A 117,263-nucleotide genomic window follows, 5' to 3' on the forward strand; every position below is an offset into this window, starting at 1 on the left:
TCTCTCAAAAATAAACATTTAAAAAAGATTTTGTCAAAAATTCAGTTTCTAACATAAAATTGTTCCTAGAATAAACCTTTCTGAAAAGATATAGGATTAGACTCTCATGACAGAAGCAATGCAAAGCCAGGAATTGCAAGTATATGTATTTAACAAGATGTACCTGTTAATAGATACAGGTTACCTGTTAATTAATACAGGTAGTTCATAGAAAATTCTGTTAGTTCATAGTTTAAAGAAAATAATGTCAACTCATGAAATAAATATATTTATACGAGGTAGTTAACTTATATATGTTTGCCTGTGTGGGAAAAAGGGAATATGCACTTAGAATGTTTCAATCAGAGAGCTCTGTGATTAGTTAGGAAACAGTTTTCATACAAGTTCAGCAATGACCTAGCTCAGTAGAGGATGCTACCAGTTCTTTCAAATTAGGAGTCATTCTATATATGGAAATTCCAGAAGGGGCCACTCTTTTTTTTTTAAGTTTATTTATTTATTTTGAGAGAGAGAGAGGGAGAGAGACTGCATGTGAGTTGGGGAAGGGCAGAGTGAGAGGGAGAGAGAGAGAATCCCAAGCAGGCTCCATTCTGCCAATGCAGAGCCCAACTCGGGGCTGCAACCTATGAAACCATGAGATTGTGACCTGAGCTGAGACCAAGAGTCAGACTCTTAACCAACTGAGCCACCCAGGCACCCCATAAGGGGCTACTCTTGACTACAACAGAATCTGAGTGAGCTAGGCATAACCCAATCTGGAGGTCACCAGAAATGTAAATTGTCCCTCTGAGCAAAGAAGGCATCTATTGCATTAGCCCTGCTTTACTGAGTGAAAAGGTAGAGATGGAAATGTGGGTGTGTGTATGTGTGTGTGGCATTGAGTGTAAGGAGAAATTTACTTTCTTTCAGGAAATTGACAACTGTAGCCCAGAGGACTATTCTGAGAACACTGTGAGATTTTGTAACCTTTGGAATTTACCCATCTTTGTTATTTACTGTTTCTGCCTGTTTGTTTTGTTTTCCTAGCATTAATTAGGAGCAAATATATTCAAAAGCCAGAGTAACTGAAGATAGATTTTAAGAGTAGTCTTGTGGGAGAAGGAATCCCAAGGCAAAGAGTGGGTACGGATAGAAGCCGCAGAAGGAAAGGAAAGGACAATAGGCTGTGAAGGTACCAGGGTGAACAAATCAAAGGGCCCATGTGGAAATTGTCTTATGGCCATACATGACAGTGGAAAAATGGGAGTAAAAGTTGGCTTTGGTGGCAACTTGGGCATATGTTCAGTTGCTACCTGACATTCTAAATTGTTTATTTGTATTTTGAGACAGAGAGAGAGAGAGAGAGAAAGCATGAGCAAGGGAGGGGCAGAAAGAGAGGGAGACAGAGAGAAACCCAAGCAGACTCCAAACTGTCAGCACGGAGTCTGACGTGGGGCACGATCTCAGGAACCATGAGATCATGATCCGAGCAGAATCAAGAGTCAGATGCTTAACCAACTGAGTCACCCAGGCACCCTGCTACCTGCCATTCTAAACTATCATTCACACTTTCTTTAAAGCCCAAGACAAGTTCTGGATACCATTATACTTTGGGTTGCTATAGAAATCCTTTCTACTTTAATAACATTGGTATTTTAAACTTCTAGAATGGCTTGCCCACCTTGCTTTGTGCCCCAATGAGTTGGCCTCTTTAAGTGACAAACTGCAAAAAGACATGAGGTGATATACCAGTAAGAAATTCTGAGCTGGGATATTTTGTTCCTTTAGATAAGTGTTTCCCGAGTAGAGATACTTAAAGATGCTCTGAACATTCATGTTTTTAAAACACAGTGTGTTTTGACTTCTGCATTTTTAAATGGAATGAATAAAATAACTACAAATTACCCATGAAAGCAAAACAATGTGAAAGACCCTAAAAGTTTTTTCAGTGAGGAATTGGGATATAGAGGACATCAGATGAACATCCGCTGGGTACTGTTGCACACTCTACTCTGTGCTCCGTGAGCCTGGGAATGTTACCAGAAAAAAGAGGTAAGTCATGGAGGTCAAAGAGGGAGACCAACTTTCTGCTACAGCAGAAAATTGAAAGGATTGCATTTTATGTGGAAGAGGCTCAGGAGTGAAAATGCAAGGAGACACAGCTCTGTATTCCTTCTGGTCTCTGTACGATGCCTTGATGTCTGTCTCCAGGCTTGTTATATTTATCAATCCCGCAAATGTAGAAACCAATCCCAAACGTTTCTTCAGGCCGAAAGACGGCCAATCCAACTTCACTATCCTTTCCCAGTCTGTTAACAAATGATGGGATGCTAGCAAATGGCAGGGGCACCCATAGCACAAGTGTGGGTTGATCAATAAAGGAAATGCATGGTGTGATTTTGAGAGCAACTCTACATTTCTATAGATGCCAGCAAACTGATCTAAACACGAAATGTAGTAGGATCCACTTGAATAAGAGATAATGATCTTTGTGTCACTTTATTGTCTGAGTGACAGTCTCTGAATGCCCTAGCTTTGCACATGCTAGGGTCTCAATGCCAGACTATCGGTGGAGATCAGGGATGCCCAGCAAGGTCCTGGCAGTCTTCCAAAAGAGCTCCACAGCTGGAACCTACTTTTGCTTGAGGCCTCTAAAATTCCCATTAATAACAAAGGTTCTACTAAAATAATATGTTTTCTAGAGTTACATTTGTGATTATTACTCTTTGTTTCAGCAAAACCTTAAAGAAGAAAAGTGAGTCTACACTTTTCTTCTGGAGGGCATGTTACATGGAATGTCAGAGAAGTAATATTAGAGAGGACCTAAAAAAGAAGCAAGACAGTAAGTCAAGGGAAGATCTGGAAACAGGTTCTAGGTACAGGCAACAGCAAGTGCTAAAATCCTAAGAGAATGAGTAGCGGATGTTCAGAAAACAGAGAGAGGGTTTCTGTGTCTGTGGCACCATGAAATGGTATGAAATGAGGTTGGACAGAGACAATGAGGTTGACCAGATCATGCAGGGCTTCACAGGCTAAGAAAATTCAGTTTTGATCTGAATACCGTGGGAAGCCATTGGAATGTTCTGAGCATGAACGTGACACTGTTTCTTTTTCTCTTATTTAAAAAAAATTTTTTAATTAAAGAAAATGTTTATTTATTTTTGAGGAGAGAGAGAGAGAACAAGTAGGGTAGGGGCAGAGAGAGAGAGGGAGACCAAGGATCTGAAGCAGCTCCGTGGAGCTGACAGTGGAGAGCTGGATGCAGGGCTCAAACTCAGGAACCTTGAGATCATGACCCGAGCCAAAGCTGGACACTTAACCAACTGAGCCACCTAGGTACCCCCCTTTATTTAAAAATTTTTTTAGTCTTTAGAATTTTAAAATGTTTTCCTTAACATAGCAAATATCTTAGAACACATTATTTACCACTAACTCCAGTCCACATCATTTTTTACGTTAAATTCTGAAAGGAATACTTATGAAGTACCTACTATATAATTGAGGTTCATACAATAAGCTTTACTCTGCCTCTAATTAGCAGTATGATTTGGGTAAGTCTCTTACCTGTTACATGTCTTGTAATCTTAAAAAAAAATCCACATATTTAAAGCACACAATCTGATAAGATATGACATATGTATTCACCAAGAAACCCATTATGAAAATCAAGATAATGGACATATTTGGGGTGCCTGGGTGCCTCAATCAGTTGAGCGTCCAACTTCGACTCAGGTCATGATCTCACAGTTCGTGAGTTCGAGCCCCGCGTCAGGCTTTGTGCAGACAGATTGGAGCCTGGAGCCTGCTTCGCATTCTGTGTCTCCCTCTCTCTCTCTCTGCCCCTCCCCAGCTTGCACTCTTTCTGTCCCTCTCTCAAAGATAAATAAACATTAAAAAAAAAAAGAGATAATGGACATATCCATCATTCCCAAAAGTTTGCTCATGTTCCTTTGTAACCTCTGTCACCTCCCTGTCCGTCACTCAGACCCAGGTAACCACTGTTGTCTGTTACTATAGTTTGTATTTTCTTGAATTTTATATAAATGTAATCATTTATTTAAATAAGAGTATATTCTATTTTTATTGGGTTTCTTTCACTCAGCATAATTATCTTGAGATCTATGTGTGTTGTTATATGTATCAGTAGTGCATTCCTTGTTATTGCTGAGTAGTATTTCGTTGTACAGATAAAACAAAACTTGTTTATCCATTCATCTGTTGATGGATTTTTGGGTTGTTTTCGATTTTTTACTATCACACATAACGCTGCCATGAGAATGTGTACAAGTCCTTTTAAGGATATATGTCTGTCTTCAGATCTCCTGGGTAAGAGAACTAGGTTTAGAATGGTTGGACCATATGGTAAGTGTATGTCTAATTTTCTAAGAGACTGCCAAACTGTTTCCAAAGCTATTATACCATTTGACATCCACATAAGTTGCTCCCTGTCCTCACCCACACTTGTTATGATCAGTCTTTTTAATTTTAGTTATTACAATAAATGTATAGTGGTCTCTGTCGGCAGTTTTGACTTGAATTTCCCTAATGATCAATGCTGTTGAGCACATATTAGAATCTTAGTGCCCAATGCAATGGTAATAAAAGGTAGGTAATAAAAGGTAGGTGATTAAGTCATGAGGGTGGAACTCTGATGAATGGGAATTGTGCTCTTATAAAAGAGATTCCACAGAGCTCCCTAGTCCCTTCCAGTAAGTGAGAACACAGCAAGAAGTCAGCAGCCTACAACCTCAAAGAGGTCTCTAATCCTACCCTATGCTGGCACCTTGATCTTGGAATTCCCAGCCTCCAGAGCTGTGACAAATATAGTTGTTGTTTATAAGCTGTTTAGTATTTCATTGTAGCAGCCCAAATGGATTTTGTTGTAGCAGCCCAAATGAATTATGACAGTGGCTCTCTACAAGCCAAGGAAAGAAGCCTTAGGAAAAACAAGAACTACAGACACCATGATCTTGGACTTCTGACCTCCAGAACTATGAAAAAAAAAAATTCTGCTATTTAAGCTATCTAGTCTGTGGTATTTTCTTATGGCTACCCTAGCAGACCAACATAGCCTCCCATAAGGAAATTATGGTGTGCCCAATGCTACCCCTACATTTGTAACAGGAATACAAGGATGCGACTCCTGCTTGTACAAACCAGGCACATCCCCCACCTTCCCTTGGCTAGCATGTCTATTTCCTAAGAATCTTAAATAATCCAGGTTCAGTGGCTATCTCTAGAAGGGATTGGGGTTCCAAATCTCACTTCTTTCTCCAAAATAGACATTTTTAATGTAGGTGAAATGACAATAAAATTGTAATTTTAGTCTTGAAATTGTAATTTAGTACAGAAATTGTAATTTTCACGGCACAAAAACAGACACTCAGATCAAGGGAACAGAATAGAGAACCCAGAAATGGACCCACAAACGTATGGCCAGCTAATCTTTGACAAAGCGGGAAAGAATATCTAATGGAATAAAGACAGTCTCTTCAGCAAGTGGTGCTGGAAAAACTGGACAGCGACATGCAGAAGAATGAACCTGGACCACTTTCTTACACTAGACACAAAAATAAACTCAAAGTGGATGAAAGACCTAAATGTAAGACAGGAAGCCATCAAAATCCTCGAGGAGAAAGAAGGCAAAAACCTCTTTGATCTTGCCCGCTGCAACTCCTTACTCAACACGTCTCTGGAGGCAGGGAAACAAAAGCAAAAATGAACTATTGGGACCTCACCAAAATAAAAAGCTTCTGCACAGCCAAGGAAACAATCAGCAAAACTAAAAGGCAACCGGCAGAATGGGAGAAGATATTTGCAAATGACATATCAGATAAAGGGTTAGTATCCAAAACCTCTAAAGAACTTATCAAACTCAACACCCAGAAAACAAATAATCCAGTGAAGAAATGGGCAAAAGACATGAATAGACACTTCTCCAGAGAAGACATCCAGATGGCCAACTGATGCATGAAAAAATGCTCAACATCACTCATCATCAGGGAAATACAAATCAAAACCACAATGAGATATCACCTCACACCTAATGTCAGAACGGCTAACATTAACAACTCAGGCAACAACAGATGTTGGCGAGAATGTGGAGAAAGAGGATCTCTTTTGCATTGCTGGTGGGAATGCAAACTGGTGCAGCCACTCTGGAAAACAGTATGGGGGTTCCTCAAAAAAGTAAAACCAGAACTACCCTATGACCCAGCAATTGCACTAATAGGTATTTATCCAAGGGATACAGGTGTGCTGTTTCAAAGGGGCACATGCACCCCCATGTTTATAGCAGCACTATTAACAATAGCCAAAGTATGGAAAGAATCCAAATGTCCATCGATGGATGAATGGATAAAGAAGATGTGGTATATATATATACAATGGAGTATTACTTGGCAATCAAAAAGAATGAAATCTTGCCACTTGCAACTACGTGGATGGAACCAGAGGGTATTATGCTAAACGAAATTAGTCAGAGAAAGACAAATATCATATGACTTCACTCATATGAGGACTTTAAGAGACAAAACAGATGAACATAAGGGAAGGGAAACAAAAATAATATAAAAACAGGGAGGGGGACAAAACAGAAGAGACTCATAAATATGGAGAACAAACTGAGGGTTATGGGAGGGGTTGTGGGAGGGGGGATGGGCTAAATGGGTAAGGGGCACTAAGGATCTACTATATGCTAGCTAATTTGGATGTAAATTAAAAAAATAAAATAAAAACAAAAGAAATTGTAATTTTCAGTCTTGAAGGAGAAAATTTAAAAAGAACAGTATGGCATATATTTGTGGAGAAAGGGGTGTTCATGAGTATTGTATCTGAATGAGTTACTGTAAGCAGTTCTTAGGCTCTTTGTTTTCTATAGGAGCCTTCTGTCAGTTTTCAGCCCTAGCTTGATGAACAGAGTAACTTCCTTGTCCAAATCTTTGCCTCACTGAGTTTGGTGAATGGTTTTATCCCAAAGAGTTCCTATTGGTTGGATTAGGTTAAGGAGAGTACCATACTACTAAGGGGTACTTTCTTCATCTAGATGGCACAGAAAATGGAGGTAGAGTTTAACTTCAATCCAATTGCACCTAATTTGTAAATTCTTTGAAGAAAGGGCTTATGAGGGTGACAAATAGAATCTGACCAGAGAAAAATGTGCTCTCTCTTTTAACTCTGCATAAGTAAAGAGACACCAAAAGTAAGAGAACATCCCTCAATCCATACTTACATACATTATTTTCTGGATACATTGTAAACAGCAGTTCCAACGCTCCCTTCATCTAAATGTGTGAGGTTTTTTTTTGTTTTTTGTTTTTTAAGTAGGCTCCATGCCCTGCATGGAACCCAACGTAGGACCTGAATTTACCACCCTTAGATCAAGACCCTGAGATCAAGAACCGAGCTGAGATCAAGCGCTGGACTCTTAACTGACTTAGCCACTTCAGAAGCCCCATCTAAACGTGTTTTGTTTTGTTTTTTAAATTGGGATTGCAACCACGAGCTCCACGTTGAGACATCAGGAATAGATACAGGCCAGATTATACTATAGTTGTAGGTGCACTGGACTGAGAGCTAGTGGATTTCACCCCTCGTCCTTCCATCCTCTGGGGCTCAAACTAATCTTTTGTCAAATATCTGGAGTTTACTAGGTGACGTCCACGATTCTTCAGCAAATTTTTTTTTCTTTTGCTAAGTACATTCTAAGTGTTGCTCCTTCCAACAAACAACTCTTCAGTATATTTAGCCCGGAGTTGAGCCGTGTGCACTGCACTTCAGTTTTCCCAGCCCTATCCTCCAGAAGCTCACAGGCTATCAGGGAGACACAAGTGATGCCCCTGAATCAGGAACAAAATGGTACAAGATCCTAGATGATCAAATGTTTAAACGTACTCAAGGGCCTAAACATCTCGCCCAGCCCAAAACAGGACTGTAAAATGACGAATGAAAGGGCACAGAGGTCTCTAGGCCCGTCAACCACGCAGCGCGGAGCAGTGCCAGCACAGGGCGGCCAGGTCCAAGTCCCAGGACTAGGGGCCTGTGGGGCGCGGGTGCGCCGGGCAGAGGCGACTCCTCCCCAGCCGGGCCTTGCCCGGTAACTAGCAGCCACTTTAAGAAGGGGAGCCGCAGGCGACCCGGGTGGAGCTCACGTGACTCGGCTCTGTGCAATCGCTGGCGGAAGTGGTCCAGCTCCGGTGACCGGCACGGGGTCTCCAGGCGCCCCGCGGGGCGTGCAGGAGGGAGCCGCCCCGCCGGGCTGCCCGGCAGTGGGTCGCCAGGATGGTGCAGCTGTACAATCTGCACCCGTTCGGGTCGCAGCAGGTGGTGCCCTGCAAGTTGGAGCCGGAGCGGTTCTGCGGCGGCGGACGCGACGCTCTCTTCGTGGCGGCAGGCTGTAAGGTGGAGGCATTCGCAGTGGCGGGACAGGAGTTGTGCCAGCCGAGGTGCGCCTTTTCCACGCTGGGCAGGGTGCTGTGTCTGGCCTACAGCGAGGCCGGTGAGTAATGGCGAGGCCAAGGGGTGCCTGGACCCCAGCTTGGGGCCTCCTTCCTAGAGGACCGAGCGTCCTCGGCGGCACTCTGGGTGGGGAGAGGACTTCGTGCTTCCCGGAACTTGCCGGATGGTGTTGGGGGTCCGGCGGCTGATTGCTGAAGGTGCTCTGAGCTGCGCCTTGGTAGTCCTGGCAACCGCAGGTGAGCGCCTGCTTCTAGTGGGGGGTGGGGAGGGATTGCATCTGACTGCTCCTTATCTCGCATGCTCAGGAGAAAGGCCCGTGGTTGGGTGGCTGGGTTCCACTCAGCCGAGACACTTCAAAACAAACAATAAAACTCCAAACACCCAAACTCAAAAGTATAGAAAATTTCAAACACATACCAAAGTAGGGAGAATAGTATCCTGCGCCCCAGTACTTCCAGCTTCAATAAATATGCCAACTCGTGGCCAGTCCTTTTACATCTATACCTTTATCGACTTCTTGTCGGTTTTTGAAAGCTCACATTATATGCTGGGTTTTAAATCTATGTAAGTGGAACTCAGGCCATAGACCCCGCCCCCGACAAAATGGTGTAATAACACCCATTACCCTTTTCCCACCGAAATGTGAAGCAGCACCAAGAGATATATCAGGTGTGAGTATATTCTATTTTAGAAAAATTCAATATTTAAAAATAGGAGGCATTTAGATTACAGAAGGATTTATCATAGGATTCTTTTAACTGCCTAATAATCCACTTAAAGTTGGATTTCTGGTTTTCAAGAGTGGTGTAAATGTGTAAGTGGCAGTATTTATGGTGGAAAAGCCTATGGCTTAGGGGCTTACTAATAAAGTAGGGAGCATGAACTTGGAGGACTGGAGATCTCATTCTAATTCCTACTGTGTCTGCAACTGGTTGGGTGTGAGTTTATAGAAACTTTAGGGTCTCAGTCTCTGTTTAAAAAAAAAAAGTTGAATTACTAGATCAGTGATTTCCAGACATTGGGATTTTGTGGATCAGTAAAAAACTATGGGGTATCATCCATAGTATGATATATATGACTGGTCATTTTGTCAAGTAAAGATACATATTTTTAAAAATGAAAAGCCCGACTATTAATTGCAACCATAAGAGAAAAAACAGCCTCAAACATTGGATGTCTTTGCTTTATGAGCAACTTATTGTGCTGTTATTTTTGCTTTTTGACTAGCGAAGACAACAACAGAAGCCCCCACTGATCCACAGATATTTTTGAAAGCCACTCATTAGATCTGTGTGTTCTCTATCAGCAGAAGATTCTGATTTGGGTATTTCTACTGAAATCTTTCTTTTAATCATCTTTCAATATTGGTAGTTTTCCTCATCTGGCTCCCCTTTTAAGCATGGAGGTTCTCACCTTCAAGAGCTCTACTGAGGGGCAAACTCCCCAGTTTCAAGGTGTGGGGTGTGTGTGTGTGTGAGTGTGTGTGTGTGTGTGTGTGTGTGTGTGTGAGAGAGAGAGAGAGAGAGAGAGAGAGAGAGAGAGAGAGAGAGAGAGAGAGAGAAAGAGAGAAAGGGGCAGAGACAGAGGCAGAGAGAGCAGACATATTTACATGATTTGACCTATTCTTCCAAATCGATGTTTATTCTAGAATTGGAAGCGGCAGACATTATATAAACCTCTGGTCTTCTTGCCTGTCAGTAGTGGTGATTCTGGGGACCCTTGGATGTCACTACTTGTGCATCAGAATCACCTGGGGGAACTTGAAAAAGTGCTGATGCCTGGACCACAACCTCACAGAAACTGTCAGTTTTTGGGGGTGTGGCCCAGCACGGGGGTGGGTCTAATATTTAGCCAAGATTGAGAACCACCTAGAGCCATACTGGCTGCTGTAAGCAGCGAGTAGCATGATAACCTGATTAATGAGGCCTTGAAAAACAAAGACGTTTTTATAATCCAGTTGGCTGTCCTAAAGAAAGTTCAGGAGTCATGTGGTATGTGCCTTAGCATGGGTCAGATAGCTCAAGGGTAACTTTCAATCCTCAACTTGAAGAAGACCGGGTACAACCCCTGGGTACAGCTTCTATTATTCTACACAAAGATGACTCCCTGCTATGCTGATATCCAGATAACTTGTCTTCCACTTTCCAGCTTTTTCCTTTTGGTTTCTTTCTTCCCATTCACAGTAATTTAGACATGGGAATTCCTGCTCTAAGTGCCTAGGGTCTTCCTCTGTAGCAAATCTCCCCCTGTCAAACACAGAATGAATTTTACATCAGCCATTTATATTTACTATAAGTGCTTTGCAGCTCTCTTACCCAAGTAGAAAACATTTTCATTTTTTAATCTCTAATTAGCAGGATGCTATTCTTCCTTTAAAAAATTTGGGGGTGGTAGGGAGAATGTAGATAGAAATTTGAAGGACAGGGGCCCCTAACATCATTATCAGTAATGAAAACTTAATTGAGGCTTTGTGTGTGAACTGAGGAAGAGGAGATGTGAGAACTTACTGCTCTCAAAGGAGAAAGACCTGGTAGCCAGAGTTGAGTGTTGTGTGGGAGCTCTCATGCTGGACACTTGTTTATGGGGTGTCTGAAGGTGGTTGGGCAGGGAGGACAAGACCACATGGCCCTCATTGCCTGTTCTTTAGCACAAGTGTATTAAACAAGTCTGTCTATTACATCCTTCCCAAGCCCTGCAGTCTTTTAACTTTCCTAAAGCCATAAAACATATTTTGATGCATTGTATATTATTTCTGCCTTCTGATGTCAATTTTGTCACAGGAGTGCTGCCTTTTCCTTAATCTTGTATTAGTGTTAACCAGGAAGTTTCTTATTTTTAAAAATCAGTGACTCTTAGCTTAAGAATAAATATGAGAGAGGCGCCTGGGTGGCTTAGTCGATTAAGCGTCCGACTTCAGCTCAGGTCATGATCTCACGGTCTGTGGGCTCGAGCCACATGTTGGACTCAGTGCTGACAGCTCAGAGCCCGGAGCCTGCTTCAGATTCTGCCTCCCTTTCTCTTGCCCCTCCCGGTTTCTGCACGCGCACGCACGCTCTCAAAAATAAACATTAAAAAAAGAATAAATATGAGAACATTTTTCTAATTTACTTAACGAAGACAGAAGCTGTTGTAAAATAAGTAGAATAAAGTCCTGACCGTATAATGCATAAAAAAGTTTATAAGTCAGACAGAGGAAGACAAATCCAATATGATTTTTTATATGTAGAATCTAAAACTAGAAAGACAACAGAAGAAAACAAAGCTAATTGGTGGGGGCAGTGGGAGAAATAGGCGAACTGTTTTCGTCTGTTTAAATAAATTAAATTGAAAAAGAGTTTAGTTTCTGTCTTTCATAAAGAGCTATTAACCTCCACAGACTCCTTTAGACTTGTATCTCTTTTTTAACATTTTGAGAAATAGCATTATTGGGGAATAAGCATCGGCTTTTGAGCTAACCAGATCCAGGTTTGAGTCCCAGTTCTATCATTTGTTGGCTGTGTTGCTTAGGCAAGTTACCTAGTTTGTCTGAGTCCCAGATTCCTGATCTATAAAGTGGAGAATGAGATAGTTTTATGAAGGTTTGTTGTGAGGATTAACTGAGAGAACTCTAAATGTCTGATCATAATGTTCATCAGGTAAACACACTTAGCAAGTTCTAATTCATTATTATAAAACAAGTTATTAAGCTGAAAACAGTATGGGCACTATCTACAGTTTGGAGATTATATATAAAAGGTATATAGACTTTATCAGTTAAATAGGTGTATGTTTATAGATGCATGAATAAAACAATTTTATTTAACTAAAAAAATATTCTTGGTTTTAAAATTCATTTACTAACTTGAATATGCAAGCACAGACAACAAAAGAATAAAGTAAATTGGATATCACCAAATTAAAACTTTCTTGCATCTATCAAAGACAGTAGGACACCAACAACAGATTGAAAAGGCAATCCACAGAATGGAAGAAAATAACTTGCAAAGCATATATCTGACAAGGGATTAATATCCAGAATATATAAAGAACTCCTATAACTTAATAACAGCAACAAAAGCCAATTCAAAAATGGGCAAATAGGCATTTCTTCAGATGCCAACAAGCGCATGAAAAGATGCTTACCATTATTTTCACCAGGGAAGTGCAAATCAAACCCATAATGAGATACCACTTCACACCCATTAGGATGGCTGTTATTTAAAAAAAGAAGGAAAAGAGCAAGTGTTGATATGAATGTGGAGAAATTGGAACCCCTGTGCAATGCAGGAATGTAAAATGGTAGAGCTGCTGTGGAAAACAGCGTGGTGTTCCTCAAGAAATTAAATATAGGATTACCATATGATCCAGCAATTTCACTTCTGGAAGTATAGAAACAAAGTAATTGAAAGCAGGGACTTGTCCAGATACTTGCACACCAATGTTCATAGCAGCGTTGGTTTTTTTTTTTTTTTGAGAGCCAAGAAGTAGAAGCAACCCAATGTCCATCAACTGAGGAAAAGATGAACAAAATGTGGCATATGGCAGATCTATGCCTGCATGTTCATTGTAATATTATTTCTAATAGCCAAGACATGGAAACAGCCTAAGTGTCCTTAAACAGATGAGTAAACATAAAATTGAATATTAATCAGCCTTAAAAGGGAAGGAAATTCTGATACATTTTACAACACAAATGAACCTTGAAGACATTATGGTAAGTGAAATGAGCCAGACACAAAAGGACAAATATTGTGCAATTCAGTTTACATGAGGTACCTGGAGTGAGCAAATTCATAGGGACAGAAGGTAGAATGGTCAGTGCCAGAGTCTGGGGGGGTGGGGAGGATGGGGAGTTATTGTTTTAGGGATAGTTTTGAGGAAGATGAAAAAGTTCTGGAGAAGGATGATGGTGATTGGTGCACAACAATGTGAATGTACTTAATACCACTGAATCGTACACCCAAAACTGGTTAAAATGGTAACGTTTACATTATGTATATTTTACCACAATAAAATAAAAAAATCACTTACTGAGGGGCTTCTGGGTGGCTCAGTCAGTTAAGCATCTGACTCTTGATTTCAGCTCAGATCAAGATCTCACGGTTTTGGGGATGGAGCCCCATGTTGGGCTCTACGCTGACAGCACAGAGCCTGCTTGAGATTCTCTCTCTCTCTCTCTCTCTCTCTCTCTCTCTCTCTGCCCCTCCCCCACATTCTCTCTCTCTCTCTCTCTCTCTCTCTCTCTCTCTCTCTCTCTTTTCCTCTCAAAATAAATAAACTTAAAAAAAAGAAAAACAAAAATCATGTACTGAGGAAGTTCTAGGAAGATGGAGGCTACAAGGCATCTTTGGACCCAACTCCATCCAAACTGCTTCTCTGGAATAGAGTGAGCAAATTTATGAAGCCTGCAGGGTATGTTTAGGTATTCTGCCAAGATACCCAGGGAATGAAAGGTGTAGGTTCCATTTTTGTGGTATCAGAGGAACTAGCATCAGGAGAAGCCTTGCCCTTCTGGAAGGTTGGCTCATTTCGGACGAGGAGGGGACCTGGCCAGCCCAGTAAGTGTCTGCAGAAAGGGGCTGCTTGCTTGCTGTGTGTCTATGGGAAGTCATTATGCTAACAACAGCGTTTCAGTTTCAGTTCATTAGAAAAGGACTTATTTACCAAATACTGTTAGTAAATAGTAGATTCTACATTTGGAAAAACCTTGATGTTTCTCCCCCTCAAAGTTCTAAAGATTAAAAATTTAAATTAAGAAGCTGCTAAACTAGAACATGTAAGAATATAACTACGTAATTTGGAGGACATAGGAGACTGTGTAAGCAAATTAGGAAACTCAGAGGCCAAGCAGGAAATGATACATATCTGACTACATACATATCTGACTATTTTTACTATGGTAAAAGATGCCATAAGTGAAGTCAAATGTCAAAGAATAGACTACCAAAAACAATTTGCTATTCATGAGCTACAAAAGATTAATATCACTTTTACCCGGAGAGCTGCTATTTCTTAATAAGGAAAACAAATTAAACATCCTAATAAAGTAGATAACTTGCAGAAGAGAAATTATACATGGCTGATAAACATAGGAGAAGATGGCCAGCTTTAGAAATGGTCTGGAAAATATAACTTACAATAACCTTAAGAGTCCATGTTTCCCCATCACATTGAGTCAGTACTAGTGAGGATATGGGGAAACAGGCATGTTCAAACGATGCTGCTGGCAACATGAATTCCTGTTATGTAATTGTGATAGAATCTGGCAATATCTTTTTTTTTTTTTGAGTTGGGTTTTTTTTTAAGTTTATTTATTTTGTGTGTCTGAGAGAGAGAGAGAGAGAGAGAGAGCACATGCACACACAAGTGTGGGAGGGGCAGAGAGAGAGGGAGAGAGAGAATCCAAGCAGGCTCTGTGCAGTCAACACAGAGCCCAATGCGGGTCTCAAACCCACAAACTGTGAGATCATGACCTGAGCCGAAATTGAGAGGCAGATGCTTAACTGACTGAGCCACCCAGATGCCCTGAATCTGGCAACATCTTAAAATTTAAAACGTACCTGCTCTTTGGCCCAATATTCTCACTTTTTGGAATTCATGCCATTGAAACAAACCCATAGGAAATAAATATAGGTATAGGCCTATTTACTACAGCATGAAGTAAAGTGGCAGAACTGGAAAAACTTGAATGTGTATCAATAGGGCATTGTTAAATAAATTATGGCACATGTATACATCTAATATGCAGATATTTTTAATAAAAGGATGTTAGATACCCATGTATTGACCTGGAGGCCAAGATTTATTGGTAATTTTTAGAAGTAGTAGATTGTTAAATATATTCGGTGTGATTCCATTTTGGTGAAAAAGAAGAAAGACAAAACACTACTCTGTGATCTATGTGTATTTGAGAAAGCTGTGTGTGTTAACACTGGCTTCTCACAGATTGGACTGCAGGGGAGGGTTTATGCTTTTCATTTTGCATCTCTTTACCACTTTGATTTCGCACAACAGAGAATAACTACAAAATTATAATTTAAAAAATATAAAATCAACAGTTGAGGGAAAATCAATTGGATTTAAGTTTTATTCAATATGTTCAGCTTTATCCTATTTCTCAGAGTTGACATGAAAGTGTGACTTGTGAGAAGCGGGGTTCAACCTACAGGAAACATTCAGAGCTAAGATAAGGAAAACTAAAATTTCTATGCAAGCAACATGAATCACATAAGACATAATGGGGAGAGATTTATTTCAGAACCTAAATGCCTAATGTCAGTTAAAAATATACCTAAGATCCGGGGGGCACCTGGGTGGCTCAGTTAGTTAAGCATCTGACTTTGGCTCAGGTCATGATCTCACAGTTTGTGAAATTGAGCCCCGGGTTGGGCTCTGTGCTGACAGCTCAGAGCCTGGAGCCTGCTTTGGGTTCTATGCCTCCCTCTCTCTCTGATCCGCCCCCCCCACCCCCACTCGCGCTCTGTCTCTGTCTCTCAAAATAAAACAGTTAAAAACATGTTTTAAATGTATATATACATATATATATGTACGTATATATATACATGTACACATATGTATACACATGTATATATATATACGTACACACACACACATACCTGAGATCCTATTGATTAAGGTTTTGTTTGAGTCAATGTTTAATTCAACCATTCACATTAGAATTCACTAATAGTTCCTTTTCATGGCACAAGGTAAGTGGTTGTTTCTAATTACACATTCTAAGTGTAATCTTACTTTCTTCTCAGGAGACTATTTGGCAGCAATTGAAGAGAAAAACAAAGCTACGTTTCTACGTGCATATGTGAACTGGAGAAGTAAAAGGACTGAAAACTGTCGTGTGTGTATCCGAATGGTTGGACATAAAGTGGAGGCACCCTTCAGCGACACCTTCAGAGACCAGATGTCTATTATTGAAATGCCGCTTTCTGAGGCCCCCTTGTGCATTTCCTGTTGCCCGGTGAAAGGAGACCTTCTTGTTGGTTGCACAAATAAGTTAGTCTTATTTAGTTTGAAGTATCAGATCATTAGTGAAGAATTCTCAATATTAGACTTTGAACGGTCTTTAATTATACACATAGATAATATCGTTCCTGTTGAAATTTCATTTTGTGTTGGATATGTTGCTCTCATGTCAGACTTAGAAGTCTTAATCGTGAAACTGGAGTCAGACCCTAAAACTGGAGAGAGTGTTAACTACCAGCCACTTAAGATCAACAATCCAATGAAACAGACAGAAGGTAAATGAATTTAGCTTGCTTTCTTATTTTAGGTGTAGAGAAAACCCTTCTGGTAATATCTGAAGGGCTCTAGTATGTATATATGTATATATATGTATATATGTATATGTATATATGTATATATATGTATATGTATATATACATATATATACATATATACATATATATACATATATACATATATGTGTATGTATATATACATATATACATATATATACATATATATAATTTTATATATATATATGTATATATATACATACACATATATATGTGTGTGTGTGTGTATACATACCACTAATATATATATATGTACCACCAAGCCACATTATTTATAGATTCAGTTATTCCTAATACATGGGATTTTGGTTTATGATCTGGCTGCCCATATCTTCCCCCATAGCATGTCAGTGTGTTTCAGCATATACCTGTCAATAGAAATAATGGAAGAGCTGAGGAGGAGTTTCTAGTCCCAGGTCTTATACTTACAAGTTGAATGGCCTTGGGTTAGGAATACCATCTCTGAGTTTCAATTTCCTCATGTATAAGATTGGGATGATAATATCCTGTTGTACTTTATCAGTTGTGAGGAATACATGAGGAAATGTTAGGCTTCTCAAAACCATAGTGCCTTGTAAACATATGAGATGTCCGTATGTATAAATAAATAAAGTTACTGTATGTCTATTTAATTGATATGAGGATGTTGTGAAATTTAATTTTCACTCAAGTAGTACTTGGAGTTATTAAACTCTTTTCTTAAATTTTATTTTTTAAGGCATCAGTAATGAAACTTTGCAGCTTGACTCAGATGATTTTGTTATCTGTCAAAAGCCCGTGGAACTTCTTGGTGAAAAAAGTAGCCAGTCTGGAGTATCTGTTACACTGGAGTCAACTGGATTAGATGATAAAACCATAAAATATTACCACGTTCAGCACCTGCTTTATAAGTATTAGAAAGCTTTTTATTCACCAGCATTTAATATGTATTTACGTGCTTAGAAGTACACGGAAATTAGATCTCTCCTTCTTTCTCTCTTTTTTTAAACTCACAGGCGTTTTGCTCCTGATATTTCATCCCTTGTCTTATCTGATGACATCAAGTTGCACTCACTTCAGCTGCTACCCATTTACCAAACAGGTAAGTATGTCAGTGCAATGGCGTAATGAGGTGAAAAGGCTCTGGGCTGGGAGGAAAGACTGCTGCGGGTATTATGTTAGGTTCTTCTACTGAGTCTCCCTGGGACCTTACACAAGTTCTTTAGCAAATAATGCTAAGGAGTGCTCCTGTGAGCACTGAAAAGGGAAGTTGTATCTGCTAGGAGAAGCCATGGAGAAGACGTGACAGACAAAAGCCGTTTCTGTTTTTGAAATGATTACTTGGCCCAAAAAGGGAAATTGGAGCCTTTTTATAGCCGGGGTTTAGCTGAGTTTTAGCTGGGTATTTGGCGGAGCTTCTTAGGATGGCTTTATGAACAAGGTGGAAAATGTGGACCGAATGGAAATTCATTCAGAGTAGTGGTTTTCAGCCTTGCTGCACATGGGGTTTGCTCGGATGCTTTTAAGAATACTGATGCCCAGACTCCACATACTGGAGATTCTGACTTAATTGGTCAACTATGGTACCTGGGCATCAGTAGTTTTTAAAAGCTCCCTGGAACCTAATGGGCAGCCAAGACTGAGAATTGCCATTGGGTTTTATGCTTAGTTCTGGCCTGCTTAACATCTTTAGATCTTGCCTAGAGAACGAACGATATAAATATTATTCTGATTAAACATGTTCATCTTTTAGTTTTAGAAACATGTTCTTCCTTTAGTTTTTTCTTTCTTTTAGTAAACATGTATTGATTACCTACTGTGTTGGGTATTGGGCTGAGTACTAGGGAATAGTAATGAACAGTACTAGGCAAAGTACTTGCACTCGTGGAGCTTATTGTCTTGGGAGTGGGGGGAAGCAGATGTTAACTGAATAATCACAAAAAGGAGTATACAGTTACACACTGAAATGAATGCTCTGTGGGAAAAGAACCCTGCCTTGAGAGCCTGGGTGGCGCAGTCGGTTAAGCGTCCGACTTCAGCCAGGTCACGATCTCGCGGTCCGGGAGTTCGAGCCCCGCGTCAGGCTCTGGGCTGATGACTCAGAGCCTGGAGCCTGTTTCCGATTCTGTGTCTCCCTCTCTCTCGGCTCCTCCCCCGTTCATGCTCTGTCTCTCTCTGTCGCAAAAATAAATAAACGTTGAAAAAAAAAATTAAAAAAAAAATAAGAGAGCCTATAATAAAGATATTAATCTCATCTAGGGGTCAGGGAAGGCTTCCTGAGAAAGAGGATCTGAAGAATGAATCAAGGCTGATTTGGGGATAGGGTTGGTGCAGAGGAAGCAACAAAGGTGTTGTGGTAGAGGGAAAATCTTATATTTGAGGAACTGAGAGAAGCAAGGGAGGAGAGCAAGTGAGAGGGGGTTGTTAGACAAAGCTGGAGACCAGACAGGGCCCATAGCCTTACTAGAGGGTCAACTTCTCCCTTTTCCTCTCTTTTCTTTGCAGTCGATTTAGCAAGAAGTTGGATTAATACCACAGAATTTCCCATAATCTGAATTTTGCTGATTGACTCCCCACAGTGTCATTTAACATGTTCCTGTATCTCCTATATTTCCTTGTGATTTGGTAGTTAGATATAAAACTATACTGTTCAGTATGGTAGCCGTTAGCCACCTGCTGCTGTTGGGCACTGAAATGTGACTATTCTAAATTGAGATATAGTGTTAGGTGTAAAATTCATGCCATATCTTGAAGACTTAGTACAGAAATATATATATATATAATATCTCATTGATTTTTTGTTGACTACTCATTGAAACGGTAATATGGATATGATGGGTGAATACAATATATTATTAAAATTTTGCCTGTTTATTTTTACTTTTTAAAATGTGATTACTATGGGGCGCCTGGGTGGCGCAGTCGGTTAAGCGTCCAACTTCAGCCAGGTCACGATCTCGCGGTCCGTGAGTTCGAGCCCCGCGTCGGGCTCTGGGCTGATGGCTCAGAGCCTGGAGCCTGTTTCCGATTCTGTGTCTCCCTCTCTCTCTGCCCCTCCCCCGTTCATGCTCTGTCTCTCTCTGTCCCCAAAATAAATAAACGTTGAAAAAAAAAAAATTTTAAATGTGTTTACTAGAAAACTTTAAATTACATATGTGGCTCATGTTATATTTCTTTTGACAATGCTGGTCTAGACCTAGTCTTGATTAGATGATGATGATGGTGATGTTTATGAAGATGATGATTGGGTAGCACAAGTCATGCTGACTTCTGTTGGAAGGTACCTGGTATCTGATTGACTCTTTTTGTGATGTTAATAGCACTGATGACTATTACCTAGATCTGTTGATTTATTAGGGGTTGCAAAATGGTGATATTTTAATTCTATCACTCCCTCTTCATTTCTTACTGGCATTCCCTAAACAACTCTTTGGTTATCCACTGATAGACTTTTTTACTTAGAAAAGTGAAGATATTGATTCCCTTTATTTACTGGTTTCGTGGTATTTCTCCCCCATTTTTTTCATGCAGGTTCTCCTACTTCTGATAGAAAAAAATTGTCTCAGGAAAAAGAATTGCTGAGTCTCTTTTGTTTTTTCTCATTACCTCATGTGGGCTATCTCTACATGGTTGTCAAATCTGTTGAATTAATGTCAGTTTACCAGTATCCTGAGAAGTCTCAGCAGGCAGTGCTCACGCCACAATTTTTGCATGTCATTACAAGGTATGTTACAGTGTTACTTGCTAGCCTTAGAGTCACTTACTCTTCTGTAAATTCCTGACATGCTTCCTAAATCTTTAAATGGGAATTGTGTGAAATTATATATAGTACTATAAATTAATGATGTGTCTCTGTCTTTTGATGGCCCATATCTACATTTTCAATGCCAGATATTTAGAGTCTGGTTTTGCCTTTGTTTTATTTTCTTAGATTGGCTAGGGGTCTTTGTAAGGAAGTATACAGTTCATTCTGAGGAAATATTTTCATAGAGAATTTCGATGAAAAGTCAGTGGAGCCAGTCAGGACATCTCTAGATTTCTTTTTAGATTTCCTAATTTTTCTGTATTCTTTCTGTATGAGTTGAGTTATCTCATAATGGCTTAGAACTGTGAAGGAGCTAGAAAGGCTACCTGATTCCACCCTCTGATTAGTACAAATGGGGAAATAATCCAGAGGTTGGGATGGACAAGGACATTTGGCTAATTGGTGGCAGATACCTTTTGAGTTGCCTTACCCTAATATGATGGCATGTAACCTGGGTTCCTGAGCAGGATTTTTGTCTCATTTCTTTTAATCTCAGCAGTAACTGGTGCTTTTGGTTCTATTTCCTGTTTTTTGAGCTTAGATTATGTGTAAGCCACTGCATTGGGCCCTCTGGCCAAGCAACTGTGAATAAGGTACAGCATTTGCTTTCTAAAGCAATAGCATAAGAGAAGGCCAGAGACACATACATGGGGCGCAAATACTAGGGGATTTGTGAAAAATATTTTAAGCCTTTGTGAAAGTAGTGTAGGTACTGGGAGGAGGGAAATTACTTCTGGCTGAGTCATACCGAAAGTTTTTTGTGTTTGAAGTGAGAGAAGCTAGTTGGAATTTGACAGATGTAGATTAGAAGAGAAAGGCATTCTAGATAGAGGGAAGACTATAAACAAAGGCTACATCTAGTTTTGTGGGAGCATCCACTAATTAATTGCATAGGACAGTGATTTTTAATTATTTTTTCAACTGAGTGGTGGTATCAGTAGCCACAGGAAGTATATTCTGACAGCATAGAACTCACCTGGAGATTCTGCTACTCACCCATATTGTGGTTGCTGCCTTCTCGTCCCGTTGTCTGGTGTAAGGAGAAATGCTGTTGTGTGTTTCCTAAGTGAACATCCTGGAGGTAGCTAGTCTCCATTTCCAACGTGTTGTGCATAGTGATGTCCTTTAACTGTGAACTGTGAAGAAGCTGAAATGCAGAGAAGTGTTACAAATAATGCTTGAGAGAGAGCTCAGGGGTTTGAAAATTAAGGAAATTTTTTAGGGTTTTGATCAAGAAAGTGATATAGTAAGAGCATTGTTTTAGGAAAATTAGTGGTGGCTGTTATGGGGGATGGATTGAACATAGATGAATCAGCTATTGAAATGGTTCAGGCAGGATAATGAGGGACTGTATTTGGGCAGGGCAGTAGCAGTGAGAGGACAAGGAAAAATGGATGGGAGAGGCCTTGGCGAGAGAATGACAAGACTTGGTCTCTGATGGGATGGTGGGAATGGAGAGCCATGGAAAACCCCACCAGAGTCTGCTTTTATGAAAGAATGGAGGCTGGTGTAAGGTGGGGCAAAAGAGAAGCTTAATTTAGGCATTTGAGTTGGAGGCACTTAGGGAATATTAAGGGGAAATGTTAAGTAGGCTTTTGGACACAGGACCGAAGATTAGAAAAGAGAGGAAAATGTATGTTTTATTACCATCAAAAAAGAGCTGATTATCAAAGCAGTGAGCATGGCCCCCAAGAGTGTGTAGAAGAGAAAAGTAGTTGGAAAACTAAACTCTGGTGAAGGTCATGCTTAGAAAGTGAGAGAAGGAATAGAAGGATCTTCAAGGATGCAAAAGAACCTAGGAAACAATATCATCTTAGAAACTAAAGAAAAACTAGAGGGAGAAAGAAGAAATAAAATATTAATTTCTGTCCCAAAATATTGATACAAAAACACTATCATCTTTATCTGACTATGTAGATGTAAAGTCATACTTAACCAAACTGAGCCAGCCAGGTGCCCCTAAATTCACATTAGGTGCCCCTAAATAGGATCCCCACACCTATTTTTAAAATCCTATATTGTTGAACTCATTTTTACATACTGCTTTATCCAATAGGTATGTATTTTAGAAATATCTTGACCCATAAGTTTGTCTTGAAAAGTTTCTTGAAGACTGGTATATTTAAAAAAAAAAAGCAATAGAAAAATTTTTTAAAAAGAACCTAAGAACAGGGGGTGCCTGGTAGCTCAGTCGGTTAAGCATTCAACTTTGGCCCAGGTCATGAACTTGCCATTGGTGAGTTTGAGCCTGATGTCGGGCTCTGTGCTGACAGCTCAGAGCATGGAGTTTGCTGCGGATTCTGTATCTCCCTCTCTCTCTGCTTCTTCCCAACTCGTGCTCTGTCTCTCTCTTTCACAAATAAATAAACATTAAAAAAATTAAAAAAAAAAAAACTAAGAACAATAAAATCATGTAAAATGTCATCCTTATATAAATGGGAAAGCCCCTCCCCCCCTCCCCCCATCCTACTCCTCAAAGTCAACCATGTCAACAACTGGTGTATATTCATCCAACTTTAAAAAAAAAAAACCAGTACATTTAGTACTATGATTTGTTTTTTATGGAAGTGGATCATATGATGTCCACCATGCAGCACCTTGCTGCTTCACTTAGGAGCATACCCTGGATGTCTTTCCATGCCAACATTCTTCAGTTCACTTCATTCTTCTCTTCTACTGCTGCTTAGTATTCCAACAATAGCCAATAGCGGGATTACTGTAGGTGGAGGTGAGTCAGAGGACCAGCCTTTTTAATTTCTGGACCCTAACAGCCATTTATCTTTATGGTTGTAGCTACTCTCACCTGTCATTCTGGCCCTACCACAGGTGCTTGTTTGCTTCTCACTGTCTCAAAGTCCTCTCTAATTCATTTTACTTCCTGGTGCTAACTCCCTATTCCTGATTTCTAAGTGGTGGTGCTATTGTTCCAGCTATTGTCATGACTCCAGAGTTCATGTCCTAGAACTTTGTGGAAATAGAGATGGCAGTGGCCTGAGGCTATAGTGGAAGCCCCCCCCCCCCAAAAAAAGAGGGAGAGTGCCCTGACTGATGTACAGTCTCCCAACTGTGAAAATGTCAGAAATGCCTTCCATATTGAAGAAGTATTTCTTCTATTATAAGATCAATGCTAGGTTTGCTTTAGTGCTCTATTTTTTTATTTCAACACAGTTCATTTTTAATTCTCCTACTTTTTAATTTGTTTCTAAAAATTATTTCTGTGAACTCACTACAAGATGGGTTTTGTAGCAGGGCTCCTGGGTGGCTCAGTTGGTTAAGCATCCAACTTCAGCTCAGGTTATGATCTAGTGGTTCATGAGTTTGAGCCCCTTTTCGGGCTCTGTGCTGACAGCTCAGAGCCTGAAGCCTGCTTTGGATTCTGTGTCTCCCTCTCTCTCTGCCCCTTCCCCACTCATGCTCTGTCTGTCTGTCTCTCTCTCAAAAATAAATAAATTTTTTAAAGAGACTATAAAATAGGGGTTTTGTAGCAGTTTCTAAGTGAACTCTTAACGGTTTTTAATGTCAGTATTGGAGGGTTGACTTATTCACCAGTCACCAGGCATCTATTATGTGCTGACTGTGGGGTCCCTGCGTCGTTTTACTGTGCAGAAGCAGCCTGGGCTTGTGAAAAGAACTAGAGGAGTGTGAGGAGTAGGGAGAACTGGGATCTAATTTGGCTCTGTCCTTCGGAGATGTCTTGGACCAGTCATGAATGAACCTTCCATGCCTTCATCTTTAAAACAACCTCCGGGAGTGATTAATTCCAAAGATTCCCTCAGAGAGTCTATGATTTTCAGTTCTACCATTGGATATGTATTTGCATAATCTAAGTGTGTTGTATAGCCCAATCCAGGCTCAATTTCATCCTGAGATGAGTAGGATAGAGGTAGTAGTCAGGAAACTGGAGTTCTAATTTTGGCTTTGATAGTCATCTCTTTGTACCTTGGGCAGATCCTGAGGGCATGATTTTTTTCTGTAAAATGAGAAATTGAGCCAGATCCATGGTTCTTAACTAGAAGCACACAGCAGAGCCACACATGGAGCTTTGTAGATATGTACATGTTTAGATTCAGCTCTTAGAGATTATGATTTCTAGATGAGAGGTGGGAACCAGTTGTATATTTTTAAAAGCACTCAACGGTATTCTGAGGTTCTTAAGAAGTAGATTAATAATCAGGTTTGCCGAACACTTGAGCCTTCCCTCACCCTCACTGTTGCTCTGTTCGCCTCTGTGATATCTTCCAAAGTACGGGCATGTTGGTTATTGGCCTCTGCTTTGCTCAGTGGTGTCTCTCCTCTTCCTTAGCAACAACTTGCAGTGTTTCACAGTGCGGTGCAGTGCGGCGGCAGCTCGTGAGGAAGACCCATACGTGGATACCACCCTGAAGGTTAGAATTGGTTTATGACCACAGCAAAACCTGAAGGTCAAAAAGGAATATATAAATCTTTGCGGATTTGCTCTTGGGTCAAAGTCAGTGAACATCCGAGGTCTTAAGCTACTTTTGCACATCAAATAATAAGCATTTTGTGATTCATGGTTTAAATGGCAATTTTTGAGATTGCTTTGGAAACATTTCCTCGGAATTTAGGTATAGCGCATAGTTTTTAAAGTTGGGTAAAGAACATGTATCGTGTAACTTCAGAGATAGTACTTCACAACTATGGTATACTACAGTTTTATTCTTCTGTAATGGAAATATTGGTGGCAGTCGTACATAGCTATTAACAAAACAGTACGGGAATCAGTGTGTTTCAGAACACAAATGCATGAAAATGACTTACTTACACTGTTATCAGATATGCCTATAATGTAATTATGTAGTCTTAATCTAAGAGTTAATAGATATGCTAGATCATTAACCTCATTTTTAGTGAGAAGTAATATGTTTAGTCTCTGAAAAGGTCTTTTTAGTGAGAATATGCTTAGTCTCTGAAAAGGTCTTGACTACAAAATAAATGTAGGCAGTTTTACGATAAAATTCTACATTTTCTGTTTTTTTCCCCCCAAGTTTATGGATTTATTTTGAGAGAGAGGGAGTGGGGGAGGAACAGAGAGAGAGAGAGGGAGGGAGAGGACCTCAAGCAGGCTCCATGCTGTCAGCGCAGAGCCTGAGGTGGGGCTTGATCTCATGAACCGTGAGATTATGACCTGAGCCAAGATCAAGAGTCAGACGCTTAACCAACTGAGCCACCCAGGTGCCCCGAAATTCTATATTTTCTGACCTTGAATTTCTGTTGTCAGAAATATACTGATCATTTGTGTGATATCGTCACATTTCTCTTTCACCTGAGGTATAAGGTACTTGAATGGATGTTTGTTATGAAGCTGCATGCTTCAGGAAACCCCCAAATTATGATGGCTTATATTTCATAAGTCAGTTTATGTCTATCTGGCACCTGGAACACCTTTTCCTGGAAAAATAAGTATTCAGTCATGATGGTTATGTTGATAAGCCAGCACTTTGTAGTGCTTAATGTGTCTGAGGTTCTCTACTCCTATCACTGTCTCCCAAATTCTGATTTGTGGTAGCGTTTTATATGATCTGAGTTCTCAGTAACTCTTTCACGCCATGGCCTGCCTGTAGCTTTCTGCTGCTGACCAGGCATGCTACCTCCCTTCAGCCTCTTAAGAAACCAGAATCACAGCTTTCCCATGCCTTTCTGCCTGTGTTTAAGATACACACATAGCCTTTTTAAGAGCATATTTTAGAAGTAAAGTTTATTTCCCTAGTAAAAATGGAAAGCTGACAGATTCTTTGTCCCATTCTACTTCTCCCCACACCTTGCTTTGCTTTTTTGTTTTCTGTTTTTCGAACTTCAGAAAGACATAAGCTTACATAGGTGGTGATGCTGGAGTGAGGGGTACATAATAGATTGAGGTAGGATCAATCTGCATTTGAAATTAAATCATGTTCCAGGTCTTCTCAGAGTCTCCTAAAACAATAGGGAAGGAACAAGGAAGAGAAGGAGGGAGATAAGAAGAGGGATGGGCGGGGGCACCTGGATGGCTCAGTTGGTTAAGCATCCAACTCTTGATTTCGGCTCAGGTCATGATGTCACAGTTCCTGAGTTTGAGCCCAGCATCTGGCTCTGTGCTGACAGCGCAGAACCTTCTTGGGATTCTCTCTTTCCTTCTCTGTCTGCCCCTCCCCCTCTCGACTTGCTTTCTCTTTCTCTTTCTCAAAATAAATAAATAAGTTATTTTAATAAAAAAGAAGAGAAACAGGCAGCTAGCTGGTTGGGGATGTTGCCCTTGAGGTCTGGCCTCTTGAAGGTGGCAGAGGGAAGGACAGTGATTATTGCACCCCGTGGCTCCCCACTTCCTGCGACACTACCATTCTGAGATCATAGATACCACCTGAAAGAGCACACACTCTTGTTAACTCAGACTTAGGGATCTCTGGTGTCTGGGAAAGATTTCACAACCTCAGAATCTGGTCCAAAGTGTACACCTTACCTCCCTTTCCTCTGAGATTCCTGCTCCTCAGCACTAGCTAAGGCCATCTTATCTATTCTTAGGAATGAAAAAATAGATGGAGGTGTTTCCCGAATCACTTTGTACAAAAGCCCAAGAAAATGAGCTCAGAATCAAAACAGTGTTAATGCAAGAGAGAGCACAGGTCTGGCAGCATCATTTTCTGAGCTCACAGAAGCAGCTCTTTTATTATCTCATCCATTCTACTTGAACTAATGTTCCCTTACAGTGACAGGAGCCTTGTGGCTCCTGGTCCAGGATTTCCTCCAGTTTACCTGACACACCAGCCTGTCATCCATTCCAGGCAATGTTCACACCTAAGGAGTTAACAGTCAGGGGCCATCTGAACATGCAAGCATTTCTCTTGTACACACCCATCCACTAAGAAACCATTTATGTTCTGTCTGTACTGTAGAATGACGTTTTATAGTGTCTCATTTTTCCTAGAAGCCACCTTTGGGCATTTCCCCAAATCAGCCCACTGTTAGTGGGGATTTCTCCAGGGGGCAGGTTACCAGCCCACAGCTGTACTCCTGGAGCCACACGGTAAGCCACACAGGAGTTCTCACAGCTATGAGGGGCTCAGGTACACCGCTGTCTGCCTTCACTCAGTCAGCAAATACTGAGTAGCTCTTTGACAGGCACATATGGAATAGGTAGTTGGTTACATAACTTTACACAGGATAATCTCCTGCTCTGATAAGAATAGGAATTTGGATTTTTCTTTTTTTTTGGAGGGGTTGGTGAGGGGAACAGGATTTTATCAAATAAACAGACTGATTTTTGAAGATTAAAGTTGATGTACCTTTTATTCCTTGGTTAAAGTTGTAATTTTTTTTTCGTTACTAGGCTTGCCCACCTGTCAGTATGGATGTCTGTGCTTTAAGAATACAGCTTTTCATAGGCTTGAAAGCCATCTGCCACTTTAAAAACCATATCATACTTTTGACCAAGGCAGACCCTGAAGCCATTCCAGAGAGAAGAGAACCACCCAAGAGGCTCCTGTAAGCATCCCCTCACTTCCATACATTCCTGCCAAAGTGTCTGGAGTGAATTGTTACTGGTATATTTTGTGTCCTAGTTTATCTTTCTTTAAAATCAAAACTTTGAATGATTAGATGGTTTGTCTATGGTGTCTTTTTTTCCAGAGAAAGAAAAGAAGGTTCTAATGATTTCCATACTATCCTTTATAATTGACCTTGGAATTTTAGAAGAAAATGAATTATAAAATAGTTTTAATAAAAATCTATGGTATTTAAAAAAATTTTTTTTTCAACGTTTATTTATTTTTGGGACAGAGAGAGACAGAGCATGAACGGGGGAGGGGCAGAGAGAGAGAGGGAGACACAGAATCGGAAACAGGCTCCAGGCTCCGAGCCATCAGCCCAGAGCCCGATGCGGGGCTCGAACTCCTGGACCATGAGATCGTGACCTGGCTGAAGTCGGACGCTTAACTGACTGCGCCACCCAGGCGCCCCCAAATCTATGGTATTTTAGATAAGTTAAAGAACATGCTTTCTGGTGTAATTAATAGAAAAGACAGAGTCTCGAATGCTAATCCAAGCTACAAGGCTCTTATTACTTTTTTCTTTGACCTTTTGGTGTTTACATTTTTATCCAAATATTATTTTCTGGTATTTAAATTCAAAAGAAATTAATAACATATCTCTTACCTTAAAACTCATTCATGATGTATAGGTATGTGCTGATCTACCTTAAAATTAAATTGCATTTTGATAACACTAATCTCTGGTTGACTCTTGGGTCTCCTGTTTTTACATTCTTTGGAATAGAATGTTTAATTCCAGACTAGTTATGTTTCTGTTCAACGTTATCTATTCTGTGAATTTAGCAGTAGGGATGAGATTATTACTGTTATTTTTTGCATCTTCCCCTATGCATAATTTAATCAGGAAAGAAATTTGTCTTCAGGGAGAGAAGCAGATAGTGTACAGATGGTCCCAGACTTATGATAGTTTGACTTACAATTTTTCTGACTTTGTGATGGTATTGCATGCAATACCCATTCAGTAGAAACTGTACTTCAAATTTTGATTTTTTGGATTTTTGATTTGGATTTTTTCTGCCTAGCAACATGTGGTGTGATATTCTTTCATGATGCTGGGCAGTGGCAGCAGTTACTCCCAGGCAGCCATGTGATCATGAGGGTGAACACCCGATACGCTTATATCCATTCTTACCCATATGACCATTCTGTTTTTCACTTTCAGTATAGTATTCAATAAATTACATGATATATTCAACACTTCATTATAAAATAGACTTTGTGTTAGATGATTGCTGTTAGATAAGTGTACTGAGCAAGTTTAAAATAGGCTAGGCTAAGCTATGATGTTCAGGAGGTTAAGTGTATTTGACTTATGATATTTTCAAGTTATGTGGGTTTATTGAGATATAGCCTCATTGTAAGTCAAGGAAGAGCTGTATTTCCACCCAAATGCCAATTTTTGTTTTTAACCTAAGTTTTTGCTTTTTTGAATTTTTTTCACGTGTGCTTTGTCCCACCGACAGGAATAATCAGAGGTTGATTTGGGTAATGGGTCATTGAGAGTGTACACAGAATGGTCTGAGACTGATTCTAAAAGCTTTCTGGCAAGAGGAAGAACAACTTGTAGTCTTGCACATTTGACATTTTTAAAATATTCCATCTTTAAATTATTTTTTAAATTCTGATTTATTTGGAAGTTGATTAGGTCAGAGGTTTACATTTTAAAAAGACTGTATACTAAAGAATAAAAATTTTAAAAAATAAAATAAAAAGACTGTATACTAAAGAAAATGCATCACATGGTGAAAGCAAGAGATAAGATAGTGTTTGAAGCAGACCCATGGTTATATGTGTCTTCGGCCTTTTCCTAGCAGCCCTGAGTATTTGTTGTTGTTGCCTGTTGTTCTGTTGGAGCTTCTGCTTAGATTTGTGGCACAAGGCATGCCGGACTCATGAAGGCCATATGCAGGAGAGGTACTGGGCATAGATTTTCATAGCCAAGTCTCTCTTCCTGTTGAGGGGTCTTGCCTATTCTTTAACCTTATTGCCCATTTAAGAGTTTTTGTGGAGTAAATTAGAAGCAATTGGCTTATCAATACATGAGAGCTGTAGACTATTAAATGCTGTAGGCCTATGTAGCATTGTGAACTACATATAGAACTAATGTTCTATAAAAAATCAACTGTACAGCTAATCACTGAAGAAAATAGTAAATGAAAATGTTTTCATAATTATTTCATTTTAGGTATCTCATATTTACCATTTAAAATTGCCATTTATTAATACTGTGTCTTATCTTTCAATTCTTGTCCTTTGTTTTGCTTTCAGTTCTAGGAAAGGAACCAATGTTAAGTTTAAAACACCTCCTGTAGCTGAGGCTGGGTGGAATTTGTATATTGTGGATACGATCTCACCAGTACAACTATACAAGGAAATGGTACTCCTTTCAGACTTCCAATTCTTACTTGTAGAAATTTAGAGTGGAATCCATGACCAGATATAGATTCTAATTATCACGCATTCAGCATGCCACAGCCAACCAGCTTTCAAGTTCTGTCTGACAGTAGAGTGTGTATCTTTCTTCACCTTCTCACTTTCATGGCTCCTGACATTTGAGGAGCAGTAGAAATTCCCTTTACTAAAATAAGACTTCCTTATGCATACCCACCCTCCTAAGAGGATCGATTAACCAGTATAAACATAAATAGCCTTTGACCTTTACTTTGAACCCTAGCAGAGGACCAGGAAATGGAGCTGAAAGATACCTTAGATCATTTATCCCTGTCTCACTCTTCTTTGAAATATTAGCAGATTGTCCTGGGGTCCTGCAGCATCTGCAGCATTGTCCTGTGGGTAGGAGCCCAGAGAGAGTATCTTATTCCTTTTTTTAAGAGTGACAGCTGCCTACTCATCCCTGGCAATGTTTTTAACTCTTTATTTTGAAACAATTTCAAACTTACAGAGAAGTGGCAAGGATAAGAATAGCAGAAATAAAACCCTGTATATTCTCCACACGGATTCATCCATAGTCAACATTTTACCCCTTTGCTTCTCTCTCTCTTTTTTTGTACTCTTGCACTTTCTAAACACACGCACACACACGCACACACTCCACCCCCCACCATCCATTGGAAGGTAGAGTGCATGCGTCATAGCCTAATGTCCCTAAATACTTCATGGTATGTTTCCTAAGAATCAGGACATTTGTTTGTACCACCACAGTACAGTCATATGCTTTATTAAATTTAACGTGACACATATTCTAATTGTGTCAGTTTGACTCAGTAATGACCTCATAACATTTCCCTTCCTCAGTACAGAGTCCAGTCTATCAGGTAGTACGTTTAGTTGTCATGTCTCTTTAGCTTCCTTTAAGCCAGAATAATTTAATAGTCTTTGTTTTTTTATGGCATAGGTATTTTTGAAAATAAATTTTGCCCCTCTACCTTTAAAGTTTTTTTATTATTATTTCTTGATTAGATTCAGGCTATGTATTCTCATTCACATCCAGAATGAGTGGCAGGTAATGTTGTATCTGTCTCAGGGTGTTACATCAGGAGGCACATGATATCCGTGCCCTTCACTGGTGATGTTAATTTTGATTTTGCCTGATTTATCCCTGGCATTTTAATGCTGATAATTATATCAGCTTTGCCTGGTCCTTTTAATCTTGCTTAACTGAAAGTCTTAGACTTCATCTAGGTGATTTGCTTACTGGAGTCTGAAAATACTGATTGATTCAGATCAGCTAGCAATAATTTTAATCAGCCCACTGTGAGCTATAGAAATAGATGTAGAACCTAAATTTACCAACTGAAATTACAATAAAGGAAGGATACTCAGTCTGAACTGGAGAAAGATTTAAATCACAGAACTTAAAAAAAGTTAACTGTTTCACATATGTTTGTTGGCCTTATCAAACTGTGATCAAATCACTGCCAAGTTAACAGTTTTATTAGTATTACAATATTATTTGTTCCTTCTCTAATGATTAGCACTGTTTAACAGAGGAGTATTTACAGTCCTGTATGTATTAAACTGGCTTGTGGATTGTGAGGGAAAAGAACACTTCATCTAGGCCCTATCAGAATGATAAATAACCATTCTTTAGCTTTTAGGATTTAATGTGTCCAAATATTAACTTTACTAACAAAATCTATAGGTATTCTCAAGAACCAGGAAACTTTTAGGTGTCTTTCTGCAGTAACATCAGCTGTTGCCGTTTTTTGTTTCAGGTAGACTACAGTAATACCTACAAGACTGCAAAGACCCAGAGCTGCATCCACCTTCTTAGTGAGGCTCATCTGTTAGTGAGGGCCGCCCTGATGGATGCCAGTCAGTTGGAACCTGGAGAAAAAGCAGAGCTTTTGGAAGCATTTAAGGAAAGCTGTGGGCACCTTGGAGACTGCTATAGCAGGTCAGTGATGCCTCTTGGAAACTTGTTAAAGAAGCCATCTTGAGCTTTGGGTGTACTTACTAGTTTTTCCATCTCTGGTACTTACCTGATGAATGGGAGAAGGCATGAAGAGAGGTCATTCAATTATTCATTTATTTCACAAGCATTTGTTGAGCATACTCTGTGCCAGATATTGTGCTAAGCTTAGGGTTCCAAGATGAACATAGCTGTTTCCTGCCTTCAAGGAATTACAAATTGTTTTAAGTTTATTTATTTAAAAAAATAATAAAGAAAATAAAGTTTATTTTGAGAGAGAGAGAGAGAGAGAGAGAGAGAGAGAGAGAGAACAGCATGTGTGGGGGAGAGGCAGAGAGAGAGGAAGAGAGAGAATCCCAAGCAGGCACAGAGCCCGATGCAGGGCTCAAACTCACGAACCATGAGTTCATGACCTGAGCCAAAATCAAGAGTTGGACACTTCACCCACTGAGCCACCTGGCACCCCTAGGAATTACAGTTTATTAGACGAACAGTGAATCTTGAGTTCACGAGTCTCCCTCTGCTTAATTTAGGAATTAAATTTCTTTCAGGCTTTCTGGGCACAGTCATGGCCATGAAAATCCCTCAGACAGCTGTTATTACTACTTTATTGCCTGTTAGCCTTCAGAGAGAGATACTGGTTGGTCTGTGACTTTAATCTTAGTAGTCAGTGCTTTTATGATTTCAGGAAGGGACTGGGATGAATAGTGGTTTTTATTTTTGAGAATGATCTTTATAGATTTTTTTGTATATGATCATTTCAAAGGCTTACTTGACGCACGGAATGAGTATAAATTAACAAAATAGACATTTCCTGTCTATCAACACTATTATTTTAGAGCCGCATTATAAATATTAAAATTCACTTACTGAATTCTTTTTCTGTTTTTATTATGAGCATGCAAAAGGAAACTATATTAATTAGAATGATTTTGTGGAATAAACCTTAGGAACTTCTTCCAACTACTAATGGCAGTAGAAGAGTATTTTGAGATTTATGTCATCTGGAAAGCATTATCTGTTTTATTATCAAGTACGTTAGATGTCCAAGCTTAATAATGACAGATTTGAGGGTTTTTTTGCTTCCTTCCCCTTTAGGCTTGACACCCAGTATTCCCACCTTGCCTTGCCGTACTATAAGATGTCTGGTTTGTCTATGGCTGAAGTTTTAACCCGAGCAGACTGGCCACTAGAGGATGGATCGCAGAAATATGAGAGGGGATTAATCTTTTACATTAATCATTCACTTGATGAAAACCTGGATGAAGAATTAAGTGAAGTGAATAGTTTTCTACTTAGTTATATCGAACATTCCTAACTTTTCATTTTAGCAATTTATTTTATGTTACACTGTTCAGAAGTCAAGTTCCAAATATTTTTCTTTGGTATTATATTCTTCTTTTCCTAAAAAGGTAACGAATGTGTCCTTGTCTTCATTAATAATCCTAGAATTATAGCTTGGAAAAGAGCTTATAATCACCTTCCCCTACTTTCTCATTACATAGGTGGGGGAATGTGGTGCATTGTAGTTGAGTGACCTGCCCAGTGTGACAGGGGCATGTCTTTAGAAGAATGACACAGGCCCAGGGACTCACCCTCCTTCTCATCTGCAGCCCTTTGCACAACCTACTTTCCCCACACTCCCACATGTCTGAAACTTCACTTAGGAAATCCTGGCCCAGTAACCTGAAGACATTATTAAGGCTTATTATTATTTTTTAATTTTTTTTCAATGTTATTATTGAGTCAGAGGGAGACAGAGCATGAGTTGGGAGGGGCGGAGAGAGAGGGAGACACAGAATTTGAAGCAGGCTCCAAGCTCTGAGCTGTCAGCACAGAGCCCGACACAGGGCTCGAACCCACGAACCATGAGATCATGACCTGAGCCAAAGTTGGACACTTAACCGACTGAGCCACCCATGCAATCCCCATTAAGGCTTATTTTTAGCCCCTCATGAATTTTTAAAAAGAATTCAATACAGATATGCAAAGTTGGACATAATGATACTAAATGCTTTAAGGTTTTGAGATAAATGAAATTTTATCATATAAGTTACTTCATTAAGTATATTTTGTACTTAGCTGCAATCTTTTATAATGGACTTTTAAGCATAATTTAATCAAATATTTATTTTCTTCTTTTGACCTCTTGTTAAAATTTGAAATGCTAGCCACAACTTGGTACATATTTCCTTTTTTAAAAAAAATTTTTTAATGTTTATTTATTTTTGAGAGAGAGAGAGAGACAGAGCATGAACAGGGGTGGGGCAGAGAGAGAGGGAGACACAGAATCTGAAGCAGGCTCCAGGCTCTGAGCTGTCAGCACAGAGCCCGACGCGGGGCTCGAACACACAAACTGTGAGATCATGGCCTGAGCCGAAGCCGGATGCTTAACCAACTGAGCCACCCAGGCGCCCCATCTTGGTACATATTTTTGTTGCTTTTTCTTCATTATAACTCAGCAAAGAGATCACTTCAGGTCATTTCAAGTCTCCCACATTATCACCATGCACCTTGTCTTTTTTTTAATCCAAACGTAATACTTATAATTTTATCTTATTTGGAATGTTTCTATCTTGGCTTTTTATCTCTGTTTTGTTTGGGGTTTTTTGCTGATTTTTTTGTTCTTTTATTTCTTATTCGTGCTCACCAAAGGAGTTAGCAGCAAAAGTGGTTCAGATGTTCCATATGGCTGAGCCAAAACAACTGCCCCATATTCTCTGTAGTCCTTCTATGAAGAATATTAATCCGGTAACTGCCATGAACTATCTAAGCAAACTGGATACTTCTGGGTTCTCGTCGATCTTAGTGACATTGACTAAAGCAGCAATGGCTCTGAAAATGGGAGATCTTGACAGGCACAGAAATGAAATGAAAAGCCATCCAGAGGTATGGTTCCCTGATACAGGACCTGGTAGTCCTGAGGTGTTTAACTTTCTTCTGGCTTCTGTCTAGTTCATTTTTTTCTCAGTCATAAAGGAAAATAGACTTAATGTTAGAAAAGAAGTGACCCAAAGTGGGAATGCTTGGGCTTTGGACCTGGCAAATAAAAAAGAAATAAGAATAGTAAATGGTAGCAATGGGTACCCAAAGATCTTTCAACTTTGTGTCAGCTATGTTCAAAGCACAGCACTTGTTACTAAAGAATATACAAACTCTGCCCCGAGCTAACAGTCTGATCTAGTGTGAGGGATACGGTATGTCCAGTGACACAGAACAGAGTGATGTGTATTCTAGTACAGCAAGTGGGATGTTAACCATAAGCCTTGGGAGTCTAGTAGTAGCCCATTGCATATGTTATCTTATTTAATTCTTGCAACAATGCCCTAAGTTAGATGTTATTATTACACCTACTATACAGATGAGGGAACTAAGACAAAGAGAGGTTGAGTAAATTGTCCAAGATCACGTAGCTGGTGAGTGCTTGAGCCAGGATTTGAAGCAGGCAATATGGCTTCCGATCCTGTGCTCCTGTCCTGTTGTTGCGTTGCCTGTGGTCAGACGCGCACAGTATGACTTCATTTCTAAAACAAGAGAGCAGAAGTGCTTTTTCACTGCACAAATGACATGTTGTTTGTGATGATGAAGAGAGTGAGTCAACGTTGAGGTAACCTCTCTGCTTTGAAGAGTAGAGTTTTAGAAAGATGAATCTTCTTTCCATAATTTTGAAAAAACTTAAGGTATGTTATTTTTAAATTAGGTAGATAAATATACAGCTCTCTACAAAAATAGGATATCCTGATGGTGAATTAAATATTAATAACTTCTTTAAAGGTACTTAACAATGATGCTCTTCTTAGAGTGAGAACTTTGTAGTTAAAGCAAAAATTGAGACTGAAGTATTAATAGCTTAACCATGAACCTTGAATGTACTGGCAAATATTTTCAAGATGAATGCAGTGTACATTTTGATCCTAAATCTCTTGCTTATCTGAAGATGAAGTTGGTATGTGGCTTCATCCTGGAACCTCGGCTATTGATTCAACAGAGAAGGGGACAGATCATTCCCACTGAACTTGCAGTACAGTTGAAGGACACTCAGCCCGGACTGCTTGTGGCTTCAGTTCTGGGCTTACAGAAGAACAACAAAATTGGAATTGAAGAAGCAGATTCCTTCTTTAAGGTTTGTCGCTCTGAAAATGTAATGGCTCTGGATATAGCCTGATAAAACTGGTGGCAGACGGGAAGCTGAGTAAGAGACTGGGGTTCCCTTTGTTTATTGAAAAAACAGACTTACACATAACAAATTTATACAAGCACAGATTAAAAGAACGTATGTAGAAAAATTCCATTCATGCAACCTAGAATCGGTTTTCTGTTCAAATGTCTCAATCTACTCTGCCATCGCACTAATGCTAATGATAAATTATTAAATGCCTGGCATTTATAGAGTGTTATTCAGACTAGCTGTAACTTATCAAATACTATATTGATCTGGGATTGGGGGCTTTTCTCACTGTTTTCAAGGTGCTTTGTGGTAAGGATAAAGACACGATTCCTCAGCTCTTGGTAGACCTCTGGGAAGCTCAGCTTGTGGCAGGTCTCCCAGATGTGGTTCTCCAGGAACTCTTTTTCAAGCTCACATCACAATACATCTGGAGATTATCCAAGATGCAGCCCCCTGACACCATACCATTGCGAACATCAGAGGATCTGGTGAGAGAATAATATGTTAAATTAAATTTGTACATTACACATTATAGTAGTATACCTTGTTATTTTTAATGGCTTAGAATCAAATCTAATTTATAGTACCAGATACCTTTTTTTTAAGCAGGCATTAAAAATACCCTTAAAACTTGTCCATGAGTAACATTGCTTGCAGGGTTTTTTTTTTAATGTTATTTGTTTTAATTTTTATTTTTGAGAGCGGGGTGCAGGGGCAGAGAGAGAAGGAGACACAGAAACTGAAGCAAGCTCCAGGGTCTGAGCTGTCAGCACAGAGCCTAATGCAGGGCTTGAACTCACAAACCATGAGATCATGACCTGAGCAAAAGTCGCTCAACCAACTGAGCTACCCAGGTGCCCCTAACATTGCTTACATTTTAAATAATTTTATATTATAAAGAATGCCCCCTACTTACTGCTCCTATATTACTCACTTGCAGTGGTGCCTCAGTAGATGAAGCAGAGGGGAGGGCTTCCCCCCAAACACTTCTATACTCCCTGGGGGGATAGTTACAGAGCAGAACTTGAGAAAAGACACAACTGCAGACCTCTCTGACGGGAGAGGAACTACAGAAGGCTTGCAGGAGGGAGACCTGTACTGGAGTCATTTCCTGTCAGCTGTGCACACAAGAGCTATACTGTAGGCCTTGCAGGAGCCCTAACTACTCTGCTTTACCACTTCCTGCCCCTCCCCTCCTCTTGTCCTTTTTGCCTCTCATGGATGCCATCGCTAATGTGGGTTCACCGGAAAAGTCACCAACTTCTTGAATAAGGGGGCTTTATGGGAATTGTCTTGAGAACTTATGGAAGAGCTTTTGCCTACCACGGAAAGGTGGTAGAAATAAAAATTCCACTATTACTGTTAACTTTTTTTGAGTAAAATTAGCTTAAAAGCAGTATTGCTTTTTTTGCTAGAAAGTGTTTCTTAGGAATATTTTAAAATGTAAAATATAAGGAAATATTTAGTGCATTTTTTTTTTCATTTTTGGTGCAGTTTTATTCAGTGAGAAGCAGCAAGGCTGAAGCTTTCCTAGGGGAATAAAATATTTTAGAATAAGAGACTTCCCATTCCCAGGCAAGTGGACACCTAATTCTGTGACGTGACAGAAGATTAGCAACTGCTTGCTTTTTGTGGAATGGATGAAGAGAATCTTGTTTTGTTCTATTTTGTTTATGAGAGGTTTCTTTTACATTTTAGATAAATGCCTGTAGTCATTATGGCTTAATCTATCCATGGGTTAATGTCTTAATATCATCTGATTCCTTAGCGGATAAAAGTTACACAGAAGACCTTTCTAAATTACAGGTAAATAAAAATGCCTCTTTTTTTTTTATTAATATGCAGATTACAACATAGTATCATATTTAAATTTGGTGAGACCTCGTGTGGCCTGTTAATCTAGAACATATACTTTTTGGGGGACAAAAATCCATCCTTAGGTATACTTGGGAGTGCCGGAGGACTTTCCTGCCTCTGCCTGAACCCGCTGAGAGGAGGGCTCCTGAAGGCTGGTTTTGTAGCCTGTAAAGAATGAGAGTGAGGTCACCAGGTCACCTGACTGTCTTGCCTCATTTTCAGGGTGTGCTTGGAAATACTTTGTGAAAGGAAAGCATGGCAAATGTGTAGCGGTGTTTTATTGACGGAATTCATTTTTTTGTATAGCGTTCATTCATATATGTTTGGCTTCTAGCCCAAGCCTCCCACTACTATCTGTCTTACAGAAAGTAGGTTAAAGTGGCCAGTTTGGCTGCTGAAACGGAGTTTTAAAAAGATAAGTATGATCAGGAAATGTAGACCATCCTGCAGGAATTCTGACTGTGATAGTGTTTTGACTGCAAATGAGAAATAAAGTCCACCTTTGCCTTGGTGGATCAAGCTGGGCTAGATGTGGATGTGATTTTATTTAATGTAGTTCAGTGGCCCAAGGACTGAACGTAACCCCCACGTCTGCTTTGTTTGGTCTGCCCAATGTAGTGCCAACATATAAAAACTGAAATTTCAAATGAAGAGTTCTGAGTTTCAGTCTCTTCTTGGAAAGTTCAGCAGAGCCAGTAACCCTGGGCTTCACTGCCTCTGAGACCTGAGAGTTGGAGCCAACTAGTGGCTCCCCTCCATGGTCAGTGAATGTGTTGTCCTGTCTGCCTCAATTCTCATCTCCATGTCTTCCCGGTCCAGATACAGCATCTGGTGTCCCATTTTCCTTATACCCAGCTGATTTCATGCATTTTCCTCACCTCTTTTGGCCTCGTTAAGCTTTTGAGTTTACAGCCCCTTATTTATACTGGGAACTGGCGTAAGTGTGGTTACTGTCTATAGAAACCAAAATGTCAAGTTGGGGATTGGGTCAGGGATGGAAGCACAAGAGCCCATTATTGCTTAGACTCAGCCTCTGGACAGGCCTGTGTTATCTCCAGAGATGCAGTTCCTTACATTCATAAAAAATTGCCAGAGAAAAATCTTGTTGGTTCCTATCTCTAGTACCCTTATGTTACAGAGGCTCCTTAGGTGTTAGCCTCAGATATGCTCCTTGAACAAATATTCCTCAAGCAGGTACCATAAATGTGGTCTGTGGCAGTAGATAAGCCAGGCAGGGAGGGCCTTGCCCTCCCAGAATATATGTATTAATTGCGTATTTAAAATCACAATTGTAACAAGTGCTATTAAATCTCACCTGATAAAGCTTCAAGGCATATTTATAATCACTGCTTGAAAAAGTGTAATTGAGTGATCTTTTAAAATTTATTTTAAAGTATTTAAAAAGAATACATTCTTTCTGGGAATCTTTGCTGTTAAAGCATAGAAATGTAGTAAGCCTATACTCTTAAAAATCCTTTTCCTAATTATATCTCCTTCTAGATTATCTTGGTTATTCTTAGTCATTAAGAAAAAATAACCATCCAGAAACAAAATGATGTCATTTGTTTTCACCTAGAAGAATAGGAGATTCGGAATCACCTGGAAAGTGTTTTCAGAATTGCATGATTTCTCTCTTCCCCACGTCCCCACCCTCACACACAGATTTGATAGGAGTTTCTGTCTCTTGTCCTCAATCACTGTAATAGTATATTTCTGGAAAACCTAAAATAAAAATACTCTACAAATCATCTACATGTCAAAAAGCCACTGTTTGGAATCACACAGTAACTAGTAAATGCCCTACCTTTTGCCATAATTGTCACGGTCCCCTCCCCACTCCCCCACTTCCTTGCCAACCACCACTCCTTAGATTGTGTAGGGAGAGAAGACAGAGTCTGTGGGTTCCAGCCCTGCAGAGTTGGCTGCAGGTAAAGGATCTAGATCAGAGAAGGCAATAAATGGTACATGTGTCGGGTATGGAAAGGAATCCATTCCCAGAACGTAAAAAACAAGGAGCATTCTGCTAAGGAGCAGACAACATTAAGAGTATTTTAAAAAGTAGTAGTAACCTTTGGAGCATTTTTGATTCAGTAATATATGTGTTGTCTGGTGTTTCTTATTTTTAAACTTCTTGATAAAACTAAGTAAAAGTTCATGGGTAATTAATTTTGTATCAAGCTTTGACTAGTTTCATTTTAACCATGGTTTGGGTTACCCCTGCCTCGCTCCTTCTTACCTTGCCCATTATCCCAATGAATCCAAAGTTGAATATAGAAATAATCTGTGTTTTCTTTCATGTTGGGAGATCCTACAAGTGGCAGATTATCATGTTTGCTATCCTTTTGTCTGGAAATTATTCAGAGGAAGGTGATTATTAAACTTGCAGGAAGGAAAGAGACCAACCTTATACACCTAGCCATTCCTTGGTAGATATTTGGAATAACATAATCACGATGACTATAAACGAATAGTTCACATTCCATATCATCTTGTATGTCAGAGAAGACGCTGTAGTAAAAAAGGATACAGAAAGAAGAAAATCAAGATATTACCATCTCATCTTTATCCAGAAGAAAGGCAAAGAGGATATTATTTTGGTGGTAGCATCAAAAATAGTATTTATAGTTTAAATGCTTAAAAAGTAAAATACTGGCAAAGTTCTGAATACTCAAATAGTACCTACTCTATGTCTATGAACTTGTGGCAAATAGTATAGACACAAATTGTTAGGTTATTAACAATTTCTTTAGTTATCTTAAATGTTAAATTTTATTTTTGGCTATTACGTAGTGCATGTGTATTCTGGAAAATTTGGAAGATAGAGGAAAATGTGAAAAAATAAAAAGTGGGCTTTGTCATTCCCTCCAGTAAGCTGATCTCTGTTTCAAATTTCAGTGCTCTTCCAAAGGCATTTCTGTATGTGCATGTACCTGTGTAGATTTTACAAAACTGATCATGCTCTGAATATAATTTTGTATTGACATTTTTTACTCATCATTCTGTTATGAGCATTTTCTCATCAATTAGCCTTTGGAAATAACTTTGATGGCTATATAATATTCCGTCATATGGATGTACCATAATTTTCCTTTTCCTTATTTAACCTAGATTCTAGCTGTTCAATATTATAATAATTCTTGAAATGAACATCATTGGACATAAATCTTTGATCACAGTGTTGATTATTTCCTTAGGATAGGCTCCTCAAACATTCCCATTAGTTTTAATTTGCAGTATATCCAAAGGAGCTAAAATCATGTTAGTTTAGATATGATTACTATTAAACAGATTTTCTATTTAAACTAGAGGTGGTTTCATGATTATTTAATACTTCAGGACATTTAGACTTATAAATATTGTATGCATGAACTCCAAAACTGCATTCTTTATGTTTCCTTTTTTTTTTTTGGCAATAAGGCTTGGTCTTCTTTAAAAAAGAATTGTATTCGGTATGTTGTACTTTATCTTTTGGGTGCCTCATTCCATAACATTTCATTTTTCTGTTCATAGTCTCTTATATGTGGTCCTTCATTTGACATAGCTTCCATTATCCCATTCCTGGAGCCACTCTCAGAAGACACTATTGCTGGCCTCAGTGTCCATGTTCTGTGTCGTACACGTTTGAAAGAGTATGAACAGTGTATAGACACACTGTTAGAAAGATGCCCAGAGGCGATCATTCCATATGCTAATCACGAACTGAAAGAAGAGAATCGGGTATGCTTTTCAGCTTATGTCTTTGAGGCTTGATTAGTGATAATCAGATTTGATAATCTCGTTGCCTTATCTGCAAAATGGGGACAAATTATGTGAGTCCAACTTACAGGTCTGTGTGGGTCAGAGGAGCATATATGTTTAATATGTTATATGTTTTGAGTACTGTTAGAGGCTATTAAACTGTATGGTGATTGTATGTGATCACAGTAAAAATCTCTTGTTTGGAAATGAAGTAGGCTATTACCTGAAGATTTGGAAGACAGAAAATATTTTCTGGGCTATATATGGTCTTTACCTTCAAAATTAGAAGAGTTTTAAACTTTAGTACTCCTGCCTTCCTTCCTCCTTCCCCACCCCTCCCTTTTTTTCCTCTTATTACCTAAGAGATTATAACAGGACACGTCTGTGTTTCTTCTTGAGAATAGCTAACATGTGTACAACATACATATCATTAGATTTTCAAGTTACGAACCTGATTTATGTTATAGTTTATTTATTTAAAAAAATGTTTAATGTTTATTTTGAGAGATACAGATAGAGAAAGAACAGGGGAGGGGAAGAGAGAGAGGGAGACAGGATCCCAAGCAAGCTCCACACTGTCAACCCTGTCTGATGTGGGGCTCAAACCCCCAAACCATGAGATCATGACCTGAGCGGAAATCAAGAGTTGGACACTCAACTGACTAAGCCACCCAGGTGCCCATGTTATAGTTTAAACAGAAGACTGGCTGCTCATATAACTTCTGTTGTAACAAAGTTTGTCACCTTAACCAAAATTATGTATTTTTGCCCTGTGCTTTCTTGCACCATTTTATTTTTGTTGGACATCTGAATGTAAAATGCATCAAACTTAAAATTTATTCATCTTTTTCTAAGATAGACTTTGTGGTGGAAAAAACTGCTGCCTGAACTTTGTCACAGAGTAAAATGTGGGGGAGAGAAAGATCAACTTTACCTGTCATCATTAAAAGGTAAAATGATCTTTTATGCTTAATTATAAATTTAATTGAATCTTAATTTTAATTTCTATAACTTGAAGCCTTGCTTTCTCTGTTCTTTTTTTTTCATGTGATTCTCAAATGAGGTGAAGAGTATCTTAGCAGAATCATCTTAAGAGCTTATATCAGCATGTATATGCTCCCCATCACATTTGATATTTATTTACAGCTATGGAGCTGATGCTTTTAAGTTAATCTTTTCAAACACTTAACATTGTGATAGTCACAGAAACTCATAATCTCAGTATTTTAAAAATTTGAATATCCATTAAGACAATTACATTTTTTATTAATGACCTGAGTACTTAATTTACTTCTTGTAGGAAATTAAGATTATTATAATTAATTATAATTGTAAGCAAGTATTGAGGAATAACAAGGTTCTCAAGGATTTAAAAATTGAATATCTATAAATCATGCAGTGTTTTACAGAATAGGTAGTTATTGTTTGAATTTTCATAGTTCATAGTCACTTATAAATCTTGATAGATATATGGTTATCAATTTTTCTAGTCTTATGTATTACACTAGATAATTGTTGGCCTGATGACAAAGGGTATGGTTATATTGATTTCAGTGTGCATAAAATATTAGAAACTGACACTGGGTTCTACTCCTAAAACCAAGACTACACTGTATGTTAACTAACTTGAGAATAAAAAAGTTAAAAAAAAAAAAATATATATATATATATATATATATTTGTGTGTGTGTGTGTAAATAATAAATCAAGAAAGAAAGAAGAAATTGACAGTGTGGGAATTGTAGTTTTCCAGGTGACATCATTGATTTTTAAAAGTGATTTTTAAAAATCAGTTATGATTTTTAAGTGTTAGGCAGAGCCCGTGGCCATTGGAGGGGGCTTTTCTGAAGAGGCCCATTTAAGTAAAGTTGTATGTTTATGACCGGGAAGATGTGGTGACTTTCATCCCACCTATCTTCCTGAGTAATTGTTGGTTTTTAGAAGGTGGAAATGTCAGATATATGATTGCCTTGTCCCACTTGGGTAACATTTATCACATAACTTTGAGTAATGATTTGTGTTTATGGATCACTTTTCAGTGCAAGCTATCCCACATCTTCATACGTCAGCAGCATCATTATCTTAGTCAAAAGACTTCATCCTTTCTTGATTCGCATTACATACTGTCTACCCCTGACTTACCCATAATCATTCCTCCAAATGTTCCATTTGTCTATATAATGCATATTTCTATAAAATACGTTAGTGTGTGTGTATGCATGTACGTGTGTGGCTCATGGGACTAAGCGCTGTGTGTGATTTACCTTTAGTAGACTCTAATAACTCAAGAGCTGGTGTAGCATTTTATTCATTTTTCGTGTTGCACCCTCCTCACCAGCACTATGCCTCTCCGTAGGAAACATTCTATACTTATTCGAAGGGAGACACCTGAATAACTTCAGGTCCATTGCCAAAGGAGGTCTTTTTGTCAGCAGCTGCAGTACGCTAGAAGAAACCAGGACTGGAGTCTGGAGACCGGAACGGAGTTCCAGATCTGCTACTTACTGAGTGACCTGAAGCAAGCCAATTGTCTAGTATCTCGAGACTAGTGAGAAGCTCAGGACTGACTCTAGAATAAGTGTTAGGCAAAACCGTAAGATGTTAACTTTGGAGATGGAGGTCAGGAATCTATACAATTTGTTTAAGATTCAGCATTTCTCTACCTTGGCACTATTTACATTTGGACGGATAATTCTCTGGTGTATGTGTAGGTGTCCCCTATGCATTTTAGGATGTTTGGCAGCATCCATGGAACTAAATACTAGTAGCTCTGCCCCAGTTATGATAAACAAAAATGTCTCCAGACATTTCCAAATGTCTGAGGGCAGGGGCGCAAAAATCATACTGGGTGAGAACCATTGCACTAATGCAGAGCCGTTGAAACCGGGATTAGTGATTGATTGGCTTGTTTTCAGGAAATGTTTGTTACTGGTTTTTTTTGTTTTTGTTTTTTTCAACGTTTATTTATTTTTGGGACAGAGAGAGACAGAGCATGAACGGGGGAGGGGCAGAGAGAGGGAGACACAGAATCAGAAACAGGCTCCAGGCTCTGAGCCATCAGCCCAGAGCCGGACGCGGGGCTCGAACTCACGGACCGCGAGATCGTGACCCGGCTGAAGTCGGACGCTTAACCGACTGCGCCACCCAGGCGCCCCTGTTACTGTTTTTTTGGTAATGAACTGTGCTTATTAAAAATTTTACTACTGTTTAAATTATAAAATTGAAGTTGAAAAAGTCACTTAAAGTCTCATCAGCCAGAAGTAACTATCTTCTGCATCTGATGAATATTTTCTAGACACACCGGAGGACTTAAAGTACTCTACAGATTTAAGATATTGACCTTATTCTTGGAATTACAACCCGTATCAGCCCCTCATTGGTTGGCAGAAGTGGAGAATTGGGCAGTGGCAATTTTTATTGGCTTTATAACATCTAGACTCGCCCCCAACTCAGTTTTTTAAACCTAGGATACTACTTACTGGCTCCACATTTAAGCTAAATAAACCGGTTTGATAGGAAGGTGTTGATAAGTCATGTTTTTCATATGCATTTTGCAAACTAGTAGTCATTGTTTATAAAGTTTCTACTAACATCTTAGATACACATCATTGTATTTTAATTCTCAAAGGACTCTAGAAGCTAGCAGATGATACCACTCAGTAAGTTAATTAAGGGACTTTCCTAAAGTCACAGACAGTAGGTGGAAGAGTCTGATCCCTTCCAAAGGCTGTCTGATTCCAGAGCTTGTGATTTTTCCCATCCATCACTGCTGATCCATTCATTAACTTTTTAGCAACATTGGCACGTGTAAGGGAATGATTTAGGTAAGGGATTTTGTGTAAGGGATGATTTAAGTTGCTGAATATTAGAGAGATGACTTTAGATGGATACATACATCTGAGCAGGAGATTTTATATTTCAGTCACTCTGCAAATAGTGTCATTGGAGGGCAGCTGAGGATGACAGGGAATGGCACTGGTGTTTATTGCTAACACTGTTCTTAAGTGTTACCCCCTTCTCTTCCCAGCAGAGGGCAGCATGTATCAAGAAGTAGAATTATTATAAACTTGCATAGTTCTATTTACAAAAATGTTTAGTAAATCCCTTCATAATTAAAGATGTACTCTAGAGCAAATTATTTTACAGTTTGGAAAAAAAATAGTCATAAAGACAGATTTGTGCTTATTAAAACATGAAAATCTCATAATAGAGAGCAACTGATTTAGGAATATGACATCCAACAATAGTATTTCCTGTCCTAGCACTCTTTGTAAGTTAGCTGCAATATAGCCCTAACATTAAAGACAGTATTCAAATGAGTGTATTTTCTTTAGAGGCTAATACAAGTATACTGAAAAATAATGTAATAATCCAGCAATGAAATAGTAAATCAAAATAACATGGAACTAATATAACAAACTTGAGAGCATTCTAGAAAGAATGAAAAAGTTGTTAAAACCATAAGTAGTCTGTGGATTTCAAAAACTGATTTTGTTTTACCTTTGTAGTTATAACATTTTGTTACCTGAACTAGCTTCTAACTGGCTGAGTGATAAGAAAATTGGATGAAAGATAGACTTTCAGTTCTAACTCAGGTATTCTGTCCTCTACCAACAGAAACGTTATCAGTTGTTGCTGTGGAACTAGAACTAAGGGATTTCTTGAATGTCCTCCCAGAAGATGGCACTGCAGCATTTTTCTTGCCATATCTTCTTTATTGCAGTCGAAAGAAATCATTGACTTGAAGGTATCATTGAACAAGTACCATAATGCCATAGGAGACTTTTTGAAAAATTGAATGTCAGGTAAAAATGTAAATAAAGGATTTTCATATTGAACATGGACATTTATTGCAGATGCTTTCAGGCTGCTTACCTTACCAGGTAGTAGTATTATTTCTTTAATTTATGACCTGAATCCATTTAATTGTCCAGAATATAAAAGCTACAAGACTTCAGAATTTCCTCGAAGAAGGGATATGTTTTTAAAGCTGGAGACTGACTTTTATTACAAGGAACAGCAAATCAGTGTTGTTGGAGACATGACAATCTTTTTCGTCCCAGAAACACAAAGAAACATTTTGTAGGTACGTTTGAAAGCCTGTCACTCCCAGGTGGTCCAGAATTTAATCTTGATTTTTCTAGATTTCTTTATTAGGTCACTTCGTTTTTTTTGTTTTGTTTTGAATAATTTTTGTTGAGAAAGATGTTAATATTTTCCCACAGTAAAAGATATCAAACTTTACTTTTTTGTTACTTTTTAAAACTCATGCTGTGGTTTCTCTTTGAATCAAATGAAGTAGAAATTTACAAAGCTAACTTTCTTGTCTGGGCATTAACATATTTTGTTGAATGCATGTTTTTCAGCCAAAGCCTTGTTTCTATTTTTTGTTGATGTGTACTTTTGCTCTTTTAGCTAAAGTGTATGTGAAAATAAAGAACTATATCATTGTATTCACAACTGTGTCTTTTTAAATCTCTTATTAAACAATTTAGAGTCCAAGTTCAGCTTATTGATAGTGTGCTTTGACTTTAGTTAAGGCTAGAAAAATGCTACTCACCCAGCATCTGCCACAACTCTGTATTGAAACTTTTCTCCTGATGTCAGTGTTCATCTTTACCAGGATTTAGTTTATAGAATTGTTTCTCAGTTCTGCCTTTCTCCTGTTCCAGATTACTATCCTTTTGACCATCTCTTCAAGGGTTCACAAAATCCAAATATATTGGCATTATTTTTATTTTTTGTCTTGTTTCATTTTTAAATTTTAAAAATTTTAATTGAACTGTTTATTTTTATTTTAAAATATACTTTTTAAAATATTTAATTTTGAGAGAGAGAGAGAGAGAGAGCACAAGCAGGGATGGGGGGAGGGAGAGAGAAAGACACAAAATCCAAAGCAGGCTCCATGCTCCATGCTTTCAGCACAGAGCCCAATGCAGGGCTCGAGCTCATGAACCATGGGATCACAACCTGAGCTGAAGCCAGACACTTAACCGACTGAGCCACCCAGGCACCCCTAAAATTTACTTTTTTATTTTACTTTCTCTACACCTATGCCCTCATGTCCACTGATTCATTAGGAATGATGTCAGCATCATATTAGAGGGATTGATGGAAAGCCAATGGTTGGAAACATTTCAATGAATCTTAACAGTGATCCTTTGAGAACCATCAAGGATAACATTTGGACATAGATTTTGGAGAGTGGGGGTGAGGAAAACAGTTTTGTAAAGTCCTTCTGATGGTTGTATGAAGGGCCTATGTAAATCAGTTATAAGTGTATTAGAGTTAGTCGGATGTCTGTTGATCTTTTCATATGAAATGCAGGAAAGTGTGTTTTCAGTCTTTTTTTTAATGCTCATAGCCATTCCAAAGTAAACTTTTTCTTCAGCACCTTCACGTACATAGTTATGAATCATTGTTTTTTTTTCTTTTTTTTTTTCACTTATCACCAATTTATTTCTTTCAGCCAGACTTGGTCTCTATAGGAAGAGAAATTTTAAGACCATTATTAAAAACAGTACAGTAGTTCCCCCTTATCCATGGCTCCAGTGATCCATGGTCAGCTGCAGTCCAGAAGCAGGTGTTCCTCAGAAGGTAATAGCTTAACACTATGTCACAATGCCTACGTCATTCACGTCACTTCACCTCATCACAAGAACAAGAAGGATCAGTAAAGTATGTTTTGTGTGTGTGTGTGTGTGTGAGAGAGAGAGAGAGAGACAGAGACCACATTCACATAACATTACAGTATATTAGAACCGTTCTATTTTATTATTGTTGTTAATCTCTTACTCTGCCTAATTTATAAATTAGACTTTATCATAGGTATGTATGTATAGGAAAAAAATAATATAGACAGAGTATAGTACTATCTGTCGTTTCAGGTGTCCCCTGGGAGGATGGACAAGGGTCGGGGAACTATTGTATTTATATATGATTTAAATGTATTCTAATTTTTTGATGTTAGTTATTTTGTTTAATTCTTGATTCATTTCTATTTTTCCATTTTTTTATATGTTTAAAAACACATGTCTCATTTTAGTACTGCTTTATTTAAAGAAAAATGTCTCCTCCCTGCAAGATCTTCATTAATTATAAAGGGAAAAATAATAACTTTACAATAATGAAACCTGGAAGACATCTCCTTAATCAAATGCTCAACGTTAACATAATCACTAAGAGAAAAAAATCAACATCAGGTGCGTCTTGACATGTGTACTGAGAAAAACAGTATCACTTCTGTGAGAATCCTGCCCCCAAAAAATGCATAACCTGAATCTAATCATGACGAAACATTAGACAAACCCAAATTGAAGGATGTTCTGCAAAGTCACTGCCCTGTATCCTTTAAAAATGTCAAAGTTGTAAAAGGCAAACTGCTTCAGACTAAGAAGACATGCCAGCTGAACACAGTGTATGACTAGGAGTTTCTTTTTCTGTGAAGAACGTGATGAGAATAATTTGTGAAATATGAAAAGGGTCTGTAGCATTGAATCATTTTTAACTTCCTCATTTTGAGAAGTGTATTGTGTTTATATATAATAACCTTGTTTTTAAGGAACTAGATGTATGTATGTTTACTATTGTGTGTGTGTTGGGGGGGCAGGTAGAACGGGGAAGCAAAAGCACAGGTGGCTATGTAAAATGTTAACATTTGGGGAATTTCGGTGAAGGGTACATGGGAATTTTTTGTATTGCTCTTGCAGCGTTTCTCTAAATCTGACATTATGGCCAAAAAAAGTTTTAAAAAGTTCCTTTTCATTGAACAGATTCAGATATTTTTACCAAGCAGAATATTGGATTTGGGTACTCAGTAGAAATACAGAATATATAATCCCTGCCTGTAAGTAACTAAAAGCTAAGCAAGCTTTTTTTTCCCCACAGACTCCTCCAGAAGGTTATCTTATTGTCATAGAAGTGTCACAGTCAAAAAAAAAAAGTACCTTTTATATTTGTCAGAGGAGATCTTGGTTATGCTTCTTGTGGTAGGGGAAATGAAGCACTATATTAAGTGTAATGGGATAGCCACAATTCTTTTCTAGTGTTTTTTTTTTTTCCTTGTGGAGGAAATTGCCTGTCTCCCGGCACATAATATCGGAACGTTTTACTCTAATTTCATGTGCTCTCTTTTCTGTGTCAGGTAAGCAGAAAAACTTCCAAGATTCAGAATTCATGTAGACTTGTCCAGAGCTTTATCAAACTTTTATTTAAAGATAATTCAGACTGGTAAACGTGGCTCTCCATTTTTTTGTTTAGAGTTCAAACTATCGTTTTTGTTCATTACTGCTTCTTCCAGGCCACGCAATACCTTATCTTTTTGTAAAAGCCAGTTTCTTTCATCTTTTCCCCACTGTGTGTTCTCTCTTCACATTTGCTCTTTGTTCTACAGTTTTCCCTATGGCTTTTAAAACAGTCTCCCCTTTCTTAAGCAAGGAATCATCTCCCTCTCCTTCCAGGCTATTTCTACAGGAGGACTTTCCAGTGCCTGGGTGTGTAGGGTTAGCCTGTAGCAACATCCTCTGCACATCAGGCATTTGCACACACAAATTTCCAGAATGCCTGCCTCAGTGTCCCCTCACTCTTGGGTGTTTTTCTCTGAGCAGGACCATGCTTTTGTGTGCTGGTTTGCATGTGTGCTGATATTCTTCAAACACTATTTATAAAGTTTTCTTTCTCATCTTTGACTCTTCACCTTCTTCAGTAGGTGGCGTCAATCCCAGTGGTTTATTTGACTGTTCCCCTCTTTGGTGTTGTGATGCTCTCAGTACCACTCTTTGTAATAAAGGGTTTTAATAGAATAGTTTCTCATGTTATGACGTGTTTGTGTAAAACCCAGGAGCAGAAATTAAAACTTGTCGTTTGCACTAATCGTTGATCTTTCAGTGACTTTTAGCTTTTAAGAAATTTATTTCTATATTTTCTTCCATCTATATGTCCCTTCTATGCCCATTTGGAAGAGGAAACACAAGGAGGTGTTTTCTCTACATCATTTCCCCCCATTGGATTTGCCATTGCCAATTCTAATAGTTCTGAACCCAGAAGACCCAAGAAACACAAAGCCTGCAGCCACACAGTGGGAATCTCACTCTATAGAACACATTTTGTGGATATCCACTAAAGGGCTGTTCATTTTCTTGTGCTTCCTGTGCTTATGTGTATGCACATAGGAGGGAGTATTATTGCTGGGGTGGGAAAAACAGGGAATTTAGATTCAATTTTTTTCCCCTGGATCTTTGCTATGGTCTAAATGTTTGTGTCCCCCCCCCCCCCAAATTCCTATGTTGAAAACCGAATGCCCATGGTGACAGTATTACCTGGTAGGGCCTTTGGAAAGTGATTAGGCTGTGAGGGTAGAGCCCTCGTGAATGAGATTAGTGCCCTTATCAAAGAGGTCCCAAAGAGCTAGTTAATCTCTTCCACCACGTAAAGATATAATAAGAAGTCTGCAACCCAGAAAAGGACTCTCATCCAACCATGCTGTCACCCTGATCTCAGATTAACAGCGTCCAGAACCGTGAAAATAAATATACACTGTTTATAAGCTACCTAGTCCGGTATTTTGTTATAGCAGCCTGAATGGACTAAGACAATCTCGACAAACAATAATCAGTAATGCTTCTCTTCACCCTAGAAGTGCAGAAAGACATCATTTCTGCCTGATTGGCTATTTGAAATTATATTGACGGGGCAGAGGGGCGGGAGGGGGTAGCTTTCTTGTGTACCAGGTACTACCTAGAAAAAGAAGTTAAATGTTTTCTATTAAGGAATTAAATTTACACGTGTCTTTTGTAAGTCACAGTTAGTGTTTTGGCAAATAATATGACCACTCTCTTATATCAGTTTTAGGAATAATTAGCCTGCCTCACATTGGTGTCAGTTTGTGTTTGCTCAGAGACTACTGGTGCTATGATCAGTACCTGCCGACAGAAGATAAGCTGTATCCCATAGCATTTAGCAGTAAAAAAAAAAGAAAAAATTAAAAAAAAAAATTCCTGTTTGGAGGTAGAGGAGGATGAAATCAGGGCAGCAAATTCAAAAATGCTTCCTATTGGGGGAAGTATTTAGGCAAAGTAATGCATCTTAATTATACTGGTGATATATGACTTCTTCAATTACTAACTCAATATTCACCTTCATTTGGTAGAACCGTGTAAGTAGTTTCCATTCCAGCGTGAATGTGGTCAGTCACATGGCAGTGGAGTAACCAGATTCCAGGTGTTTTTGGAAACATTTCTAGAGTTTGGAAGGTCCCAGGGAAAATGTCGAAGACATCAGACCTATAAATGCCCCTGTGCTTAATTAGAAAAATGACAAATATTATATAATGTTTATTATATGTGAGAGTTCATTCAAGTAATCTTTCATGGGCCATTTCAAGGATATTAGAAAAATGGATGAATCTGATAAAAAAAAAAAAAAAGAATCAGACCCTGTGCATTTGACCCTGTGCATTTCTATGTCTAATACAAACAGTGAGATATGTGGTCTTTGTACTCCTGCTAAATGCCTGGGGGGATGGTCCATTTAGTGGGTGTGAAGGAAAAATGTGATAAGAGTGAACTCATCCATTAGGACCACCTGGCATCTCTTACACTTCAACTCTGGTTTGCCTTTTTATCAGAGCACTTGAGTTACAAAAGGGAATTTAGCTCTGGCCTTATTTCAGTCCTAATCTCACATTTGCTGGACCTATTCTAGATTAGCTGGTCTGTGAAACTTTATGACAAGGAGGGTAATGCAGGGAGCAAAAAAAAAGGAGGCCAGTGGAGAAGCCAGAACCAGGGGAAGTTCAGGTAGAGTCTAGATTAGACACAGATACTTGGAGGGTATTTCTGTAGGGACAGAATCGAAAGTCCAATAGGAATATATCATCTATGTAAACCAAAGTACATATAACAAAATGGCCTTTTCTGCAATGGGCTTTGTGGTAGCTTCTGACTTTTCTACATTAACTCAAAAGTAAGAAAAAGGAGCTATTGACTCCTGCTGAAATCAGCGCTGAGAAGTAGAAGTAGCATTGAGATCTAGGGACCTAATCAGTTGCATGACACCAAAATGATCTTCTCGTTCACTTCAGGCCATTTAGGATTCAGAAATTAGAATAAGTAAAGGTTATAATAAAGTCTTGTCTCCACGTTCTGATTCATCATTATATGAACATTCCTAACCTCTCTGCCAACAATTCTATTTGAATGCCTTGCCCAGGAATATGTGAGCAGAACTCCATGAAAACCCACTAAAAACTGTAAATCCAAGGAGAAGCCTAATGTGTTACAAAGGGTGGTAACAGCAATTGAAATTGCTGTGTGCCACACTCCTTGAAAATAATTTAGTTGTCTCTTGAAACCTCTAACTTTTCATTAGTCTTCCTGAGGATATATTTTCTTTATTTGTATTCAAACATTTTCCAAAAGAGCAAGAATAAAGACCGTGGATCACTCCTACCTTGTATCCGAAGCTGTGGCCGTGAAAATGTACAGAGTGCAAGTCTATTTCATTGCCCATTCCCATCAGATACCAATTGACTTCATCTCCCACATGCATTGTGAGGCCTTGTAGGTTCCCGAACATTCTTCCATTAATAGCTGAGGAAAGCACATGACTTTTTTTACCTTCCAGGATTTTTTATTCAAAACAATTTTTTTAAGTTTATTTATTTATTTTGAAAGGGAGAATATGAGTGGGGGAAGTGCAGAGAGAGAGGGGAACTGGGGATCTGAAATGGGCTTAGTGCGCACAGCAGAAAGCCCAATGCAGGGCTTGAACTCATGGACCACGAGATCACGACCTGAGCCAAAGTCAGATGTTTAACCGACTGAGCCACCCAGGTGCCCCTACCTTTTGGGATATTTTAAATCAACAATTATTTCACTGAAAATATGATTACTAGGTTAACATACGGGATCTTTTTGAGGTAGTGGGAATTACTTCACTACAGATGGGGAAATGAATACTTAAAGGTCAGTAATGTCGCACTGCTCTTCTAGTCACTTAGTGCCAAAAGCCTTTATCCTAATTGTGAATTTAAAAGGGAATGACACTTTGGAATTGGGAGAGAAGTTAATAGATGGTTTTGCAGAGAGTCCCCTTTTTGCTTTGAACAGAATTCTACCTCACAAAGTGAGGCAGAATTGGTTTATTATAAAATGAAACAAATGATTGGGACACCTGGGTGGCTCAGTCAGTTAGGGGTCCGACTTTGGATTAGGTCATGATCTCACGGTCCCTGAGTTTGAGCCCCGCGTCCGGCTCTGGGCTGACAGCTCAGAGCCTGGAGCCTGCTTCGGATTCTGTGTCTCCCCCTCTCTCTGCCCCTCCCCCATTCATGCTCTGTCTCTGTCTCAAAAATAAATAAACGTTAAAAAAATTTTTTTATAAATAAAAAAAATAAAATGAAACAAATGAATAGTCTCCAAACTAATTTTATTTGAAAGAAAAAAAGGGGAAAAATGGGGTTTAAAACAATGTATCATACCGTGCATCTTATTGCTTTCTATGAATTCCTCATCATCTTTGTTTACTTTCTCAGGGTGCTCAGAGTATGTTTTGATGTTGTCATCTATATACCAGGATTCATTTTCATCAAAAACAAAAAACAGAAGAGAAAATTCCAGTTTCGTTATAGGATTGAATATTTTCATATAGTGTGTCCGACAAACAATCAGTGGGCCGATTAATCCACTATAAAGATCCTGAAAACAAGCAAAAACTTCAGTCATCCTTGTGATGTAGGTCAGCATTTCAGAGAACTGGGACCTCAGGAATTTAGAAGGACTGATTTAAATAGTAGACGTGGACTAACGTGGTGCTGTCAGGCCAGTCACTTCCCACTTGTAGTTAAACTGGGTGAATGGTGAGTAGTAGGTAGGTCGGACGGGTGATGCTGAAGTAACAGAAATGTGTGCAGAGGCCAAATATTGGCTCAGCTAATGAGCAGTATGTACGTATGTATGTATGTGGCAATTTAAAAGACCCCCAAATAAACAGTGCTTGTCTGCCTATTCCATCTAGCAAGCACCGTGCCAGTATTTAAATAACCAGAGATAATCAAAGCCCCTGCCATCCAGGAGCTCAGTCAGTAGGGAAAATAGAAGATAGAAGAAATGGATCACTTGTTGTGATGGAGGTACATGAAGTGCTAATGAACATGGAGGAAGAAGACCATGATTGACTTTAGTCTACGGGAAGTTTGATTTGCCTGGGTGTCAGGAATGGCCTGTGAGGTCTGGAAGGGCCTTTGAGCTGTATCGTGTTCAGGAATTTTAGATTTTATCTCAGGGGTCATAGGTAGCCATTGAACATTGAACATGGAATGGCAATATATTTGCATTTTAGGCCAGTCATCCTAGTGGTGGAGTGAAGGAAGGATTGAAGGAGGAAGAGGCTGGAGCCTGGGAGACCACTGCAGTAGTCAAACGAATGACAAGGACATGATCTATGGAGACAGAAGGAATAGACTGAACTACATGTAGGTGGGGGAATCACCTGGGTGAGCCAGGTGGAAGAATCAGACACTTCCTGCCCAACATTCTAGCTTGAACAAATGAGTAGATTTGTAACTCATGGTAATACTTATTGCAACAGGAAACACAAGAAGAGGTGGAAAAGAATCTCAATTCCGTTTTAGAGTTGCTGTGTTTCCAGTGCCTGTGGGACATGCTGGTAATGTTCAGTAGGCTGGTGTATGGGCAGGTCTGGAACTCAGGAGAGAGATTTGGACTCGAGATTTAATTCTACGAAAGAATCTTGGAACAAGTTCTGTTTTGCAGTTGTTGAGCGGTTTGTTGGCTTTGAAATATTTAATCACATAGCCTTAATTGTGCTGGAATGACTCCTGAGATCAACATTTTTATTACCAGGCAGTAATAGAGCTCTGAAATCACGTACCTCAGTTCTTTGAGCTTAATGTGTTCTTATATCAAAAGGAAAATAAAATACTGTATTGATTAATATTTGATTCTGCATTACCCATAACCAGCAGTCATAGTGTTGATACAGCTATAACTGTATCCTTAAAAAGAAACAAACCAAAAAATGAAACCAAAGTAAATTGTAGAGCAGCTTACTTACTTTCCTGGGACTTTAAGATGGAATTGGGTCATAGGAAAACTGTAATCTCATCTTCCTTCAACTGTGTGTCTATTTGGGGGATTTGTACAAAACACAGAGGATCTAAATTTTACCTTAACTTGATCCACCGTTGAATAGTAAGCCCATGGAATACAAGCAGAATCCTCTGTTCCAGCTCCAGATCTTTCTGGGATTTTCCATATGTACGTGTGAGTTTCACCTAAATTAATCAAATGTTAACGTATCTGGTTTTTTTGGTTATATATATATATAAATATATAAGGTCCAAGCCTTATTATATATATATATATAAATACTAAGTCTTGAGAATGAGTGACCTAGAAACTGGAAATGTCAAGGTAAGTAGTTTTAAAAAGCAATGGCACTCAATTATTTTCAGGAATTTAGTTTAAAGACAAACTGTAAGACAAAGACTTACATAGATTTACATAGACTTACTGACATAGAAAGACTTTTAGACTTTCTTTGTCAATTATGAATTAACTAGCCATGACAAACATGTACCGCCAAGCCAGGAGGTGGCAATACCAATATCACAATTTGGGGGAACTTTGGAACAGATCTTTTTTTTAGCTTGAACTATGTTTCTGTAAAACACCATTTTCAACTCTCGAGTGATTTCCCCCAGTGCAAGACCCTTCCCCAAGACGTCTCTGTGTTTGTATCTGGACTGCCCTGAGTAATTCCCTTGGCTTCACCATGGCCTTCCTTTTCTCCTTTTTCACTATCATCCCTAGCAATTCCACAGTTTCTGGTGAGGAGCCATTAGATTTCGTGACCTCGTCTCTGGTCTGTCTCATTCTGTTGTACAATACGCTGCTCTGTCACGGCTCTGTCACATACAAGACACCACCACACCTTGGACCTTGACACTTTGGAGATAGCCAGTTACTCTACCCTCCCTGTTGCCAAGGTCTTTACCTTCTTCCATTTGCTCTGGGCTCTTTTCCAGCCTGATGTCTGCTTCTAGTCACCTCAGGGATTGCTGTCCCACTGCTCACCAGACCCTGACTTTCAGCTGTGGCCACCCACTGTCCACTCCATTTATACAGACCTCGCCATTACATATTCATGCTGGCAGACTTTAGTTAGCCAGAGTCTGACAAGCCTTTTCTAGGGAATCAAGCGGGACAGGAGGGGTGGTCTCAAGGGATGCAGTAGACTCTTTCCGTCTTCCTCAAGTCCCGCATCCTACCTGCCCCTACCTCCTCACCCTTTTTCTAAGCAGAACATTTCACTGACAATATGGCATACATTCACCACCTGAACATATTGTCTCTTCATCTATGCTCTTATTCTCATAAGCCCCAAAATAATATTTCCTCCTCTTCTCCATTCCCCAACCTGCTCTGCCACTCATGGTAGATGCCCAAAACCTTGGTACTGTCCTTGATTCCTCCTTCCCTAACCTGCCCTAATGCCCAATCTTTCAGCAGGGGCTGTTAGCACCACCTTTAAAATAGAACCGAATATGACAACTCACCACTTCAGCTGCTTCCACCCTGGTCCAAGCCTTATTATTATTTTTTTAACCCAGATTATGGGAATAGCCCTCTAATTGCTCCTTGATTCCGCCCTTTTCCTCTGTAGTCACTTACCTACACTTCAGCCACAAGAGGTCTTTACAAAGTGTTCATCAGATCATCATTCTCTGACTCAAATCTTCACATGGTTAATAGTATAAAATCTAAGGTCCTAACCTTGGCCTCTGAGGTTCCCCTTCTTCCTACTGCATCCGGCCCCTGCCCTCCCTGGATCTCATCATGTCACATTCTGTCCCCCCGTTTGCTCTGCTCTGGCTTCTGGCCTCCTTGCTGTTTCTCAGACAAACCAAGCCCTTTACCATCTCACAACCTGGGGTGCTCTTCCCCTATAAGTAAGTCCCTGTGGCTCATTACTTACCATTTAGGTATCTTCACCACTGGTGCTTCCTCAAAGAGGGGACTTCCTGACCACCTTACCTAAAATACCACCCTTGTTACTCTCTCTCATCCGCTGTAATCTTTAGCACTTTTCACAGCTTGGTATTATGTACACATTTTATTGTTTATTTCTTTTGGAAGAATGTGACACTCACAGGGAAGGGCTTTTTATCTCCATTCCCCTAAACTGACCTGAGCAACTTCATAGGGTAATTTATTTTTTCTCACTCATTTTTTTCTCACTCATTTGACATATTTGGGAACTGTTAGATTACTAAGAAACGGCACTTTCCAAGAAAGCCAACTTTACAACTAATAGAAGAAAAATATAGTTTTTAATTAAAGTAAAAACACACATGTATTTCATCTGTTCTGGCTTTTACACTGTGTTAAAGTTATTGAGTTCCTAGTACATGCCAGATATGGGGCTAGAACTGAAGGCTTTAAAATGTCACATGGCAGTCTCTGCCCTTAGGATCCTGCCTTCAGATACAAGGCATGGAAGCATTCAACCACACACAAGTGTAGTAAATGCTGTCTTGGCGTGGAGGGATCATTTCTGCTGACTCAGCCTTGAGTATTTGTAGATGCCCAGTATCCTCAGATCTTTTCCTCACATTTCTCCTGTGGATCTTTCTCTTCTTCTCTCCTTCCCTCCCTCCTTCCTCCCTCCCTCCCTCCTTTCACTCCTCCCCTCCTCTCTTCCCTCCCCTCATCTCCCCTCCCCTCTCCTCTCATGTGCATGGAGACATACACACAGATACGCATCTCTGTATACTCTTTTAACCACCTCCTTCACTTTCTCAAGACACTCATTTGGAAGGAATACCTCTCTGATAACAGTCATTTGTGGAAAGCCTGTAAAGTCTACTAAAATGCATGAAATGCAACACCCCCCCCCACCCAATGAGTACCTGGTAAAGTTGGAGTAACTATAGAATCCTCTGTTTTCACCCCATGGGCATGTATTGAGTAAGGCCTTGTGGCCATGTTTTTAAAGATAATTATAACTTTGTCTCCAACATTTGCATGAAGTTGTGGACCTGGAAATAGCAAAAAAGAAGAGTGGTTTATATGCTTGTCAGATTGGAGGTTCTAACTCAGTAATAGAAGCAAAGACCAGGTAGCTTTCTTAGCGTGAAGGCCAGAGTCTGTGTCCCCCACCCCCTCCACTGTGGCTTCATACTTTACTGTTAGGTTTATATCTGGTCTCAGAGGATTCAGAATAAAAACACTAGTAATGACTGCCGCTACAGATGGAAACCAGGGATGCATCTCTCATCAAGAGTCCTACTGGAGGTTTTGGGCTGAAAGTCCCCTGCAGGACAGTGGCCTAACCCTGGTGAGCCAGCTGTGACCCTACCCTGGCCAGAAGTCATTGTGCAGCACTTGCTCTCATTTCTCAGCAGTTGGGCTTCCAGAACTTCCTGAGTGTGAATTGATGGCAGTACTGCATTTAGAAGGGTGAGTGGGGCTACCCCTCCAATTTCCACCCCCTCTCTAGCCAATCTTAGCTTGTCTGCTGCTTAGAGAATTTCTGTGACCCAGCAACAATGCCATTCCCCTTGGGTGTCTTATTCCAGGGGCTAAGGGTAATCAAATCCCAGGGTACTCTGTTAGTATGGAAATAGAGTGGGGTTGGGAGTGATGTCCCCTGCACTTGATGATTTTCAAGAAACTTCCCAAGAGCAGTGTTGGTCAAACTCTTAGACATTCTCTTTTTAAAATGGTTCCTGAGGGGCGCCTGGGTGGCTCAGTCGGTTAAGCGTCTGACTTCAGCTCAGGTCATGATCTCATGGTTCGTGGGTTCAAGCCCCACATTAAGCTCTGTGCTGACAGCTTGGATCCTGGCACCTGCTTTGGATTCTGCATCTCCCTCTCTCTCTGTTCCTCTCCTGCTCTCACTCTGTCTCTCTCTCAAAAATAAATAAAGATTTTTAAAAAATTTAAAATGGTTCCTGAAAAATGGAAGGCAACTTTTCCCATGCCTTGTGCACGGTAACACTTTTTCCTATATTTCCTGGTCTACATCTACATTTCTTTTTCTTGTCGTTACTCACTTACATGGCAATTTTAAAGCAAATAGAGATGACTTGGGAGTGGGATGAGGGGTGGAATAAGAGGGAGAAATTTTCTTTTCTCAATGTATAATAATAAATTGTTCATGAGAGAAATAAGCAATATTTTTATTATGCCATATTCTTTAGTGCGTATAGGCTCCTTGTTTTTACTGCATAAATTTTACTTTCATTTGAATACCTTTGATCTATGAACTGGGAAGTTAAACTCAGGGACATGTATTTTAATGCACATAGCACCACATCATTACCCCACCCCTGATGATTAGAGTACCTAGAATTCCCAGGTGTTCTTCTTTAGCCTTCCTTTCCACTGGAACTCTGAACGTGCTGTCAGTGTATTGCCGATACACAACTTTCTTGTACTTTGAGCCTATGTAAAATTCTTCCTTATCTAAAAATGCATTTGAAACACTTAAACAAAACACACACACATCTGAGGTTAGTATCTGTCTTAATGAAAGCAGAAGTTGAGTTTTAAATCTTGAATATAGTTTTTATTTAAGTAATTATGCTAATTTTTAATATCACTCTCACATTCCAGCAATAAAGAATAATTTAGAAATACATAGGGGTGCACTATAAAGGAGAACTAAAGACGAATTTCCCTGATGAACATGGATGCAAAAATCCTCAACAAGATACAAGTTAAAAAAACTTATTCACCATGACCAAATAGGATTTATACCTGGGATTCAGGGCTGGTTCAATATCCATAAAACAATCAATGTGATACATCACATCAATAAAAGAAAGGACAACAACCACGTGATCCTCTCAATAGATGCAGAGAAAGCATTTGACAAAATACAGCATCCTTTCTTGATAAAAACCCTCAAGAAAGTAGGGATAGAAGGGTCATACCTTGAGATCATAAAAGCCATATATGAATGACCCAACACTAATATCTCCTTAATGGAGAAAAACTGAGAGCTTTCCCCCTAAGGTCAGGAACAAGACAGGGATGTCCACTCTCACCACTGTTATTCAACAGAGTATTGTAAGTCTTAGTCTCAGCAGTCAGACAACACATAGGAATAAAAGGCATCTAAATCGTCCAGGAGGAAGTCAAACATTCACTCTTCGCAGATAACATGATACTATATACGGAAAACCCAAAAGATTCCACCAAAAAACTGCTAGAACTGATCCATGAATTCAGCAAAGTCACAGCATATAAAATCATTGCACAGCAATCAGTTGCATTCCTATATATCAATAGTGAAGCAACAGAAAGAGAAATCAAGGAATCAATCCCATTTATAATTGCGCCAACAAACATAAAATACCTAGGAATAAACATAAGCGGAGAGGTGAAAAATCTATACACTGTAAACTATAGAAAGCTTATGAAAGAAATTTAAGAAGACACACAAAAAAGGAAAGATAATCCATGCTCCTGGATTGGAAGAACAAATATTGTTAAAATGTCAATACTACCCAAAGCAATCTACATATTCAATGCAATCCCTATCAAAATAACACCAGCATTCTTCACAAAGCTAGAACAAACAATCTTAAAATTTGTATGGAACCAGAAAAGAACCTGAATAGCCAAAGCAATCCTGAAAAAGAAAACCAAAGGGGAGAAATCACACTCCTGGCTTCAAGATGTATTACAAAGCTGTAATCAAGACAGTATGGTACTGGCACAAAAACAGACACTCAGATCAATGGAACAGAATAGAGAACCCAGAAATGGACCCACAAACATATGGCCAACTAATCTTTGACAAAGCAGGAAAGGATATCCAATGGAATAAAGACAATCTCTTTAGCAAATGGACAACGACATGCAGAAAAATAAACCTGGACCACTTTCTTACACCTTACACAAAAATAAACTCAAAATGGATGAAAGACCTAAATGTAAGACAGGAATCCATCAAATTCCTAGAGGAGAAAGCAGGCAAAAACTTCTTTGACCTTGGCTGCAGCAACTTCTTACTCAACATGTCTCCAGAGGCAAGGGAAGCCAAAGCAAAAATGCACTATTGGGACCTCATCAAAATAAAAACTTCTGCACAGCAAAGGAAACAACCAGAAAAACTAAAAGGTAACCGACGGAATAGGAGAAGATATGTGCAAATGACATATCAGAAAACAGGATAGTATCCAAAATCTATAAACTTCTCAAACTCAACACCCAAAAAAATAATCCAGTGAAGAAATGGGCAAAAGACAGGAATAGACACTTCTCCAAAAAAGACATACAGATGGCTACCAGACCCATTAGAAAATGTTCAACATCACTTTTCATCAGGGAAATACAAATCAAAATCACAATGAGATATCACCTCACACCTGTCAGAATGGCTAACATTAACAACTCAGGCAACAACAGATGTTGGCAAGGATGCAGAGAAAGAGGATCTCTTTTTCCCTGCTGGTGGGAATGAAAACTGGGGCAGCTACTCTAGAAAACAGTATGGATGTCCCTCAAACAATTAAAAATAGAACTACCCTGCAACCAAGCAATTGCACTACTAGGTAATTTACCCAAGGCATACAGGTATGCTGTTCCAAAGGGGCACATGCACCCCAATGTTTATAGAAGCACTATTAACAATAGCCAAAGTATGGAAAGAGCCCAAATGCCATCGATGGATGAATGGATAAAGAGGAGGTGGTATACATATACAATGGAGTATTACTCAGTGATCAAAAAGAATGAAATCTTGCCATTTGCAACCACGTGGATGGTAACTGGAGGGTATTATGCTAAGTGAAATTAGTCAGTCAGAGAAAGACAAATATCATATGAATTCACTCATATGAGGAATTTAAGATACCAAACAGATAAACATAAGGGAAGGGAAGCAATATATACAATATAAAAAGAGGGAGGGGGAAAAAACATATGAGACTCTTAAATATAGAGACCAGAGGGTTGCTGGAGGGGTTTTGGGAGGAGGGATGGCCTAAATGGGTAAGGGGCATTAAGGAAGACACTTGTTGGAATCAGCACTGGGTGTTATACATAGGGGTTGAATCACTGGAATCTACTCCTGAAATCATTGTTGCACTATATGCTAACTAACTTAGATGTAAATTAAAAAATAAAAGATTAATTAAAAAAAAAAAGAAATAGATAGGGGTGGTAAAAAGGAAGTGGAGCCATCTGAGTGCTGGCCCTGACTCTTCCATTAGATAATGACCTCCAGCTAGTTATTGCCTGTTGCAGCCTCAGTTTCCTCATCCCTAAAATGAGGTATGAGATGAGATGATCTCTAAGGTTTCTCTACAGTTCTAAAATTCTGCACCCATATTTCATCAGTGAAGTGTTCTCTCATTACTTTTGTCTGGTTTATAAGAACTGAAGTGGCCCAGTGTTCCCAGCCACTCCCTTTATCTAACGTTTTCATTGACTCTTCATGGCTCCTTCAGCCTTTTGACTATTTTACCCCCATCACTTGAAGTAACCTTTTACTCCTTTACACTGCAGTCAAACTAACCAGCTAACCTTTGCTTAGCTGTAGGCTACCAGTCATTTTGTACACCCCAGATCTGAACACATGCCCGTCCCGATCCCTCAAATCCTTTCCAGGAAAGATTAGTACATGGTGTATGAGGTGATAGAGGGAAAAGTGGTTAGAAAAGTCTAAAAGAAGGGTCAAGTGATACTGTTTTAAATGCAGTTTCTGAAGCTCTAATAATGATCATTTACTTACATTTATTCACAATGAACATACTTTTTACATCCATCATGCACATGTTATTGGCGGTTTTGAACCATATTTTTCCTATAAATTCTTGGAGGACAGAGATCGTGTCTACTATACTGCCCTCAAGAATTTAAAATATTCTTAAAATAGTTTTAAGAATGTAAAATAACTGGGGCACCTAGGTGGCTCAGTCAGTTAAGCGTCTGACTTTGGCTTAGGTCATAATCTCCATGGTTTGTGAGTTCGAGCCCATGTTGGGCTCTGTGCTCCAGCTCAGAGCCTAGAGCCTGCTTCGGATTCTGTCTCATTCTCTCTCTGCCTCTGCCCCACTTATGCTCTGTCTCTCAAAAATAAATGAATGTAAAAAAAAAATCTTTTAAAGAATGTAAAATAACTGATTACTAGAGTGATAAGGAAATCTTTGAAGGAAAGATGAGATACGCAGCAAATGTCTGATAAGGAAAATAGTATTTTAGCTTTGAATTTAGGCATTGATTTTTGTTTAAGTTTGAAAGTCAATAGCAAGATATAGGCACATGAATATAAAAAGACAATCCAACAGAAAAGAAAGTGAGATGCATGACTATAAAGAATCAAATAAGGTGGAGATTTTCCTGTGATAAAATTGCAAGAACAGAAATTAATGAGGAAAGGATCAGGGGAAGCATTTTGTTACTGCTCTGTTGTTATTTAATGCAACTATTTGTTTTTCTACAATTGAGTGTAATTCTTAATTCTCTGAAAGAGAAAACTAAAAAAAAGAAAAACTTAGGAATCAAAATCTGGAGAATTACTTTTGTTCTTGTAAGTGATGCAGCTCCTTTTCCCACTCCCTGCTTGGGGAATAATCCCACTCCACCTCCACTGCCGCGATGTAGTAGGTCCGCTGTCCCTGGGAGGACCTTGGGTTCTCAGCCTGTTGCCTGCATGTGTTCACAGTGTATTTTTGCTTCATGCCTCCCGTATAGTGATCGGTTGTTAAGCACTCAACGTCAAATGTCCCTGAAATGGTATATAAGAGAGCAGGTCACTCCTTTGTTCAGCACCTCTATGGCTCCTCAGCTCACCCAGAATCAACGCCAAAGTCCTCAATGTGGCCTCAGTTAGATGATCACATCACCTATCACTCACTCTGCTCTAGTCACAGAGGCCTCTTTGCTATCTTAGAACAAGTCAAGTATGTGCCTGCCTCAGGGCCTTTGTACTTGTACAAAGTGTACTTTGTACACTCCTCCCCCAATTATCTGCATAGTCCATGTTCTCAATTCATTCAAGCTTCCCTTTAATTGTCAGAAAATGTTTACTCACCTTCCCCCATCAGTCAGCCCCTTTTTCTGCCCTATTTGCTCAAACCACTTAGTTTTATATACATATGTGTGTATATGTGTGTGTGTATGTGTATATATGTTTGTGTGTGTATGTGTGTGTATACACACACATACACACACATATAAAATCGCTTGTTGTCTGTCTCCCTGCATTAGAATTTCCACTTCACAAGAACAGACACTTATACATCTTTTCTTCACTGTTGTATTTATACTTGTCTAATGAATAAAGAAAGAGGTGACATTGGACTTGTCTTATGTTATAATGGCATATAATGAACCAAATAAAGCCTGAAGCAAGTTAGTGTGTTTCACATTTTGGTTAAAGCGCTTTCTTTTTGTTTTTGTTTGTTTTGCTCATTCATAACCAGACCTGCAGGTATCTCTGAATTCGCATGGCTATAGTTCTAGTACAGGACACTCAATTGCAAACAACCAACAAGCCAACACGACATGTAGGTTACAGAGAGATGACAAAAAGTTTAACTTCAGAGCTCTTATGGAAGTCATTCCCTTTTTAGTCTGATTTTTCAGCCATCTTTAAAAGGATCATAACTTAAAAAGAGACATCTCGAGGATTCTACTCTGTGGAAGTGGGAGAAACCACAATCTACTCTTCATTTGTCACACCCCCACCCTCAACAAGCAGGAAATGGACCTGTCCGGCCCATACTTAGCTAACAGTGGCCCAGACATGCTCTTCAAGGGAAGGAAGGGAACTTGGGAGGCTTAGAGAAGGAATGAGTTCATCACCCAACATAGGGTTGAAAACCAAAATGACTGACATGAATTGATTCCATAGAGACTTGTCTTGACTTTAAAGAAATTCACCTTGAGCATCAGGCTGCATGAAGAGTGTAAGACTTGTTTGAGGGAAGAGGTTTCCTGTGTCTCTTCTTTCTCCTTTTGACAGATATGTGTTTCCTGTAAAGTAAATCCCGTGTACATCAGCCTCATTTCCAGCGCTGAATAAGTACCACACGACTGACTCTCTTTTGCACATACTGAGACCAGGCTGATTCCCATACATGAATCCATTCATGGCTGTAAAATTTGGGAAATAATATTTGGAAAGTGGTTTATCTGATGTCCCACTACACGGTGATCTCCCAGATTTTCCAGAGCGAACTCTGTTTATTTAATTTTTGAAAGACCCATTCATGCCTGCCCACCTCTTTATGTGTCTGGAGTGTCTCTGAGACTTCTTGTTAGACGCAGCACTCCCAGAGTAGTCCCTGGCTAGAAGGAGAAGAGCTGAACACAGAGTCCTTGAAGTTTTGCACTGCTCTTCCCCACTTACTTCTTAGTCCTCTCAAGAGTCATATGTGTGAGCTCTCAAATGTATGAATAATTACAGCTGTTCCTGGGCACCGTAGACTGAGAATGTTGTTGCTGCTCTAGGATGGAAAAGTCTCTGATTCATCTTGAATAACAGGGGAGAGTAAATGCAGGAGGTTTTCTCTCACTGCTATTACTAATAGATGATACTCTCAACTCCTCCAAAATGTAAAATTGCAAACTCAAAAGGAATATCTTAATGAGTATAGTTAGTACTGACTCAAAAAAAAAAAAAAACCACCAGTATCAGTTTGTAACGCAACTTTACATTTGTTTCTTCTGACTACAGTGATTTTCACATGTAGTCTGTTAGCAGTGTGGGCATTCTGAATAATTAACTCACTATCTAAACCTCTAGAATTACACTGGGAGCTAAAAAGAAAATCTGATGCTAGGTTTCAATTAAATAAAAATTTCTGGAGGTTGCCCTGAGCATTAAAAAAACGGTTTTAACAATTTTGAAAAACTCCCAGGGAACTCTAATTTATAGTCATTGGTAAGAATCATTAAAGTTCATTTTCAAGAGAGGTTGTATCTTTCTTCATATTGAATAATAAAATGAGGCTGTCATTATGAAGCCACAGATGGGAAAAGCATCTAACCCAGTAGTTCTCAAGTTTAAGCAAATATCATAATGATGGAGAGGGTTTGTTAAATAGATTGCTGGCCCCACCCATAAAGTTTCTGTTAGTAGGTAGGAGTTGGGGCCCAAGAATTTGCATTTCTAACACATCCATGGGTGATGCTGAAGCTGCTGATCCAAGGGCTACATTTTAAGAACCATGCATCTAATTGATATATTTTGCAGGTTTCATTATTCTAAATTAAGCAAAATGAGGAATAACTGACTGATAACTTAAATATCAATATTACCCTCAGAGTTGTATATAATCATTTATTTAAAATTAACCAATGGGCAAAGCTATTAGCATTTTGGTTTAATTAAAAGCACTACATGGGCAGTACTGAAATAACTTAATATTGATGGATGATGTATACTTACAGTGCATCTTATTAGATTCCTGAAAGTCTTCATCTTCCTTATCTACCAGGTGAGGTGAAGTTGTAAACATTCTAATATTATCATCTAGGAGTAAACTTTCATTTTCATCAAACACTGTGGGAAATAAATAGAACTCCTTGTCTACATCTTTCTGTAAATTGAAACAAGAACAAGGAAGTGAAAATAGGATAAGCGAAGCAGAAAGACTTGCATGTACACAATACTATTTGTACACAAATTCACTCAAGGAAGGATAAGAAGTTTCCATTCTTCTTTGTAGATGGAGCTCATGAAAGACTCCAGCTGACCACCAGAATTTCCATCAGCATCTATGCAGATTTTTGGTTCAACATGATGTAAGCCTCTCTGTGCGCATAAAAGTTCTGACTCTTCCTGCCCATACCAAGTAAACACACCAAAAACAATTATTAAAATAGGGGGAATATGAGCCTGTGTCAGAAATTAGGGAAGTGACATCCGCGTACATGAAAACTTGAAGAATTTCTGTAAGGCAGAGCAGGGGAAGCAGGTAGAGGGAGGAACCGTCTGAAGTGAAGAAACAGAGTGCCAAATGAGCTGGAACAGGAATTCACACAATCTCAGTCATCTGGACAAACATTCTCACTTCCTTTCCCCTTGTCCCTGGTGAAAAATAAGCAAGCAGAAATGCTATCTGGTCTATGAAATGTCCCAGTAGTTAAGAAGAAGGCAATTAGTCTAAGAAATCAAAGCATATGAGCCCCTGAAAACAGGATACTCCCTCAAATAAGAGAAACTTTAGAGATTATTACATGTCTTTTTTCTGAGATAGTTTTTTTTGTCAGATAAAAAACATGATCATAAAATTTTTAAAATCCAACTAAAGCAGAGACCTGAAGGTTAGATCCTACAGAAAACTGAATCAATGATGGAGATAATGTTAAGAAAGCTCCCATAAATCAGAACAAAAAGATTCAATGGTATACACAGTAATGATTTCAGAAAGAGAGACATTATAAAGGGGAAAAACATAATGATAATAAACAATAGTAGGAATGTTTACCACCATAAAAAGAAAAGACTAGAATATTCAGATTCAAAGTCTTCACTGAAAACAAGGCAAAAGCAGTTATAGAGATCTGTGCTTTAAAATATTCTGGCAAAATTTTTGAATTTCAGGCATAGACAATTTCTACAGTAATTCATTTTAAAAGTGTTATCACAAACACTGGACGTCTCTAGTACAATAAATGTCAGAAGAAGATGGAGTAGCATTTATATTTTTGAGGGAAAAAGATTATGATATGAAAGTTCTATATTTGGCAAAGAACAACAAAAATACATTCTTGAGTCTGGTTGAGCAACCAATCCTTGATTTTGCCTAGGATTATGATCCCAGGGTCCTGGGATCTAGCTCTGCGTTGGGCTCCATGCTGAGCATGGAGGCTGCTTGAGATTTCTCTCTCTCTCTCTCTCTCTCTCTGTCTGTCTGCCTCTCCCCTGCTCTTACTAAAACAAAATTTAAGAAAATATTAAAAACACATTCTCAGATATGTAGGGATTCCAGATGAGGACTTCTATGATCACTTGAATTCTGATCTACAGAAAAAACTTCAGGGGCACCTGGGGGGCTTAGTTGGTTAGGTGTCTGACTTCAGCTCAGGTCATGTTCTCATGGTTCATGTGCTGACAGCTAAGAGCCTGGAGCCTGCTTCAGATTCTGTGTCTCCCTCTGTCTCTGTCCCTTTCCTGCTTGTGCTTTCTCTCTCTCTGTCTCTCAAAAATAAATAAACATTTAAAAAAAGAAAAAGAAAAAGAAAAAACTTCAGTGAGAAGTTTACAGGTCATGTTTTCTGGTCATGATGAAACAAAACTAAAAAATACTAATAAAAGGACAAAAAGTTAACAAAATTAAAAAGATCATATTTGATCCAAATTACTCTTAGATAAAAGAGAAAGAAAAAATGAATTACTAAATATTTAGTAAGCAATGTCCATGAGAACAAGGCATAATGTATGGAATATAAATAAATACGCAAACTGAAAGTCTGAAATGCTTTTTAAGTAAAACCAAATAAAAATAAATGTTTATGAATATCTGAAAATTTTAGAGAAATAAAATGGGAAAAGAAAATAGGAATTAATAAAGGCAAAAGCAGAACTGTTTAATAAATTAGAGCACAAATTAAAATGGTTAAACCTAAAAATGTATTCTTTGAAAAGACTAATAAAACACACAAACCTCTGGCAAGTCTAACAAAAAAATTGGGAGACAACCCAGATATACCACATTAGTAATGAGAAAGGACTATAACCATATATATGGGGGAAGGAAAAAAGATCATTACGTACAATAAATGTGATAAGTTGATTTAGAACAAGGTAACTGAATGGACCAATATCCGTGGGTCAAATAAAAATGTGATTAAAACATAAACAAACAAACAAAAAAACAAAAAAGAAAATCCTAACTACTTCTTTTTAAAAGTCACATACTCGAAAAAATTTTACAGGAAATTTCTTTCAAATCTAAGGATCAGGTAATTCCTATTTATTTAAACAGTTGCAAAATACTAAAAACATGGAAATATTCCCAATTTATTTAATTAAGATAGTATAAACATGATATAATAACTAAAAAAGCAAACAAAATGCAAAATAATGTCACTTATCATTTAGGAGAGAAATTGAAAATAAATTACTACCAATTTACTACAGAAATATACTGAAAAAAAATTTAAAAACCACAGTGCTCAATAATGTTTCTCTCAAGAAATGCAAGACTGGTTCAATATTAGGAAATCTTTAATGTAGTTGGTCAGGCTTATAGGTCAAAGGAGAAAAGATACATAATAATTTCAAATAAATCTAAAAAAATTTTTAATAAAATTTGATATTTTGACCCTAGCTATTCCCTCTGCTTTCCCTCAGATCCTTGCAAGTCTATCTCCTTGAAATTTAGATCTCCTACCTCAAATATTACATCTACCTTATCTAAACTCGGATTCCTGTTCACTATCACATTACCCTAAATAGAAATTCCGTGTTCGTGGATAGGAAAACTCAACACTGCCAAGTTGCCAGTTCTTCCCAATTTGATCTATAGAGTCAATGCAATTCCAATAAAAATACCAGAAAATTATTTGTAGGTATCAACAAAGTGATTCTAAAGTTTATATGGAGAGGCAAAAGACCCAAAATAGCCAACACAATATTGAAGAATAAGACTGAAAGACTGACATTGCCTAACTTCAAAAATGTCTACAATACTATAGCAATCAAGACAGTGTGGTACTGGGACACCTGGGTGGTTCAGTTGGTTAAGTGTCTGACTCTTGATTTTGGCTCAGGTCATGATCTCATGGTTCATGAGATCAAGCCTCAAATCAAGCCCCATGTTGAGCCTGACTTTATGCTATGCACTGACAGTGTAGATCTTGCTTGGGATTTCTCTCTCCTTCTCTCTCTTCCCCTCCCTGGCTTGCATATGCGCACTCTCTCTCTCTCTCTCTCGCTCTCGCTCTCTCTCTCTCTCCCAAAACAAATAAATAAACATTTAAAAAAAAAGACAGTGTGGCAATTGGCAAAAGAATAGAACAATAAATCAGACTAGAAGTAAACTCACAGTCAACTGATCTTTGACAAAAGAGCAAAGGCAATACAAACAAAGATAGTCTTTGGAACAAATGGTGATATAACAACTGGACATCTACATGCTACAAAATAAACCTAGACACAGATCTTATGCTCTTCACAAAAATGAACTCAAAATGGATCACAGACCTAAATATAAAAGGCAAAATAATAAAGCTCCTAGACAATAGCATGAGAGAAAATCTAGATGACCTTGGTTGTAACTTTTTAGATACAACACCAAAGGAACAATCTATAAAAGAAATAATTGATAAACTGGACTTCATTAAAATTATAATTTATGCTCTATAGAAGATAATTTCAACAGAATCAAGAAAACAAGCCACAGAGTGGGAGATAATATTTGCAAAAGACACATCTGATAAAGAACTGTATGCAAAATATCAAGGAACTTTTAAAATTTCAACATTAAGAAAACAAACAACCCAATTAACCAATAGGCAAAACACCTTAACAGACACCTCACCAAAGAAGATACACAGATGGAAAATAACCATATGAAAAGATCCTCTACTTCATATATCATTAAGGAAATGCAAATTAAAACAACAATGGGATATCACCACACACCTATCAGAATGACCAAAATCTGGAACATTGGCAACACCAAATACTGGCAAATATGTCAAACAACAGGAACTTCCATTCATTCCCACCAGGAATACAAAATGGGATAGCCATTTTTGAAGACATTTGGTGATCTCTTATAAAACTAAATACACTTTTACCATATGATCCAGCAATTAGGCTCTTTGATATTTACCCAAAGGGGCTGAAAACTTACATCTACACAAAAACCTGCATGTGAGTGTTTATGGCATCTTTGTGCAAAATTGCCAAAACTTGGAAGTAACCAAGATGTTCTTCAGTAGGTGAATGGATAAATAATCTGTGGTACATCCACACAGTGGAATATTATTTAGCACTAAAAAGAAATGAGCTATTAAGCCATGAAAAGACTTGGAGGAAACTAAAATGTCTTTTACCAAGTGAAAGAGGTCAATCTGAAAAACCATATACTGTATGACTCCAACTAAATAACATTCTGGAAAAAGGTAAAACTATAAAGACATTAAAAAGAACAGTGGTTACCAGGGGTTGGGATTGGCAGTAAGGGATAAATAGGTAGAATACATGGTTTTTAGGGCAGTGAAAATAGTCTACATGATATCGTAACGGTGGATACTTGTCATTATCCATTTGTCTACCAAGAGTGAACCCTAAACACCAAGAGTGAACCCTAAAGTAAACCCTAAAGTAAACTATGGACTTTCGATGATAACAATGTGTCAGTGTAGGTTCATCAATTGTAACATATGCACCACTCTGTTGGAAATGTTGGTATTGGAGGAGGGTGTGGGGGATGGGTAGGGAATATGTGGGAAATCTCTGCACTATTATTACTTTATTTTATTTTATTTTATTTTATTTGAGAGAGAGAGAGAGAGAGAGAGAGTGAGAGAGAGAGAGAGAGAGTGTGTGTGTGTGTGTGTGTGTGTGTGTGTGTGTGTGAGAGAGAGAGAGAGCAGGGAAGAGAGGCAGAGGGAGAGAGAGAGAAAATCTTAAGTAGGCTGGGATCATGACCTGTGCCAAAATCAAGAGTCAGACCCTCAACTGACTGAGCCAACCAGATGCCCTTCTGTACTTTATTCTTAATTTTGCTATTAAGCTTAAAGTGTTCTAAAAATTGGTTTTAAAAGCAAGATGGCAGAATAGCATGGACGTTCTTTTTGTGTCTCTCACCCCTGAAATGCAGCCAGATCAACACTAAACCATCCTGCACACCTAGAAAACTGATTTGAGGATTAACACAACAATATGCACAACCAGAACCACAGAACTCAGCAGGTATGCAGTGCAGAGAGGTGAACTGGGGGAGAAAGAAGCTGCAGAGGGCAGGGAGCTGTTTTTGCTTGCAAAAAAAGGACAGATGGGGGGAGAATACAAGAAAAGCAACCCCCCTCCAAAAGCAGCTGGAGAGAAAGTGGAAAAGTGAAAATATCTGCAGGGACTGAACTAAAAAGGGAGAAAGGAGAAAGAAGAGGGTTTAAATTCCATTAAGACTCTATACACAAGGGGAGTGCAGAGTCTGAAACTCTGAAGCTTGATACCTGGTGGATCTCTGGTGGGAAGGGCAAATCTCCAGAAGCATAGAGTAAGGTCTTTGGAGTCCTCAGGGCACATGGGGGGGAGGGGGTGATTCCATTGCTGGGAGGACATTTGGTAGAGGCTGTGTGACCTCCTCACAGGCAAAGGGCTCAGAGTACCCCTGAGAACAACCACATCCACTGGTGTTGGAACAAGGATGTTAAGGGGGAAGCCTGGCACCAGATGTGTGTTGTGATTTTCCATATCTGAAATACTGCTGCTACAAGACTGCAGAAATGTTTTCTGGGGTGAGCTGGTACCTAGCCACAGTCTCTGGGCATCAGCAGCAGCAAGGTCTTGGGAACATTCCTGGGTGTGGGCAGGCATCCAGCCACTGCTCAGTGAGACCCTCCCCCAGAGGGTCTGAGCGGGTCAAAGCCACAGTCCCTCAGAAGTGAGGGGTTGGGAAACACAGCCCCAAATGATATAAAACTCAGGAGGGAGTTGCTGCCTGGCAGCATAACGACCTGGTCACAGATAAGTGTAGTAGCAGGGAGTAGATGGAAGCAGAAGACAAAGGAGGGATGCTTGACTGCAAGTCAGTGAGAGCACAAAGTTCTGATACTAGACACTGGGTACATGGGTGACACCATTTTCACTGCTCCTGCACATGTGTATACACACCTACACTAACCACAACAATCCACCCCAGTAAGCTAAGCAGCGCCATCTAGTGGAAAATGGAGCCATTACATTAAACCCCGCCCAACTGGGCCAACAGCTCTCTTGACAAACACAAGTCTCTCCACCTGCTTAGAGTATGAAGTGTTTCCTGGCTTGACTTCTATGGGAAACCAGATGTAATTTAAATTGTATTTCATTCTGCTCACTGGTCCTTTTATTCAATAATTTTTTTCTTTTTCTTTTCTTTTCTTATTCTTGAATACAGAAGGAAAAAATTTTTTATTTTCCATTTTTATTAAAATTTGTTTAATTTTTTTCTACTATATTTTTTACTTTTTGTAAATTTTTAAAATTCAATTTACTTTCAACATTTCATTTTATTCTATTTTATTGTATTCATTTTTCAAATTTTCAAATGTTTTCCTTTTTTTCCTTTTTTTCTTCTTTCCTTTTTTTCCCTCTAATCTATCAAGCTTCTTTCAACAACCAGATCAAAACTCACATAGGATGTAGCATAATTTATTTGACTTGTGTTGTTTTTAATTTTTAATTTTAGTATTTTTAACTTTATTAATTCATTGTCTTCCTTCACAATGAGGAAATGAAGGAATTCACCCCAAAAATAAACAACAGGAAGAAATGACAGCCAGGGAATTAACCAACACAGATACAAGAAAGATGTCTGAACCAGAATTTAGAATCATGATAATAAGAATACTAGCTGGGGTTGAAAATAGACTAGAATCCCTTTCTGCAGAGATAAAAGAAGTAAAAGCTAGTCAGGATGAAATAAAAAATGCTATAACTGACCTGCAATCTCAAATGGATGCTACAGTGGCAAGAATTGATGAAGCAGGGCAGGGAATCAGTGATAACAGGGGACAAACTTATGGAGAATAATGAAGCAGAAAAAAAGACGGAGACTAAGGCAAAAGAGCACAAAATAATAATTAGAGAACTCAGTGACTCATTAAAAAGAAATAACATCAGAATCACAGGGGTACCAGAAGATGAAGAGAGACAAAAAGGGGTAGAAATTTCATGTGAGCAAATCATAGCAGAAAACTTTCCTAACCCGGGGAAAGACAAAGACATCAAAATCCAGGAAGCACAGAGGACTTCCATAAGATACAACAAAAACGACCATCAGCAGGCATATCATAGTCAAATTCACAAAAGACTCAGGCATGGAAAGAATGATGAAAGCAGCAAGGGAAAAAAAGTCCTTAACCTACAAGGGAAGGCAGATCAGGTTTGCAGCAGACCTATCCACAGAAACTTGGCAGGCCAGAAAGGAATGGCAGGATATATTCAATGCACTAAACCAGAAAAATATGCAGCCAAGAATTCTTTCTCCAGCAAGGCTGTCATTCCAAACAGAAGGAGAGATTAAAAGTTTCCCAGACAAATAAAACTTAAAGGAGTTCATGACCACTAAACCAGCCTGCAAGAAATTATAAGGGGGACTCTGAGGGGATAAAAGACAAAACAAAACAAAAACAAAACAAAACAACCCCCCCCCAAAACCCCAAAAATCCGAAAAGACCAAAAGCAACAAAGACTAAAAAGGACCAGAGAACACCACCAGAAACTCCAACTCTACAAGAAACATAATGGCAATAAACTCCTATCTTTCAGTACTCACTCTAAATGTCAATGATCTAAATGCTCCAGTCAAAAGACATAGGGTAACAGAATGGATAAGAAAACAAGATCCATCTATATGCTGTTTACAAGAGACCCATTTTAGACCTAAAGTCACCTTCAGATTGAAAATAAGGGGATGGAAAACCATCTATCATGCTAATGGTCCACAAAAGAAAGCTGGAGTAGCCATATTTTATCAGACAATCTAGACTTTAAAATAAAGACTGTAACAAGAGATGAAGAAGGGCATTATACCATAGTTAAGGGGTCTATCCACCAAGAAGACCTAACAATTGTAAACATTTATGCTCCAAATGTGGCACACCCAAATACATAAATCAATTAATCACAAACATGAAGAAACTCATTGATAATAATACCATAATAGTAGGGGACTTCAACATCCCATGTACAACATTGAACAGACCATCTAAACAGAAAATCAACAAGGAAACAATGGCTTTGAATGACACACTGGACCAGATGGACTGAACAGATATATTCAGAACATTTCATCCTAAAGCAGCAGAATACACACTCTTCTCCAGTGCACATGGAACGTTCTCCAGAATAGATCACATACTGGGACACAAATCAGCCCTCAACAGGTACAAAAAGATCATGATCATACCGTGCATATTTTCAGACCACAACGCTATGAAATTCGAAATCAACCACAAGAAAAAATTTGGAAAGGTAACAAATAGTTGGAGACTAAGGAACATGCTACTAAATAATGAATGGGCTAACCAAGAAGTTAAAGAGGAAATTGAAAAGTACATGGAAGCCAATGAAAATGATAACACCACAGCCCAAACCTCTGAGATGCAGCAAAGGCAGTCATAAGAGGGAAGTATATAGCAACCCAGGGCTTCCTAAAGAAAGAAGAAAGTTCTCAGATATACAACCTAACCTTATACCTTAAAGAGCTGGAAAAAGAACAGAAAATAAAGCCCCAAACCAGAAGAAGGCAGGAAATAATAAATATTAGAGCAGAAATCAATGCTATCGAAACCAAAAATACAGAACAGATCAATGAAATCAGGAGCTGGTTCTTAGAAAGAATTTAAGAAAATTGACAAACTCCTACCCAGTTTGATCAAAAAGAAAAAGGACCCAAATAAATAAAATCAAGAATGAGAGAGGAGAGATCACAACCAACACTGTAGAAATACACACAATAATAAGAGAATATTATGAGCAATTATGTGCCAATAAAATGGGCTATCTGGAATAAATGAACAAATTCCTAGAAACATATAAACTTCCAAAACTGAAACAGGAAAAAATAGAACATTTGAATAAACCCATAACCAGGAAAGAAATTTAATTCTAATCAAAAATCTCACAAAAAACAAGAGTCCAGGGCCAGATGGATTTCCAGGGGAATTCCAGCAAGCATTTAAAGAAGACTTAACACCTATTCTTTTGAAGCTGTTCCAAAAAATAGAAATGGAAGGAAAACTTCCAAATTCTTTCTATGAAGCCAGCATTACCTTGATTCCAAAACCAGACAAAGACCCCACTAAAAAGGAGAACTACATGTTACAAAAACAGACACTCAGATCAATGGAACAGCATAGAGAACCCAGAAAAGGATCCACAAACGTATGGCTAACTAATTTTTGACAAAGCAGAAAAGAATATCTAATGGAATAAAGACAGTCTCTTTAGCAAATGGTGTTGGGAAAACTGGACAACGACATGCAGAAAAATAAACCTGGACCACTTTCTTACACCAGACACAAAAATAAACTCAAAATAGATGAAAGACCTAAAGGTAAGACAGGAAGCCATCAAAATCCTCAAAAAGAAAGCAAACAAACACCTCTCTGATCTTGGCTGCAGCAACTTCTTACTCAGCATGTCTCCAGAGGCAAGGGAAACAAAAGCAAAAATGAACTACTGGGACCTCATGAAAATAAAAAGCTTCTGCACAGAAAAGGAAACAATCAGCAAAACTAAAAGGCAACCGACGGAATGGGAGAAGATATGTGCAAATGACATATCAGAAAACAGGTTAGTATCTAAAATCTGTAAAGAACTTCTCAAACTCAACACCCAAAAACAAATAATCCAGTGAAGAAATGGGCAAAAGATATGAATAGACACTTCTCCAAAGAAGACATCCAGATGGCTACCAGACCCATGAAAAAATGTTCAACATCACTCTTCATCAGGGAAATACAAATCAAAACCACAATGAGATACCACCTCACACCTAATGTCAGAACGGCTAACATTAACAACTCAGGCAACAACAGATGTTGGCGAGGATGCAGAGAAAGAGGATCTCTTTTGCCCTGCTGGTGGGAATGAAAACTGGATCAGCCACTCTGGAAAACAGTATGGATGTTCCTCAAAAAATTAAAACTAGAACTACCCTACGACCCATCAATTGCACAACTAGGTATTTACCCAAGGGATACAGGTACGCTGTTTTGAAAGGGCACACGCACCCCAATGTTTATAGCAGCGCTATCAACAATAGCTAAAGTATGGAAAGAGCCCAAATGTCCATCAATGTATATATATATGTATGTGTGTGTGTATAGATAGATAGATAGATAGATAGATACAGTGGAGTATTACTCAGCAATCAAAAAGAATGAAATCTTGCCATTTGCAACTATGTGGATGGAACCAGAGGGTATTATGCTAAGTGAAATTAGTCAGAGAAAAACAAATATCATATGGTTTCACTCATATGAGGACTTTAAGACACAGAACAGATGAACACAAGGGAAGGCAAGCAAAAATAATATAAAAACATGGAAGGGGACAAAACATAAAAGACTCTTAAATACAGAGAACAGAGGGTTACTGGAAGGGTTGTGGAAGGTGGGATAGGCTAAATGGGTAAGGGAAATTAAGGAATCTAGTCCTGAAATCATTGTTGCACTATATGCTAACTAACTTGGATGTAAATTACACAATAAATATATTTAAAAAAAAGAAAAAAATGCTCTAAAAAATCAAGCTGACAAAAGAATAACGGAAAACAAATGGTTTCCATTATGGTTTATTAACCATAAGGTAAAAACCATAAAGCTAAAACCATAAAGCTAAAAAATAAGAGGTAAGGGAAGATGAGAGGGGAGAAAGGATAGGCTAGACTTTGTTGAATATGCATCTTTTTGTAGATCTGATGTTGGAACCAGGTGAATATGTTACATAATTATAAAATAATATTGTAATTATTATTCCTACAAGACAATTCCTAAAAGAAATAGAAGTAAAATAAATTAAATAAACCTGTGTATCTGGTGAGTGGCAAAACTATGCAGAGAAGAACAATTCCAAGCAACTTTAACTCTGTAATTTGACTGAACATTTCCAGTGGGATCTATTCGAAGGACAAAAAAAGGCAGCAAACAAATCTTAAATTGTTTTCAATAATTATATTGTTGGTTCTGGTATTGTAACTGTGATTCTGAGGCTGTGGTAGGTATATTGTGTGATGAATTGAGTGAATATTTATCTTGTTATCATCGAGAACTAAGATTTTTCGGTACAGCTAAAAGGAGATACACATGTAAGATTAATAAGGTTAAGTGAAAAAAAAAACACACACACACAAAGAATCTTTAGACCTGAATTTGAATAAAACGTATCAGTATAAACTCATGATGAATTTTATCTTAAACTTTCCCCCCAGTTCTGCCCATTGAAAAGGCCTTTAGAAACAATGATACAGGAGTACTGATGCATAGGGCCACTTGTACCCCAATGTTCATAGCAGCACTCTCAACAATAGCCAAATTATGGAAAGAGCCTAAATGTCCATCAACTGATGAATGGATAAAGAAATTGTGGTTTATATACACAATGGAGTACTACAGGGCAATGAGAAAGAACGAAATATGGCCTTTTGTAGCAACGTGGATGGAACTGGAGAGTGTGATGCTAAGTGAAATAAGCCATACAGAGAAAGACAGATACCATATGGTTTCACTCTTATGTGGATCCTGAGAAACTTAACAGGAACCCATGGGGGAGGGGAAGGAAAAAAAAAAAAAGAGGTTAGAATGGGAGAGAGCCAAAGCATAAGAGACTGTTAAAAACTGAGAACAAACTGAGGGTTGATGGGGGTGGGAGGGAGGAGAGGGTGGGTGATGGGTATTGAGGAGGGCACCTTTTGGGATGAGCACTGGGTGTTGTATGGAAACCAATTTGTCAATAAATTTCATAAAAAAAAAAAGAAACAATGATTAGACCAATAGAAATTAGCACCCATAAGTGTTCAGATTATGGTTCAAAAAATAATTTTTTACCCAAAGAACTACGGCTTTTTGGGAGAAATGGCTGATCCCAGGTCTGGCTCAAAAAATGTGCAATATGAACCTTAAATAGCCTTTTATACTAGAAATCAAGGAAGCTGCAAAGACTATGAAGTTCATGTAAAAATCAAGGAGTCAACCTGAACAAATCCCCTCAGGGGCAAAAAATAAGATACTTTGGGCATCAGTAGGGATAATGGCAATGAATTCAAACACACCAAATATACTTAAATATGTGAGTTCACAATAGTACTCAAAAAGAAAAGAGGGGCACCTGGGGTGGCTCAGTCGTTTAAATGTCTGACTTCAGCTCAGGTCATGACGTCGTGGTTCATGAGTTCTAGCCCTGCATCAGGCTCTATGCTGATCACTCAGGCCTGGAGCCTGCTTCAGATTCTGTGTCTACCTCTCTCTGTGCCCCTCCCCTGCTCATGCTCGCTCTCTCTCTCTCTCTCTCTCTCTCCCTCTCTCTCAAATAAATAAGCATCAAAAACATTTTTTTTTTAAAAAGAAAAGAAATTATGAAAAATCTTTGAAGTATGCTAGTGGAGAACTATTACTTTGAAAACTTGTAAATAAAGGGAAAGAATCAAACATTGGTCATTCCTTGCTTATATAATATGAACCTCAGGCTAACCAAACAATCCATTAAGGGAAGTTTCCATTTATGGAGGTATATTGGCTAATACATAAAGAAGAATGATGGGTGGTGGCACCCACCATAGAATAGTAAAATAGAATTTTACTATTGTGCAACCCCTGTTGGCTTATGAATCTAGGAAATGGTTGTCAGTGGCTGACAATATTCCCAACTGAGAGACAATTATATATTATATACCCCCTGATGGAAGTACACAGTACCACACTTGGAAGTTGTATTGGAAAAAAAAATCTAACCTGAATCTGATCAAGCCTGTTGACCTAGCCACTGATTTATATGAAATTGAGAGAAAGAGAAACAAACATGCTAAAGGAATGCAATCAGTAAAATCTAGGCATGAAAAACTGCCGTAAGATAAATACCCTTGCAACAGAAAAAAATGCAAGGAAATAATCTTGAGAAACATAACAACTGATTGCAATGTGTGTAATTATTTGGGTACTGATTCAGACAACAAAATTGAAATAATTAAGAGGCAACTGGGGAAATATGAATACATTGATTGGAAATTTGATAAAATTTGATAAAAAATTGATACTACTAAGAGATTATTACGATGATGATTTTAAGGTATGACAATTATATTGAAGGCATTTTTAAGAGGGTACTTATCTTTTAAAGGTTCATAGTAAAATACTTAATTAAGAGATAAAAATATTATGGAGGTATATTTCTATTTCCTGGTCAAATGGCCATTTCCTTCTTTCTAAAAAATGTTTTAAGCAATATTTTCTTCAGTGAATGTTGAGTGACCTGTTACCATTTTTTTAATTTGTGTGTTGAAGTCTAAATATACATTAAAAGACCTTGGATTCCAAAGAAAGTTTGTTTCCAGCTCTTCTTGAAATAATCATGTTAGCCAGAGAAACTCCGCATAGTACAGCTGTCATGAGCCTGAGAAAAATTTATACTGAACATCATATGTAAAATCCTTACTGCCTCAAAACCCAGAATTTTCCCTGTAATAATGATAGTTCAAAGGGATTGGGAAATCATTTTTATTTTCCCTGATTGGACTTACCTGTCTCCCATTTTCATGTAAACTTCCTTTCCTGCATATTTTCATTGGCCCAATAAGCCCAGTGAATATATCTTTAGTGGGATCCACAGCAGAGTAATACATCTTAGATAGACAGACAGGGTCTTTGTAAGTGGGTCCCACTTCTTTGGGCACAGTCCATTCATAGGTAAATGTTTGTTGAGGTGCCACATGGGAGGCTGAAGGAGGCACACCTGTGAGAAGTGTCACAATGGAGAGGTTAAGTATGCTTTCTAATGTGGTCATTTGAGCCACAAAGTAGACTGGGTTTAGTCTAAGACAACCCACTTCTCAGTTCATTATTATGAATTAGAATGAAATCCTCCTTGAATAGAGTCCCACTTGTGCTCCTGTGCCAGGTCACGGATGGGTGTGATTTCCTTCAGGAAGCCTCCTCTTAACCAGTCTGCGATTGGTGCCTCTACGGTCTGAATGTTTGTGTCCTCCCAGAATTCACATATTGCAACCCTAACACCCCATGTGATAGTGTTAGAAGGTGGTACCTTTGGAGGGTGATCAAGGTAATCCTAAATGGGATTAGTGCCCTTATAATAGAGATCCCACATAGCTCCCTAATCCCTGCCACCTTGTGAAAATACAATGAGAAGTCTGAGACCCAGAAAAGGGTCTTCATCCAACCATGCTGGCTCCCTGATCTTGGATTTTCAGCATCCCGAAATGTGAAAGATAAATTTCTGTTGTGTATAAGCCTTTCAGTCTGTGGTATTTAGTTATAGCAGCCTGAAGAGACTAGGAGAGCCCCTGAGAATGTCCCCAGCACATTTAATGTTAGATTGTGGGTATTTCCCTGCCCCCATCCCAGCACCCAATGGAACTTAACCTTCCTGAAAGGCAAGCATTGTCTCTATATTTCTATTGGCTAGAGCAACACCTGAAAATAGGAGGTAATCCATACATTTTCTATTGAATGATACTGAACTGAAAATAATTTCAGAACTGAAAGGAAACTGCAGATGATCCGGTTCAAATCTCCTGATTGTATACTTGGGGAAAGTGAGGCCAGAAAGACTTAATAACTTGCCCACAGTCATACTGCAAGTGGTGACAAAGGCACTAGTCTTCTTCGGCCAGCCCTGACATATACAAATACCAAAATATGTGCATAAAATGGAATATTTTGTGTTATTAAAATGACATCAACATGCTTATGATGCTAAAGAAACAAGTTCAGTACAAAATTACAATGATAAGTATATTTATGTAACTGTGATCTCAACCACATTTAAAATATATAGGTACCCAGATGAAAGAGTACAGGAACTATACAAGAATATAATACGGTTGTCTGTAGAACTATAGATAACATTGTTGGCTATATCTTTTTATATTTTTCAAATATCCAAGTATTCATCTAATCTTATAATTGCAAGAACATTTTCAAATTTAAAAATCACCCAAGGAGTACTTCAGAAATGTATAACTGATGTAATCCTAATTAGTTACTAACAGCACTGTTAAAAATCATCCAATTAAGGCAGAACAAAATTCCATAAACCAATTGGAAATGGAAGGAGAAGAGGTTAACTTGCTTCCTGCCATGATGCCTAAAAATGATACATGAGCAGTTTCCTTGGAAGATCCTGCCTTCGGTTTTTGCAGGACAGTTTTCCCTGGTGACCAGCACAGTGGGTTCTTAAATATTGTTTGGTTACAGAATGTTGTACTCACTTCCACTTGAGGGGTTGTGATGTGAGGCATAGTAGGAGCCCTCATTGTCCTTACTGACTCTCACCCCAATGGGCTCAATACTGAGGGGATATGTTCCTTTGTTATGGAAAGTGACTCTGATCGTGTCTCCCACCTCTGCCCAAATGACAGGACCTAGGGACAAAGAGAACATTATTACCCTCCCTTGGTATATAACATACAGAGTACATAAGACAGTTGTTTTCTTTGGCTTATCCTCTGGCAGAAACCACTGGAAGCAACATTTTATTTGTGGGAAATGGAAAACCTAGTTTTTTAAAACTCCATTATCAATTTGACATGTCAAGGCTCGAAAGAGATGAGAAGGGTTTTTTGATTTGACTTTAGGTTAAGAAAATTTGTTACTGTTTTTATCCAAGTCAGTTCACCGGCTTTATACATCTACAAGAAACTATTCAGTGTGTATCTATACTCTTTTCATCTTCGTCTTCGTATGGCCAGATGGGTGACATTTGTCCCAAGAGTCAGGGGTGTTCTATAAACCTTGATCACCCTAAGAGGGTAAGTTAAATTGTCTTGGATGTGAAGAGTAACACTTTTGTGGATTTTTCTTCACCAAAATTAATATTATTACCAAATATAGAATAAAAACATAGATACATAGTTCATATTTTATGTAATATATAAGATGATATTGAGAGCTTTCCATTTGCTTTTCTGAGTTTTTATGTGTATTAACTCCTTTAATCTTTACAACACTTTTATGAGGTAAGGACTGTTATCATTATTACTGTTTCCATTTTACAGAGAGAAGGCAGAGCAGGCTGAGTACTTTCAAAGGTCACATGGTTAATAGGTGAGGAGTGAGGATAGTCTGAATCTAGACTTTGTATGTTCACCCATTATATTCTGCCTGAAAGCCTGAGCAAGAACAGGTCTCTGGGCTGTGGACACGGCTCTATGACAGAGGCAGTCTCTTTCATTAATAGCCTGGATTTTATTTCTAAGGAAGTGTACCTTCAGCTAAGAACAGAGGCTAACAGCTTTGTTGTCAATTTAAACCAAGTCATAAATACACAATTCTCCTTACCTCTTGAAGAAAAAAAACATCATTATTTGAAGCGAGCATAGTTTTTGGGGCACCTGGGTGGCGCAGTCGGTTAGGCGTCCGACTTCAGCCAGGTCACGATCTCGCGGTCCGTGAGTTCGAGCCCGGCGTCAGGCTCTGGGCTGATGGCTCAGAGCCTGGAGCCTGTTTCCGATTCTGTGTCCCCCTCTCTCTCTGCCCCTCCCCTGTTCATGCTCTGTCTCTCTCTGTCCCAAAAATAAATAAACGTTGAAAAAAAAATTAAAAAAAAAATGAAGCTAGCATAGTTTTTAACGATGAAGATTTACTATTGGTAATTTACATTGGAAAATTAATTAGCTGCTACATTTAACAGTTGAATGACCTTCCAGAACTCTAGTTTATACATAGAAATCATATTGCAGTTCTTGAAGTTTCTATTCTTTCTGAGGTTGGGTAGCCCAGGAGAAGAGTATAATAGTCATCGATACTCTGCATGGACTCACCCAGGATGCCAAGATGTTCCTCTTCAGGGCCCCTCTTCTTTTGATTTGTGAAGGAGGCATCTGTGTACTCACGATAAACCAGCTTTTTATAAGATCCTCCAATTCTTGTAGGACCTTGTTCAAAAAATACCTCTGAAGCACTGCCAAGAGAAAAAGGGTTTAACAGTGGAGTTGAAAACAAAACAGAAAGCAGGTATTCATATAGGATACTAACTGAAGAGAAAAATGATGACCAGTGCTCAGAGGTAATTATTATTCATTATTTATCAAATATCTAAAAAGAAGCAGATGGTACTAGGCACTTCACAGAAGGATGTTCAACTAAAGAGTGGAGACTCATGGTGTAGAGGTTTCACTTTTTCAAGTGAAGGGAAACAATTTTAAGATGGCTCGCGTCAACCCCTGATAGTTATTAGCTATGCTACGATAGTATCTTTTTAACAAATTATAAAAGGTTTAAAAATACAATAGCTAGCTTATTGCATATGAGCACCCACCAGGTACTTAGGAGCTTTCATTTATTATTTGAAACTCCCATAATAAGGTGGCAAAGTTGGCATTATTCTCCCCAGTTTACAAATGGAGAAATTATATCTCAGAGAGGTGTTTGACTTGCCAAAGTCATCCCATTCATCTCTTTTTCCATTTAACAAATGTAGAGGACACATGCTTTTTTTGCCAGGAACCTTGGTATGTGCTGATGGTATAACCATAAGCAAGCTGGACCCATCTCTGTCCACATGGACTTGACAGAGAAGACAGACTGTGAGCCAATCAATGTAATAACATTGATATTAATATCAATATTATTGATTAATTGCATGTGCAATTAACATGCAATAAGCACAGGGTGTTATGGAGCAGTTTGGGGGAAGTGGTAGGAAGAGGCTCCAAAGGCTTTCCAAAGAAAAGGATTTTTAAAAACTATCTAGAAGAGAAGTAGAGTTAAAAAGATGAAGTATAGGGGCACCTGGGTGGCTCAGTCTGTTAAGCAACTGACTTGGCTCAGGTCAGGATCTTGCAGTTCAGTTCGAGCCCTGCTGTGCTAACAGCTCAGAGCCTGGAGCCTGCTTGAGATTCTGTGTCTCCCTCTCTCTCTGCGCCCCCCTTCTCTCTCTCTCTCTTTTGTCAAAAATAATAAATAAACATTTGAAAAAAAGATGCAGTATAGGTTGGGGGGGGGGGAGAATGAGGTGGGTGTTTACAAAGAGGAAATAGCCTATGGGAAGACTCAGAGGAAAGAGTGAATATGTCATGTTTTAGAAAATATGACAGGAGCACAGTGTGCAGGGCAGGGCAAAAGAGAGAATGGGACAGAAGAGAGAGAATGAGGCTTGGAAAGATGGGGGGTGGACAGCAGGACCTTGCTAAAATTTCAGTACTCCATCCCAGAGCAGTGGGAAAGCTTTGAAATATGTAAACATTTAGCATTAGTGTTTTAAAAGGATCCCTCAGGTGAGGAAAAAATAGACACTTTTTGGAGATGTTTAGGATTTAGTGAGATAGTACTTGATGAGGAGAGGAGGAGGGAGTGGGGAAGTGTGGAGTCAATGACGGTACTCAGGTTTGGGGCTTCACTGATGGATGGATAATGATAGTATTCACAGAGAGGAGGAAATTCAGGTATACGGAGAAAACAATGATTCAGATGTCGACATGCTGATTTGGAGGGACCTCATCTAAGCAGGGTGTTTTTAAGCAATTAAAAATGCAAATCTGCAATTTACAAGAGCCTTCTGAGCTGGTGATACAGCTTTGGAGTCATTGCCTCTGGATGTCAGTGTAGATTGGGACTTAAATTTCTGCTTCAGGAATCAGAGACCTGGGTAGAGCCAGGCCCAGCTATTGGCCTGTCATGCATCATTGAGTAAGTTACTTAACCTTTCCAAGTAGATAGGTGACAAAGAAGGCATCTCTTAGGAGGTGATATTTGAGCAGAGACTTGAAACAGGGATGTGGCATAATTTCATCAACACTTTTGAAAGATCACTTTGGGTGCTTTATGGTGAATGGACAGTAGGAAAGGAAGACTGAGAAGGGAAGAATGGCTGGGAAGTTGTGGAACTCACTAGACACATACAGGGGTAGCTGCTGTACCCCAGGGGACGCTATTAAGAAAGTGAAAAGAAAACCTAATGAATGGGGGAAAATATTTGCAAACAATGTATCTGATAAGAGATTAATATCCAGAATATATAAAGAAGTCATATACTTTAACAACCACCACCAACAACAAAAACAAAGAACCCAACTCAACAACAGGAAAAGGACTTGAACAGACTTCTCCAAACACCAACAACATGAAAAGATACTGAATATCACTAGTCATCAGGAAAATGCAAATCAAAATCACAATAAGATACAGTTCCACACTCAAGAAGATGTCTATTGTTTTACAAATGGAAAATAAATATTGGTAAGTAGGTAGAGAAATTGGAACCCTTGTACATTACTGGTAAGCATGTAAAATGGTACAGCCACTGTGGAAAACAGTACGGCTCTTCCTCAAAAAATTAAAAATAGGATTGTCATAGGATTGAGCAATTCCATTCCTAAGTATGTACACAAAACAACTGAAAGCATGGATGTAAACAATACTTGTACTTTCAATGTTAATAGTTGCATTATTCACAATAGCCAAAAAGTAGAAGCAACCCAAATGTTCATCAACAGACTGATGGAAAAATAAAATGTGGTATATGCATACAGTGGAATATTATTCAGCCTTAAAGAGGAATGAGATTTTCATAGATGTTACAACATGGATGAGCCTTAAAAACATGCTAAGTGGAATAAGCCAGACAAAAAGGGACAAATACTGTTATTCCACTTGTAGTAAGTGCCTAGAAGAGGCAAATTCATGGAGACAGAAAGTAGAAGTTATCAGGGATTAGAGAGCTACTGTTTAATGGATACAGACTTTCTATTTAGAAAAATGAGAGTTCTGGAAACAGATAGTGTTGATTGTACAACCTTGTGAATGTACTTAATGCTGCCGGATTGCACAATGTTGTATTTTCATGAAAGAAAAGTAAATAAATTAACTAGTCTAATTATATTCAGTATTTTCTGAGGATTTTGTCAACTATCTGATAACTTTTTTATATCCATTTTTTCGTGGACTCAAAAGTCATATTTCTCAAACTTGGACTCATACCAAACACCTTAGTAAATATTTAGCAGTCTAGTTACTCACTTTCAGGTACCAATTAAAATGTTAATTGCTGAATCAGTTTTTTATGCTTCCTTCCTTTCTTTCTTTCTTTCTTTTCTTAGGGAGGCATACTTTGAAATAATAGTCCTTCTTCTGAATTACCTTCCAGGTGCTGTTAAATTTTCTTGGGTGAAGGTGTCTATTCCAGAGGGTGCGTAGTTCCAGATGATTTCCTCAGCAGCGATGTAGTAATGCCTGACATGTTTCCCAAGGATACTGTCCTCTGATGAAGGCTTGTTACAGTCTTGTACCTGGAAAAAGGCCTGCAGACCAGCTGAAAATCACATGGAAGGAGACACTGGTTAATGGAGCCAATGTTTCTCCCTCCTATTGCCTTGTAAACACCGCTGATGAAATGACAGATGGAAACTGAAGAAATAGACAGCTAGAAACAATATTAAAAATGATAGTAAACAGTTGTAAATAAATTACTGATGGAAAATTTGAGCAGTAAAACTTCCCCTTATGGCACAGAGAAGAGATATTAAGCCCTAGTATTTTTAAAAAAATATTGTACCAATCTTTGTGGGTTTCACTTGGGATGTCTTTCGATGAGAAACAAAAAAGGACACATTAAAAGACAAGTAATAAAGAGAGACTTTGCCGTATTTTAAGGGACGGGGTGGAGTGGAGAAGGGGGAATAGAATGAGCATATATTATTACTGTTCTTGGACAAAACAAAATGGTTATGTACCTGCTGTTCTGGGTCTTCTGAGACCAAGGTGACATTTAATAGTGAGATTATATTTGAAGGTCAGAGTAACATGCCAAAAGACCCAGATTAAAGCTAGTTTCTTCAGGAGATCACTATTACAAACTAGTATTTTTCAAGAACAAGGAATGTTCTTATGTTGAAGAGATGAACGAGGTATTTAGCAAGTTAAACCAAGGAGTAGCTGGACTCAAAGAACAAAGTTGGTTGTGTCTGATAGAACCAAATTAAAACAAACAACAAACAAACTACTTTTCAGCACAGTATATAAATCTTCTGGTGTTTACAATATTGTGTATTTTACAAAGCAAAGAAGTTGTATATACTTCTCAGCGTATACCTATACTTTTAGGACAGAAGAGTAATTCAGGGCCAGTTATGCTTTTTCTCAAATTAATATATTTTCATATTTCATTATTTTGTAAAATTCTAGTCTTTCAGTTTTTTTTATTATATTATGATGCATACCATCATAAGAATAAAATTAAATTACCAGTTCAAAGCTCAGATTATTCTAAAGATATTTAACTTTTAGATTCTTTTAAAAAAATTTTATTTACTTTTAGATTCTGATTCCCAGTTATCACCCCATTAGTAGTGTAACAGATACATGACTCTTTTTTTGGCCGAAAGCTCATTTCAGGTAAAGATGCCTTACCTTTCAGGTGGTTTAGATTCTGACAGCTAAGCATCCATTCTCCAGGACTCTGGGCCACCATAAAAGCTTCAAAGAGGGTAGCAGGAAAGAGATTGACTGTATCAATACGGTAGCCCTTATTTGTCAATACTTGGCCGTGGAAGAAAGCTGAGTGCACATCAATTTCATTACCCATGCCAAAAAGATACCATTTTACTTTGTCTTCTGCACACATGGAGAGTCCTGGGAGACTTCCAAAAGTATATCCATTCACAGCTGTAAGTCAAGATCAGAGATTGTGATTAAAAACATTGGTGCCTGGGATGGTAATAGTTATCTCTATAGAAATAAATATCAATTTGGATTGGAAAATACCTGGCACATGTACTGCTATTCCTTCCTCTGTACCTACATCAGACATTGCTAATCAATCATAGCACTCTTATTTTGGACCTGAATCCAGTCTCAGGATTTTTGTCAACACATTAGCAGATGAACACAATGAAGATGAAACCTATTTTTTCTCTGTTATAAGCTATACACATTAGCTGTGCAGCTGTGTATTAGTATGTGTATATGGGTATTTGTAAATATAATGTATGCATATATATGTGCATATATACAAAATGTACACACGTAGAGTAAATTTTAGAAAGACTGAAGGTTATTTCATAATCAATCACATATCATGTTGATAGTGGTAATATTAATTTCAATTTTTTCTTTTTGCATGTTAGGACTTTGCTGATTTTCTGCAGTGAACATGAATTCCTTGTGTCATAAGAACACAAGGAAAGCTTTTTTCTTTTTTTAGAGATTATAAGTCAAAATTGGAAGAGATGTGACGGCGAAAAGAAGAAATCCAGGGGAAGGATAGTAAGGACCAGTAAAAGAGCCACAAAGACCTAAAAATTCGAAGGCAGAATGGCCCAAGACGCTTTAAAGAAACCTAGGCGGACTTTAATACTCCACTTACAACAATGGATAGATCATCCAGACACAGAATCAATAAAGAAACAAGGGCTCTGGATGATACATTGGATCAGATGGACTTGACAGATATATTTAGAACTCTGCATCCCAAAGCAAAAGAATATACTTTCTTCTCAAGTGCACATGGAACATTCTCCAAGATAGATCACATAATGGGTCACAAAACAGCCCTTCATAAGTATACAAGAATTGAGATCATACCATGCACACTTTCAGACCACAATGCTATGAAACTTGAAATCAACCACAGGAAAAAGTCTGGAAAACCTCCAAAAGCATGGAGGTTAAAGAACATCCTACTAAAGAAGAGTGGGTCAACCAGGCAATTAGAGAAGAAATTTAAAAAATATATGGATACAAATGAAAATGAAAATACAACAATCCAAATGCTTTGGGATGCAGCAAAGGCAGTCCTGGGAGGAAAATACATTGCAATCCAGACCTATCTTAAGAAACAAGAAAAATCACAAATACAAAATCTAAGAGTACACCTAAAGGAAATAGAAGCAGAGCAGCAAAGACACTCCAAATCCAGCAGAATAAGAGAAATAATAAATATCAGAGCAGAAACAAATATAGAATCTAAAAAAACAGTAGAGAAGATCAATGAAACCAAGAGTTGGTTTCTCGAAAAAATAACAAAATTGATAAACCTCTAGCCAGGCTTCTCAAAAAGAGAAGGGGGAGGACCCAAATAGATAAAATCATGAATGAAAATGGAATTATTACAACCAATCCCTCAGAAATACAAGCAATTATCAGGGAATGCTATGAAAAATTATATGCCAAAATGTTGGGGAAGATGGTGGTGTAGGAGGATGCTGGGCTCACGGCGTCCTGAGGATCACTTAGATTCCACCCACACCTGCCTAAATAACCCAGAAAACTGCCAGAAGACTAGCAGAACGGATTCTCCAGAGCCAAGCGTAGATGAGAGGCTCACGGAAGAGAGTAGGAAGGGTGGAGAGGCAGTGTGTTCTACACGGACTGCTGGGAGGGAGCCGGGGTGGATGGGCAGCCCGCTGGCAAAGCAGAGCCCCCGAGTCTCGCTTGCAAAAGCAGAGGGGCCGGACAGAGTGTGTTCTGACAGCAAGCGGGACTTAACATCTGGAAGGTTATAAGTTAACAGCTCTGCTCGGAGAACGGGAGGGCTGGAGGACAACGGGAGAGAGAGTTGTTGAGCCCTGGACGACAGAGCTCAGTTTGGCGGGGAACAAAGGCGCTCACCAGCGCCATCTCCCTCGCCCATCCCCCAGCCAAAATCCCGAAGGGAACCAGTTCCTGCCAGGGAACTTGTTTGCTCCAGGCAAACACCCAACACTGTGCTTCTGTGGATCCATCCCTCTGGCGGGTCTGACTCCCTCCCGGTGCCACAGGGCCCCTCCCGAAGCAGATCTCTGAAGGAAAAGTGAGATGAGCCTGCCCCTCCCACCCCTGTGCACCTTGCCCATCCACCCCAGCTAATACGCCAGATCTCCAGCACCACAAGCCTGGCAGTGTGCAAGTAGCCCAGATGGGCCACGCCACCCCACAGTGAATCCCGCCCCTAGGAGAGGGGAAGAGAAGGCACACACCAGTCTGACTGTGGCCCCAGTGGTGGGTTGGGGGCAGACATCAGGTCTGACTTTGGCCCCGCCCACCAACACAAGTTATTCAAGACAGCACAGGGGAAGTGCCCAGCAGTCCCACACCACTCCGGGGACTATCCAAAATGACAAAATGGAAGAATTCCCCTCAAAAGAAACTCCAGGAAATAGCGACAGCTAATGAACTGATCAAAAATGATTTAAACAATATAACAGAAAGTGAATTTAGAATAATAGTCATAAAATTAATTGCTAGGCTTGAAAACAGTATAGAGGACAGCAGAGAATCTCTTGCTACAGAGATCAAGGGACTAAGGAACAGCCAGGAGGAGATAAAAAAAAATGCTATTAATGAGTTGCAAAATAAAATGGAGACTACCACAGCTTGGATTGAAGAGGCGGAGGAGAGAATAGGTGAACTAGAAGATAAAATTATGGAAAAAGAAGAAGCTGAGAAAAAGATAAAAAAATCCAGGAGTATGAGGAGAAAATTAGAGAACTAAGTGATGCACTAAAGAGAAATAATCTACGTATAATTGGTATTCCAGAGGAGGAAGAGAGAGGGAAAGGTGCTGAAGGTGTACTTGAAGAAATCATAGCTGAGAACTTTCCTGATCTGGGGAAGGAAAAAGGCATTGAAATCCAAGAGGCACAGAGAACTCCCTTCAGATGTAACTTGAATCGATCTTCTGCATGACATATCATAGTGAAACTGGCAAAATACAAGGATAAAGAGAAAATTCTGAAAGCAGCTAGGGATAAATGTGATCTAACATATAAAGGGAGACCGATAAGACTCGTGGCAGATCTCACTACTGAAACTTGGCAGGCCAGAAAGGAATGGCAGGAAGTCTTCAACGTAATGAACAGAAAAAAATATGCAGCCGAGAATCCTTTATCCAGCAAATCTGTCATTTAGAATAGAAGGAGAGATAAAGGTCTTCCCAAACAAAAACTGAAGGAATTCATCACCACTAAACCGGCCCTATAAGAGATCCTAAGGGGGATCCTGTGAGACAAAGTACTAGAGACATTGCTACAAGCATGAAACCTACATACATCACAATGACTCTAAACCCATATCTTTCTATAATAACACTGAATGTAAATGGACTAAATGCACCAACCAAAAGACATAGGGTATCAGAATGGATAAAAAAATAAGACCCATCTATTTGCTGTCTATAAGAGACTCATTTTAGACCTGAGGACACTTTCAGATTGAAAGTGAGGGGACGGAGAACTATCTATCATGCTACTGGAAGTCAAAAGAAAGCTGGAGTAGCCATACTTATATCAGACAAACTAGACTTTAAATTAAAGGCTGTAACAAGAGATGAATAAGGGCATTATATAATCATTACAGGGTCTATCCTCCAAGAAGAACTAACAATTATAAATGTCTATCACCAAATACAGGAGCCCCCAAATATATAAAACAATGACTCACAAACATAAGCAACCTTATTGACAAAAATGTGGTAATTGCAGGGGACTTTAATACTCCACTAACAGCAATGGATAGATCATCTAGACACATGGTCAATAAAGAAACAAGGACCCTGAATGATTATTGGATCAGATGGACTTGACAGATATATTTACAACTCTGCATGCCAAAGCAACAGAATATATTATTGGATCAGATGGACTTGACAGATATATGTACAACTCTGCATCGCAAAGCAAAAGAATATACTTTCTTCTCGAGTGCACATGGAACATTCTCCAAGATAGATCACATAATGGGTCACAAAACAGCCCTTCATAAGTATACAAGAATTGAGATCATACCATGCACACTTTCAGACCACAATGCTATGAAACTTGAAATCAACCACAGGAAAAAGTCTGGAAAACCTCCAAAAGCATGGAGGTTAAAGAATACCCTACTAAAGAAGAGTGGGTCAACCAGACAATTAGAGAAGAAATTAAAAAATATATGGAAACATACGAAAATGAAAATACAACAATCCAAACGCTTTGGGATGCAGCGAAGGCAGTCCTGAGAGGAAAATACATTGCAATCCAGGCCTATCTCAAGAAACAAGAAAAATCTCAAATACAAAATCTAACAGCACACCTAAAGGAAATAGAAGCAGAACAGCAAAGACACCCCAAACCCAGCAGAAGAGAAATAAAAAATATCAGAGCAGAAACAAACAATATAGAATCTAAAAATCTGTAGAGCAGATCAATGGAACCAAGAGTTGGTTTTTTGAAAAAAATAAACAAAATTGATAAACCTCTAGTCAGGCTTCTCAAAAAGAAAAGGGAGATGACCCAAACAGATATAATCATGAATGAAAATGAAATTATTACAACCAATCCCTCAGAAATACAAGCAATTGTCAGGGAATAACATTAAAAATTATATGCCAACAAACTGGACAACCTGGAAGAAATGGACAAATTCCTAAGAACCCACACACTTCCAAAACTCAAACAGGAAGAAATAGAAAATTTGAACAGACCCATAACCAGTGAAGAAATTGAATCAGTTATCAAAAATCTCCCAACAAATAAGAGTCCAGGACCGGATGGTTTCCCAGGGGAATTCTACCAGACATTTAAAGCAGAGATAATACCTATCCTTCTCCAACTGTTCCAAAAATAGAAAGAGAAGGAAAACTTCCAGACTCATTCTATGAAGCCAGCATTACTTTGATTCCCAAACCAGACAGAGACCCAGCAGAAAAAGAGAACTACAGACCAATATCCCTGATGAATATGGATGCAAAAATTCTCAATAAGATACTAGCAAATTGAATTCAACAGCATATAAAAAGAATTATTCACCATGATCTAGTGGGATTCATTCCTGGGCTGCCGGGCTGGTTTAATATTCTCAAATCCATCAATGTGATACATCACATTAATAAAAGAAAACATAATCCTGTCAATCGATGCAGAAAAAGCATTTGACAAAATTCAGCATTCTTTCTTAATAAAGACCCTCGAGAAAGTCGGGATAGAAGGAACATACTTAAACATCATAAAAGCCATTTATGAAAAGCCCACAGCTAATATCATCCTCAATGGGGAAAAACTGAGAGCTTTCCCCCTGAGATCAGGAACACGACAGGGATGTCCATTCTCACCACTGTCGTTTAACATAGTGTTGGAAGTGCTAGCATCAGCAATCAGACAAAAAAAGGAAATCAAAGGCATCAAAATTGGCAAAGATGAAGTCAAGCTTTCGCTTTTTGCATGATATTCCATGTAGATGACATGGAAAACCCGATAGACTCCACCAAAAGTCTGCTAGAACTGATACATGAATTCAGCAAAGTCGCAGGATATAAAATCAATGTACAGAAATCAGTTGCATTCTTATACACTAATAACGGAGCAACAGAAAGATAAATAAAGAAACTGATCCCATTCACAACTGCACCAAGAAGCATAAAATACCTAGCAATAAACCTTACCAAAGATGTAAAAGATCTGTATGCTGAAAACTATAGAAAGCTTATGGAGGAAATTGAAGAAGATTTAAAGAAATGGAAAGACATTCCCTGCTCATGGATTGGAAAAATAAATATTGTCAAAATGTCAATACTACCCAAAGCTATCTACACATTCAATGCAATCCCAATCAAAATTGCACCAGGATTCTTCTTGAAGCTAGAACAAGCAATCCTAAAATTCATACGGAACCACAAAAGGCCCCAAATAGCCAAAGGAATTTTGAAGAAGAAGACCAAAGCAGGAGGCATCACAATCCCAGACTTTAGCCTCTACTACAAAGCTGTAATCATCAAGACAGCATGGTATTGGCACAAAAACAGACACATAGACCAATGGAATAGAGACTCCAGAATTGGACCCACAAAAGTATGGCCAACTAGTCTTTGACAAAGCAGGAAAGAATATCCAGTGGAAAAAAGACAGTCTCTTTAACAAATGGTGCTGGGAGAACTGGACAGCAACATGCAGAAGACCATTCACCATTCACAAAAATAAACTCAAAATGGATAAAGGACCTGAATGTGAGACAGAAAACCATCAAAACCCTAGAGGATAAAGCAGGAAAAAACCTCTCTGACATCAGCCGCAGCAATTTCTTACTTGACACATCCCCAAAGGCAAGGGAATTAAAAGCAAAAGTGAACTATTGGGACCTCATGAAGATAAAAAGCTTCTGCACAGCAAAGGAAACAATCAACAAAACTAAAAGGCAAGCAACGGAATGGGAAAAGATATTTGCAAATGACATATTGGACAAAGGGCTAGTATCCAACATCTATGAACAACTCACCAAACTCCATACCCAAAAAAACAAATAATCCAGTGAAGAAATGGACAGAAGACATGAATAGATACTTCTCTAAAGAAGACATCCAGATGACCAACAGGCACATGAAAAGATGCTCAATGTCACTCCTCATCAGGGAAATACAAACCAAAACCACACTGAGATATCACCTCACGCCGGTCAGAGTGGCTAAAATGAACAAATCAGGAGACTATAGATACTGGAGAGGATGTGGAGAAACGGGAACCCTCTTGCACTGTTGGTGGGAATGCAGACTGGTGCAGCCACTCTGGAAAACAGTGTGGAGGTTCCTCAAAAAATTAAGAATAGATCTACCCTATGACCCAACAATAGCACTTCTAGGAATTTACCCAAGGGATACAGGAGTGCTGCTGCATAGGACCACTTGTACCCCAATGTTTATAGCAGCACTCTCAACAATAGCCAAATTATGGAAAGAGCCTAAATATCCATCAACTGATGAATGGATAAAGAAATTGTGGTTTGTATATACAATGGAATGCTACATGGCAATGAGAAAGAATGAAATATGGTCTTTTGTAGCAACGTGGATGGAACTGGAGAGTGTGATGCTAAGTGAAATAAGCCATACAGAGAAAGACAGATACCATATGTTTTCACTCTTATGTTGATACTGAGAAACTTAACAGAAGACCATGGGGGAGGGGAAGGGGGAAAAAAAGTTACAGAGAGGGAAGGAGGCAAACCATCAGAGACTCTTAAAAACTGAGAATAAACTGAGGGTTGATGGGGGGTAGGAGGGAGGGGAAAGTTGGTGATGGGCATTGAGGAGGGCACCTGTTGGGATGAGCACTGGGTGTTGTATGGAAACCAATTTGACAATAAGTTTCATATAAAAAAATAAAAATAAAATAAAGAAACCTAGGATCACTATTCAAACTGGGTGGTCCTAGAGATAAGATAGAAATTGGTTCTGGGAAGCACCATGAATGTATGTGATACAACAGAGGTACAACCAGACCTATCCAGACTAGACCTTGAGTATCTTTTTCTAACATCTATTTTGTTAGCGCATAACAAAGGCAGGATTGAAGTATAGACAGGGGACCTTCCAGCCAGAAATAAACAAAAGTTGGGGGGAAAAATCTGTACTTTGTTAATTAGTTTGTTTTTCTGCTTTGGTAGTTATTTTTGTATTCTCGGTTTCTGAGTAAAGGTAATTTTCAAGAAGCTGAATACAAACAAATAAAAAGCCATACTTATTGGTCTAGTTGGTGTTAAGAGATTTAATTTCTTATGCAAATTCTGAGTGATAGACAACCTTACTAAGCTCATTATTTTGAGTCTGAGAATTGAGGAGCCTAGGCAGTAAAGAAAGCATTTCTAGAAGAAATAAAGTGAATTAAAAGATAGAAAAAAAAATGATGCAGAGGGACAATGTATATATAAAAGAAATACCTTTTAGAACTGTAGTTTGAGCTATATTAAGTATAGTTCAATGCTTTATGATATAAAGATAATTTTCAGCATTTAGTTTAATAATTGTAGGCGGCCTCAAATAAAATTTAGAATGAATTTGGAGAATAAACAAACATATAAATAAATATAACATACGTATGCATTAAACCAAAATTGATGATGTTTTCTCCTTATTAGTTTGGGAACAATTTGGTGTATCCAGTTTTACCTGGCACAGAGTTTTGATTTGATCTGTTTAGCTAAATATGAAGTTGCAGGTTTAATATGCTTTCTTATCAGGGCCAGAGATTAGAAACACACTACTTATTCATGTGAACGAATAGATCTAGCAGACTTAATGGATCAAGAAAAATAAGATTAAGTTAACACGCTTTCTGTAATCTTACAATACATCCTGTTACTCTCTTGGAAATCTTCGTTATCTTCCTCAACTTTCTCTGGTTCAGAGCAGTAGGTTTTAATGTTGTCATATAGGTACCAGCTGAGATTTTCATCCACCACAGAAAACATCAGCACAAATTCTTGGTCAATATTTTTTTCTTTTTCTTGATCCAGAGAATCTGAAGTGAAAATTACTATTTTAGTAGAAGTTACTCTTTAGCATGTATTTTTAGCAGGTGATTTATAGCTTTAAAATTTTACTTTTCTAATACACCCCCAATCTGGATTTGTCACTTCTGTTTTACAGATGGAAACACCAGGAAACTTTATGTTCAGTATCCTGAGCTTACAGATACTCATATATCTGGATGCCCATTGACCATGTAACTATTCAATGCTTTTTTGGCAAATGAGAAGGTTGGAATTCAAAGTTGTGTGTGTATCTTCTGGTGCCTACATCCACAAACTAAGACAGTAAGTCTTTGAAGGTAACTCATTCTGTTCAAGTGAGAATTAGCTTTCAAGCTCTTTTTTTTTTTTTTTTAAGTAGGCTTCAAGCCCAATGTGTGGCTTGAACTCATGACTGTGAGATCAAGACCTGAGCTGATGCTTAACTGACTGAGACATTCAGATGCCCCTGGATTTCAAGCTCTTGAGCTGCATTGTCTTTTTCATGATGCTGGAAATAGTTACTGTGATATTATATTTACCAACGCAATGCAGGTAACTACAGATCTAACACCATGGAGTGCCACTAAGGGAGTCACTTCTGGTAAAATCACACATCTCTTCAACACCACTGTTGGAAACTGGATACAGCAAACCTATCTTCCAGGAGAGCATGTTTCTTGCAGCGTAGTAATGGGTGTGAATACTTGTTCCATTTATTTCTTCTTCTTCTCCTGCCCTGCTGTTTTCCCCTTTTTATCTAGATTCACTCCTTCTCAACCTTACCTACTCAGTCATAACACAGAAGATTTGACTTCTATGTTAAAAAACAAACTCCTCTGTCTCTTGCCTGTTGGTCATACACTGTGAGCAACAATGAAAAAATTTACCTTTTTTACAGAATATTAAAGGTCCGATGAGTCCTGAGGCGATATCTTTTGGAGCATCAATGTGGGAATGGTAAATCCTGGTCACACAATTGCTATCTTCCTCACCAGGACTTTGCTCTTCGGTGGCGTTCATTACATATGTGTACTGCTCACCAGGATGCACTTTGTCATCTGCTTTGTGAAAATCTGTGGTGTTATCAGGATAGATGGCCCCTAAGAAGCAATACACAGTGAAGTTACAAAGTGAATGTATTTGAACTTAAAAGAGAGAATAGATGATTCATTAATTTATTTGGCAAACGTGTATTCAACTTGTAGTATGTGCCCCTTTGGGAATGTAGTGATGTCCTATTTGAACACACAAGCGTGAGAGGCCAATGACTAGGGGGTCTGGAAGCTTCACCAAAAATTTGGTTGTTATTTTTTAACTTACTGAATACTTACTGAATCTTAAGGGAGTAGGAATAGAGCATAGTGACTTCTGGTTTGCAGTGTAAAGAACCACTTTTGCTCTGGAGTCATGGTATGGAAGTATGAACAAAATGGCTACTCTCTCTTATCATTTGAGACATCTTATAGGATGTCAAGTTTCCACCCATGAACTATGGATTTTTAAAAATTCTGTACTTTTACTTTTGGAAATTTCCAAAAATACGTAAAAGTTGAGGAAATAATATGATGAACTTCCATTTACCCATCAACCAAGCTTTAATAGTGATAAACCCAAGACCAATCCTGTTTCATCTACACCCCCACCCACTCTTAACCCCATCACCATCGAATTAATTGTAAAGCAAATCCCAGGCATCATATCATTTCACTAATAAATACTTGAATATATACCTCTAAAGGATAAGAACGGTTTTTTCTTTAACATGAAGACAATATAACTACCATGCCTTAAAAATGATTAATACCCTACTATGCCATGAATTTATAAAAAAGAAAGAAGATGGCAGTCAGCCTCTAAGCTATGAATGTAACTGTTTATTTCAGAAAAACAAATAAAAATATATGGTCAAAACATTCACCTTCTAAAGCAAAGCCTCTGTAAAAAAGAAAACTAATAATTTTAAAGCTCTAATTTTATCTTAATTTCCAAACTTAATCCTTATAATTTCAACTAACATGGTCTCCGCATTTTTGCTTATAATGCCTGACATTCATTGAGCTATTACCATGTACATCATTGTCCCTATTTTATACACGAGGAAACTGAAGCGCAGAGAATTTAAGTAACTTAGCTGAGATCATTATTCAGCCAGTGAAAGACAAAGCTGCACTTGAAGCTTTGTCTATTACTTTCAAAGTCCTCGCTCTTATCCATAACAAAACCCCACCTCTTTTTATCATTATCATCAACAAGTACTAAAAATGATATCACAGACACCAAAGCTATTCTTTGTTCTTCCTGTACCATCTTTAAGGTTTCTAAGTCCTACATTCAAATGACCTTTCCGTTAATTGTATCTCAGATGCGGCTCTGGGGTCATCCAGCCATGTGTACCATTTGACTGATGCAAGAGACTACTCAGACTGCCTTAGGTAGGACAGAGTTAATCCAGAGTTAGGATGGTACGTGACAATGACCACAGTATGGTCACGTGTAGGAACTTTAGAGTTAAGACAACCCCTATCTTGAGTCCTGTTTCTTCCCTCTGGATGTTTGCCTTTTCTAGGCCTTCATGCACGTTGCCTAGTCCTCTCATTCTCTTTGGCTGGCGAGTTGCCAGGCACTGGTAGGGAAGTCCCAGCTCTCGCTGCCTCTCACTGTATAGTCTACCCAAGAGTTCTTTCACACAAGCAAGTGCAACCAAGGGAAACACAGCATAGTAACACACTTACACGTCTTCTCCAGGAGGGGAGGCCATAATCTTAGATGTTAAAAAAAAAAACAAAAAAAGTGCTCCTACTGAAAATTACGAGGAAATTCCAGCTAGAATATGAGCTGAACTTACCCTCATGTTCCTTATGGTAAGTTACTCCATGTGGATGGAAAGTGTAGGGCCTAGAGGCAAAGTTTTTTAGGTGAACATAAACTCTATCTCCAGTTTCAGCTTTGATAACAGGGCCTAAAAACCCCAGCCAGACAGGTTTTTCTATAATTGTGCTAAAAGTTCTGTCTGTGTACTGAACATAAAGGGCCTTCTTATACAACCTTCCAATTCTATCTGGGCCATTTTGAAGATAGATGTCTGAATGTTCCCTGCAAAAGAAAAGAAGACAACTCTATCAGAAGCCATCATTTCTGGGGATAACATTATAACATCTCATGTAATTAAAGAGAAATTAATGACCATATCACATCAAATGTTTGCCTGTTATTGTAGGGGTGCTTCCAAAAATGAAGAGGTGAGCTGGCACTTACCCTCCTATTTTAAGTATGTGAGGCGTCCCGCATCAGGTGTGATAGCAGCGAATCATGTGTGAAGCCACCATTAAAATCTGGTGTATCTCACCAGACTATTTTTCTACAGGATTTTTATGTTACAATACAGAAACATTATGAAGTCGAATACAAAGTGAAAGTAAAATGTTAGGGTAAAGCAGTTAAGACCTTACTCATCTATTACTCTTTCAGCTACCGGAAGAAAATGAGTTTATAAGCAGTGAGTCCGGATATTTGAGACTTCAGAGTGTGTATATATTTTGTTTTCCTAAATACATAAAATTAATGATGCTATACTAATCCTACATTTTTTATTTCCTTTAGCAGCACTAAATCAAGATCGGAATTGATGTGTGCAGTGTATGTGGGTTTTAAAATTACCTTTGGATGCAAATTACCCTTATGTTCTTTTAATCCCTTGCTACCGAAAATGTTTGACTAGTGAATGTTTATATTCTGCTTTGTGGCTGATTAATAGTTGCTCGAAACTTTTCTAAAAATGTTAGCAAAGTAAATTGTAGGGCGGGGCAGGGGTGGGGGGAAAAAGGAAGAAAAGAAAAGGGAAGAAAGAAAGTGGGTTTGGTGATCACACTTTTAAAGTGATTCTTAGGCTGTCCTTAACAGAAGGCTCTAAGTAGCTCATTGGGATCTGTTGGTGAGTAACAACATCTACCCATTTAGGAGCACGCACCGAAAACCTGGACTTTGGCAAGCCCCTCCACAAATGGGATCTCCTCCGATAGAATAAAAAGTGCTAACACTCAGGCTGATGATCTGGGGGTTGTGCTTCTTGGTGTGAGTGTGTGTGCTGTGGACTTTCACCTCAGGGATCTTTGATGCCTCACCATTTCTTCTTAATTCCTGTGGAGCCGGCTGAACTGACTGAAGAATAAACTTTGTCTTGTCTCCTCAGCTGTAAGCTCCTCGGAAAGAGTGAGAAATACTTCTCCTTCTTTTCTTCAAGACGAGAGGAGGGCTTGTCTGGAAGCTCTGAACTTCCCTTGCTGCAAAGTTTAAAGGCCCAGCTTTTCAAAACTCTAGAGCTGTAGCCCAATATTTCCTAAGTTTTGATGTGCGTACGAATCTACTGAGGCCCTTGAGGAAATGCAAGCTCCTGAGCCCCAGCCCCATTTATTCTGATTGCTTGCTTCTGGGGCAGGCCCAGACGTTCATAGTTTCTAACACCCAGCTGTGTTCTATTGCAGGCAGGCTGCTCTGCGCTCATGGATAACCTGAGCGGGAGGCTCCGAAGTGAAGGAAAAGAGAGCTGCCTAATCCCAGAGGCAGTGGGATTTCTTGGGACTGTGAGACAGAAGGGTGGCAGGATCTGTTTCCAGGCCATACCCTGGTGGCGGCCAGACCTCTGTTGGTACAGTTGCATGAGGACATCCGATTAAGCCTGAGTGCCAGAGGCAGTGGTGGTCCTGGAGGCTGAGTTTGAGTGGCAGCAGGTGTTGGAAACAGCAGAGCACCACGCACTGGACTGACCAGAGGACATCGACCATTAGGATCCCATCGTTGGCACCACATACCAAGGACCCCATTTTTCCTGGATTGTGTGAACTCCAGGATTCCAGATTGTTCACTGAAAAATGAACCCTTTTGATGGGAAGGGGGCCAAGCTGGAAGTTAGAAAAACAAAGAAGAGGCATCCTTTGTTTTATTTCTCTCAGTTGGTTCCATTTTCTAATTGTTGTGGTTTCCATTTTGTTAGAATGAAATAGAAAAATGGATTCAGGAAGGCTCAGAGAGACTTCAAGGGCATCCAAATGCACGGGAAAACAGGACAGGGGTGTGAATTCTTCCTCTAAAACTGCAGCATTCGTATTAACAGAAATGGTCTTAACAAGTGGATGTTTTAACAACAGCAAAATTCTGAGGCACTGAAGACCATTGAGATTGAAAGCAGATTCCTGCAGTACTCAGTGCTGCAAGGAGGTTAGCAAGAGTACAGTGTTAGTCTGGCATACGGCTGTAGCAAAGCTCACAGCGCAAAGACAGAATTCCTCTCTAGTCACCAGACGACCCTGGCCCGCTCAGTCTTAGGCCCATTCACATCTGAGGGTAACTTTTCTCCAGCATCTCTTATTGCTAGGAGATGAGTCCTGGTGATATTTTTTTTATTTAAATTTGTTTTAATGTTTATTTTTGAGAGAAAGGGAGAGAGACAGAATGTGAGTGGGGCAGGGGCAGAGAGAGAGAGAGCGAGACACAGACCCTGAAGCAGGCTCCAGGCTCTGAGCTGCGAGCACAGAGTCTGACGCAGGGTGAGAGGCCACAAACCGTGAGATCATGACCTGAGCCAAAGTTAGATGCTTAACTGACTGAGCCACCCAGGTGCCCCTCCTGGTGATACTTAAATAGAGATTCTAATCTTTGTTCTAAAATGCCCTGTTGAGGGGCGCCTGGGTGGCTCAGTCGGTTAAGTGTCCGACTTCAGGTCACGATCTCGCAGTCCGCGAGTTTGAGCCCCGCGTCGGGCTCTGTGCTGACAGCTCAGAGCCTGGAGCCTGTTTCAGATTCTGTGTCTCCCTCCCCTGTTCATGCTCTGTCTCTCCCTGTCTCAAAAATAAATAAAACGTTAAAAAAAATTTTTTTTAAATAAATAAACGTTAAAAAAAAATAAAATGGGGGCGCCTGGGTGGCGCAGTCGGTTAAGCGTCCGACTTCAGCCAGGTCACGATCTCGCGGTCCGTGAGTTCGAGCCCCGCATCGGGCTCTGGGCTGATGGCTCAGAGCCTGGAGCCTGTTTCTGATTCTGTGTCTCCCTCTCTCTCTGCCCCTCCCCCGTTCATGCTCTGTCTCTCTCTGTCCCAAAAATAAATAAACAAAAAAAAAAAAATAAAATAAAATGCCCTGTTGATACACATTTTACATAGGTCAAAGTTTTAAAATAGCCCTCAAATTCTTTTTTATTGAATTTTTAAAAGTGTATTTATTTATTTTTGAGAGAGAGAGAGAGAGAGAGAGTACAAGCGGGGGAGGGACAGAGAGGGAGAGAGAGAGAATTCCAAGCAGACACTGCACTGTAAGTGCAGAGCCTAAGGTGGGTCTTGAACTCATGAACCGTGAGATCATGACCTGAGCCGAAGTCAGAGGTTCAACAGAATAAGCCTCCCAGGCGCCCAGCCCTCAAATTCTTAAGGCTTCATTCAATACAGTGTGTATTGATACTTTCTGAACATGACTCTGAAACATTTGGGAGTATGTCACGTCCTGTTCCAATAAAATTCAGTGGGCTTTGCCAGAATGCCTTCACTGCACATTTCTCCCATATTAATCACCTCCTGAACCAGGACAAGCATTGCCCAATCTTCAGGGTTCACTCTTTGTACACAGAGATTTGGGGGAGGCAAGAATTGCTTTTAAAGTAGTTGCTCTGAAGTTATATTCAGAGTTTTTAACATTTGGAATTGCTTTTGTACACATGGCAGTATGCAAAATATGTTTCCCATCTTGTTTTGTTTTTTTTTTTTTAAACAAAATGAACTCTTGACCAAATTGGGAAATATTTCACATCATGTGATACTTTGGGGTACGTCTATTTGATTATGTGCTGTCTACAAAGGAACATCAAAGGGTCATTAGGAGGTATCTATTTAATTTCAAGGGCACAGGGGCACCTGGGTGACTCAGTTGAGTGTCAGACTTCAACTCAGGTCATTAGCTCACAGTTTGTGAGTTCAAGCCCCACATCAGGCTCACTGCTCTCAGCACAAAACCCCTCTGTCCTCCTTGCTCTCTGCCCCTCCCCCACTTGCGCTTTCCGTCTCTCAAAATAAACATTAATTTCAAGAACATAGTGTGGGGACTAGGGTCAGTTACTGGAAGTTTGCAGTAAGTTTGCCAGTTATTCAGTCAAAAGAATCTATTATAGTTGTTCTTTGAATCAAGCAAATAATTCATGTTAATTGTAGATCTTTCTGTTGACAATTGTAACATGCTCTTTTCTATTCATTACAAAGATATTGTCTCCCTCTCAGTAATCATATCCCACCTTTTTATCCCCCCATATTCTAGAATCCTATAGCCAACTCTTATAATTTCTGGCAGATTCAGACTCAGAACTGAGTTTTTAATGGTAGTGGAATTAAAAATTTTATACTGACTCAGTAAGATGATAATAAAGTTACATCTTTCCATAAATTCAGAATGTACTTGAATGGTCTTGGCTTATGTTTAGACTTGATTACTGAAATGTCGGTAATGGGAAAAGTTTCTGGATTCTTGTCTTCATCGGTTGAGACACAGGACATTAGTTTTCCATTGCCAAATAACAAATTGTCACATAGTAGCTTAAAAGAACACCCACTGATTGTTTCACAGCTCAGTGGGTCAGAAGTCTGGCATGGCATGACTATCTTCTCTGCTCAGGTTATCACAAGGCTGACATCAAGGTGTTGGCTGGTCTGAGCACTCATCTGGAGGAGCTGGAGAAATCTGCTTCCAAGCTCATTCAGATTATTGGCAGAATTCAGTTCACTGTGATAGGATTGAAATCCCCACTTCCTGGCCATCTGTAAGCCAAGGACCTCACCTGCCTCCTCAGGGCCACCTGTATTCCTTCTCAAGTGGCATCTTCTATCTTCAAGTTAGCAGCAGTTTGTTGAATCACCTCAAATCTCTTTTCTTCTTTCTCTCCTTCTTCTAGAGAATTCTTTGGTTTAGATTAGGCCCACCCAGATCATCTCCCTATTTTAAAGTCAACTGCACCACTGAATATAACACAGATCACAGAGTATTCGCTCACCATACGGACAGGTTCTGGAGGTCTAGAGCCACCTCTAACATGGTGGATTAGGAGATGGGGCCTTTGGGATGCACTTAGGTCATAAACATGGAGCCCTCATACATGGGATTAGGGCCTTATAAAACATGCTCCAGAGAGATTTGTAGCTTCTTCTACCATGTGAGGACACAGTGAATAGGCTACTATAACCAGGACTAACCAGGAAGAGAGCTCTTACTAGAACATGGCCATGCTGGTACCTTGACTTTGAATTTCTCAGCCTCTAAAACTGCAAAATACATTTCTGTATTCTTCTGTGGTATTTTGCTATAGCAGCCCGAAGAAACTAAAACCGCTGGACATGCTGGTAATCAGACACAAAGAGGAGAGAAACAAGTTGCTACCTAAACTCATCTATACAAAAAGTTTAGCATAGTGTTGGCGAAATTGCTGAATCTGTGTTCAACAGTCACAGTTAGATGTAATTGAAAAAAAAAAAAAAAAAAAAGATCACAGGCAGAGTGAGCAGCGCCATCTAGAGTCCAAAGATTCTAGGCTGTCCTTGAAGCCACGGATGATCAAACCAATGTTGCAAAACCTCCCTAAACACAGACAAGACACAAGAATATTTAAAACCAAAGGAATCCTCTGACCCCCACCTCCCCTCCCCATTCTTTTTTTTTAAAAAAAATTTATGTTTATTTATTTATTTTTGAGAGAGAAAGACAGCGACCACAACAAGTAGGGGAGGGGCAGAGAGAGAGACACAGAATGTGAAGCCGGCTCCACGTTCTGTACTATCAGCACAGAGCCCGTCACCAGGCTCGAACTCACGCAGAACCCCAACTCACAAACTGTGAGATCATGACCGAGCCGAAGCCGGATGCTTAACCGACTGAACCACCGAGGCGTCCCTCCCGGCCCTGTTCTTAATAAACTCCCTCTCTCTTCTGTCTTCTCTAGCTTCTGGTATTACAGACTTCTTCATTGAAGCATGCTTGGAGCAATGTCTTGCACTTTGCTTATGCTCAGTAAAGCTGATTTGATTTTTAATCATGAGTAATAGCAGAAGAATGGTGGATGGGGGCTTGGTGTAAAGCAGACTTTTATTTTTTTTAATGTGTCTTGTTTCCCTATAGAAACCATGTATAATTTACATGTATTTAATCAGGGAAAATCTTGCATTCATACAAAATAATTTGGTGAAGTCATGAAAATAGGTCCTATTCCTAAGAAGAGAATACTACCTCAAAACCTGGTTTAAAAAAAAATTATTGTAGGATGTATTAGTTTTGTTTACAATCAGTTATTTTTAGGTCAGAAACTTTGCTTACTGTATATCACTAAATTAATAATTTAACAGATATTATTAGCAGCTATGTATTTATTTTTTACTGTGAAAAATGTCAAACATACATAAAATGAATGAGAATAGCATATACCCATCAATAGAACCAACAATTATGAAGATTGGGATACTTGTTTAGCTATTTTTAAAGATATAATCTTAGCAGCTGATTGTCATTGGGTTCATTTATGCTTTATCAGCATTAAAATGCATTTTAAAAAATTTTGTAATGTTTTTATTTATTTTTCAGAGAGAGAGAGAGAGAGAGACAGAGCATGAGCTGGGGAGGGGCAGAGAGAGAGGGAGACACAGAATCTGAAGCAGGTTCCAGGCTCTGAGCTGTCAGTACAGAGCCCGATGCAAGGCTGGAACTCGTGAACCGCGAGATCACGACCTGGGCTGAAGTTGAATGCTCAACTGACTGATCCACCTAGGCAACCCTAAAATGCATTTTTAAAAGTAGTAAACATGGGGTTTAGTGATAAATGTTTAATTGGCATTATTAAGACTGATGACCTCAGTATAAACTTCATTATAAAAACATCAAGAGCTATACTTGTGCTTTTCTATATTGTATGGTGACTATTGCTTGAAATAAGAGGGCTTACACCTGAAACAGGAAAACATTTAAGTAACACAGAGGTTTTTTTGGCGGGGGGGCATCACAATAGCTATCTCACATATTTTGTGCATGTCTGATGTACCTCGCATTGTACTAAGAGCTTTACGTGCACCCACTCTTCAAAGAACCCGATAAGGTAGTTTTGTTATCTCCATTTTCCAGATTAGCATGCTAACGCTGAGAAAGAGAAACTTAATTAACTGCGAGTCAACTAACAAGTCTTAAGCACAGTCATGGTTATTAAAATTGTATTTGATTTTTATAAATGATGTTTTAAAGGATTAAAAATCATTTTAGTCTTACCTGCTAATAATCAATAAGTGGTATAATCAACATAACATTTTGTACTGTTGTTATTTAAATTAAAGTACTTCTGCACAAACAGACAAGAAGACTGAACCCTGATGAAAGATGCAATATCGACCAGAGGAGGTAATAAGCCCACACAGATCCCCCAGGACCAAGGGGAAATCAGTCGAGCAGCCTTCCCACCCCACCCCCCACCAAAACGTGCCCAGGAATTTAGAGGAGTTTTATTAGTTTCCCGGATTTTAAGTCCACATTTTGGACTTGAATACATATACATATACTTGAATACATATACAACAAATTAATAAAACATTTTATCTTCTTCCCTTTATTTTTTAATTGATAACTTATAAATTTGGTCTGTACACAATAAAAATAGTGACTTACCTGTCAACTGAAATTAGTCTCTTTTCCCCATTGTCAGGAGCGTAGTTCCAAGTTGTTTCGATAATCCCAATGTAGTAATGTTTCTCTTTCGCCCAGGCTGAGTTACTATATAAAAGTAGAAAAAGACCCAGCAGCAAAATCTTCATTTTTTTTTTCCCTCGTGCAGCCTGAGAAGCAACAAAGTGAAATCAGAAGCAGGCAATTTTATAAATAAGGCTTTCTTCCTTTATTTGCTTGATTGACACATCTTCAGGTTGCACAAAAGTAAATTGTTTCGTAAAAGCAAATAACGTTTCCCACTTCGGCTCAGTTCTCGTAAGCCCAGGGGGAAAAAAAAGGTTTCTGTTGCCAGGCTTCTCTGATTACGAATAAAAAAGCCAACAGTTATTGTTGGAGCCACTAGAGTGTGCATAACTCTGCTTTCCTCCATTTGTTGTGTAAATTCCAGGAGGGCAAAAATCATCTCTAAATGCTCCCTTTGTTCCTCAAACAATATGCCACAGTACAGCGCTCTGCTCGCAGTGAACTGTTAATAAATCATGAGGAAATTAGGCAAAATGGATTAAAATGTGTCACTCTTTACTTTTGAAATGGCTAACAATACTTGATTGCAACTTGAGGATATGAAGTGTGATATTTAGCATGCCAAATTTAAGTATCCCACAATAAGAATCTTATTGTGAAGGATTTATCTATTTTGTATGCTCTTAACACATCTGCATAGAAAGTTTGCCAAATTATTCTGCATTACTATATGCAAAATAACTAGCAAAGCATAACAGGGGGTGATAATTCTGTTTTATCATTAAAGAAAGCAGACATAAGTAGATCTGTTTTCAAAGGCAAAGGTTGGTCTTAGTAAATAGGGGCTTATTACCCTAAGTGAATACAAGTTTATTAACAGAAAATCCTGGTTGTAACACTGCACATTTTGTGTTAATATAATCCTTCAATGCATTTTATGTATTTGTCCTGAGTTATTTATAGAAATAGATTGGCATAGGAGAAAGAACCCTGATGTTTGCATAATTCATTAATTTAATAAGTATTAGTGAGCGACCCCACTGTGTGCCAGACCCTGTTTCAAGTGCTGCAGATACAGCAGTGAATAAAGCAGACATGAAACCCTACCTTCATCAGCTTATGTTCTGCTTGCAAGAGACTGGTAATGTACAAATGAAGAGAGAACACAGCTAGGATTAGCAACAAGTGCTATGGAAAAAAAAAATCAGAGAAGGACAATAGTAAGTACCAGGGAAGACAGCAGGATGAAGATCAAAATCTGATGGCACCACGTCATATCAGGCAAGAAACTTAACCTCAGTTTCCTCACCTGTAAAACCTCAGTCTGAGAGAACTATTGTCCCAATGGTAATTGAAATGATCTACTAAGTTAAGGCATAGAGATACTTCTCCCACCAGCTTATAATAATCTTAAGTAATTGCCCTGATACAGAAAACTGAGTTCCAATGCTCGGTATGTCCCAAGACCTCCTTCTAGAGCCACCTTTAACTATTGTGCCCTCATGTCCACTGAGAGGAACACTGGCCAAAATCTGTGCCTTGCAAGATGCTGTTCCTTTTAAACATTGGTGTCCAGAGGGGCTCCTATTCCCAAGTGTTCTACTTGGAGGGGACATCATTTAGCAGTGCATACTCCCAAAGGGAGAATGGCACAAAGCCACTGTATGAGCCAATAGCTTTCTGAGCATTTCCTTCTTTCTCATTCTCTACTCCATGCTCAAACTCAGCCCTGAGAGATGGGAGGACAGTGATCAGATCACAGCAATAATCCCTGAAGTCACTTTTTTCAGTAAGTCTACCCCATTCCCACCAAATTAATTAATTAATTAATTAATTAACACACACACACACACACACACACACACACACACACGCAGCTCAGGTAGTACTATGGAGGGCTCCAGAATGTATACTTCTAGCACCACTTACATTGGTGGTGAAATGAAATGGTTAAACAGTAATACTCCTGGCCAGTGGGAGTAAATATTTTATGTTGCAATGCAGAGAAGGTCAGGAAGTCCACATTTCTGTCCTGTTTTGTGACAGTTACCCTTCCCATAAAGCTGCTGAGTGGCAGGAAGTAGGGAGAATGCGCTGAGCCTCAGGACTGTCTAAATAAGCACTGTGGGCTAATAAGCAACCAGCCATTGACAGGGTCATTTAACACTGCAAATCTTACAGTAATTCCAGAGTTGGTACTCAAAAGTGAACTTTGAATAATGCTGCAATTGAGAATTTCTGCACTCCAGAAATGTGTCACAGCAGCATAAACTGGGGTGACACAAGAAGAGCAGAGGGCCCACCAGGAGAGGCTTAGCTGACTTGGAGCATTGCAAGAAAGAAGAGAAGAATCTAGACAGGACCAAGTAGCTTATCCACTTGGCTGTGTCTGTCAGAAGGCTGTTATCTCAGAACCCTGGGGTATATCTTTGTAGTTTGTTATAAATAATCATTGCATACTTAGAGTTACATCGCACAAATTTTAATCATTTTCCACAATTTCTTTCTTCTTTCTTTCTTTCTTTCTTTCTTTCTTTCCTTCTTTCTTTGTTGTTGTCTGAAAGATTTCTGGATTGGGTGAGTCTTACGTGCATTTAGCAGTTAAGGTCCTGGGGCTGATAATGGCTAAAATCAAGGAAGCTTTTGTTTTATTTCTGTTCTGGCAAGATTTCCTGCTTATACCCCCCAGATTCTTTTTGGTTGATCCATGAAGCTTTTAACATGATAAATCAGAATTATTGAGAAACAAACTGCCAAGGACAGTCTTTCACTCTGTGACAGCAGGAAACACTCACTATAAAATAGCAGTCTGTTCATGACCAGTCAGACCACCATGATGTTATCTTTTTACAGGAAATTGTGCAACTCTGGAATGTTATCGGCAAGTGGGGTCACACGAAGAACTCTGATAACCAGCCCCCTGACTTGAACTAGTATAGCACCGGCTTGGCTGATCTTCTCCTCTACTGCTCAGTTCATGACTATTTAGGGAGTGTCACATAGATGGGGCTCTGGTTGCTCCATCCCCTTTGGCTGCCCATTAGTGGGTCAAGGTTAGGCTCATCACCTTCTGGCAGGTAGAGGGGTCACAGGCGGGGGAAGAGAAAGCCTAGATTCTAATCCCACAAAGCCTTGCTGGTGTCGATGTGTACATTACAATGGAGGAGATTTGTTTTTTAATGGCATTATATTTTAATGGCCATTCTTGTTTTCTTACTACCATGAACAATGTAGAAATCAAAGCATATGATTTATTAGCAATGGAAGAGAACCAAAATAGTAGAATCACTTTGTAATTATTTTTTTAATGTTTATTTACCTGCGAGAGCAAGAGAGAGAGAGTGCACGAGAGTGGAACAGAAAGAGAGACAGGGAGACACAGAATCTGAAGCAGGCTCCAAGCTCTGAGCTGTCAGCACAGAGCCTGATGTGGGCTCCAACTCACATACCACAAGATCATGACCTGAGCCGAAGTCCAAGGCTTAACTGACTGAGCCACTCAGGCTCCTCTAGAATTACTTTTATAAAAGATTAAAGAATAACTTATTCACAAGGCTTAATTACATGCAACTTCAAATATGTGACTTTCTTCCTCTCTTGCCATGTTGACCCCATTCCCTCTTGCTTCTATTCCATGCGGGGGTAATACATTCTGTATAGCTCTTATCACTTTGAAATCTGCCTGGGTCTTAATTTACAAAAGATAATGACACATTGGTGATGACGTAAAGAGGCCAATGTCACTGAAAGAAGAGTTACAATTCCCCTAGAAACAAGAAGCATGAACATTACACAGGGTCACGTGGGGAGGCAACAGAGTTGTTCAGGAGGCAGAAGTAGAGACTGGGGAAGCATAGGCCACAGCCTTTATTGGGGTTTGTGTGGGAAAGGCGAGGCAGGGCAGAGTAAATAGCTTATGATTGGCTAGTCTGAATAATCATAATGGACTTTGGGGCATAGGAGCTGTCTCTAGTTGTTTGATACTTGGCTCAGATTGATTTAGGGCAGAGGAAATATGGGCTTAGTGTGTGAGTTAGATAAAGGAGTTGGGGGTATGGAATCTGGGATTGGTTGGTTTGCATATGAAAGTCTGGCTCATCTGCAAGCTGTTCACTATCTCTATGAATTACCTAGCTCTGCGGGGGTGGGGGGTGAGGGGGACAGTCTTTTCCCAACTAGCATGATCCCCCAAAGATGTCAAAGCATCATAAAATATTGAAAATTAAAAACATGATGAAAGCATATTTCCTATTGGAATTATCTGTTTATGTGACTGTCTCCTCAATTAGACTGGGCTTTCTTGGGGGACCAATGACTATGCCTTGTTTTGTGTTGAATCCTAGGCATTTAGCATCATGGTTGACACACAGCTTAATAAAAATTGAAAGAATGAATAAATGTTAACTATAATAACAGTCAATAACATTTATTAGATGATGACTGTGTGCCAGCACAGTGCTTTATAAATTTTATTTCATTTCATCCTCAAAACAACCAATTAGATAGATATATTAGTTTTTTTTATTGCTTCTTTAATGAATCACCACAAACTCAATGGCTTAAAACAACATAAATTTAATATCTTACAGGCCTATATGTCAGAAACCAGATGTCTGTATCGTCAGGCTAAAATGAAGGGGTCAGCGGGGCTGCATTCCTTTGTGGAGTCTCTAAGGGAGAACCTTTTCCTAGCCTGCTCCAGTTTTCAGGGGTTGCCCACATTCCTTGTCTCAGAGCCCCCTTCCATTTTCAAAGCCAACAATGGCAGGATGAGTCCTTACATTGCATCACTCCAACCTTCTCTTCTGTCTCCCTCTTCTACTATTAAGGACCCACCTGATAACCTTGAATAATTTCTCTATCTTAAGTTTAGTTGATTAGCAACCTTAATTCACCTTTATCATGTAAAATAACATACTCATAGGTTCCGGGGATTAGGATGAGGACATCTTTGGGAGGCCATTATTTTGCTTACAGTATACCACAAATAGATATTATTATTATTATCTTCATTTTACAGACAAGGAAACTACAGAGAAGAGAGATTTTATCCCTTGTTGCAGACCCCATATCTAGTAAGTGGAATAGATGGAATTCAAATATAAGCCTGCCTGACCCAGAGATGCACTGTGATCCTGTGGGCATTAGAGAATGGTTCCAGACTATATTGGGCTGGGCCTCTCAGTCTCTCTGTGTTGTGGAAGGATTCTGGCCAGGGTTTGGTTGGCAGTTGGCAAATTTAGAACCTTCATTTTGTCAGTTGACAAAAAGATGACTAGATTTAGAGGGCTCACTGATTACAAACAAACTTGGAGAATAAATCAATGTGGTAATGTATTCATTTAAAAGTAAAGGAGGGGGGCGCCTCGGGTGTCACAGTCGGTTAAGCGTCCGACTTCAGCCAGGTCACGATCTCACGGTCCGTGAGTTCGAGCCCCGCGTCAGGCTCTGGGCTGATGGCTCAGAGCCTGGAGCCTGTTTCCGATTCTGTGTCTCCCTCTCTTTCTGCCCCTCCCCCGTTCATGCTCTGTCTCTCTCTGTCCCAAAAATAAATAAACGTTGAAAAAAAAATTTAAAAAAAAAGTAAAGGAGGATGTGTATATATTATTGTTATTATTATTTTGTAATCTCTGCACTCAACATGGAGCTTGAACTCACCACCCTGAGATCAAGAGTCACATGTTTTACTGACTGAGCCAGCCAGGTGGTTCATATATTATTGGGGTTTTTAAATTTTCGTTTATAAGTCTACTTAAAAAATCAAACTATGGGAAAAAATTTCTTGGTAAGTATAGAATTTGACCAAAAGAGTGTATATTCTTAAGGCATATTCCTTTATTTTTTTCTGTTTTTTTTTTTGCACTAACAATATTTCTGTTGAAATAATGAGTACTCATCATTAAAATGAGAGCAGAAAGTTGTGCTGGAGACACATCCCACTGATGCATTCTTAGTCTTTGACTCTTCCTGTTAAGAATGCATGCAGTTGAGGACTTTTCCATTCAACTCCATTCACCAAGTCACACTTCACGTATCCATTAAAATAGAGTTTATTTTACTAGACTATGACTCCTGTCCATCTCTGAATCTCAAAGTCTAGGACTGATTGTGCTCTTAAATGAATGAGTAGATGAATTAAGCATTGTTTTTGGTGAATTTCGGGCAACATCTTCAAAAATTAAAGAGTAGTGTAGTTTTGTCAGCAATTCTTTTAAAATTTTCAAACTTGGATGTTTCTTGTGGGAAAGGGAGGGATGGCTATTTGCATCCATATTTTATAGGTTCTCATTGGTTTCAACAACAGAGAGTGAAGTAGTATTATTACTTTTATCCAATGTTATAATAGCATTATTAGCATATTAATTTTTAAAAGTACACTTCTGGGGACACAAGTTGGAGTATTTTGGGGTAAGATGATATGATTGATAAGACTCCAGGTATTTATATATTACTTATGAATTTACGAAGTTAAAAAGCAAAAGGAATGAAAAGTCTGGCTTTGGTTTCAAATCCCATGCTGAACCCTTTTATTTCACCAATTCCTGATTTCAAATATTCTTAGTTATTGTCTAAGCTGTTAGCCAATGCACAAGACATGTCTAGTCCCTACTTCCTGTTCCCTCTAAGGCTACAAAGGCTCTTTCCCAGCCTTAATCACAGTTAGGAGTAGCCAGATAACAGGGGTTTGACCAATGACACATTGGAAGAAGTTAGCTGGGTCTCTTCAGAAGACTTTACTTTCCTGATAAAAGGAGATGCTGCAGTCAGTTATTACTCTTTTTTTCTTCTTCTCTGCCTTCAATGTGGATGCAAGATTTGGAGTTGCAGCACCCATCTTGCAACTGCAAGGCAACAGTAATGAGGGAAAGGCCAAGGGCATTAAAGACACTGGCTTTTTATCATCAAGTTGCTAAACCAACCCTAGAAGCCACCTATCTCCTTTCTTAAAATTTTGAAAGAAACACCACTGATAATCCCCTGTTAGCTGGGTCTCCTGTTACTTGCAGCAGAACACATCTCAAATGTTAATATTGCTAGATACAAGGTGAGAGCATGGCTCCTCATTCTTGGTTCTGGAAATTACATTCTGTAATCTGCAACTTCCAATAATATATGGAGTTGAATTTTAAAGACTGACTCAAATTCTCACCCATGCTATGAGAGCTTCATTTTTTTGATGTTTGCAGTTTAGTCCTGTATTCTTTTTTTTTTTTTTTTACTGAGCTAGACTTCAGTTTGTAGCCACTGTCTTTGTTCCTCTTGACCAAGCCCACTTCTACGTGTTGAAAGCCTTGTTACACCACTACAGACTCTACTCCAGTGGTACAGCTTACAGAAAGAGGAAGCAGGTGGAACCAAGATGGCAGAACAGCATGGAAGTTTTTTTGCATCTTGCATCTATGAAATACAGCCAGATCAACACTAAACCATCCTGTACACCTAGAAAACAGATTTGAGGATTAACACAACAATCTGCACAACCTGAACCACAGAATTCAACAGGTACATGGCTCAGAGAGGTGAACTTGGGGAGAGAGTAGCTGCAGAGGGCAGGGAGCTGTTTTTGCTTGCAGAGAGAGGATGGAGATGGGGGTGGGGGGAGAGTACAGGATTCCCTCCCCCACCACCAAAAACAGCTGGAGAGAAAGTGGAAAAGTGGAAAAAGCTGCAGGGATTGAACTAAAAAGGGAGAAAGGAGAAAGGAGAGGGTTTAAATTCCATTAAGACTCTATGAACAGGGGGAGCGCAGAGTCTGAAACTACAGCTCAATACCTGGCGGTCCTCTGGTGGGAAGGGCGAATCCGCAGGAGCAGAGTGGGTCCAGGAGGTTCTTGGGCCACATGGGGAGAAGTGGTTCCCCTGCTGGAAGGACATTTGGTAGAGGTTGTGTGGCCACCTGTTCCCAGCAGACCCCAGAGAACAACCACATTCGTTGGTGCTGGAAAAAGGTCATTAGGGGGAAGCCTGGCACCAGATGTGTGTTGTGATTTTCATAATCTCTGAAACACTGCTGCTACATGATCATGTGAATTTTTTCTCTAGTGGGCTGGCACCCAACCACAGTCTCTGGACATCGGCAACAGCATGGTCCCACCAATGTTCCTGGATGGAGCCGGGCATTGCTCAGTGAGACCCTCCCCCAGAAGGTCTGAGCAGGTCACAGCCACAGTCCCTCAGAAGTGAGGGGTCGGGAAACAGCCACATCTGAGTTAAAACTCAGGAGAGAGGTGCCACCTGGCAACCTGACAGCTTGGTCAGAGATAGTG

At 39.0% G+C, this 117,263-nt stretch overlaps 2 protein-coding genes and 1 long non-coding RNA gene across 15 annotated transcripts; 1 reads left to right on the forward strand and 2 right to left on the reverse strand.

Moving 5' to 3' along the window:
* Positions 1 to 8,135: 8,135 nt before the first annotated feature.
* On the forward strand, positions 8,136 to 47,647 carry HPS3 (HPS3 biogenesis of lysosomal organelles complex 2 subunit 1). 10 transcript variants are annotated; one of them, XR_007155546.1, is made up of 17 exons: positions 8,136 to 8,476; positions 16,179 to 16,670; positions 17,446 to 17,617; positions 17,723 to 17,808; positions 20,238 to 20,430; positions 24,815 to 24,896; positions 27,833 to 27,987; positions 30,321 to 30,429; positions 32,228 to 32,409; positions 33,523 to 33,703; positions 35,080 to 35,313; positions 36,362 to 36,547; positions 36,892 to 37,080; positions 38,291 to 38,398; positions 41,960 to 42,166; positions 43,043 to 43,137; positions 46,805 to 46,936. XR_007155546.1 is itself a non-coding variant. In XM_047874530.1 (17 exons), exons 1-17 carry the CDS (start codon positions 8,260 to 8,262, stop codon positions 46,930 to 46,932), a joined length of 3,012 nt encoding a protein of 1,003 aa, XP_047730486.1. In that variant the 5' UTR covers positions 8,137 to 8,259; the 3' UTR covers positions 46,933 to 47,647. The 10 variants fall into 10 exon arrangements, 4 of the variants coding, with proteins under 4 accessions (XP_047730489.1, XP_047730490.1, XP_047730486.1 ...); XM_047874530.1 differs by having other exon boundaries at positions 8,137 to 8,476; positions 43,047 to 43,137; positions 46,805 to 47,647; XR_007155548.1 differs by lacking the exon at positions 46,805 to 46,936 and having other exon boundaries at positions 41,991 to 42,166.
* Positions 18,825 to 32,384, reverse strand: LOC125174767 (uncharacterized). Of its 2 annotated transcripts, none has more exons than XR_007155552.1 (5): positions 32,249 to 32,384; positions 30,758 to 30,839; positions 24,715 to 24,926; positions 21,508 to 21,658; positions 18,825 to 18,881 (listed from the first exon to the last, which is right to left on the reverse strand). It is a non-coding gene; the product is annotated as an uncharacterized LOC125174767 (long non-coding RNA). The 2 variants fall into 2 exon arrangements; XR_007155553.1 differs by lacking the exon at positions 18,825 to 18,881 and adding an exon at positions 19,762 to 19,786.
* On the reverse strand, positions 36,618 to 109,336 carry CP (ceruloplasmin). 3 transcript variants are annotated; one of them, XM_047874527.1, is made up of 20 exons: positions 108,973 to 109,335; positions 101,147 to 101,394; positions 99,189 to 99,401; positions 98,136 to 98,309; positions 89,473 to 89,727; positions 88,204 to 88,375; positions 84,888 to 85,027; positions 83,337 to 83,489; positions 81,630 to 81,841; positions 67,616 to 67,766; positions 66,106 to 66,318; positions 64,741 to 64,948; positions 60,556 to 60,695; positions 59,118 to 59,246; positions 56,374 to 56,480; positions 54,666 to 54,882; positions 53,636 to 53,775; positions 52,322 to 52,484; positions 40,853 to 40,957; positions 36,618 to 37,077 (listed from the first exon to the last, which is right to left on the reverse strand). In XM_047874527.1, exons 1-19 carry the CDS (start codon positions 109,116 to 109,118, stop codon positions 40,854 to 40,856), a joined length of 3,285 nt encoding a protein of 1,094 aa, XP_047730483.1. In that variant the 5' UTR covers positions 109,119 to 109,335; the 3' UTR covers positions 36,618 to 37,077; position 40,853. The 3 variants fall into 3 exon arrangements, with proteins under 3 accessions (XP_047730483.1, XP_047730484.1, XP_047730485.1); XM_047874528.1 differs by lacking the exon at positions 36,618 to 37,077 and adding an exon at positions 38,409 to 38,614 and having other exon boundaries at positions 108,973 to 109,336; XM_047874529.1 differs by lacking the exons at positions 36,618 to 37,077; positions 40,853 to 40,957 and adding an exon at positions 48,619 to 48,669 and having other exon boundaries at positions 108,973 to 109,336.
* Positions 109,337 to 117,263: the final 7,927 nt, after the last annotated feature.

The sequence above is a fragment of the Prionailurus viverrinus genome, chromosome C2 (assembly GCF_022837055.1).
Source record: "Prionailurus viverrinus isolate Anna chromosome C2, UM_Priviv_1.0, whole genome shotgun sequence".
Classification (NCBI taxonomy): Eukaryota; Metazoa; Chordata; class Mammalia; order Carnivora; family Felidae; genus Prionailurus; species Prionailurus viverrinus.

Coding starts and splice junctions, on each gene's coding strand:
- HPS3 (XM_047874530.1), top strand. CDS start 8,260: ATGGTGCAGCTGTACAATCTGCACCCGTTCGGGTCGCAGCAGGTGGTG. Junction 8,477..16,178: donor TCTGGCCTACAGCGAGGCCG/GTGAGTAATGGC, acceptor CTTTCTTCTCAG/GAGACTATTTGGCAGCAATT. Junction 16,671..17,445: donor TCCAATGAAACAGACAGAAG/GTAAATGAATTT, acceptor TTATTTTTTAAG/GCATCAGTAATGAAACTTTG.
- CP (XM_047874527.1), bottom strand. CDS start 109,118: ATGAAGATTTTGCTGCTGGGTCTTTTTCTACTTTTATATAGTAACTCA. Junction 88,376..89,472: donor GAATCTAAACCACCTGAAAG/GTAAGGCATCTT, acceptor TGTGATTTTCAG/CTGGTCTGCAGGCCTTTTTC. Junction 40,958..52,321: donor CACGGTTCTACCAAATGAAG/GTGAATATTGAG, acceptor TTTTTACTACAG/CGTCTTCTCTGACATACAAG.